This window comes from Halictus rubicundus, chromosome 14, assembly GCF_050948215.1.
Source record: "Halictus rubicundus isolate RS-2024b chromosome 14, iyHalRubi1_principal, whole genome shotgun sequence".
Classification (NCBI taxonomy): domain Eukaryota; kingdom Metazoa; phylum Arthropoda; class Insecta; order Hymenoptera; family Halictidae; genus Halictus; species Halictus rubicundus.
Window position 1 is genome coordinate 11,199,197 of NC_135162.1, and position 141,455 is coordinate 11,340,651.

Below are 141,455 nucleotides of genomic sequence, written 5' to 3' on the forward strand. Positions count from 1 at the left end.
GACAGGGTCGACTGGGGGTGTTGCAAGTAGAAAAGCTCTTCCATAAGCAGGCAGGCAGGCAGACTGGCTGACTGGCTGGCCGGGCACGGATCGTTTCCACTGTCTGTACGTCCGTCCGTCCGTCTTATCTCGTTTCGTCACGTCACGTCTCTTGTCTCGTCCCGTCTCGTTTGCGCCGCACACAAGTCCAGCCTCCAATCCTCTCTCTCTCTCTCTCTCTTTCCCTCTCTTTCTTTCTCTCTTTCTCTTCCCCCCTCTCTCTCGCCCACTCCCTCTCACTCTCTCGCTCTCTCGCAGTTTTCCTCCCTCTCTCGATATGCTCCTCGATCGTCACAGCTCGGCGGGATTTCGGATTGTGTGCGACGACGGAACAGGGTAAATCCCGGGTTCCCGACAGTGCTCTCGCTATCCTCGGTGCCGGGTCGGTCCTCCGGGCGCGCTCCGCGTCTGTGACCCTGAAAATCAGTGACAGTGCGTGCTCTGACCTTGGCACGCCATGTTCACCAAGTTCTCCAATGGCAGCGCGAGCAGCGGTACCAGCCACAGCTGATCGACCACCGGCCACCAAGCCGTGTTCCCGACGAAGACGACGACGTGCTGCTGCTGCTGCTGCTGCTGTTGCCCGATTGCGTCACCAGGCATAATCATGTGCGTGGTCATGCTGCCAGATCCTTTCGGGGGCTGACTGCCGTCCGGGACGTTCGCGGCGTCGCGGTTGAACGACATTATCGCCCGAGTTACGTAACCGGCTATGTCGGCGAACGAGCCCCGAAATTCTGTGATCGTGCAGGTACACGGTTGTACAACCGCGTCGGTAAGATCCCGGACACGTCTCGGCTTTTAATCGTTATCGGCCCGTCGCGATTCACGGGTTTCGACACTCCAGGTGTCCTTCGAGAGTACCACCAGCTCGATGGTTTCCACGGTCCGTGCGAATTCGAACAGTTGTCCCCGATCACCCGGTGATCATTCCGAAAAATTCGATTTTCACCGTCGTACCCCGAGTGAACGGTTGTCACGTTCGACCTTTAAACTCAGAGGGAACAGATGTTGCGACGTTTGGGAATCATTTCGATACTGGAAACCGTCAAGTGCTTTTCACAGTGAATTTGAGGAGATAGGATTGAGGGGATTTTAGAGGGTATTGTTTCGGCACACCGTGGCTCTATGATGTTGGCCTTGGTTCAGGGGAGCTCCGATTTGGCCCTTATTGCGGGGAGTCATTTGTCGGAGTACCGGGAACAGCAAAGTGTGTTTTACAGTGAATTTTATTGTACCAGAAATTATTGATAGGATGTTAAAGGGTATTGTTTCGGCACACCGTGGCTCTACCTGTTAGCCTTGGTTCAGGGAAGCCCCGATTCGATCGATGTTGCGGAGAATCATTTGGGCACTAACATTAGCGAACGGTGTTATTTTACAATGAATTTTGCCGGGACTACAACTGCCGCGATATTACAATATTATTGTTTGAACGCTGTGGTGCTACCCTGTTAGCCTCGGTCCAGGGAAGCTCCGATTCGGTCGGCGCCAATTATAATCGTCAGGATGAATTTCCGCTGGAGTGTGTCGGGATTATGTCACGGACTTTTTTTCGTTCGATTGTTTGTTCGGTGTCGAGCCGTTGTCCCTGGCCGATTTCTCCGGGCCGATCCGAATTTGCATTCGTCCCCTGTCGGTTGTTGTCGCTGTTCTGTTTATTCGGAATGGTCGCGTGATGCAACCGCGGGTATGCTAGTAAACGCAACGCACTGGGGCTGGAAATTTCACGTGGATCACTTTGCGCGCGCGCTTATGTGTGTGTGTGTGTGTGTGAACATTGCATTTCGGGGATACGTGCACGACCGGTTTCGGGTTTATGTAACAGCGATCCCGGGGGGGGGGGGGGTGAATACAAGGTGTCCCACTGACTCGGTTACAAGGCGATATTGTTATGTCACGCGAAATGCCAAAACGATTGTTTTTGTAGCTATTTCATTGTTCACATCGAGTCCCAAGAATTTTCTACCCAAGATCACGCGAAGGTCATTACCAGCCAGCGCAGTGTTACGCAAAATAAAAATGGTCTGCATCAATTGCCAGACACAGGAGCTACGTAACATTCAATTAACTTTTCTACGGTTTTCATGGATTGAAAATAGTGCGATCGCGTTGTAGTCACAGAAATATGTGGTTATATACGAAAACATGGACGACCTTGGAATCTAGTGAAACATGACCTCGATGAAAAGATTATTCCCACGATGATATGTGTCCTCAGAGCCAAACAATTTGCAACAGAGTTAGCGGGACACCCTGTATGTGTACAGCGACCAGTGAACCGCTGCCACGGTCAGCCGGGTGACATTTAAGCGGATGACATTACAGCGAAGTCGCGTAAACGGCGAAATGAACCACACTGTCATAGTCGGAATTAGTACGCGCTTTGAAAAAAAAAAAAAAAACAAGTAGGCAGTCGAGTTCGGTTTATAAATAAATATTGTTCAGATCGAGTAGAAATTTTCGGACGTTCGAGCGTGAATAACGTCTCGTCCGAACAAAGGGGGAAGGGGCCCGGCAGCGAATTGCTTTCCGCGGAGTCGATTAAAAATAATGAGATATAAAACTTGGCGGAGCGAGGGCGCACTCCAGCTCTCCGCCACGGGAAAGGTTAAAGATGAAAGCCTGCTCCCGGACAAGGTCAACAGCTGACGGTTAACGTTAACCATCCCCGGAGTCGTCACCGGCGGATTCTAATCGCGATCGATGCCGCTCGTTACTTTCTCCCGCCGCGCCGTTCAATTTGTCGGGACCCTCTCCCGGACAAGTGTGCCCATCCTCGCTCGAGTGTACCAGCCCGATCCTTATCCCGGGCCTTCGATCAATCTTAATTGCGCCGTTCTTTTCCCGCGAATTCTATTGGACAATCTCCGCGAGCGGAACGGGTCCGATAAAGTACGATTTTTGCTCGAAATTCATGATTTTTCGGTTATCAATGTGCACACAAAAGTCGCCATAGTTCACTTAGAACTTTTCACGAGAGCTTCGAAATCGGAGAAGAAAGGTAATCGTTTAGGAACGAGTCCTCCTCACCGATCTAACCTTGAAATACATTGTCAAGGTCATGGTTCCGAACTACTTTTCCCTACACGTGTCGCTGCAGCTTGGCTATAGCTGTTTAGATATTTGCAGAAAATTGTTAATTGGGTTACGATTGGGGAGGGGGCGAATGCAGGGGGACATGTCATAAATAATAGAGAAAAATGTGAAACGCGTATAATTTACTCATCCTCGTATCTCTTTTAACTCAATCTCAGCAATCTCAGTGATCATTCAAGTAATTGACTATTATTATGTCTGTCGCAAAGTGTTCCCAAGTAGAATAGCACCGCACAAGTCAGACAGGCAGGGATCACGCTTCGTTGCGTCAGAGTTCAATAAAATCGATTGATTCGCAACAGAACAGCTTTTCAATAAAAATTGCCTGCATCGATCGTAAGAAACGGATGTGAAGTAAGCTTGTCATTCTTTTTCCAATAATTTTAACGAAACGAAAACGACACATAGACATTCCTTCATTCCTTCGATCCGTTTTAAATTTCACGCGCTCGCAGTCGAATTGTTTTTCAAATTGCCATCACATTCCAAATTATTCCACTCTAACGGGTGGCCCAATGCTCACAGTCACGCAGCGCACATGAGTATTTGCGTCTTCACCAGTGATTCGCCAATGTTCATCGGATTAACAATCGGTTTACACAGAGTGGCGCGTCGCGTCGCGTCGCGAGCGGCCAGGGGAAGATGTTAATACCGGGAGAGCCGTTAATTATCCGGGAGTAAGGGGGCATTTCCATGAGATCGAAGCCATCGCCGGTCGTGTTCCGCAATTAACGCGGAGAAAAGGGAATGATGGAAATGGGGGGCGGGGAGAAATACGGCGTGACCTGGACTGTCAGCTACAAAGCAGGGAGCATTGGAAGGAGTAACTACGTTATTGCGTGGCCATGTATCTGGTGTGAACTTGATAACAGCAATTAGGACGTGAATAGTTATTGTTTAGCGGCGCGACCGTTTCGTAACCGGCCGAACGCTGCCAGGCCTCGAATCAGCACCGGAACGTTAGTTCCAGCAAACTATTTCGCGGGAAACCAACTTTTACTCTTCCTTTCTCGGGGGGGAGAGGCGGGGGAAATAAAAGGCGAACCTCGAAGAGTCGAAAAAGTCAATGAAAAGAGATTCGTTTTCCCCCTCCCCTCCCCGGTGTCCGAGTTTTGTTCGCGTCGCGGGATTTAAGAATTCGGGGAAAAGAGATCATTAACCTGGCCGCGTGTGTTTTTCTAGAAGAGAGACAAACGGGAGTGAAACGCCTCGAAGAGTGATCGTCGGGAGAAGGTGATCGCGCGGAGAAACTAGAAGACATGAAAGATAGCATAGCTCGCGGTTCGACGCCGGTTTCGAATTAACAATTAGCACTAGCGGTTCACCGATCGATGTGCCAGCACGATCTACCATACGTTCGCGGAGCCTGAAGAGGGCCAGACCCGACCGACTTCGCAGACACGTCCGCTGCCAGCTCGGAAGAATGGAGGAGTCCCCGCCCAGGATTCGTCACTACCTAGACTGCTGGGACGTGAGTGTTCAATTCATTAATAATCCTTAACACAACCGCGGATTAAATTACAGTTACATTGTTTTATTCGTATTAATAATGGGCTGATCGTCCTTCATTTTGTATTACCTCGAAGGCAAAGGTCCGTGAGGCAGTTGACCAATCCGGTCTAGAACAGTCCCGTTCAGATATCGCCCGTGCGGGCAGAGCCACGCCTCCTTAATATTCCTCCCGCTGACGTCACGTTGCCCTCAGCTGTGCTCGCGGGCGCCCATTGCCCGCCGCAAGGCTAGGCGAGCGGGACTAGTCCGAAACAGTCCCGTTCAGCTGTCGCCAGTGTCGCAAAATGAGGGGAGGGAGCAGGAATCGAGGGGAAAAAGGTACCCCCTCTCTCTGCCGCGGCGGAAGGGGAAATTAGAGTGGGGGAACAAGTCTTGATCTGGCGACGGTTCAGCCTACGGCAATATTTTTCCCGCTGACGTCGCGTTGCCCTCCGCTATGCCCGCGGGCGCCCGCCGCAAGGCTTGCTGAACGGGACTGGTCTGACACCGTTATCCGAGAGAACAATCTTTATTTGTGTTCGACGTCGACCTGTCACAGTCGGGGGCAGGGTGGAGGGGGAAACATCGAATCAATTTGTTAGCTCTGATTTCCCAACGGTCATTAGCATTCGTAATTCCGGCGGAAAGTTCGCGAACGTTGCAGTCAAGTTGGAGGCGTTGCACCGTGCGGGCGTAGATCGAACGCCGGCCATTAGGAAGAGAGCTGTGTTGGAGATTTTCCGTGAAAAAAAACTCTTCTTTCATTTTTAACGCAGCAACTTTCCACGTTTCCGTCGATTTGCCCCTACATCGTGCCGGTGTGCGCTCGCAACTCAATTTCTGTACTCCCCGAGGAGGATGTTAACATTCCGATCTCCACGGAAACACGGGGCGATTAAATAGTCATCGATCCATTTTAATAACGTACGGGGTCCGAAGTGTCCAATTATTTGGGGATTACACGGCCCGCTATAATTGATTTCTATGAACCGCCCCGGGGAGAGATAAAGCGAAATCAAAAGTGCGAACGAGGGGGACAGAGGGTGTAGAGGGTACAAAAGAATTGAATTTTTCTTTCGGTGCTTTGATCAACAATATTCCCGCAATTCGAGATACGGAGTTATGTTTCGAGATGATACCAGACGGATGCGCCAGACTCCACCGTTCACCGATAACGTCACAATCGCATAGTACCGCGGGAACAATTGTAGTATTTCTCAACTGTTCGAAATAGGTTTGTTAAAGCTGCATACAGTGGAACTTCCATTTATCCAACCATCATCGTCACAATGCTTAATTAACCGCACTCGTTGCTGAGATCCTATTATACGGGCTAACGGCTGGCGACGTGCCCCTTATCCGAACTCATAGCGTCCGTAACAATAACCGCGAAGCGTCTTCTATTAACGTTTAAGAAACAGAGAAACCCTGGCTGTCTATGCATATTCAAATAGGTGAGGGTAAATCCGGTTGCACAATAGGACTCCATTTATTATTAGGTCGTTGCATATAAAGTTAAACAACTTCGGAATACTACTGCTTTAATCGAGGATTACTATCATAATCTACGGGTTTGTAAAAGATGTAGATGGCAATCTAATGAACGAGGAAGGTGAACAAATATTTCTTTACGTAATTACTAGACTGCGGATCTTTATGCAAAATAAAAATGTTCCACCTGAATTGCAACAGAGCGAAATAGAAATTGATGTTCTTTCTTGATCTGTTTAATAGAAAATTGATGAACCATTCTGTGAATGTTAATGAACCATTCGAAAGCCGACCAAGAAAAACCCCTCTGAGCAAAATTTCAACCCCCTATCTTGCCCGTGAGGGTAGTTACAGGGTTAATTAGATTTCGCGCTTTTCGCGCATTTTCCGCACTCCGATGCTTCCTAAAATTCTGAAAAAAATGTGGCATATTTTGGATCCTTGGACAGATTTTTGAGAATTTTTTCAGATTTTTTTTCTTGGAAACTGTGGTCGTAAAAAATGAAGAACCCCCCCCCCCAAAAAAATCAGGAAAAATGTACATTTCTCAAAAGGAGGTGGAACACTTCGGACCGGTGAAGGGTTGAAAGGAATTTGCATTGTATTTTTCAGCCGAACGACGACAAGTATTCGGTGGCGAACAGCCAAGCGCCGTTGCAATCCAGCGAGGAGGAACACCCCGAGCGAGGAACGTGGACGGGGAAGTTCGACTTCCTGTTGTCACTTCTGGGATACAGCGTCGGCCTCGGCAATGTCTGGCGATTCCCTTACCTGTGCTACTCGAACGGCGGGGGTGCATTTCTAATACCGTTCACGATTATGCTCATCATCGCCGGGCTGCCTCTGATGTTCATGGAACTTTCCTTAGGTAATGAGACGCGAGATACGCGGCGAACTTCGACGCACAGTTTAATTGCTACGCTCCGTTTCGCGAAAGAACATGCCTGAAGTCCTAACAGCTACCCTAACAGCTCGCCTCTATTGATTCAGGCTCGCTACAGTGCCGATGGGTAGCTATTCTGACTTCAGGTGTTTTCCTCAATTCGTTGTTCCTAATATTCGCCCGTTCTCATACAGAATACAGTGTTTACTCTATATATGTCGCGGACGCCTAGCTGATAAAAGTCCCGGAGCTGTCCCCACTGCCGCGGGGTGTCTCGGGAGACCTCGGTCGCCTCTACAGCTTCGCTGTCCTTTTCTGCGTTCGGCGTGGATCAAAGAATAGTATCTCCTATACGATATATGTCTCTGGCTAGACCCGTGTTTTGGTCATATATCGAGTAACCACACGACTCGCGGTACAGACAGCTGAGCGGGATTGTTCCAGACCAGTTCGGCAAGCCTAGCGGCGGGCGCCCGCGGGCATGGTTGCGGGCAACGCGACGTCGGCGGGAAAAACATTGTCGTAGCCCGCGCAGAAAAGACGGAAATCGTCGGAGCGGCTAAGCGGATAAGAACGCGAGCCGTTTACGATCGTCTTGCCAGTTCTCAAGGTCAAGTTTGTTCTCGCCCCCCTAATAGAACCGGAATAGAACGATCAATGAACGGTCATAGCTCGTTACAGGGTTACGTAACGTTATTTTTAGGCGTTCGTCTGCGAACCGTTCGTGATATCGACCCCGCCGACGCGATACCTCACGCGAATCGCAGCTGCAGACACACACACGCGCACGCACACGATCATGTACAGACACCCTCATCCCGGGCATTCGATGACTGATCGATCGTTTATTTTTATTTTACTCTGTTTCAATATCATCCCCGCAGGGCAGTACGCGAGCCTTGGCCCAGTGGCGGCTTACAAACGATTCTGCCCTCTGCTACGCGGCCTCGGATACGGAATGGTGCTGGTCAGTTCCGTTGTGATGCTTTATTACAACGTGATTATCGCCTGGACGCTTTACTACATCTTCGTTTCCATCGTCGGTGAGTTGCCGATTCTTCGTCAGACGGAGGCCAGGTGCTGTCAATAATTATAGGTTCATTTCTGCAAACGGTACACGGTATCCACTCCGTAACTGTCGCCTCGCGACAGTTCCAGTAGAAGCAGCGTTGCCAGATTGACACCTGTCCCCCACCCTACCTTTCCCGTTCTACTATTCCCCCACCCTCCTGCCATGTTCCGGTCGCGTGACGCGTGTCTGTCATGCATGAGTCACAATCTCACGTGACTACGGTACTAGCAGAGAGAGGGGGGGGGGGGGGTAACTGTATTCCCCTCAATTCGAGTCCACTCCCCTGATCTGGCGACACTGAGCAGACGTGCTACGTTCTTTGGAATGCGCAGAACGTAGAGAAGGAAAAATTTGCATTAGTATGAGTCTCACGGACACTCGACTCCTCTGGTGGCTCCACTGGTGGGGCTAACGTGTTGACAGTTACGGTAGAGAGCGTTGCGACAGTTACGGAGAAAGTTAGAATTCGAATGGAACGTTTGCAATTCTGGTTCAACATGGACTCGAATCCCGGCAAACAATTGTTTTCTCACTGTTGCGAACCTTCTGTTATGGAGTGATCAATTCCACGTTGAACAAGGTCTCAAAGTGTTTCAGCGGTCGTATTAATTAATGTGCGGCAGAGTATAATAACAGGATAGTGGCCTAAACGTTGTACACTCTGGCTGACCAAGAGAATATGTTCCAGCGACGTTCATGGAAGGCGGTAGACTGCCGTGGAGCAGGTGCGAGCCACCATGGAGCACGGATGATTGCTTCATGCCTGAAGCCGCGGAGGCGTGCGTGTCTCAGAACATGACTTACTTTAAAAGCAAATGTTTGAACTCCAACCAAATGGCGTCCATGAACATAACTATTGAGAATATCACTGGCGCGATTAGGAAACCGCCGGCCGAGGAATACTTCAAGTGAGAACGCTTATCGGTCAACATCGACGCCGCACAGTGGAACGGGGAACGTCCATTGTGTTTGTCTATTTTGTTTGTCGCAGTAACCTCGTTTTGGGGATGAGCAGCGGGATCGAGGAGACAGGCTCCATTCGTCCCTCGATGGCAATAAGCCTTTTACTGGCATGGGTCATAGTCTTCATCTGTCTGAGCAAAGGTGTCCAAAGCTCGGGGAAGGTTGTGTACTTCACGGCTCTCTTCCCATACGTCGTTTTGGTAAATATTTTTCCGCCGTTGCAGACTCCCCAATTTTCCCCAAGTCTGGGGGACGAAAAAAAGGAATCGCAAAGCGAAATCGCTTCTTTTTTATCCGTAGATCGCTCTTTTCGTCCGAGGCATTCTGCTCCCCGGCGCCAAGGAGGGCATTCTCTTTTATCTGACGCCCGATTGGAAAAGGCTAATGTCCGCGAAAGTGTGGAGCGACGCCGCGGTGCAGATCTTCTTCGCCCTCAGCCCTGCCTGGGGCGGTCTTATCACTCTGAGCTCCTACAACAAATTCCACAACAACTGTTACAAAGACTCGTTGATCGTCGCCGTGAGCAACATCGGCACGTCGTTCTTCGCCGGTTTCGTCATCTTCTCCGTGATCGGATTCCTGGCCCACGAGCTCGACGTACCGGTCGCCTCTGTTGTCGACCAGGGGGCTGGATTGGCGTTCATCGTGTATCCCGATGTGAGTACTTGAATACGTTATCCGCACAACAGAAACTTGAATCACAAACCAGCAACTCACCCTGTTAAAGAAACTGTTAGGTCCACCACAGCCATATGGGGGAGCATGTTGAGGGGGGAAGGAGGCCAGTGGGGTTAGGCTACGAGGTTCTAGCCCCCCTCCCATTAGCCTAGCTGGAGGGCCCTGGACCTGGAGCTCCCCGGGCCCGGGGGAGTCCCACATATCCCCTCCTTCCCCCCATGGGGCGGGGAATCCTTAAACTGGACTACTACCCTGTCAAAAAAGGGTCCACCACAGCCAACTTCACCATTTTAAACAAATTTTGGTTATGTCTGGATTAGATCAATTGAAAAGGGCAGAATTAACTGTAGTTTTTTAAAATAAGTTTTGCTTTTTAATTCGTGAGTCGTAACAATGTTAATACAATGTAGGTGGTAGCTCGCTTACCGGTTGCATCGGTCTGGTCGTTGCTCTTCTTCGTGATGCTTCTCACCCTGGGACTTGACTCCCAGTTCGCCTTGATGGAGACAGTCACTACCGCAATATTGGACGCTTTCCCACCATTGAGAAGCTACAAAGTGTGGGTGGTGCTGGCCGCGGCTGTTTCAGGATACGCAGGAGGAATTGTTTTCACCACTAACGTGAGTTTACCACCAGAATACCTTTGCAAAATACGTACATTCTATACCTTACAGAACTTTCAATCTTACGATGATAATACTCGGTCAAAACCGTTTCTTTCTTTTCCTTTTTTTATTTCAATGCGAACACCACCGATACTCTTGAATAGTACTAGACGAAATAGCGTCGTGTATAGTTTAAGTCCATGTATATTTTCTATCTACAATAAAAGTTTCTTTTATTACGCTAAAGTTTATTTTTATTTCGCTAAAAGGGTACATATAACACCATATCTTTCCAAGCATTTTATATTCTTTGTAGAGACGAATTTTCAAAATTTAGCTAGCTGTCTGCTGTTCGAGAAAAGACAAACATGGTTGTGCTGTATTTTAATTTTCGCAATTGTGTAATGCTTGTGTGGAACAACTAGTGGAAACCTATCGGTAAGACAAATACAATTGATGGTGCAACCGAGAAGGGGGTGATTCTGCATAAAAAAAAAACAAGTCGAAAATGTAAAATAAAACTTTTTACAAGGCTTGGATAACCCGTCACGTTCGCGGGCTTATTGTCAGCATTTGTAACAAGTACGCGTAAACCGGACCAGAGGAATTGAGGGGAGTACAGTTACCCTCTCTCTCCCTCTCTCTCTGTCTTTATGGGATTAGTCACGTGACATTGTGACACATGCACGGCAAAGAATGGCGTTGTAGAAGGGGTAAGGTAAAGTGGGAGACAAATGATAATCTGGCGACACTGGTCCCGGCCCTTCCTATGCTGTCATCAAGGAACTTCTCGTCGCTACACAACTATAATTCGGCCGTCCTGACCGTTAATTGACCCGTCACGTACAAACACACGCACACCATCACACGCAAACGCATACTATAAATTATTTCTGAACCGATATACCAAACCTTAAAGTCCCAACCATGTGTCCTACCTAATCTAATGTGTTGTGCGACTGAAACGTTCAGTATCCCCCACACTGCCTGCATAAATAAACAAAGATACTCGAGTCGGGACTTCGTACCCGCCGGACTTTTAACCTGACTCAATCCTAGTTGGAGAACCAGCCGAATAATTAAATTTGTTGATACGTTCCTAGGCTGGTGTGTATTGGCTGCAGTTAATGGACAAATACGCAGCGAATTGGTCGGTGCTGTTGATCGCCATAAGCGAATGCTTGCTGATCGGTTGGATCTACGGTGCCGATCGGTTTCTTGACAACGTTCAGCAGATGATAGGACCCCGCAGTCGGCTCTGGAGATTTTTCTGGACCTGGATGTGGAGGGTTGTTACCCCGGCGACGCTGTTCTTCATTCTATTCTTCAATTGGGTCGAATACCAGCCGCTCACCTTTGGAGGTTATGTTTACCCGACGTGGGCGAACAACGTCGGCTGGGCCATTGGGTTGATACCCGTTCTGGTGATCGTTACCGTGACCGTGGTACGTATCCATTCTCTCGGCACGCGGATGACATTAATTTCCATAAGATGAATAATCCACAGAATGTTCAAAGATTCATGGCCGTTCGAACGACTCGCCCTCGAGTTGTGTAAATTTAACGAATATTTTCATAAGTTGCAACCGGCGGGACAGGCTGGTCGGCCAGATATCGATTGCTCTCGTATTGATTCGGTTGATCTGGTTGTATTAATAATAACCTCGCACAGTGAAAGTAACTCTGATCGAACAAATTCTATTTTTAACGTGGTGGAATATTCGCTATGTTGTACTTCCTCGAGACTGCGTTCCATAAAATCCTTTTGCCCGCTTTGTGTAATACCTTGAACCTGATCATCCCCGTTGAATTAATTGCACGTGTCTTGCGGTATCATGACTGCGTGTAATGCGGTCACGCTAATGAGCGGCTTCGCTTCGATCGTGTTACCGTTTCTTTATTAACCCGTGGACAGTCACACGGATTAATGTTTCCACCGTCCCTCGAAATCGGTAGTACTGTTACGCCGCAACCTTGCAGACGGGGACCATCCGGATACAGGGGCTCAGGGAGTTACGGATAAAAGCTGGGCCACAGACATGTGTGTTCATGTTACAATTTCGAGGCAAACGGGAGCAAATCGATCGAGAAACCATCTCAAATTACATGCTAACGTCTATTCTAACGTATACACGCAGAATCAATTAAGAGACCGGCGCCGGCGGTCCGCTTACGATGACGACGACGAGGACGACGAGATGGACAGCCGGCCGTCCTACCAAAGGCACGACAAAGGCAGAACAAAAAGAAACAAGGGTCAGACCATATGGTGTCGGGCGAAGATGCTTTTGCAACCAACTCCGGACTGGGGTCCAGCGTCCAGGAATACCTCCACACCTTCGAGAACGCTCACCCACACACCTTCACCAGGCAAGCATAACCAGGGGACCGTAATTTACCCTTCATAACCGGGTACAGTAGTATTTCCGTAAATGTCGTATCGAGCGACAGTTCTGGTAGACGGTCAGTGTCGCCAGATTGAGACTTTACCCCCACCCCTCCGCCACGGGTTGGTCACGTGACGCGTTTCGTCTCCGTCGCGCATGTACCACAAGAAAAAATTGTGAAAAATTGTGAAATTTGTTGATTATGAACGCGAGAGTTAAACATCTTCCGATTTTGACCGGGCGTGATCATCTGGCGGCCAACGTATTTCGATATTGAACACGTTGCGGCCGCGATACCAGGCTCATCAGCCGCCATTATAATCGGATTCGTGTCGCGTCCGCGGATAATTAATTTCGATATAATACGACGCATATTGGAGGCATTGTATGGACGCATGTGACACCGATTGCATCGGGATATCATGCTTTTCTTCTATCAATGAAATCGCCAGCTGTTCGCAACATCGATGCGGTTGATTTTGCATCATCCGCGAAACTCGGACTAAGCTGCTTACCATCGGATTTGAATATTAGCGAAATTGTTTCAGTGAACTGACTGTCGGTAATCCCTGGACACTGAATACATGAGAAACGAAACTGTATTTTTCATCGTATCGGGTGCGCAAATATTGTTCAAATATGTTCAAGTGAAAATCAACTTTTGTTATTTTCTTCGCGATTCCGAGCAATTGCAATTTTTTCAAATACACTGTACTGTCTGTGAATTGCGTCAGTCAGTTCTCTTCGCGCTGTCACATAAAGTAATAGAGTATTCTCTCTGTAACTGTCGCAGAGGTCTCTAACGTAACTGTCAAAATTGTGTCCCCAGCACAGTCAACCGATAAACACAGACAGTTGCGGAAAGACTACGGTAAAGGCCCGTAGCAGGAATGGAGTGTATGGAATATACTCGATTCTGACTAACAAGCCTAAATTCATTCAACATCCAGCGCGTCTACTCCTATACCTCGTTCTAATGAACAATTAGCCGCTGTCCTTTTCGAATTTGATTGCGATAGTTTCTCACGAGATAATTGTGTGATGCAGGGCCGCCAGGAGGCTACGATTCCGTGCGGGACACGATAGTTCTGGTGAACGGTCAGCCGATGATGTTGCAGCCATCAGGCGCTTCCGGTACCACTCAGAAGCTCCCAGGCCCGTCGATCCTGAAGAACTCCAGTAAAACCGACCTGATCACGTCTCAACAAGTCTGACACGATGTTCATTTCACCACGAAAGACGAGTCTGCCGAGAAGTCGAATTCCGAAAACGCAACGCGCTAATGAAACAGGTAGCTGCCCTAGAGAGCACCGTGCACAAGCCGGTGACGATCGATCGATGGGAAAACGACCTGATCAGAATGAGGGTTTGAAATGGGAACGCGGAGCGTTTTCCAGGTCGACTTTTGAAACAGCGATTCGAGCCTTCTAGGGTTACATGGAGCTTACGTAGAAAACCACTATCTTTTGTGTGTATGTGTCCCTGTCGATGGAACGTTTCAAACTAAAGTTTAGAATCGCTGCTTCAAAGGTAACCGGAGAACGCTCCCGGCTCCCGTTCGCGAGAAATGAATTTCAGTTTCATTAGGAGCAACCAGGAAGTGTTTAATCGCATTTCCCTCGCCGTTACAATTTAGAAATTTCTCCACGTTATTCCATTAAATGTTGTAACTTTACTACCACGAGTCGAAGAAAGTAATAGCGGAGAGAAAGAGAAAGAAAAAGAGCGAGAGCGAGAGAGGGAGAGAGAAAGTTTATTTAGCTACCGGTACTTGTAAGCGTGAAACTATAATAGTGTTCGTTCAACAAAAGCAAACCAGACCGAGTAAAAGCTATCTCACTCCGTGACACGCTGCGCGACGTATGCAACAGCATTAGATTTTACGCTACTCCACTGCTTTCGATTGTACGTACAGTCATCAGGAATTAACAAAAGTGTTTAAACGCTGCGCGCGTCAGGGGACACGTCGATTAGAACGAAACGCGGACCGGTCGATCGGGTCCGAGGTTCAACCATGGTAAAACGTGTTGCATTGTATAGCGAACGGTTTAGACGTCCCGAGGCGATAGTCCAAAGCTCAGGTGCACAAAAATCTCCAAAAAGACGAGGATCTCGATTCCATGGATGCCTAGTCGTTCAGAACGTTAAACGAATCGTTTTCTAAATTTGTAGCGTTCGTTGCATGAAATCCGCACACGTGCAACGTGTCACCCCGCCAGCCCCACCCCGCCCCTTTCGAGGACATTTTCGTCACACGAGGACTCACAAGTGGAACTTTGCACGAGGTTTGCTAGATGGAAGGCAAAACAAATCAGGAGTGCGCGCGGATGCAATTTTGTAGATAGTCCAGTGTGTTGTTCCTTATTCCTGCGTTGAACTATCAATGTCCTCCAAACAGAGAGATCGCAACAATCGTACAGTCGACGTGAATAGAGATTTATTTTTTTTAAAGCCGCTCGTCGCGATTGTTGCTATATTTTTGACTGATCCTTTAACCCTTTAAGCGACACCGATTTACTGGAAGCGAAAAAGAAAGAAGAAAACAACGGGAACCAGATCAATTTCGATGGAAATTTGGAACGTTCTAATCGCCTAATCGAATCTGTTCTTTTCGTTCTGTGCGAGACTTGTCCGTTCCTCCGGTACCAGTTTTAATTTGTAAAACTGCAGCCTCGTCCAGTTTCGAATACGCTGCTTAAGGGGTTAAATTGTTAAGTGTTACAGAGCTGTAGTGTCCCGAAGTAGAAGATGAATAGTTATTATTGCGTAACTTGACCGGAAAAGTCTGTCAATATCGAGATTAAATGGAGAGCATAACAATGTTGCCTGCTATGGGGATTAATGTTTATTCTTTTGTTGAACGTATAGCGAAAAAGCGCACTACAGTAGTGCACACTTAAGTGTCCGCCGCTGTCCCCTCTCAATGCGTGGAAGTGGAAATTTAATACGTGCTAGGTATCGGTATCTCATTCACACACACACACACACACACACACACACACACACACACACACACACACATCCCCACTCCTTAGTTCGATTGAATTCGCCGCCCCACTTAAGCGTCCGCATTCGGTCCCGACTGCGGACGCTTAAGTGTGCACCACTGTGTATTTCTCATCGGATGACTGTATAGTTTGAATTCCGAATAGTTAAACGACAGTATAAGTGTTTCTTTAGACATACAGTGAGGAGCAAAATTGAATCAACGAAACCATTTTGTTCGGGAGATGATTATCTATATGTTCACTAAGACAGAATAACGAAAGAACTCGAGGAACCACAGGATTTTATATAAATTTAAGTTTAAGAAGCGATTGATATTCGAATTCTGTTACATTTAGTTCACCATAGTTATGACGTCTTATTTCTGACTTGGTTTGCACTACTCCAAAGTACTAATAAAATGATATATTTAATAGTTCGTTCAAGGGCTTTTGACTGCTACGACAGATGCAAATTATCTTAGCATACAATTTGCCACTAGATTTTTCTATTCCATAATCATTGTCCCATAATTTATATGGTATTCTTAATTCGATTAATTTTACATTCTTCTGCCTGCCTGCTATCGCCTCCTGCAATATTTTATCATACAGCCTGCCCCTCCTTCGTTCGAAAACTTGAGATGTGTCGTTGAAAATTTAAAGATACACATAACCGAGGAAAGTGATGCTCGTAAACGAAACGTTGAAGGTGAACATTCCTCAGGTGCTTTCTTAGCTAAACGGGGAAGCGTCCCAGAGGTTTGGAAGGAGGCTGTCCTCCTTCCAAAACCGGGGAAACCTCTCCAGCATCCTCTCAGGTTTTAGTAAGTTGTGGGGGTCCGTAACTAAAACATTGAGAGGGGGATAGGGGTCGACCCCTTTCATCCCTTGCAACTCAGTTTCGGAAGAGACGCCGCGTCGGCACGGCAGCTATCGCGCAAGTGAACAGGTTCGCCGAAGACGGCTGCCATGCGCGCCAAATTTCGATATCAAAAATGCATTCAATTCCCTGCGCTGAGACATCATGATGCGGGGGTTGGAGAAACGGGGGGCCTCGTGAAACCTTGTCGCCATGCGGCCAGCCGTAGTCGTGGTCGTGGCCGGGCCGTGCTAGTACGCGTTTTAGCCTTAAAATTAGCCTAAGGCCTCTCTCGAGGGGCGCAGGAGAGGGACGTCCAGAGAGCCGCAACAGCGCAGCACAACGATATGTCCAGATATGTCCCCAGCGACAGACACCTCATCCGGCGTTGCGATTAAAATCTCAAATATAGGAGTATATACAATATACAGGGTGTTCGCGATAAATTAGACCAGCGTTTTTCTCGTAAACAGTAAGTATTTAAAAAAGAGAAATGCACAAGAGGAAGAAACTAACGATATATTTTACTGACGGCACGATAACACATGTCAATTTTTTATATTCACATTATTTTTCGAGAGACGAAGGTGGCTTTCAGTTTTTAAACGGAATGCTATATGTTTTTTACTGTTATATGAAAGTGTGGGTGAAGACGAATTCACTAATGTGTAACGCAATGACTCCCAAGGTCATACAAGGTCAGACATAAGAGAAATTTGTAGATCGAACATTTCGTAACATTGTATTTACTACTGTACTATTGATAAGATAAATTGTGTTCAGTGTGACTTCCGTTGACTGTTTCAATGTTTATGTTTCTCATCTGGACGAGTTCCTTTCCATGATGATCCACATCAGAATCCAGGGAGGACAATGGGGGATATGTGCAGATCGTCCTCTTCAGGTTGAGTTAGTGGGTATAGGTCTTCGTGGTCCCACATATCCCCGTCTCTCTCCCCAAGGAGAGCGGGAAATCCATAACTTGGATTACCACTTCGCCAAAAAAAGGGTCCGTAGTCTCGTGCATTATCTCAGAATCTATTTAGCTCGCCAATTGGTTCTATTTGGGTAGAGTCGGTATTTCATATCTAGCCAACTCCTACATCTCGTTTGTGATATTAGTTCCATAATATCTGTTCCGACCGATACGGTAGGATGTGACATAGAAATGGTAAGGGTATATACCTCGTTTGTGATAAATCTTTTATCTCAAATGGTATTTTAAACGTTTGGTAAAAAAAAAAACGATTACTCACATAGTGCTGTATAATTGAATAGTCAAAAATAATATTGTTACAAACATGCATGCATACGGTATATGCACATGGTCACAAAAGTTAGTATAGCTATGTTTCGGAATACATATTTACACATATATAGTGGGCAAAATTATGTAAAAGTATAATATATTCCTTAAGAAAAATTTGACATGAAAGTAAAAATCATTTTGAAAATAGAATCAAATTTGATTATAAATTGATTTAATATTCACATCTATGTACAATATGTATATGTATATATATTACATTTTTTTTCCAGTACATATAACATTTTAAAGTAAAATGTTCAAAGCAACAAGTACAGAAAGTAAACTGTAGCAAATAATTGTATTAACTGTCGAAAATAAATGTAGTTAGCTTATATGGTATGTAGCAACTTGTATTAAAAACAGTACATACATTGTATTAAAAACAAACCAATTAGTATTCATGCATTTAAGTATTGAATTCGTCCATCCTCGTGTACGCTAATCACTTGAATACTAACTTACTGAAATCATTTATAACTTACATAGATGTTTAAATGACTGCTATTTGATATTTCTGTCTACAAATATCTTTCTTCTTGTTATAAAAAATTGCTTTATGAAAACGAATTGAAAATTAGTTTCAGATACAGGCATCGCTTATTTTCAATTAATGTGTTATTTAATGAACACGTAACATTAACGTTTCCTTCACAAAGATTAAAATTGCCGTTTTTCTTTCTACAACTCCATGGAATGAACTTCATTTGTCTCTTTATTATTATCAGATTCCTTTCTTTTCAGAGCATTAGTCACGATTTCTTGATAATACTCGCCAAATACACTTCGATTATGAGAAATGAGAATTAAAAATTGAGCCACTATAGCTGTCAATTCTTCTTGAAGAGAAGAAAGCCCAGGTGGGACTTGTGTTGGCGCTGTTGATTGGGACAGTATTATTTTTTGCAAAAACTGTCGAATTCTTAAACCTGATAAACGATAATTATTAAGTACCTTGAAATAACATGAACAGAATCATTAAAATTTGTATGAAGTACTTACTTATAAGATTCCTAATCTTATGATCCGGTTTAATCAGCTCTAATATTTGTCCCTCCAATGACGTTTCTAACTCTGGAGATAGCGGACCAGCACCAATCTCTTCTAACGTCGATTTTACATCAGTTTTAACTTGCAATATGATATTCGGCATTAAAGCTTCCAAATCTCTATCAATCATATGCACGAAATTAATTTATTTCGTAGTCTTCGATATCTTAAAAACTAAAAGAGACCATGTACACCCGTGTACCCGTGTACACCCGTGAAATCTTCTCTACATACTTGTTTGAATGTACAGATTCCAATAGCACATTAAGATGTTGTTTTATACTCTTCTTGAAACTTGATACTCCATGAATTGGTGGGCCAACCGTGTTATTTGCTAGTAATATTACAGCACCCATAATACTTAATCTACTGGTCCTATCACGCAATTCTATCAGTCTACCTTGATCCAACATCAAAGTCTGAAACAAACATTTTTAAGACATTACCTCTGTCTTAAATGATATCAATAGAGATTAATGTAAATAGATTTATTTTCAAACCTACTTCTGCATCTGGATTGAAATCCCATTCCAAAAGGTCCAAATATGCTTCGGTCAGAAGGCAATGTGTGATTTGACGCACAGAATTAACATCTGATGAATCACCTGTAACCTTTGCAGGATCAAAGTGTCTCAATAACCACGTCTCTGTATATTTTAAATCGTGTCCATTGATTTTTAGGAACTCAGAAAATTTTGATTTTTCATACTCGATACTTAAAGCAACTATGTTCGGTCTCATCATTGTAATAGTGAAGTTTGCCAGATCAAGTCGCATCAGTTGCAACACTTCCATTATACCTTTAAATATTTCAATAACGTCTGTTTTTTCCCTAAGTTCCATTATCTTGCTATCTCTTACTGGTGCACACACTTTACTCATAATCGAAATAACATATTGCGCGTAATGATGGAAGTCCAGAACACCTTTCTCTGCTTGCTGTTTAATTAAATCTACGTCAAGCACTTCTTCCAAATTTTCTCGAATTTTCGCATGATGTGGTAGTACCAGTTGGTCTAATATCTGTAGAGAACGAGAATTACAAACAAATGTCCAAACTGAATAAAAATTTATATGGTTACATTACTTCTTTAATTTCTCTTAGTAACACCAATGCTTGTGTATAATTCGGAGTTTCTTCAGCCAGTTGTTCAGCCAATAAGTTCCAAAATGCTTTGTGCATAATTTCTTTCACTCTTCTCTGAAATGTACCATCCTCGGGATCAAGTTTTTGTAGTTGAAAATTCTTATCCACTGCAATCTCATGAGCCAAAGCCATATTCTTCATACCATTGGCAGCATTCATTATTTCATCAAGGGTAACAAATTTTGGCGGCGAAGCACCTACTATTCCGCCGGCCATAAAATTTTGTATCTTTTGTCTACCAACAGTGTAAACGTTGATAACAGTAATTGAAATATTTTTGTGATATTTATTAACCCTTTGACTACAAAAGGCGTATATATACTCCCTCTGTGCAATAATTTATTCAAAACTTTTTCGTACAACAAATTCAACAACACAGTCAAAGGAATAATAAAATGTCATGTTTAAGAAATAATTAAAGTCCTTACCCCCTCGAAATGTCATTTTCAGCAACAGTGTTCGAACTAGATGGACAATCTACGGACGCAGATGTGCTAGCTTCGCTAATATTGCATTTTTCTTCTTCTTTGTTTTCCATTTTTGTATTCCTACAAAATATTTCATTATTACATCAATAATTTGCAAAACATTAGACAACACATTAAGAAATGCATTTTCGATTATCAAATTAATGTAGCAAATCAGTAATTAAACCAGGATAAATTAGTAACAAATGTAAGTACAGTTAAAACTTTGTATGTAATTCACAAAGTGATTATCGTCACAGTACAAATAACAATCGAGAAGTATATTTACTGTAGATAATAAATATTAAATGTCTGCACACGAATATACACTGACCGAAATAAAATACCCGGAATAAAATTTAATAATGCCATTGATCTGGGAAGTTTGCGCGTAATGAAGAAACAACAAAGAGTAATACCCCAGATTACTCCAGCTCCAACTAAAACTTTATTCCTAACAGAACAATATTTACCTATGTAATGCGAAGTATATGGATATTCTATATAAATATATAGAATAATAGATATATTCTATATAAATTCTTCTTCAAAAACTTTATATCATTTTTTTTAATGAAAAAAGCATATAATTCTAAATGTAAACAACAAACAAATAAATTATGTCATTTTTAATATATATTTTTAAATATTAGTGCACAAAAACTCACCTGTGTGGCATCTTTAATGGTAGATTTAAATGTTTTGTTGCAGCATTATCTGCACTCAGAAGCAGCTGGCAGTTGAATGCACTGGTTACTGAACAGAAAGAGGTCAATCTTTGTCTATAAAAAGAACATCTACAAGATACACACAAGAATTACACTTCCTGTTTGTTTTTAAAGGACTGGTACAATATTTTCATGGACAACATGTCTTGTATCTTTCTCTCTCTCTATATATATATATATATATATATATATATTGCATGATCTATATATTTGATGAGTAATACATTTCAATTGTCAATGTTACCTTTTATATGTCTACATTTCAGACAATCACATACTTTATAAACAAGAAACGAAATTTCACATATCAATTGAATGAAAAATAAATAAAACGGACAGTTTGTATTTCTAATTTGTGTAGTATAAAAATTTAATGTTACAAATAAAATGTCAACTGTTTTATCGGTAGATGGAAAATTTCGTTATACATTAAAATGACTGATATTCGCAAATCGTATTGGATTTTTCTTCCTACGCAATTTTTGGCCAAACAATTCGATTATGCAAATATTGATTTATTTACAAACGAAAGGATAATGTTTGGTTTTAGAATTTCTCGAAGACGTACTTTCTCATCGCATGATTCAATAACCTTACAAATCTTCGTATTTCGATGTGTTTACTTTCAATTTTTAATGGGATTATAATGATTATGTACACTTTCACTAGAAACTTGAAACGAACAAAATGAAATCTTACCTATTCTAATGTTTTACTGAAAAATTTGAGCTCTCCTTGCGAGATTCATGTTTATATGGTAAATTTATTGATGATTTTCTATCCAAAACATGTTGTCAAAAGATTAGTATGTAGTATCCCAAATATCGATGAATTGTGTTGTATATTTTGTAAATATGTGTACAACTTTTTAGGTTGACGGTCAATAGTGAAGTTAGGCGAACATATATACATTGTACTTTGAAACAGTAGTGTCCTCTACATATTATCTGTCATTTTTTTTTTAATTTGTTAAATCACTTTCTACGCATTTTTAAATGTTATAAAATCTGTAAAATATGCCGTTGATTCATTTTTAAATATACTAGAACTCTGTCTTTATAAAATTTTAAAGCTCGATAATAATGTTTGGGTAATCGTTTTTTTATCTCTAAGATTATCTGATAATATTTATAATGGTTGAAAATGTATAAGCATAAATAGTGAAAGTCACTACTATCTAATCTCTTTTTCAGCCTCTTTTAAGTAGAATTTTCCATTTTTATCTGTATTACCAGGTATTACTGTATATGTACACCTAATTGTTGTGAGACAATTTTAATTTGTCGAAAGGATTATATTTTCATGTTTTGCATCGGAAGATAAGAGTGAGTAGTCCTATCGCGACAATAACAATGTCTTAAGCCTAAAAAATTTCAAGGTATACGTGACATTGTCTCCCATGAAAGGTCTTGTGACTCATTGTTGTCGACCTTGGGCTTGTCGAATCTTATACAGGTTCCGCAATATGTCGAATGTTCTTTGTTCAATAAAAAACATACGAAGTACATATTAGTCATATACATATAGGATTAGAACTTCTTAAATTACATCAAAATTGCCGTACTATGTTACCTTTAAAAATATAATTTGATATAACAGATTCAGTAAGTGCACGACGTCAAACGCTCGTACTCAAGATAAAACATTAATTTTTGTTTATTTGACTAAAATCATGTCAGAACTGTTTATTTAAAAATATCTATATGTACCTCTGTATCGTTTAGCTTTGCGAACGATGTTTAAAAGTTAATGAAACGGATATTTTGAATTTTTACATCAGTTACCATATGTTATGACTTGAATATTTCAAGATGACTTTTTTAAATTAATGTTAACGAAATCGTAATATTTAAATCTAATTGTGTACATTTATGTTGTCGTACACAATGATCGTGCAAGTGTATCGTATGCAGAATTTGAATTGGAATGAACTTGCGCCATTTTTAGCGCCCAATTTGCGCAGCTGTCATTCGTTATCAATGTGTGCTGTTAGTACAGATTTTAAAAAATTTGTACGTTTTTTCACGTCGTGCGGCAAATTTCTAATTAAGTAGTCCAAAATTAATGATTCATAGATAAACTACAGCTCGATTACAAAAGAAATTGGGTAATGGAGTGTCTTGTGTCAATTACATGTGTCCAGAAAACTGTACAGCGACTTCCAGTCGTATGCATGGTCAACAGAGCCGGCCGTACGCGCCATCACCATATTGCATAAGGCCAAAATTGGCTCGTTAAAAATGTTAAGTTGTGGCAGAATTGTCGGACGATTACCAAAACTTACAAGACATTCACCCGTTAGTCATTTTGGCCCATTAAAATATTTTGGTAAATATTTATACCATTTCGCTTCGGTACTTCAATCGAAAACCATACTTTAATTTTCAGAACTTCAGACACATCACACACTCAATTTACAATTAATTGCCCGTATTACTCTAGCATGATTGTATTGGATAACAGAATTTTATTACAATAACATACATGTACTCGTACAGCTAACATTTTTAATTAACATTGTTTTAAATTTGTGTGAGGTGTGTCTGATTCGAAGTGTACACCACGCGACGTAACCCCAAAATTTGTATACTGATATTATTGGGAATGTAAAATGTATTTCTAAATATTTAAGACATGTTAAAAATTTACAATGTATACATATTTCCTATATTACATGCAATTTAATTAAAAGATTACATTCACTTATTTTTGAAATAGTAGTACATCAGAGGAAGCATGTAATTAATAAGCATTGTATTTCTAATAATATTGTTTCGGTGCTGTAATCGTTATTTTAAATGTCTTATTACTTTTTTAGGAATTGTCAATAATAATTTATGGTACAGTAACAATGTTAGTGATAAGAAAACGTACAAGTCTCCAGGCACTACTATAAAACCGGAAGAATGTGTACCAGAAAGTAGGTATTCACAACCAAAGAGAAACGTCCCTTCTTGTGAATCTTATCCTAATGCATCTTGTCCACCGTCTTGTTATGAAGTTTGCGGTAAACCACCGGACTCAGGGAAGTGCCCTGATAAACCACCATCACCACCCTATTGGAAGATATTGGCAGCTTTACTTATAGCAGGAGTTACAATATATGCGGTATAACATTACGTGTTGTTTAATAATCATTTCAGTTTAAGTCACTATTTTATTTCATCTTTTTATTATCCGTGTCTGGAGAGGAGAAATTCGGGACAACAGGGGCAACAGCTTGTTTATTTGCTCACACACTTATTCCGATACGAATCCTCATCTTTCTCTGCCATGCGATATTGCAGACCTGAAGTAGCATGTTATTCAACTGCATCAATGTGTGCCCGACTCGCATTCCTTCAAAGTCTCTTCTCTCCAGACGTGGATGTCACAATGTTTTGATATTCGCAAATATTTCTGTTCTTTTCGTTTCTTTCAACATCTTTATTCTGTAGATATCTTCTACATTATCTTCCACAAAGAAATCTGAATCTCGAAAGGATGTAAGTACGAGTAAGTTGAGCTAAGTCTGTTTATTCCATCTATTAAGAAATGTAGGGAATCGTAATTAATCATTTCTTATTTTAAATATCTAGAAAAGAAGGATGGAAGAAGACAAAGAAGATCCTTGGAGAAAGTTAGATCACCACCTGATTCCTCTTCAATTCCCAAAGAAGTACCTTACCTTTTAATAGGTGGTGGAACTGCTGCATTTTCTGCATTTAGATCAATTAAATCTAGAGACCCTAAAGCTAAGGTACGCGATAGGGATCTCTCTCTCTCTCTCTGGTATTTCATGTTTTCAGAACAGATGAATAATTAAACAATTGCTTTGTAGGTGTTAGTGGTAATGGAAGAAAATGGTTTTCCTTACATGAGACCACCATTATCGAAGGAACTTTGGTACAATACAGATAGGGACGCGAGTTCACAGTTACTTTTTACACAATGGAATGGAACACAGCGAAGGTATTTGTTTAATAATTATTTACACACGTGAACAGCGATTTTTCTACTACTTATTGTATTGCAGTATATTTTATGAACCAAACGAGTTTTATGCAAATGTCAACAATTTAGTAGCATCTGATAAAGGTGGTGTAGCTATTGCTGCAGGTTGGAAAGTTACGAAAATTGATGTTCAAAATAAAACTGTGACACTCGAAGATGGTTCTGAAGTAAAATATGATAAATGTCTTATTGCAACTGGTAAGTATGTGTGTTCCTTTCATGTCCAAAGTACATGCTAATCTTTATCTGATCGAGACGTTAGAATCATTTCAGGTAAACACATTTAATTTCAATGTTCTTTTAGGTGCCTCGCCCAAACAACTTCCTGTCTTTGAATCAATCGAGGATGAGCTTAAAGATAAAATTATAACATTTAGAACAAAAGATGATTTTCTTGACTTAGAAGAAAGTGTACATAATTCTAAACATAAAAATATAGTAATAGTTGGAGGAGGATTTCTTGGGTCAGAACTCGCTTGCTCATTAGCTCGTAATTGTATGTTTACGATTTCTTAATCGAATAACCACTTAATATAATAGAATATTTATTATTGTACGTTTTTATACAGTGCCGCAAGACAAAAAAGTATATCAAATATATAAGGAGAAGTTTATAATGGATCAAGTATTACCGCAATATTTAAGTGAATGGGCAACAAAGAAAGCAATATTAGAAGGTGTTCAATGCATTTCTAGTTCCGAAGTTGTAGATTATTCCTATAAGAATGGAAAATTGTCGCTCATTCTTTCTGGAGACCGCGCTGTATGTTTAACTTTCAAGTATAGAACACCCTGTATATGTATATCATGACAAATGTTGATATTATTTTTTAATTTCTACGGACAGATTGCTGCTGATCAAGTAATTGTAGCAGTAGGTGTTAAGCCAAATACTGGTTTGGCAGAAGTTTCGCATTTAGAAACACATCCTGACGTAGGTGGCTTTCTTGTAAATGCAGAGTTAGAAGCAAGAAGCAATCTTTGGGTTGCTGGAGATGCTGCTTGTTTCTATGACATTAGACTTGGTCGAAGAAGAGTGGAACATCATGATCACGCAGTAGTTTCAGGAAGATTAGCAGGAGAAAATATGACTGGCGCAAGTAGGTTAAAATTGGCAAAATACATTACGTGCCCAGTGTCACAGAAACTCGTATAGAAAAAGGAAATACGGAAATTCACATTTTTCTTTTCACTAGGGAAACCGTATATACATCAGTCAATGTTTTGGTCGGACTTAGGAACAGAAGTTGGTTATGAAGCCGTTGGTATTGTAGATTCATCACTACCAACTGTAGGTGTTTTTGCTAAATCATCAGATTCGAATAGTTCAACACCGGTTTCGAATTCAAATGAAACCGTACAGTCCCTGCAGAAGAAGGTAACGAGTAGACGTGTGCGACAACACGGAAATGTCGAGTCGGGCCGAGTCGAGAATTTTATCTCGGGATTCCCGAGAATTTGTAAGATTCTTGAGAATTCTGATATATTCGAGAATCCCAAAAATTTTCTAGGACCCGACTCGTCCCGACGTCCTGGCCCGATATCTTCCCATATCTTTGCACACCTTTAGCAATAAGTGAAACATTAATTTCGAAGCCGTTCTATGTTCTCGAGATTTTGATGTCTATATTTTTATCATTCAGACATTGAGTTCAACAAAAAGTCCTGCAAAATCTGAATTAGTAGCACAAACAGTGAAAAGCAACGAGCAACAAGCGAGTTCAACCGAAGATGATATTTCAACCGAACCAGAATGTGATGATTCCAAATTAACAACGGAGACGGAACCTAAGAAACACGATGATTTTGAGAAAGGCGTTATTTTTTATTTAAGGGACGACATTGTGGTCGGAATTGTTCTTTGGAATCTTTTCAACCGGATGTCCATTGCTAGGCAGGTGCGTGAATAGAAAAATAAGTTTCACGAATATAAAAAATTCCAAGCACAAAAATATAATTTTGTATGTATGTTACGCAGGTTCTTGCCAGAGGTACAAAATATGATGATTTAAATGAAGTAGCAAAACTGTTCACTATTCACGATAATTGATTCCGTAGACACAAAAATGATGATGAATACATGACAACAACGTGTCATTAATGTATATAATGTTATTTATCCACTCATTTTGGATCATTTTTATGAATAAAAAGATCTACAACTGACATGTTATTCCTGAATTTAAAAGGTACGACCTGTATAAATATTGCACATATTACGTTACAAAGTATTTCCAAAAGGGAATCATAGAAGAATGCAATTGTTTAACCATTCAGATATGTTTATTGCGAGATTAAAATTAAATCTATTCTATTAGTTACTGAATCACAGTTCAATACCAAATGTTATTGTACATATAACGCACATGTATACGGAGCATTTAATAGAGAGTATTGTGTAAAACGATGTCATGGAAAACATATGTAATATGAATGATGTGTAACAATAGATTTTTTAACAATTTCTAATGTAAACTGATTTCATTCTGTGAACTATTTATATATTCATATTTCACCTAATGAATTAAAGTTTTAACTGATAGTTTCGGTAAAATTTTGTTTCCATATCTTTTATCTAAAGTATCCATAAATCTGATGTAATTATGAGATTGATAATCGTCTAAAGTCTGTGAACAAGAAATCATATTTGTTTATACATATTGAAATATTGAGAGTTGTACCAGTCTATACGTACCATGTGTTCAGGCCACATTTTCCCACTTGTCATGTGTTCCATTATTATATTTTGGGAATAATGTAGGAGCGACACACAATAATATATTATATAATCGGGTGAATGCAATATACAAATAGTAAAGAAATGTAGAATTTGAGTCCAGGGTAATATACCCCAAAAACACTGGGAAATCATTAAGTTGCACATCAAAGACCAACTAATACCGGAGGTACTCTATGTTAGAAAATAAATTGATTAATAAAATTATCAGTTACATGCACCTCCTCTACCTTACTATTAATACAGACAATTTTCATTTTGCATAAAAATCTAATCATTACCTTAAGTGCAAATTTGATGTGTGGAAGCTCACTACTAACGATAGATTCCAAAAGCTGCATAAACATGAATTGAGTGGTACATTCTTCCTGAGTATTTTTATCTACGACTTTCCCCAAATTTGGCCACAAAAATACAATTACCGGAAATTTCATTAATTGCGTGACAAATACTTTACATCTGCAATCAGTTATAACGTGCACAAAGGTCGATGATGATTTACGACGTTCTTACGCGCAATGTCATTATAATGGTGATTAAGTTTTCAATCTGAGACCTGCCAATGATGATGCACGACTAGCTAGAGTTTCCCTACTTTCTTCATTGATATTAACAATTCGAAAATAGTTCTTGAAATATTTTTGTGACTACTCGCAAATCAATTTCGATGGAGCTATCGAATTTCGTTAATAAGGGGTATACTCGCGGTCAACTGAGGCGTTTATTTGAAGCATGCAAGCTACTTTTAATAGTTATCTTATACGCAGAAAATAGTTTCCATAAACTAAATTTGTCACTGTACAATCTATCTCGTGTAAACTCGATTAAAATATTCAGATTTGTAAAATGATTAATACATACTTCTCTACATCACCTTCGCACATAATAAATACTGTTGCTAAAAACCAATCGAATCCATCAAATTTCTTTGGTTTTTCGTATTGTATAAATGCATAACATTCGCTAATAAATTCTTGCAATTTCTTCTTCATTTCAACGGTATTTTTTAAAATATTGTTTTGTTCTGCATAATATAAAGCTAAGTTGATTCCATGTATCTCCTCTGCAAACCAAAAATCAGTGTTCGCCGAATCATTTTCTTGCCATTGGAAATTTTCCATCCATTCTGCGGTAGGAATTGCTTTGTGCATCTGATCTAATAATTGTATTAATGTAGTACTCTACAGGAATAAGGAGCATATTTAGTTATAATTTTTTTTAGAAGATTTCGAGTATGAATTTTAAATCTTCACCTTTATCGAGTCCGATGATGCTTTATAGGCATCTCTAGCTTCTTCAATCCAATCGCTGTCTAACAATCCACGTGTGTTTTCTTTAAGTAAACAATCTAATTCTGTGCCGTCGTCATATTCTGAGGAACTGGCTTCTACAACCACTTTTGCAGTTGGTAATATCGACACATCATATTCCTCCAATTTGCTTTGTTCTTCCTCATCTTGAAGTTTAATAAAGTTTGCTTTGGATATAATTTTGTGTCGTATTAAAGTATATTCATCAATAATTTCTGCTACCGTATCCTTATTTTCAAGTTCTTCTGAATTCGAGTTTTGAAGTTCTAATAAAATATTCTAAAAATATTAATATATCATTAACGAACGCAGAAGAAACAATCTTTTTCTGGTTCAAAGTACATTTCAGTAATACCTGAAAGTTTAGTAGCTCTATTAAATAAACATGAATATTTAGATTCCAAATTACAGTCAACAATGATAACAGCCCTAGATAATGATAATTGGAATTCGGATTTATCGCATTTTTAAAAAGTTCAAACAAGTTAAGTGGATAATTCTGTTCTTCATTGCTGCGCAGATCTTTGACATTGGTCATAAAGGCTGAAAAACCTACGCATATTTAAAATACTTAAATCATTATAATATATTAATGCTAAATGAATGAACACCTATACCATTATCCTTACATTTGAAATTGAGAGAGAAGAAAGCGAGTATGTGTAAAAAGGTGTGGACACTTTCGTGATCCCATGGATCATCGAAACAATGTATGTCTTCCAATATTTTACAAGTTTCTGAAAGCAAAGTTGACAAAATATGAGGTGCAAGATTTGCAAGTGTGTTATATCCCAAATGGAAAAATGCAGCGAGCGTCACAAAATTAACCACTTCCATTGATGTCCATGACATTCTTAAGGGTGCTATACATCCTGCGATTAGTTCATGAAACACTGACGATTCTTGAATAAGTGCTTTCAATCCCAATGGTATAGATACCATTTTCAGTAATAACGATATAATAGCGCTAAAAATAAAATGGTTTCCTATGACTGTGTCTCATTAACAAGTAATATCTAAAAAAAAGTAGGAGTCACCTATTTATCTGTTGAACTTTATTTTCATTTTCGAAATAGGATGTATCCAGCTTATTGTAAAAATGTGATACAGCAGGATAAAACTCCTTTTCTATTTTATATTGTACAATTTCATACGCATCGAATACATCAAATAACTTTTCTAGTACTTTAAATAACTTGAGAAGATATTCATTATTCATTATAGAAAAAGGTTGTTTCAACATGTTCGATGCTATTATTGTAATATACATAGCAGGACACTTCGAAACATTATTTTCAAAATTGACAGTGTGTTCTTTGCATTCAGAGATAAGAAATAATGAACCATCTGTTGTATCCAGCATGTGTAAGATAATGTTTAATGTGTGCGGCCATATTTTTATATTGTTTTCGGATAAGGAAGGCAAATGACATAGCGCAAGATGGTAAAACTCGTGAATGTACAATATTGTTGGCTCGTCTAGAATAATTTGTAAAGCGTAACAAGAGACATCGTACACACCGTTTAATGTATCAACAGACAGTTTATTTAGAGCTTTCAGAGAAGCAGTTAGAAAGTCGGTAGTTTGGAATGGCGGCTCGAAAATAATTTCCTGTAAAAGTTTTCTGCCTCCCTCGTAAGCACAAAGCTGCGATACAAAGCACAGGCAATGTAGATAAGTTACTGTTTCTATTGTATTTCCATTAATGATTACTTCCATTGGTTCATCACAAATCGAAATTGATACAAAATGAGGAGGATCTTCCAATCCCTTCGCCACATGACCCATTATATTTTGCATGATACTTGGTGATTTGCCTAATGCCATTAGAAACAATTTTCTAGTAGCAAGACTGACAATCCACTTTTTACTCCAATTAGCACATGGGTCCAATATAGAAATAATATTCAATATGTTTAATGTCTTAGATTGCACTACATTGCCAAAATCATGTGTGCTAAGGAACGTCATAAATTGTTCTATTAGCTCCTCTGTCGATTTATCAGGATTTCTCACACATTTTAGTCTTTCTTCGTGGTACTGGAGTATCAAGTGTGTAATACGAAATACTCTTTCGTGTAGGAAGAACTTAAAATTAATTCCAATAACTAGAGTAGGTAATATTTCGAATGTTTTCTGGGAATCGTATTGAGCAGTAAAGGCGTTCAGTAAATTGATATACACATCGTGCGATTGTAAACACGTCAGTAATTTTGCATGGACTTGTAAACTGGCTTCGAAAATCGGTCTATTTTCATCTACGAGACTGTCTAACAGTGCCTTTTTAAGTGAATCCCACACTGGATTGTTATTTACATTTGACAGATCATTTTTTAATAAAACTTCATAGGCAGCTAATCTGACGTGAGTAGGCTTATCGTTGCTGATCTTATCAACAATAATATTATAGTATTCGTCATTATTCAGTGGAGAATTCCAGTCTTCGCTTGTTTGATCACTGAGGCAAGAAAGAGCTGACTGTGGCCGTGATTCAGAAAACAATGTTGACGATGATCTCGAAGCAGATTGTTCAACAAGTGTAGCTCTCATTGAACTTAGCAAAGCAGACATTTCTTTCGAATGTATGATTTCTTGGATAATATTGGTATATTCCATATCCTCTTCCAATCCTTTCTGTATCTTAGTTTCAAACTCCTTTTTTAGACACTTTTTCATCCACTTCTGGATATTCGGAGAAATGTTATGTTCCATACTTAAGAAATGATTAAGATATATTTACAAAATTGTAACGACGATGGTCGTGGTAATAGTAACAGTTAAAGAGTATCTGAACGCGTATATATACATTCTTATGTTTTGATTTAGTTTCTATGGCTACCAGTCAGGTCAGATACAGGTACTGTAGAGTGTACTTTATATAGTGTTACAAAATTACAATTTCTTTATAGTCCTAAAGTATGTTTTATACTTACAATATCTTATTTACAATAGATAGAAACAGATAATTCTTCGAAAACAAAATCAATATTTTGATTATGTACAAATTGTAGACACTTTATGTGTCACATACAATCGCAATAAACTTTAGGTGTCATGAGAACTTCTTAAATTTGTACAGAGTAATCTGTTTTTTTTAACGCGCACCTACTATAATGTTTGGAGACTTCGAACGCAAGGCATCAATTCCCCCTTGCAACGAACAGACCCCCATAACTCCACACTTTACAAGAAAATCTGCGAACTTTAAGAAAAGTATTAATTACGACAATGTTAAAGAATCATTAAATGTACAGCTTGTTTAATATTGTGATCAGATATGTACCAAAGCATTATTTTGATCAAGGGGTCCAATAATTACAACGATACTGTTCTTATTTTCTGCGATTGGTTTAGCTTGTGGTCCCAAAGTCTCAATCTGAGTTTGAGAGAGTTGTACGCTTGTAAATGGAATGTTAATACTTCCTGCCACGGCGTCTCGTTCGAATCTATGATAATACACTAGTGACTATGCGCAAAAACGTTTTCTAAACGAGATACAAACATGATACTTACTGTATATTATTGCGTATATCAACAATTATTAACCTTTCAGGATTATTGTCCAACAAATTTAACAAGTCATCAACACAAATTCTTGGCATTCTTTCAGTGCCTGGCTCAGGCTCTGACCAATGCACATCCTTGAAGCCAATACAATGATTTAAGCTTTAAATAGTGAGTAATAATTAAATGGGCACCCTTTAAAATTAATAACTTTTTAAAATTGGACTAAAGGTCTCGAGTTCTTTTTTAAGATGTAAGAAAGATTATTAAAAAGTTATTAGTTTCTAAAGGGTGTCTACTACATTTTTTGCCCGACTGTAAATAGATGAATCTTTGTACCTTGGGTTGATTAAACTGATGTTTTCTGTAAGTGATGCTAGCTGGCGTGCTTTGATACATTGTCATAGAATCTTTAACGCATAATTCTATATCTATTTCAGGAAGATCAGAAAATAAAAGAATACATTCATTAAAGCCAGAAGTTAAAAGGGAGTCGCGTAACTGTTTCAATATTGCCAGACCGACTAGAAGCGGGAACGAAGAATCCCCTAACAACAGTTTGTCCCACAAATGTAGTATTTTGTGAAGTGGAAATACATCTAAAACAAATGTTTGATTGAATTGGTCCGTAAGAAAGTATTAAATCATTAGTATAGTACACAACTTACGCGAAAACATTGTTAGAAACCACGGTATAGCAAACAGTTCTGGTACAAAGTTAATCGATCTGAGGTGATTAGCCAATTGAGGGTCGTGGAAAGCTATGATTTGCGAAAATTTTCCCAAGTATTCTTGTATGATAGCAGAATTATCTTTCAAAAAGAATTTATGAAGATATTTCGGTATGAATGCAGATAGACATTCAAATGCTCTAGCTACAATAAAAGTGTTACGCATTAAATACAGAAGTAAAGAGAGTAGTTGATCAGGTATAATATTGTATATTCAATTTATTACCTTCATTGTTAAAATTAAGGTAGAGAAATGGAGCTGTTAAAGAGTCTAATCCCTGCCAATAAACATAATGGGGATTGTTTCGTACCCATGCTTTTAATAGTCTTTGCAATCTCTCGTGACCAGCACCAGATGATAGCAATTCACTGTATTGATGACATCTTGGTATGTCTACTTCTATCTATGAGATTATTAATGTCCTTCACTATTGTAGTAAATAGCATAATATAACCTTGATGCAAAGTAGTACCTGTCTATCTGTATGGGTGGGCGTTTCTTTATCAATCATATCGTAACGCTTCTGAATATCACCAGTGATACCAAGCAATGCTGCCCAAACAGCTCCCCGAACAGGCGGTGGTATGTCTTTATGTGCTTCCTCTATAATTGCTTCTCTAGTAATTGGATAAACCTAAATTACAATAACTCATAATATTTGTTACGATAAATTACTAAACGTGTAAATATTTACTCTTCACAGTAAAGTCATTTTATATCCATACAGGATGTTCTGTATAACAGTTAAAAAAATATCATAAATACCTGAAGCAGTCTGTTGTACAAAATAATTCTATAGAATTGATATTCAGTATCTCTTTCTCTTATAATTAAAGGTAATTGAGAGGCAGCATCTGTTAAATCTTCTTGAGACTGAACACGCATTCTGTAATTGAATACAAAAAATAAACTAACCATATAATAGCTAATGATAAATACTAATTTTGTTGTACTTACTCATTTGTTAACCATGGATAATTTGCTATGTACGGAATATGAGATAAGCGTTGTCTGAGTGTATCGAGAGAAACTTTGATCACACGCATATCAAGTAAGCTAGCAGTGTCTTTGTGTCCAAACATTTGACCCAAAAGTATAACTAAACTAAAAACAAAAATTAATTGGTCATCCTTCAGCTTTCTTCTAATATTGCATACATATTCACAAAAGTTTTGTAACTACTTTGGAATAGATAAAATAGGTGGTCTTGATCTGATAAGTCCTTGCTTTTTGAGTTCTAGTGTAATGTCGCCGCCCGCCAATTGCCATAAATAATACAATTCATCCATTTTTCGAACAATAACATTCTTGTAAAGATTTTCTTGTGTCTCTTTTTCATTGTTTATTAAAAATTCTTCAAATATTGGCAGTTCTAACAATTCCTCGGGTATTTTACGTTTCGAGGGATGGATTTGGAGACAAGAATCTATAAACTCCTTCACTTTGTCTGGTAACTCCTGCAATAATAAATGAAAAATATGTTATAAGCTAGTAAAAGATTGTAATAAAGTATTAACGAAAATGACAACCATATAATTGTTGTGGCAATTATTTTCTCTTGCCAGACGTTCAAATACAGAAGTTTCGCAGTGTATTAAACTAAGAACTTTTCTCAAACATTGAGATAATTTCACACCTGGCCATATTGGTCTCTTTAATAATAATTCTGCAATAATCATACCCAAAGACCAAGAATCCACTTTCAAACTACTAACGCCAGAACTCAAAAATACTTCAGGCGCTGTATACTTTGGATAACTATAAATACACAAGAGAAATTACATTTGACGTATATTATTTAAACGTAAAGTATATCTAAACTAATAAAACTTTTATTCATATATACCCTATAGGAAAAGAAACATGTTTTCCACAATCTGTCATATAATATAAACCATAATTATACAACTGTACATATCCACTTTTATTAATAAGTATATTATCGGGACTTAAATGTCTATGCACTAAACCTAATGTATTCATATGTTGCAAGCCCAATAAGCATTGAAACGCTATTTTCATAATATCATCTGTATTTAAATTTTCCTTACAGCTTAGTGGATTCCCATTGTATTCTGTCACTACAACTATCCTTTCTATAAAATAAATTAAACAACATCATATCAGTATAACAGGATTTTCCAAAGGCTAATTACAATATAGAAATTATAAATATATTATTACCATGTTTACTTCTTATTATGTCAAGATAAGTTGATAAATTTGGATGATGAATAGTTTTCAAAAACTGAGATTTTCCATATATAGTTATCGAATTTGGTGTGAGAGGTAAACCATTGCTACCGCATACTTCAATTGGATGACTCTGTGCGAAAAATGTCATTCCACCGAAACAGCGTTCCTCATTTTCTAACAGTGCCGGACACATTTCTAACTCTATAATAAACACCAATATTTTAAAAAATGGTATGACGAGATGATAATTTATAACTTTGATAAAAATCTCAAGAAATATATTTTTCATAAAACATAAAACTATTTACTTGTGTATTAAGAATTCTTCTTACGTCATGTTACAAATTGTAAACAAGTAAATACATATTACATGCAAACACTTACTCAATTGTTATCTAAGGGTGCCGATTATTTCTCCCATTAACCTCGACGCCGTGTTTATGACAACTACTAATTGTCAAAAAGAAATACGCTCAAAAATGTGTTAGCCTCATAACTTTTCATAATGAAATTGCATGCAACTAATTAGCAAATAATTCAATTTATATCTTTCTTACAACAATCACTCTCATAACACTTATTAACAGAGTATATGACATTTCTCTGTTTATGTCATGAAACAACATTACTGGTTACTTGACCAGATACGAAACTCGAGCGTTTTGCAAGCAGAATACAACGTTCTGTAAACAGATCTAAGTATGTGCTTGTACCATAGAATACCTCGCCTGTGATGCTACACCAAGTGGCTAAGTCTACAACCTTGGGCGTGGGTCCCGCTGAGCATGGCGTTGGCATTGGCTAAGCCGAAATCCGACCGCTCTAACCGTGCTCTGATTGGTGCGTGTTTTCCGGAGAACATTTCCTCAAATGAAAAAGTTCCCAGAAATCACCCCTTCCAAGGAAGTACAAAATTTTTGGGACACCATGTATTCATGTACATATATATTCAAGCGGTACTACTTACGAGCGCATGCGCACAAATACAGACTGTTCAAAGACTGCCTATACGCTTTATGATTGAAAAGGACACGGGCTCGATTGGTTATATAATTTTGCTATTGGATAGAGTAACAAGGCTAATGAATTAGATTATGACATAATTTTTTTACGTCTCTGCGTCATTTCGCGCCACTTCTTTTCAACAACAGCATGTCTGTATTCGCGGGATACTACTTGCGGGCGCATGCGCACTGGAAATTGGTTACTGAAAATGTCGGAGCGTCGCTTCTGTTGGCACGATCTATGACTGAACTCAGGCTACAACTGACTCCAACTTCACAGCGTTGGTACCTCGAAAGTCACTAGCAGATTGTAGTGGATCAACTTCAAGCTCCAGTCTCCCGTAGATCAAGAAGTTCTTCGCTCGAGGTCGTGCGTAGCAAAATGGCCGTTCGACCAAAGTGAGTGTGACGTTTCGCGAGGTGATTGTATCGTTGTTCCGTGCGGTTTCTATGAATATTCGTTCATGTGACATAGTGTCATAGTGCTTCCTGTGTATACCGGCAGGTCTGTCAGGAAAAACCTTATATACGACAAGGTGAGTGCCGGATTCTCGTTGTGTTCGCGTGCAGGACAAAACTGTTGCGGTACTGTTACCCCGTGAAAAACGTTCCCAGATTCGTGGTTCAAACACGTTTTCCCATCGAATATCCGCGAGAACGACAACGATCGAAGCATATTGTTGCTCGAGGCCGATTCCGCGAGCGGTTACAATCGGATCGAAGATTAGATTTTCAGTTGTTACACACTCTCTCTCTCTTTCTGTGTGCGGCGACAGTCAAAAGTGGGCGTTATTTAAATGACACGCGCAGCTACGTTTAAAACGCATCGAATGACAGAGAAACAACACGTCCGACTGTCTCTTCTCGATCTTTCTGTATCAACGGCCAGTGACATTACCGCATCTCGCTCATTCGCAAAAAAATACTCCGCATGCATGCGCAAAACATTACTCCGTCCCGAGGCACACGAGGAATTTCCCCCCCGTCGTGTGTCGTTCGCGAATCAGATTTCATATTCTCTAATATTCAAAACGCAATGAAGATTCGGAGGAGACGTCGGTGTCTGTTTTCATACCGCATTTGGGTTTAACGTGTTCTCGGGACGGCGGGGCATTACGCAATGTATACACAGACCTTTATCGGTAACCATCGCGACACAGAGCGAAAGTATTTCGTCGCTTTAAATTTCCTGCGTATCCGAATCGGACGGACGATGTAATTACCGGGGTTATGTAACGGCGTCTTATTAGCGGGGTAATGAGGTGTCCGCGGGATTTTTACCGATCGAACAGAATATTCGTACCGTCTTCGGGGAGGGGGCAAAAATGTTTCGCAAACATTTCGTAGCCCGGTGATTTTCGAGCGCCGCGGAACGGCCGAAAATGTTGTTGTTGCATCGTGTCCGGAGATTAAAGAGAAAGGAAAGAAAAAGCGATTCGTGTCACGGCGTTCGTTAATCGAATCACGCGAACATTTTCAAGCCAATTTCGTCGGCACCGCCCGTTCCCGGTGATAATGGAAACGCGTCGACACGCACACGTGCCCTTTGCATTCCAATTTTCCCGCCACGGTTTTTGTTGTGTTTCGGGCTCGCCATTTTCGACCAGCACACCCGGGCCTTCGCGCACCGGTCTTCGTGCCGGTATCAGGCTAAGATTGTAACACCGAAACGGGTTATTACCGAAATAAATTTATTTACAGTCATAAGTACTCGTACGCTCTTAAAAATCGCATAGCTTTATCAATATTGGACTATACTACCTGAATTTTTTCGAGAAGTTCGAACAATTGGATCACTATGTAACGTGAGAAAAATGTTTCATTGAAATCGCAATTGGGCGAAATTGCAGAGAAAGTACTGGAAGTTGTATTTTGCAAATTTTTTATGCGGGCCTATATTAAAAATTTAGAAAGTACGTTTTGTACATCTGTATCAATTATACATATTCTGAATGTTTCATCTGAATCGGTCGACATTGCACTGACCTACAAACATTTAACGATGAAAACTTGAGGGCGAAAGTCGCAGAATTTTGCAGACAACATGTATTTGTTACTTTTATCATCATGTATATCATCAGACAAATTGTATCGTAAAGATGAAAATATACAATATTTTATTTTATTTCACAATATAAACTGAAGTAATAAATTCAGAGCGATTTTTAGATTTTGATTTTCTCTACTGCGTAATCGCTCTATACTCAATTTCCGTCACCGATTTCGATTGTTATTTGTTTATACTCACTCTACTGCGGACGTCTCTATAGCCACGGCGACTCTCTGTGGTTCGGCGCGCTTCAAATTCAAGGCGTTGTATCATAAGAGCGAGGAAGCGATGATGATAGCAACATTAAATTTATTTACGTGTCCGCTGTTTATAAACATTATTCCAACTAAGCCATCCGATCGGAAATTTCAGAAAGCCGAAAACTATCGGTGCGATACCATTTTATTTTGTACACACGTCGGTATATGTAGGTCCCTGCAGTATACACGCTTGTTCCGTAAATCCCCCACCATTTTTGGAAATGATCGGAACGAGTCCGCGGTCCGCCGACAGGAAATTGTTGCGATACGAGCAAGTGCAATACCGCGTACTTATATGGCCGCATAAGTATTCGCCCACTATTAGTATTAACGCCGGGAATGACGTGTTCCGAACGTCACTCCTGGAGTTTGTGAAACAAGTATCGTGTTTCCTATATGTTAACTCTTGTGCCAATAACAGGGCAGCAACTGGTCACACATTTCGAGCTGAAAGTACGTTCATGCTCTTATTGGAGAATTGATCTAAACAGTGTTCGCACACTTTTTGCAACGACGTAAACCGTTAAAATAATAATTGTTAATTATTACAGGGTTCCATACCCCCGTTCGAAGCAGCTCCGAGTGCAAGGGTTAATAAAAGCGACTCAATCTTCGGGAACGTCCTAGGGCTAAGGTTCGAAGTTCCTTCCAGATCTCCGTCGTCCTTGTAAATCCCCAAAGTCGTGGGAAACTCGGGCTAGTTAGGATAGCTGCACCGTGAGGGACGTGGGGGACTCGGCGGAAGTCCCGAGTGAATGATTAATACGGTTCCGAGACGAGCGAAACAGCCCATGCGAACTCGAGCAATTAACAATTGGCTAATTGTACGGTTAACGAACGGTACACGGCATCCCCGTCGAATAATTCAGTCACAATGCATAATTGTGCGCCGCAAATGGGCCGCTCTTCCTCCCGGGGAAGACTTTTCTGCGGATATCGTCGTCCACAGCTGGAAAAACGTGGACGAGCAGACCCCCAGGTGTCCCAGGTGTCTTCATTTTGCCTAATGAATTCGTCCTCGTGGCACAGAGCTTGAAGCGAGAGGAAACGACCGCAACCTTGCGCCGAACGTTGCGAGACGCTTGCGCCGGATGATCAATCGCGATCGGTCTCGTTGTAGTCCTTGTCCCAGGCGCTAATGCTAGCATTGATCCGACGATTTTGGTCGTGCGGAAGCATAAGCTGAATCAGGCCGTTTTCGATTTCGCGTTCCCGTGTTCACACGTTCCTAGGGCACGCCCCTAGCTCCCTATTGGCTACAGCGGTTGCACATACTGTGCAACGCGTGACGTCAAAGCCTAGGCATTGGCCTACTCGAGTTAGGATGGGGATAGGCGGAGCCAGCGAGAGCCCCTTTCCCCTTGTGCGGATAGATGTATAGACTAAGTAATTATTTTAGCGACAATTGATAAGAATTATCTTTGATTTATCGGAGATCGGATACCCCGTGCGAGTGATGCAGGTGCTTTATGAATGATTTCATTTTTCTGGCACGTGAAGCAATTTGAAGTAATGCAATAAAAAACTTGACTGTTTATGTTGTCAAGCTATTGTTGCCTGCGTCTCACAGTGACGTGGCCTCGGGAGGTATCGCGTTTACGGTTACGCTGAGATCGTGATAAAGGACGTTATCAACGTGTAGAAAGACGGTTTGATAGCCGGAGCGAAAAAATATACCGTTCGTTGCAAAATAAAACTACCGGACGACGAGCAAGACGGATAATTTCGTTCACGACTAATGTTATTTTTCTATACTTCTCGTGTTCAGCCGGTTCCGTATCTTATCGGATGAAATCTGCGATTTTAAATATTTCCTTTGGCATTTGATTGTAATGTCGCATAGCAATTTGCTGGCTGAACAAGTATTAACTGATACAGCCGTGATAAACGATATCGTATATGCAAGATTAACATTGAAAATGTTATCTCTTTATATTCGCCGATCAAATACTCTTTTATTCTGGTATTGCAGAATTGTTTCGTTCATATGGAACGTCTCGAACAAATAAATGTGTCGCCGCAAACATATCTTGGCCGAACTTCACCTTGGCAACCCAGAAATGTTTAACCTTTTTTTATATAATCCTGTAGATTTTCACGAGAAAATACCAAAAATCCAAGATTCGATGTTAGGAATTCACCGGTTCAAAAGTGATGGACCTAGAATCTGAAAAGTAAAATGTTGGAGTAATTTTCACAGCCTCTCGCCTTGCAGTCACTTGTTTATCGCAGAATGCGTTTGCGATGTCGCAACGTTTAACCGACGCGTGAGAGTATTTAAAAAGTGTTTATTCTTTTGGCAAACAACGCACCCTTGTTACCTTTGGCGCGCAACACCGTAATTGCGGGGCCTCATGCTCGCGCATAATTTCCCGACGTTAGGCAGTTCTATCTGTCCAGATCTCGTCGGAGGTATTCAAATTTTACGATTCCTATTAAATTCTAATACGTCCGGGCGGATTAGCGTTAAGGGCCGCCGTTTGTTGTTCCCGGCGTTTTCCGCTTTGTTCGGAATTTTAATTAGCAATTGAGCGCGTCTCGGTGAAACGCAGCGACCCGTCCATAGTCGGTCTCATTAAATTCATTACGACACGCTTCCCACTCTTCGCCTTGCTGCTTAAAAACGCGTTCGGTCGGCGCTCGTGATTTTTTCGAAATCTTTGGACAGGAATTTCGCCAGATTTTTCGAATTCTAGGGAGGGAGAGAGGCGAAGGGAGAGGGGGGAATTGTACAATCCCAAGCAGGCGATTACGCATCGGCGAATAGTTTCACGTACCTGCTTCCGATAAGCGTTTACTTTTTACCTTGGTTTAGCGGAGTTCAAACTTTTCTCCGGCACAGTACCTTGAGCCACTTATCGATTCAAACAAACATAGTTGCCTCGTACATTCGTTGTGTTATGTATAAGTGGTGATTAACCTTTCAGGCACGGCGTCCGTGCTCCGCAGTGTCCTTGACGAATCTTTCTATATTTAGAGCGGTTCCGAAAAGTGAAAAAAGCTTGACAATTCTTTAGAAATTCGGAAATTAATTCGACCTTTGCTCCCCCTTCAAGTACAACATTTTCGGAACATCGTTTATTTTATATTTGCGATAGATTAATGGATTTCCTTCTATTTCTGTTTCAGAGGGGAACATACCTGGAGGATGGACAATCAATTTGAAATATAGGTAATACTCCAAACCGAAATCTGCCTTTAAAGAACAATCCCAAGGGAGACAATTAGATTCAATTGGCCCGCGTGATTTGTTAATACGCCGCTGGTGAAAAATTGATCAACCGATCCTCACCTGTGAGCCACGGATAATTAGAAAATTTTTGAAATAATTAGCGCCGAGCAATGTGCTAATCAAACGTAATTGGAGTCTCATAATCGGCACCGTTACGCCACTTGTGTGAAAATGTATAATTCACCAGTCGGACAAACACGCGTAATTGCTTAATGAAACATTCAATTCTCTCGATCTGTGTGCAAATAAACGAAGTTGATCGTCAGAACTATGAACGGCTCGAGTAGATTGAAGGATCTATACACAGTCTTTCCTCGAGTAGATCGAAGGATCTATACACAGTCTTTTCTCGATATATGTCGCAAATACTCGGCTGATAAAAGTCGCAGAACTACCCCCTCTACTGCGGGGTTTCGACGATCGAGAATAATATCTGCTGGACGATATATGTCGCCGGCAGGACCCGTGTCGTTGACATATATCGAGAAAACATCTGGACAGCGGATCTTCATGCGAAATAAAAATGTTCGTGCCTGAATGGCAACAAACTTGATCGCTAAAATACTAGAAATTTATTTTCTCGCTGAATAACAGTATTGTCAAATAGTTCCAATGGTATTATCGTGTTCGATTACACCGACTCATCTGTGCCATAAGCTCGTGCTCGAGTCGATCACAACCTTGGAGACGATTTCCGCAAAAATCGGACGATCACCCGCGAATTAAGATAAGGATCGCCGTGCGATCAAAGGCGCATTCTCGGCGATCAATTAAACTTCTTATCGCGTCCGCGGCTTATCGTTATTCGCGTTTCAATATTGGCCTGGCCCTCGTTAGTAAAACTTAATGACTCGGCCGGCGATACCGCGGAGTTTCTTGAAATCGCGCGAGCGTTCTCTCTCTCTCTCTCTCTTACTCCGTTCTCTTTAGAAATATAATTACTCGACGGAGTACAAGGGACGCCTTCATAAAGTATGCGAGGCTCTCGTTTGTAACGTCTCTCGTTATTATGTATTCCGTATGGCACCGGTCCCCCCCTCTCTCTCTCTCTCTCTCTCTGCGATTGCTCGCTCCCACTCCCGGCACAATAAATCTTTCCTTCGTCCCTTGTTCCGTTCCCTTTCTCCGGGTCTCTGATTAATCCCCGAACCTTTCCGCGTCAAACCCACGGACAGAGATTTTTCTGGGTCACGTCATACTTTCCGCCACGGTTTCCGTGCCACCTTGCCGATACCGATCCCCCGCCGCGCACATGTCCCCCGTGTGAATCGTGCTGCACCTCTCCTCTTGCTCCGCGAGTGGAAAGTAATAGACCGTCCTGGAAAGTAACCGTGGCTCTCTCGCGTGTCGCACTCTCCGTCAACGGGATTCGGGAGTCAAATCGGGAATTACAGCGGCGGGTTCTGGAACTCTTTTGGCCGGTGATCCGAAAAAAAAAACACCGGCTCGGGGAAAAATAGGGCGGACCTGGAAGAGCCACGCGTTTCACGCTAGGAGCCAACAGGAACTTTCTTGGTCGTTCGAACGATTGATTGTTCTTTCTTGTGGCAGAAAAAGGGCCGGCAGCAACGCCAGATGGAAAACGGCGGGTCACGGTACAGTAACGTGTACTGTTAAAGAGAGCCCACGTCGGAGCAAATCGGTCGAGCATGCTCTTTGCTCCCGCCATTCTTCTTCTCGTTTTCTTCATTCCGCTTTTTTCCCCCCCTCGCGTGCCGGAGATATTTATAGCGGCCGGTTACGAGACAACGACGACCGAACGAGCTTTCCATAAATCACGCGAACAACAGGGGTGGTTCACGGCGAATTCGAAATCATCCATCCCCGTCCGGTTAATCCCTAACCGGCAGCAGAAATTATGAGAGCCTGTGGCCGGATAAGACGGTCAAAAATACTGAAGACTGTATCTCGACCGGGAGGGTTGTTGCGGGGTGAAACGGGGAAGATGGCCCATTTTATTTATTTAGACATATTTCCCGTTTAGTCAAACACCCAGATACAAAGTTACCTCAAATCACCTCGGGAGTCACCCATTTCAGGGAACTGCAACATTCTTGGGACACCCTGTATAATGGACACTAAACGCGTTTTTAAACATTTTCATTACAGGATAAGAAGGTTGTGAAATTTCCTTCACGCGTCATTTAGTAAATTCTTCTAAATTCTTGATGAAAACTCGCGTGGTCCATTTTTAACAGCTGCTTTTGACGAGTATAGTCGTCACGAAGAAATGGCAATATTTTGTGTTATGGCGAGTACGTCGATATACGGTTCAATTTAGGTACACACTTTTCGAAGAGGTCGAAACAGTTAACTGATTAAAAGAGTTATACCATTTCGAAGATGATCAAGTATTATTTTGAAATCCGGACGTCCCTCTGGGCACGGCTAGGGATCGATGGGAGAATCGCGTGCTCGCGCCGTTGCAGCCGGATAATCCTTCGCCGATCTTTAATCCGTTGAAACACGCGGTTACTTTGGGATTTGATTTTCCGAACCGATGGCTCTGGACGAAATCGATTTCACCTCGCCGTGTGTGCCATTCCAGACGCTAATACCGTTGGCATCTGCGACTCTGTTCGAGATCGTGGAGCTAATCGAGTAATTGAATTGGGCTAGTGCAGCGATACCACGCTGTCATAGGGATTCTTGAGGATTTCAAAGCTGAAAACTATTAGGAGCTGGCTGAAGCTCTAGTGTTGTTCAGTGGTTCGAGAATCGCTTGGGAAATCGACGTGATCATCCTCGATACACTGCTACCACCCCTGGCAGTCGAGATTCGATCAAAATCATGAATATAATTGTTGAACATTAATAATACTGTGGTTTCTCGATATATGTCCACAATGCGGTTCTTGTCAGCGTCTTGTATCGCCCAGGGGACATACCCCTGTGTTATGTTTACGCTCCTCGGCGTCCAAGGCCTCTCGGGTTGACCTTCACAGGGTATACTAGTGGGGATAATTCCGCGACGTTTATCATCCAGGCGTTCGTGACATATGCAGAGAAATTACCGTGTATGCAGCGGATCCAAAAAATTACATTTCCCATTCTCGGGAAATTTCTAATATTTAAGCTGATAATTTTGTGCTCATTTTAAAAAGTTTCCGTCGTTCATTTTTGTCCAAGATATATCTTTGCACGGCACACCGGAAGATATTCCGGCTACTTTCTCCAGAGAATCATAATTTTTAGAATTTCCAAGTTCGGGATCATTCGTTGCCAGCAGAATCGTAGCAGATCCAGGTCCCGTGGCTCTCTCGCTTCGCAGCGTTTCGCACAATAGTGAATTCTATCTGCCTGTCGCGCGAGATAAATCCATTTATAGATCCAAGTGGGTCATCCCACATAATCCTTCCTCTCCGCGGCACACACACACACACAATTGTTCCAATTTCTTATGGCAGGCAGCGGTGCTATTACCGCAATTATGTATCACTTTGCACGAGCCGATTCGGTTGATTCATAGCGGGGAGAAACTGTGACGTGGTATTCTCGAGCTCTAGGATTACTTTATCGAGTCATAGGGGTTCTAAAAATAGGGGCGTTTCGCGCAATACCGGGTGACAATTTACAGCCGGGACGATTTATGGGCGATTCTTCGCTTATTTTCCAAAATAGTTGCACCAAAACCCCGAAAATTTCGTACCACGAAATATCTTAAAGTTCGGTTCACTAAGTACACCGTTTTCTCTATATATGTCGCCAAGGCCTGGGTGATAAACGTCGCGGAATTATCCCCGCCACGGGGTATACCCCGTGAGGGGCCGCGAAGCTCGAGAGGCCTCGGACGTCGTACAGAGGGCCATGTCTCCTCGACGATATATGTCGCTAGCAACTCACTGTATGTCCGAAATGCCTGGCCGGTAAAATGAATTGCAACAGTTCTAATTGCGAATTCTGGTTTCCAGCTTTTTATACCTAGCACACACCGAACTGACGAGTTCGAATTTTGTGTGCCAATTGAGAAAGTACGCGGTAGAAATTAGGTAACCGTGCGACCAAATGACAATCGACTTTCTTTAATGGACGATTGATGATCGCTTTCTTTTAATAAACGGCCGACGATCAATTTTACAAATCGACTGAAATTAGTCAACGACTTTTCGACGATTCGTTCCCCTAAATCGTAAGCGTCAACGAGTGACATTTACGAGAGGAACGAGTACTTGAAATCGGTACCGGCAAGTTGTTAAAAATAATTGAAAGGAAATTTTAGACCGGTCAGGAAGAAATTTGCTTCCAGTATACGAAGTGTGCATAAAGTCCGTTGATTTCTGTCGAATTCGCAAACTGTAGGGATCCACTCGAGGCGACGAAGTATGGTTCCCGGCCAGTTTTCACGGTGTTCCCGTGCCAGCGCCGCTGTAATTGAAGGCTGGTTTCGCCGTGGTATCGCTCGCGAGTCGATAATTACGTTTAATTACCCGGGATTACAAATACAATTAGTTCACACGGTGGCCGAACATCATCCGGTCGGAAATTGAACGAGAACCACCCGTGTTCCGTTGGTTCTGCCCCGTAGCCGAAGAATCCTCCTCTCCATCTCCTCTCCTTTCTCTCGCGGCTCTCTTTCTCTCTCGCTCCGCCGGTTGATATCTTTAGACACGTGGAACGGGGCGAGGCGTCTTGCGGTTTTCCTCGCGGGAGAGGGGAATAATGCTGCCTGTCCACGTGGGAGTAATTCCGGAGAGTGGATCTCGCGTCTCTAGCCGCTCGAGAATAAACTGCGGCCGGCCCCGTGGAGTAAAAAGCCCGCCGGGGCACAGACGACGAGTAAATAAAGCGTTTCGAGCGAGATCAGTAAATTCCAGATCTTCCTTTCAGCCATGAATTATTCCATTCCACGAGCGGAGCCGAGAGTGAACGGAAATTCCGCTCGGTCAGCGTCTTCCGCGAGGCACCAAGATTTTTCGGACACCCTGTGTAGAGGCACTTATTAAAATAACCAGCAGACAGAGAACTTTACATATTTATCTTTTCCATCTTGAAATCGTGTGCACTAATTACCCCCGCCGTGAACCCTTCGCGTCTGCCTTGGAACGCGCATCTCGAGTCCGCGGGGCCATAATGTGATAATTAAATGCTTCCTAATTGCATCGTGTAACAGTGTTCCTCGCGTTGTTCTCGCGCTGATACGATCTGCGCTACCGAATAAAATCAAATACGGCAAAAAACAGTTAAAAAATCATTCGGCCAATTATCTCCGGGAAAAGCGTTCGAGGGTGTTCGCACCCCGAGGAGGACCGTTGGCCCCGATAAAATCAGGCGAGCGCGCGTGAGAAACAAGGTTATGCGAATCCTCTCTCGGGGGCTTCCCGAATTTCTCGCGACGAGCCGGTGTTTCGACCGGAAGCCGGCACGGAACGGCCGAGTCCTCCTCGGCCAGGTGTTCCCCTCGTTAGGCCCGGGGGCAATTAGGGCAACGGGCGAACGGAAATTCGGGAGCCAACCAAATCGCGCGATCCTTCCCCCGTAGAAACGCGTACCGATTTCCAGCATCGGCGAACCGTTCACTTTTCGACGTTCCGCTCGCCGCTTTATTTACAAAGTCACCGTGCGCGATCCGGATTCCGATGGGAAACGGCCGGGAACAATGATACTCAGGAACTTATTATGCGGTAACACCGGACGCGTGGAAAACACGGAACCGCCGCCGTCTAATTAAGCAACAGTCTCCGGCAAAACGAGGAAGCGCCGCGCGCCTAACGTCCCATGATATTTTCGGACGCGCACTGTCTACTTGCACGCCAAATCCACCATTTTGCAAACCAAACTCACCGTTTGGAAGTTCCAAGGTCCATCGCGTGTTTATTCTATACATGTCGCAAATGCCTAGCCGATAAGAGTCCCGGAACTATCCCCACTCCCGCGGGGTATACCCCAAGAAGCTCGAGAAACCTTGAGAAGGAATAAAATCTCCTGGCCGATACTTGTCCGTGGCTGGAACCGTGTGTTGGACATGTATCGAGTATAGAGGGTACATACTTTCATCAGAGAGGAAATGAGAGTGCTCACGCCCGGGATTTTAGTGTCCCCGGTATAGTGCTGGCCCCTAGTCTAATTTTTAGCCTGGACCAGAGCCTGCATCATTAGCAGCGGATTCCAACTAATGCCAGAGTGGATGCTACTTCTATGTTAAAAGAGGCTCTTCTCTGCAGGCTCTGATCCAGCCTAAAAGACGATGCAGGTTCTGGTCCAGGCTAGAAAGATGATGTGGGTTCTGTTCCAGGCTAAAAAGGTGATGCAGGTTCTGTTCCAGGCTAAAAAGATAAGAAAAAGAAAACGGTCGAAATGTGAAAATCCTTTGCGTCTTGTTTGTCCCGGAGTGTAGGTGGCTGCTCGTTAATTAGCGTCGACAAGGAATAGAGCAAATTGGCCCGAGATGTGGTGCCGAAAATAACGTCACTCGCGAAACATCGGCGGTAGCCGTGCAGTTTCCGTAAACCGGCGATAAATTCGCACGTGAACTGTAGCCGAGCACTTATCCAATTTCATGGGTATCATTAAACATGCGGGCAACTGGCGCAGGGCTCCCCCGATACGTATGAAAATTTCATACTGCTAGCCGAACGGTTCGCTTTATCTTCGATAATGTGTTCCCGGCTCTGACCCGGAAGCTGTGCTCCTTTGAGGCGGCCACCGATAAATGGATTCTAGCTAACCGGTCCCGCGTTCTGCCGCCTTGCGTTTTCCATTAAACCGGCCCGAAAACTTTTCGCCGATAAACAACACCGGTCAAGGTTCCCGGCGATACCGGAGCCCCGGAGTGTATGAACATTGAATTTACATCGCGCGAAAATGCGCTGCAGGCATGCACGACACCGCCGCGATCAAAACTATAGCTAGCCACGAGCTTTCCCTTCGCGTTTGATTTTATCACTCCTCCGATGCACGAACAGGCATTTTTTTCCTTTGTTGTGTTTCCATTATCCGGGGGGAAGTTGCCCAATGCCGGACAGCAGCGTTTTATTAAATAATTGAAACGTAACGGGGAGGTTTAGAAGCACGAGGAAAGTTAAAACGCTACAACCGAGTTGAAGAACACTATATAGTTTTCTCTGTATATGTCGCCAAGGCTTGGATGATAAACGTCGCGGAATTATCCCCACTACCGCGGGGTATACGCCGAAGGTCGACGCCGAGGAGTGTAAACATAACAGGAGTGAGCTATACCCAGCTCGGGTATGTCTCCTGGACGATATATGTCGCTGGAAAGACCCCTGTTGGTGACATATATCGAGAATTCCCTGTGTTCCAGATCTATCAACCCTAAAGCTCGCCCTTAAGGGTAGTTCCTATGAAATTAGAAGACTCGTGGTTTCCTCCTACTTTCTCCTTTGGAATGCGTCTAAAAATTCTGAAAAAAATGTGACACATTGTGGAGAACAAGCCGCACATCGGAGAATTTTTGCCGATTTTTCGGTTGCCGGTTACGGTTGTGAAAAATGAAAAACGGAGGAGGCTGCCGAGAAAGTTTGCCTTCTCGTCAGCTCGCGACGCGTTTTGCTCGAAATTTGAAAAGCGAACGAGAAAACCTGAATACCGACGCTTGCGTAATACCGATCCTCGTATTAGTATGTCCGACTGCAGCTATATATTTTCACGTGACATAACGTGCTCGTCATAGACGCCGGACCAAGGATAAACCCCGGTTGAATTATTCAATATTTCTTCGTGGAATAGATTTGTTTCTCCGGCGTCGCTTTCGGTCGCTGATATAGATTTTTTCAGTGGACACGATATCTCGCAAAATTCGAAGAAAATGTCTCCGCATAGCGCATTTATGGCAAAAATAGGCGAGCGTGATTCCAAGCAGTGAAAAGTTGAGAAAAATTGAAAAATAAATTTATTGCGACTCAATAAAACAAACCTGAAACGAGTAAAAAATTTCCATTTAGTTGCTGCCGCTTGCAATTAATGCAAACAATTTTTATTTCGCATAAAGATCCGCCGATTAACGTTATCGCGTCCCTTATCGCATCTGCGACTAAGCTGATTCAATAATATAAATTAAACAACGTCGAGCCTTAACGGGTCAACATCTTTCGACTGAAACGGAAAAATATGTCAAGTATGCGCATTCGGAAATGCTCGCATGACGCTCGCGGATCGAATGACTCACACAGCTGATCAGTAACTCGGGAACTCACCTTGAAGTTGGAACTGTGATTTATGCATGAGAAAAACTAGTCTGCACGTGTATATGGAAATCAAAGTATAAGTAAATAAACACAGAAGCGAAACGCAATCGAACATCGGTTTACTTTTATTCGATCCGTTTTTAGCACGGTGGTGTGAAGATATTTTTTGTTGCCCCGTAAATTGCCGCGTTTTTTCTTCTTAATACGTCTTTCCTAATTGGCGAGGCAAAAATAGAGTATCTTCTGAAGGATAGCACGCGATGTGCAAGTCGTTGCAGTGACTCACACTGTTTACCTAGAACACATCATTCAATCTGAATGAACACCACTATTATCCTCAATTGTGAGTCGCGTAACACGCCGATGCGAAGCTGCGTAGAAAAATGTCGTTTAACTATAGAGATAATATCACAGTGGAGCGTCGATTCGAAAAAATTAAAGATTACTTTAACAAACAAGTTTTATTAACTGTAGATGGATATATTTGAGGGTGTTCCAAAAATCTACTTCCTTGAAGAGCGTGATTCCCGAGGTGATTTGAAACAACTTTCTCCTGTGCGAAAATCTTCTCCTCGGCTTCGTTGAGGAGTTATTAACGAAAAACACGGACCAATCAGAGCGCGCCTACAGCGGATAGACTCCGCCCACCGCGCTCCGATTGGCCCGCGTTTTTCGTTAATAACTCCGTAACAAAGCGGCGGAGAAGATTTTCGCAAAGGAAAAAGTTCTTTCAAATCACCTCAAGAATTACGGGAAGTACATTTTCGGGAGACCTTGCGCAGCTATTGTTCTTCTTGGGGTCTAACTGTAAAATATATCGTAGTGCAAGGGGATGTTACCGTACCGCGAGCCACGAGAGAGTTAACAGCCTTTGTAGGGGCATGGTCCGACATGGTACGTCAACATCCGGCATGGGCGGGGTATAGCGTTTCGTTTGGTGCGGGAAAGCGGCTAATTAGGCTTGGATCGACGGATTGCTTAAACACATGTTGTCGTTTGCAGGTTCACAAAGGTCACTGCGGGAGTTGCGATGCCAACGTACCACAATGCGGGTGGCGGATACCCGAATGTGTCAGCGCCAGCGCGGCAAGCGAAGCTCGACGGCAACCAGAATCATCATACGATCCCCTCAAACGTAACGTCCCATCCCCTACTACAGAACAACAGCACAACAACACCGCAACAACACAACGTTCCTTCCAACTTGTCTGCAAGCAACATTCCGTCCCATCCACCAGTATCACCGACAATGACTACGCATTCGAACGTCACCGCTCCAAATCTAATCAGTCACATGAACACTGGATCGCCGCCGGTGATCCTCACCACGAACACCACAAATCCTAGCAATCCCGCCGTGTTAGCGGTCAATCCGAGGCACGAGGTCAAACTGAACGCTATGCCGTACGTATTCATTCCTTGCACACGTTTTTCCAAACCGTCGATACTCGAGCAACGGCCACACTAAACGTTCCGGATTTCACACCTTTGCGCTACGGAAAGATTTGCTGTTGCTCTAATTATTTGTAATTTGGTCCCTGCTCAAATTTACGCAACCGTACGCAACAATATGTTACGCGATAACGGGAATTCTGTGGTTATTTTACAAGTTACAATATTTGCTCATAAACCGAAGAAAATTACCGTAAAATGTACGCGTTGACTTTTGGGATTGTTAGTTAGACTTATTTGAGTAAGTGAGAACGAAACACTGTGATAAAGTATTTAGTAACCGGTTTTTTGTATTTTATTTTACTGTTATTGAGATTATAAAGATCTTTGTGTAGGAAGTGATTGAATAAACAGTTTTTGTCAGATTCTCCGGAAAACTCGAATAGATTCAATCTTATCATTTTTAGAAGCCAACACATGTCCGTTGCTTTTAGTGGTCATTAGGCGCGGCGTTGAGTGCCACTTAGGATTACATATGGGTGACACTAATTTTTCGCCAGAAATTCATTTTTGTTCCGAACCACTCGGACAAATCGAATTTGACTAGAAATTTTCTGCCGCAAAAGCGTGAAAAGTGGCGTCCATTTTGTGGTGAATTTCAACTTTCTACTTTCGGCCTCGTTAATGAAATTGCTTTGATTTTTGCGCCAATTTTTGCGGTTTATATTCGGCGCTCACGCAGATTAGATCGAGTCGAAGCGATTTATTCACAATTTATTCAACAAACGGTTATAAGCGAAGAGCACATTTTTATGCAAAATGAAATACACTCCGTCATGCAATTTTCTATCGAATGGAACAGTATCATAATTATTGCCATTACAATTGAAGTTGCTGAATAGATTCGACGGAAAAATTGTAGCTCAAAGGTTGAAAACATGATCCAATTGTGATAAAACATTGTTCAAAACGATTAAGGGTGTCCATTATCGATTTTATCTGACTCTCGGAAAAAAGAAAAGAATTACTGACACACAGCCATACACTATTAGCTGCGTCGTTAGCTACAGATAAAGATTGAAACATTCCACAGTAATTAAATTTCTCAGCTATGTACTTAAATTCCAGAAAAACAAATAGAATGTTTATTTTTAAATACGAATAAGATTACATTCAGTGCGCACCACTGATACTTCATGGAAAGCTGGATCCGAAGGCCATGTTCTTAAATGTTTTGAACGTCGTCGATTTCCATCGTTTCGTCCTGCTTTCACACGCAAGCTTACGTGTCTACATAATTGTTTGCAACAGACGTGCCGTACGGAATACCAACAAATTTGTCGAAGATACTCCCAGAACTTTTACGTGTCGGTGTATGTCGACGTAGGAAGTCGTATGGACGCAAAAAAGGCGCTGTTATTGTACGCACACAAATACAGTAATTTCTCTGTATATGTCGCCGAGGCCTGGACGGTAAACGTCGCGGAATTATCCCCACTACCGCGGGGCATATCCCGCGAGGGGCCGTGAAGCTCGAGTGGCCTTGAAGGCCGGGGAGTGTAAACATAGCTCAGGCCAGTGTTGTTGACATACATCGAGAATTCACTGTAGTTCAGTGTCATCTAGCATAGGTCACTTAAGGAGGCCGGCATGGTTTGAAATCCATATACGCATGCAAGGGTCAAAATCTAGACAAACTGCCGCTTCAATATCGCAATGAGCAGTTTAGAAGTGGTCAATTGTGTTTCCTAAAAGTCCAATCTACGTCTGTATGGAGCCCAAATTGCGAATTTCTACCTCATCGTGGAGTAATTTGTAATATTCGGCAGAAAATTCGAATTCTGAAGCAAGTATGACGTCACAAGATGGCTGCCGCTGACAGATTCTCTTAATTTCGAGAGATTTAGTGTTCTTATCGAAAAAAAGGCTCCATACAGACGTAGCAAAGACATGTACAAACACGGTGGTATGCATTTTTAATGGATTACTTACTTATTTAAGACGTAAAATGTCTAGAAAAAAAAGGCACAGCGTAACATAGCGTGACAGTCAAGGCCAAATGCCTGCCGGCCCCCTTAATCATCTTCTGTGGCTATAGTAAGATTGTTTAGGGGTGCGTGCAACCCCAGGGGTGCGAGAGAAGTTTCTAAATTTCCGATGGAACATTTACTTTAATTTAATTTTTTGAATAGAGGAATTGGAGGCTCGCATAATCCGTTTAGAATCGGCGGGTGTTGCAGATGGTTTCACGGGAAGATATCGCGGGAAACCGCGGAGAGATTGCTGCGGCCGAGGGAGGACGGGCTGTTCCTGGTCCGGGAGTCTACAAACTTCCCGGGGGACTATACGCTGTGCGTGTGCTACCAGGGCCGGGTGCAGCACTACCGTGTGAAATACAAGAACAATCAGCTGACGATCGACGACGAGGAGTTCTTCGAGAACCTGGCGTTGCTGGTGGAGCACTACGAGCAGGACGCGGACGGTTTGTGCACGCAGCTGACCAAGTCGTTGCCGAAGCAGGGCAAGCAGGACTTCTGCGTGGACCCTAAAGCGTTCATGGAGGCTGGATGGGTGATCCAGACCCACGAGCTCGAACTGAGGGAGTGCATCGGCAAGGGCGAGTTCGGGGACGTGTTGCTGGGTGTCTACCGAGGGGAGAGGGTCGCCGTCAAGATGCTGAAGGACAACAGCGAGGCGGCGCAGAGGTTTCTAGCTGAAGCGAGCTTGATGACCTCGCTGATCCACGACAACCTGGTCAAGCTGCTCGGCCTCGTCTTCAACAATCAACACATGTACCTGGTTACGGAGTATATGAGCAAAGGATCCCTGGTGGATTACCTGAGATCACGGGGTAGATTGCATGTTTCCAAAAAGGATCAGATCAACTTCGCCTAGTACGTATAGTTTTTGTTTTTCGTTGTTCTTGGTTGTTTTGGTTGTTGATCCTGCGGGAGGAAGAGAGGGAGAGTGAGGTTCCCGCTGTAACATGCCTGTTGCCGTTCTGTTTCAGCGACACGTGCGCTGGCATGGCGTATTTAGAGTCGAGACACGTAGTGCACAGAGATCTGGCCGCGAGAAACGTTCTTGTCGCGGAGGACAACTCCGCGAAAGTGTCCGACTTCGGGCTTGCACGGGACGAGAACTTTTCCCTAGAGGGCGGCAAGCTGCCCATCAAATGGACTGCACCAGAGGCTTTAAAGCAGAATGTAAATGTCGCTTCTACGTACAGTGATTTCTCTATATATGTCGCCGAGGCCTGGACGGATAAACGACGCTGGCAAGACCCGTGTTCCCGACATATATCGAGAATTCACTGTACTACCTTTCTTATGTATCAGGTACCGGAAAAGAAAGCTCACGCGGTTCTCTTCCAATTGCAACATTTCTGTTCACAGAAGTTTTCAAATAAGTCTGATATGTGGAGTTTCGGAATACTCTTGTGGGAGATCTATTCCTTCGGGCGTGTACCATACCCACGAATTGTGAGTAATATGTCTCCCAGCTTCACCTAACTTCCCCTCGTCCTGCGAGAGGACGATTATAACAATGATCGTAAAACATTTTCTTGCATTATTCCAGCCATTGGCGGACGTTGTAAAATGCGTAGAGAAAGGATACAAAATGGAGCAACCGGACGGTTGTCCGCACGAGGTTTACGACATTATGAGACAAGTAAGTACGTCCGTCGAACTCACCAGTCGCTTTTAAAGATATCGGGAAAAATTGTTATTAATCCTGTATTGTTCACCAGGCATGGGACTTACAGCCTGAAAAGCGACCTACCTTTTACGATATAAAAATAGTGTTGGGTCAACTGAAAGCCGAGTACACCAAAGGTGTGAATTAAAGAAAAGACGCCACTTATTTTTTAGTAGAGTCGATCTAGAAAAAGATCGGAAACACGAGACTAGCATTCCCCGGGGACGATACTTCGTCCAAAAAAACAAAAAACAAAGGACGAAGGAGGGTACCGGCTCTAAAACGACTCTCCCTCGAGAATGCACAACGTGTTCTTCTTTCATTGTACATTTTTCTTTTCTCTTTCATTGTACAAAATAGTATTCACGTCGCTTGTATTTATTGTTATTCTAATTTCCTAAGGATAGAGCCTGTTTGAGTTTCTTGTTTGTTTGTTTGTTTTTCTTTTTTTTTTTTTTTCGTATGAAAATATTCTGCGTACACATTCACCTGCGTCAACCGTGCCTTTGGCCAAGTCGAGGTTCACGAAAGGGATAGAGCGATCGAATAAAGGAATTATTGACTTGTACTTCAGGTAGTACTTAGAGAAAGAGGGGGTTCAGAGAGAGAGAGAGAGAGAGAGAGAGAGGGAGAGAGAGAGAGAGTGTGTGTGTGAGAGAGAGAGAGAGAGAGAGAGTGAAAGAGAGAGAGTACGAAGATTCTTTAAAATATGAAATACTTACCTACTACTTAAAGCTCTTTTTTGTAGTCACGTTTTCCGAGAGATGGTTTTCTCGTCGTCCGCGCGACTCATGAAATCTTTCCGGGTGTATGAAGCGCCTTACATTGAACTGAATTTAAACGACGACGATTAGACTGCGGATCTTTGTGCAAAAGAGGAATAGTTCGCACCTGTTGCAAGAATCAAGAGCCACTCGGGTCTCCTTCTTCCTTCAACCCTTAAGCGGTACGGTGTTTCCTCGGACTCCGAAGTATCATGCTTACAATCCCTTTAGACTTCTGCATAAATTGTCTCGCATACCTTTAAGCGCATAACTTAAGGCTAAATAATCCAAATGTTCCAAAGAAGTGAAAGAAACTCGATATTTGCAATGATCGTACAATACAGCAGCGGAAGTTAGCGTACAGAAGTTTCGTTCGGGTCATGGGAGACCCCGGGATACCAGTTAAGGGTTAATAATCTTCATCATACTCTTCTTCGTAAACGCATAAAATCCGCAGCCTAATGTCGGTAAATAGGGAACGGTCGCTATATAAACACCACCCCCACTTATACAATAATCTTTCGAACTTAAACTCGTAAGGTTGGAGAGCTTTCTTTTTTTTTTTTTTGTTACGTAACAGTAAAAACCGGACGGAAAAAAACAGTAGAAAAGAATTAGAGGATTTTTCAGAGTGGTTCGGGGAGAGATTTTTTTTTCCACGCGTTTCGAGAACGCGTCGCAGCAAGCTGTAGATTACAAGTTAGTCGTTTAAGTTCTTTAATCAAAGATTCGTCATAGTGAAGTATTAATTTCTATATACTAAATTATTGCAGCCAATGTGCACACGGATTATTTAAGTTAACCTGCGAGATATATAAATATATATATATATAGATATATACGTATATCGTAGTGTAAATGTATCTGTAAATACTTTTGTACATATCCGATTTGTCGGGGAAAGAATTAATATTTCGAATACAGTTGATATTGGTTAGGAAATTTCATGTCGTGGATTGTCCATAATTCTTCGGGATTTCGTTTTCTTTTTTTATTCTAGTTCGTAAGGTATTGATTTATTGCCGCGACGTCGAATTGTCCACGCGCAATCGCACCAATCTAACGCAATGTAACGCAACACAGACCTTCAGGCATATATGTATATACTTAAATTGTAAATATACGAGGCGCGATCAAAAAGTAAATAAGACAAAGTTTGATGGCTTTTCTGTTAAAATGCAAAGAAACTGCTTCAGCATGAGGGTAAGGGACCCAATCACTGTGGCGGTACCAATCACTGTGCCTATATTAATTAAGCACAGCAATTGGTACCCCCACAGTAACTGGTTCCCTTACCCTATACCTTGTAACTTCTTCTAGACAAATGTTATTAAAGCTTTTCGATCAAGAAACACTATTACAGTCTACGGGTTCATCGTTTCAAGACACAAAGCTGATCTTGAAGGTCTTCAATGTCCATTTGGATAGTTTACTTTTACATAAATGTTATTCCAGCTTTTTACATCTGTGAAAGAACAACATTATGCGAATTTTGGTCAAAATGTAGCATCGGGCAATTTGTAGAGGTCTTGTTGAATCACGCCTCGTATGTATATACATATATATTTGAAGTAATTAAATGAATCGTAGACTTTCGTGTTAATCTATCTCTTTCTTCTGTAATATAGGATCCCATGACTTATTTAATACCTTTTCCAACAGTTATTAACGGACTAAGAATATTTATTCATAGAGGGTAGTTGGATTTCGACGAGCTAGAGGGTGAGAACGTGCGGGAGAGAGAGAGAGAGAGAGAAAGTTACGGTGAAACGAATACTCTAAGATAAAGTATCCTGGATTATCAAGATGATTATTATAAATTGGTATGATATCGGTATAAAGTTTCTCGCTTTTTAAGCACAAAAGTTTCTTGAGAACGGGACGTCTGTAATGCTTTTCGTCAGAGTCGTTTACACTCGGAGACATTTATCGTTAGAAATTTAAACAGAGATGGAAAACGGGGAAGAAAAAAATATGGCAATGTACTCAGTTCCTCGCATTTGTTAATTGTTTTGCAATAGCATCTGGAAGAAGAATCGTCGCGACTGAATATGCTTCGTAACGACAATTAATTGCTAAGCTACTCTGTCACGTGTGTGTGCATATGTGCATGTGAGAGAGAGAGAGAGAGAGAGAGAGAGAGAGAGAGAGAGAGAGAGAGAGAGAGAGAGAGAGAGAGAGAGAGAGAGCAAGTTTTTACAGTCTGGTCAACTTCAATCGACGACTCAAGGCCACGCTTCCCAGAATGATGGACTTCCACTATTGTAATACGTTTAAGAATAATGAAATATGCGGTGGAGAGAATTAGTTAATAAACAAAACTTTTTAGCACAATCAAAGGGTACGATTAATCTATACCTTAGAGATAATTAGGAAGACCGACTGACTGCACCAGGCTTCGTCAGACATCTACTCGTTGAGTTCATAGAGTACTACCCTTAGCACCGAGTATTCGAACAAACAGATCTGAAAAGATTTTGCAGTCTATTATCTAAGTGTTAAAATTAGTCAGTAATTTATTGCGTGTATAAAGAATTTTATTTGACCATAAGTAAAACGAGGAAATTATCACATCCTCGTCAGAAGAATTTAAGGAGACTATGAACGTACTAGAATGATCAAGAAAGGATAAGAAATGAAGAAAATTTTCTGATATATTTACAAAAGGAAAGTGCAATCATGAAACTTGTGATATATAAAGAAAATATAAATAGCGTCCTCTGTAAACTATTTTCTATGTTATAATTTTTTATTTGGTGAAGGTATGCAATACTATTTTTCTTTTCAATTGTGTGTCCATAATCTCGCTCGAATATTGTCTGCTAAAGGATGTTCTTCTTGACACGCCATTCAAAATGGTGCTGGAAAGAAAGTTTATAATTTCGCGAATCCTCTTGTGGTTGGTCGAAGACGGTTTCGCAATTGGCCCTGGGCGACGGATTGGCCTTGACCCGACTATAGTCTGAAAGTAGTAGGTAGCCGCATAAGCGTGTAGCGTATTTATAAACGTGCAGGTCCATTTATAACTTCGACGCTATGTAACATAATGTATATGGCTCTAATCAGCACCTAACGTTCCCGAACAATTATATCTCTGAAATGTGTTTTGCCACGTTACGAAGTTGTTTTAGGCGCCCCGTGAGTATATCCGCGTCCTTGCTTGGTAATTTTTTACGTTTCCGCCTCTGGACATTGGCCCCCCCCATTTTGTTGTGTCCCCCATCAGGCAGCATGATTCGTCGTTCCCGGTTGCGGTGCGCGACAACCGTTATTTCTCCTGTGTAAGCCACCATGCGTGCGAGTACAGTATTTTCCCCCCGTAACGTCCTCCAACTGAAGACACGGCGAACTGTTCGAAAACAATGAAAGCTATCTGGTCGTTGCGCTGATTGGCTGTCGATCCGCTCCTTTTGTCAAGGATCTATGTGGACATGGAAATACAGTATTCCCTCCGTAGCGTCGCGCGATTTCAAAGACAGCGAGACGCTCGGGAGCAGTGGATCTGGTTCGTGAGATTGGCTTTTACTCATTGGAAAGATTGCGTTATGAAACGCGACGTTATGGGGGAAATACTGCGCGCCGTTATGGGGAAAATAAAATAGCGACCTTGGAACGCTGTATTCGTGTTACAGTCTTCTGCATGTGAGCAGTGTGTTGAATTCGTTTATTTTCTATTCAGGATTAAACAAATCTATTCTAGGTTGTAAGAAGTTTAATATATATATTGAATACATATATAGATATATATATATATTGAATAACAGACTACATGGTAACCATGGACACGAGAGAGCGTTAACTATAAGCTAAGGGTGCATCTGGATCCGCAATCGAGGACCGAGAATGAATGTTACTAGAAGTATACTCAACGCCGGGACATATGGAGTATACGGTGTGTTGCGAAGAGTATTTCGTGTTTTTGGCCTCCATAAAAGAAAAAAAAAGATAAAACAGTCGGGTCTGTATCTGAGAATGTTCAAGTATAGTTCGACCGCGGTCTCCCGGTGTTGTTACTCCGCTGCAATTCTAAAGATTCTCAACTACTATAGGCTGGTCCGGCGACCAGACCCAGGCGACAGTTAACGAAGCGAATTAACGGTTAATAAACGAGGTGAAGTTACACTGTATTCGTTTACCGGTTCTAATTATTTCCAGCTACGGGCCGAGCGTGTGACTCATGCGTCCGCGATGGTTTTTATCCGCTATGGCATTTCACAGTGTACAGAGTGTTTCATAGAACGCGGACATTCCCGGTTACAATTACTTTTATGGTCGCCGAACTTCCGAAAATCGGTCAAATCGGACTGAGCTCAAATTTTGCACACAGCCTGATTTTGCGTTAAGAACATTTTCCCCGAAAGGATTTTTGGCAACTCGAACAAAAATTTGTTATCATTTTAGTATCGTTTCCTACCTTACTGACACAACGTTTTCTACCTTACCGACATAGATTTCTTCTCTTGACAATTTAGTCGTATCAAATTATTCTGATGTTGCGCCTACTCATTTTTGTTATAAATGCATAAAATCCGTAGTCTATTAAAGCTTTCGCAATAATTATTAGCATTTTCGCGGGAAATTCCGCATTTTATGAAACACCCTGCGCAAAGGCACTCGGAAAGCTTGCGTTGAAGAAACGTGTCTGCGACGCGGTTGAGTTTGATTCCGCACACGAAACGGAAGCGCGACAATTATAATAAATTCGCCTGTTCTTGTCTGAATATTTTTCCTGTTCAACTTCCAATGTTACGCTTTACTGCCAAATGCTAATAAATTCGTGATGTCCGTTCGACTGCACGCCTAATTGTTCTTGCTCTGCGGAATAGTCGTACACGTTCGTTATCAGCTCGGAGCGATCATCTGAAATGCGGTTATAGTTCGCGGCGTAATTTTCCGCAGGCGACGGGACTTTCCTGTCTGTGTTGTCTCCTTTTTTGTCGGACAGGGAACAAAATTTCTCGCTAGGTTCCAAACGACGATCAGATCCTTTCGATTTCGGTGACGCGGACATTTTGTCGGTTTTAAATCGCCTTAGGGAAACGACCGGGGGAGGATGTAATTGTTTAACATTTTGATCTTTTAATCGGCTCCGGATCACGAAGCTTCTGCGAATCCCCGACGGTTTTATTAGCCTAATCCCCGACAATTCTCGTAATTGGCCACTAGTCGATCCCCCTATCAGCACGTAACTTTTGTCTGCTCTGTTGCTAATTATCGTGTGCCTTATTTTACGAACTCTGCACAGTTTGTTGCCGGCGGGAACGTGACGTTCCCGAGTCTGCGTCTCGGTTTCGCGATCTATATCCGTCGGAAGTAAAATCCAGTCATCTTTTCGCGAAATCGCTGTTTTATTGGGTTCCATGTTGCCCTGGCGCGAGGTAACGGCGCAGTCGGCCCGCCATAATCGCTTCGAGTACAGGCTCGAGATGATAGTCCGTAAGTTCGGTACGTTATCTACCAGCGAGCCGACATAGTCGAGACGATCTGCGATCATCGAGCGAATCGCGGAAGCCACGCGGGACGACGCCTCCTGGTGACCGGAAGTGCTTCTGTCGCGATCGATCTTCGAGGAATCCAGCCGATCTCGATCAGACTGCGAGATCCTCGTTAGCCCCGATTTGGACTCCGCTCGCCTCAATGGCGGGAAATGCTTGAAATCTCCAGTGACTTCTCGGTCTGTAATTCGTACACATTATTGTTAGTTTGTTATATGTAATAACTGAAGAAATAAAACCTCATTAAAACAATTAAGCGTTTAAATGCCGGAATTGGGGATTACAGTGAGAAATAGGTTCCGCGTTTCAATCGGTGGTGAAACATTAATAGAAAGATCGTTTTTACAACACTGTCTCTTTGGAAATATTATTGGTAAGTAACTGGATAAGATTAGCACAAAGTAAACTTCATATTGATTGGTACACCTTCACTTCAGTGTGCCTAATCAACCTACGCGCGTTATCGATTGATAAGAGTTTCGACGGAAATGGTCGAGTTACTTTGTTTTTGCAATTCTTCTTTGTGATATTCTTTAAATGTTTCTCCTACTTCGCATTTGATCTACCATTAATTTTTATCGTGAACAAATTTTTCAAAATTGGTAAAAATTAACGTTCAGAGATTTTTCAAAAATGAACGACTATATTGAAACTGCTGTAGAGTAACCAATTAAATTTCAATAATGTACGAGCACATGCTCCACTCACTATGCGATTCAGGACTTTCCGTAAACGTCGACTGCCTTTCAGTTAGGTCTCTCAAACACGAGTTTACTCCATTCTCATGCTCCCTCTCCTCGTTCATACTGCATACCTTCGAGGAACTGATTTTTTCTGCATTTTTCGCATTTTCTGGGTCGTCAACCCTGAACACCTCGTCCACAGGATTCTCCATACTAAACTTTTTATCGGTGCAATTGTTTGTCATATATCTCCCGAAATCGCCGGCACTTCTGTCGTACACTATGTTAGTCATCATCGAGACGATCTGCACGTTTCCGTTTTCTGGTTTCGTCTCATCCCCTAAATTACTTTTATCCGATCTTCCCACCGTTTTACCTAACTTTTTAATCGCTTTGATCACGCGTATATTCGCGTACCCTTTCTTCTTCAGGTTTTTAGCACCGTCCTTGGTCTCCTTTACCGTTGAGTCTGAGGAAGTCTGTTCCTCCTTGTCACTTTGCTCCTCTTTGGTCCCCTCAGCTTCTGTTACTTTGCACTCGCTCGAGTCTTCAGGACTCTGCGGGACAACCTGTTCTTCAGCATGTTCTACTTTGGTCCCCTCATCTAATTTAGACTCGCTCTCCTCAACCTTCAAATGCTCATCTATCTTCGACGATCCCGCAGCTTCTTCAGGTTCCTTACTGCCACCCTCTTCCACCGTTCCAGGAACTTCGCAGGGCGCCTGACACTTGCCGTCCTCAACGTTCGAATGATCTTCCTCATGCGGTTCCAGAATGGTGACCCTTCCGACGATCCTGACATTCCGATCAATCATCGCTCGGAGTTTTTTTTTGTCCTCGTCCAGACTGTCCTCGGAGGAGCTCTCGTCGCAGATGCACGAGTCCTTGCTGCACCGTCGACCCACCGATTGGTCCTTCGTGTCGCACTGCGCGGTTCCCTCGCCGGTTCCAGTGTCCTTGCTGGTCGGGGTCTTCCCGGACCCGCTGGCCGACGGTGGTTCCGGCTGATGGGGTTTGATGTACAGCCTCCTAGGGTTGCGAGTCGACGGCGAGAAGGGGTCCGGGGAATCCGGGACCACGCAAGGGTCGAACAGCCTGGACGGAGCGTAGCCGAAGGTGCACCGGGACTCTGAAAACTGTCGTATGATCTGCGAGGTGAGCGTCGGTCCTGGCACCGTGACCTGCCTCCGGTTGTCGAACTCGACCTCCACCTGTCGAATCTTCGCCCGAACGTTGTGCAAACGGGACTCGGCGATCACCCGCTGGGAATGGTACGGGGCGAAGTTCACGTTCACGCTTTCGTCGCACTCCTTCTGCCGCAGGGCACCCAACAGCTGTCGCAGCTCTGCGTTCGACTTCAACGCCAGCACCGCTGGGTCGATCGGCCCGCTTGTCTCCACCTGGAACACGCGTAGCCAGCGATCAAGATCATTATCTTCTTTCTCTGCTCGGTGAAAATGACGGTCAGAGGGCACATCTCCGTTGACTCTTTACTCGCGTTGCCAAGGTCGCACCCTAAGTGATCTGACGAGTCTAGCCGTCTAGCTGGAACGATTGCTAACAGTTTATTACAGTTCTGCGTGAAATTGAAATGCTGTTTTGGAGATCCGGTCCTACAGTGACCTTGATCTCATATCGTCAAGGTCAACCCCGTAAGGGGCCAGAAGAGTCCAGCCATCGTTAGAGCGATTGTTAACAATTTATTACAGCTTTGTGCGAAATTGAAAGTAAGAATGCTGTTTTGGAGATCCGCCCTAAAGTGACCTTGATACCTCCACTTATGTTGCCAATATCAACCCCCTAAGTGATGAGTCCAGCCATCGTTGGCGCGGTTGTCAACAATGTCCAGAACCTGATCGTTTAGGGGTGACCTTGACAGGATGGGTAGAGTTCACGGATCCCTGAAAAACAGCTCTTTCACCCTTTCGTTCGCGAGACAAGGGTGAACTCTGTACAAAGAGTCGGTGAGCGAGCGTTCCGCCCCAAGTGGAATGTAAATGAAGACGCACGTAAATGACGCATCCCTCTACCACCCCCCACGTCTACAGCAACAACGTGTTTTGATAATAACCTCCCCGGTTTCCCGTCTGGTCCCCTTTCTCACCCTCGAAATTGCTCGATGGAGGTTTTAGCGACGCGGCGCGCCCGGCGACAGAAAGTTTGTTATCTTAATTGTGTTTCTGGCTTGATGATGTACGCACGGCGCGCCCAGACACGCGAACGAGAAACGCGACAAGAAGTTCCACAGATCTCGGAGGAACGGGACAGAGCGGAACGAGCAAACGAGACGCCTTTAAAAGAATATTATGGAAAATTGAAAGGGGAAATTGGGTGGGGGACAACACGACCAAGTTTAGAGATGCGTCGAAGAGCTATGGAAGAATTAGGGTAAGGGACCCGATTACTGTGGAGGTACCAATTATACCTATTTTTAAGGCAGTGACGGGTACGCTTCCCCCACCAACGTCCCCTCCGTGCAGCGCGCACCTTCGCTGCGCAGCGGAGCCTCCGTCCCTCCCCTCCTACGTCACGCCACAGCCAATCCGTGCACGGCTTATGCTGTCTATCCACATCCGCGAGGCACCGCTGAGCAGCGAAGATGCTCGCCGCAGGAAACAGACTTTGGCGGGGGAAGCAGGCAGCTGAGGGGCCCCTACCGTGCCCACCGCTGTTCCAAAGCGTAAAGCGTCCACCAGCAATGTAAAAAGTTACCTCGAACCCGTACCCCTGACACTCCATGACCTTCCTGTTCACCAAGTTCTCGATCTGCGCCTTCAGGACGTTCACCTTCGTCTGGACGAGCATCAGCAGCGGTATGATGCTGGCCGGTAAATTAGTGGTCGCGTGAAGATTGATCAACGCGTTCACTTGCTGAGCAATCCTGGACTCCGCGAGCAGCTGATCCTTGCCGAGCATGCCGATGGCCTTCTGCGCTTTCTCCATGATCTCCTCGGTGCTGTTGGTGATATTCGAGCCGCGGACCTTCCTGAGAATCAGCCTGGTGGCCGCGCAGGAAACGATACCGGGCAGGGACAAAAATTGCGAGGCCAGAGCTTGCAGGCTAACGGAAGCTGGACAATTCCGCTTCGAGCAGACGGTGTCGTCCATGGTGTGCGTGCAATGATGCTCCTGCGAATCGCCGGGGCTCCAGAAGGAGTTGATCAGGTGGTTCCTGGTGTCCGAGGAGTCGTGCCGGTGATGGCAGCACCCGCAGCCCTGCGACCTCTCTTTGCCGCGAGTTTGACCGGCAAACGGCTCGTAAAGCGGCAACGGGATGGGATAGGGGACGAACGAGGGTGGACAGTAGATTGACGGTGGGTAATTGAAGCCTGTCGACGGCCCGGTCGGCGCCGACACGCCTCCTTGATTCGACGGATACACCGGAGGGGGCTGTTGTTGCTGGTGACCGGCCGATTGATGACAACCGCCCGGCAAAATGAATATCGGGGCCGTGTTGCTCACAGCGCTGCGAATCTGCTCGACGATGCTCGGTGGCAACTGTCCGCAGCTCGCTTGCGTTTGCGCCACAGGTGGATTCGGGATCGCCTGTGCCTGCGGGATCAGGTGGTAGGGGTTCCTCAGCGGCGGCGGGTTCGGCATGTACTGGTGGTTCGCGAACATCACGTCCGATTGGTGGAGCTGGTAGTACGGCTTGTAGGAATCTGGAAGAAGCAGATAAACAGTTGCTGACAGAGGCAACAGGCTTCTGTGAGCGTCCTGTTTCAGTATAGATCAAGACTTGTCCCCCCCACTCTAACTTCCCCCTCCACCGCGCTATCCCCCCACTTCCGCCGCGGCCCGGTCACGTGACGCGTGCAGAGAGAGGGGAGTACCTTTCCCCTCAATTCGCGCTACCTCCCCTCCTCTGGCGACTATGGTTCGAGGTTCCAAACGCAAGCACCTTTACATCAAATGGGGCATGCAATGTGGTCAATAGTTTTTGAGATGCAAAGATGACCTTGAGTTTTATAACGTGTGATATTTAAAAGTAAGGGACCCGAGTATTGTGCCTATATTAATTCTACTCATTTTTAAAGCATAATGAAAAATTGAATATCTCTTTTTAAATATTTATTACGCTTTAAGAGTACGTGTAATCAATATAGGCACAGTAATTGGTGCCCCCACGGTAACCGGGTCCCTTACCCCTACGCGGACCTTTTCTGATGTAGCTTAGTGTAGGCTTACAAGGTTAGGCTTTAGGTTCGCTTTCGCGATATTTTTAATCTGCGTGTAAATGTTGTTGATGTATAATAACACTGTGCGAGAATACCTTGCGGATTGCCGAGGAAAGCGACCGGGCTGGTTTGCATTTGTTGAGTGACTGTTTGCGGTTGGTGGAACGGCTGCATGTTGTTCTGACTTGTCTGCACCGGTATGCTCTGTGTCGGCATAATCGGCGCGACTAGGGGCACGTTATACGGTAAATTAATCATCGATGAGACAGGTTAGGGTTCGCCCGGTTTCTCTGTCCTTTTGTTCGGGGTGTTCGCGGCCGTTTCCGTGCCGCGTTCGATTCCTCGTCGTCGCACGGGTCTCGCCGGCAAGCTGCGTGCGGTTCCTGTCACTTGGAATTTTGAATTACCGGAGCCTGGAGGGATCGTCGAATTTCGAGGGGGATCGGGTTCACCGGCCGGGTAGAACCTGTTGGTAAATTCCCCGCGACCCGCCGCCTGAAGTTGTCGCGACGCGATCAATTAATAGTCGCGCGAACTCTTGCCAATGAAATTGTTCCCAATCAGTTCCGAAAAATTACGATTTTCGTTAGTTAAAAATTGGTTGATTTTTATTTGATACAGGCTGTCCTGCGAAGTATCGAAAACCCTGAAATGGGTGATTCCTAAGCACCATTTTCCATTACCATTTCTAGTTAAAAAATAAAATGAAACTTTTACTTAGAATACATTCCTCTCTTTTGAGCGGGGGAAATTTTTAGGAATTTTTTCCAGGAAGATTATTGAACATTTCCCGCTGGAATTTTGCATAAAGGTTTATTGACATTTCCAACAAATCTGTGATTTTTATACGGTAAAAATAATACAAATTACAGGAGTTCTATATTATTTTATGGAGCCTTGAAAAATATGAGGTTACCAGGATTCTGGTCTTTCTAGAAGAGGTCATGAAGAGAAGGGGACCGGAATAAATTTTGTATCGTGGCCTATGCAATCAGCAATAACAGCAAACGAGTTCCGAGTCTATCCTAACTCATCCCGGAGCGTCAGAATTAAAATCAGCCTGGCGCGCGGCGAACAGCACCGGGACGAGGACAAAGACCTTTTTGAGTTGCTCCGTACCATGCCCCATGAAACTCGACGAGTCGCGTCCTCGAAGATTTCCTTATTATTATAATTGCTGCGTCCCTGGCTGCGCCATCATTATCTAATTTTCCATCTTTGCTCGCAGCTCGCCGGCGGCATCGATCTCGACTCGGTGATTTACTTAATTAATTAAACGAAACAGCGTGCCGTGACACGTAGGGCGCTCGTCTCCCGGTATTTAATTAAGTTTTGTAACGACGCTGTTTTTCTTTTATACACGCCGGATGCATTCGCGTTCGGGCCCCTTTTTCGTCGGATACCGGCATCTTTATGGTTCTCCTAAGAGCGCACAGCCGTTTTTAATCATCCCCATTAACCTGCCGCTTCAATTGTTTCCGAGTTAAAGTTGAACCCGCGGGCTACGAGTACCAAAGGATTTGCAATGTACTGCAAATTGCTAATTTGCTGAATCGGCTAACTCTAGAAAATAACAGATTTCAAGAACACCAAAACATTCTTTACAATTTAACAAAACCGTTAAAGCCAAAAATAAATTCGGTCCTGCAATTAACGCAATTTTTATTTCCCAGAAGGATCCGCTGTCCAGTCGTTATTTGCGACTTAATGAGACCGTCAAAGGCATAAATAAATTCCTATTTGCGTCTCGCAGCTGTCGCGAACAATTTCTGTTTTGCACAAAGTCGTCTAATAATTATTTACGAGATTATCAGAAATCGCGACCGGCCGGCGCGTTATCCCTCGGAAATATTTAATTGCCCGAATTAGAGCTGAATATTTCATTGGGGGGGCACAATAACGCGAGGCAGCCCGGCCCACACGTATTCCCCTAATCGCCGAATGAAAAGGAACCTCCTCCCCTTCCCCGTCCGCAGCCCCTCGGTCTCGAGACCGATCAAACCCCGCCCGCGCTCGGTGTCGACGACCGTCTCCGGCTGTCAGGGTCGCCGTACACCAGTATAAACATGTCTGTGACGTCATTACGAGATAAGAGGATTGTTATCGAGGGGAGCCGGCACGCGAGATGATTCCCTACAATACTTCGGGCTCGTTACTTGCGGCTGTCTGCTCGCGACGCATGCACCGCCGCGCCGAAGTCAGTGCGATAAGTGTCGCGTTATCACCAGTGCCACGACACGTGTCCAAATCCGGCCAGCGGATTACTCTGTCATTCGCCTAAATCGATCGAGCAGAGTTCCATCGCTGAGTTCTCCCGCACACGGTACATTTCCTGCCGACGATCCAGACCTCCGTGCGATCTCCTCAAAAAGTTCATCCAGCTCTTCAAGTTCCTGCCCGGCCAGAAGTGGTTCCGGAAGCCGAAGTTCCAGAACACGAGGAGTTCGAGCGATTACGGTATATTTAAAATATCCTAAGAATCGGAGCGGACCGCTGTGTAGACGGTTGTCCACCTTGAAGAGTGGTGGTCAATCCTACGGTTCGTTTACCCTGAAGTTCCAGAGCAGAGCTTCACTTTAATTTTGTGGTATAAAAATCGCAGGGAACCGCTTCGACTGTTGGCACCCAGACGTCTACCTTAAAGACTCGAGTAACGGTGGTCGATCGGTGTCCTACGATTCGTTTACCCTGAAGTTCCAGAGCAGGGCTTTATTTTAATTTTGTGGTATAAAAATCGCAGGGAACCGCTTCGACTGTTGGCACCCAGGCGTCCACCTTGAAGACTCGAGTAACGGTGGTCGATCGGTGTCCTACGATTCGTTTACCCTGAAGTTCCAGAGCAGGGCTCCACTTTAATTTTGTGGTATAAAAATCGCAGGGAACCGCTTCGACTGTTGGCACCCAGACGTCTACCTAGAAGACTCGAGTAACGGTGGTCGATCGGTGTCCTACGATTCGTTTACCCTAAAGTTCCAGAGCAGGGCTTCACTTTAATTTTGTGGTATAAAAATCGCAGGGAACCGCTTCGACTGTTGGCACCCAGACGTCCACCTTGAAGACTCGAGTAACGGTGGTCGATCGGCGTCCTACGATTCGTTTACCCTGAAGTTCCAGAGCAGGGCTTTATTTTAATTTTGTGGTATAAAAATCGCAGGGAACCGCTTCGACTGTTGGCACCCAGGCGTCCACCTTGAAGACTCGAGTAACGGTGGTCGATCGGTGTCCTACGATTCGTTTACCCTGAAGTTCCAGAGCAGGGCTTCACTTTAATTTTGTGGTATAAAAATCGCAGGGAACCGCTTCGACTGTTGGCACCCAGACGTCTACCTTGAAGACTCGAGTAACGGTGGTCGATCGGTGTCCTACGATTCGTTTACCCTGAAGTTCCAGAGCAGGGCTTTATTTTAATTTTGTGGTATAAAAATCGCAGGGAACCGCTTCGACTGTTGGCACCCAGGCGTCCACCTTGAAGACTCGAGTAACGGTCGATCGGAGTTGCCCGTATTTGGTGCGCCGTTGCTCGACCTGTCGTGGCTGAAGCGCCGCCATGAAGTCCCAGGAGGCACGCGAGCACAGCATCGATTTCATCGAGAACGAGCTGATCCCGGAAATGACGCGTGACCGCCGGTTCTGCGAGCCGCGGTCCCGCGAGTTCGTCGAGTTCGACTCGGCGACGGTTAGGCTGGTCGAGCTGAGTCGCAGCAGCGAGATCTACCGCGTGGACGCCGTCATCAGGTTCTCCGGCGAGCCGACCAGCTTCCCCCTGCTGGTGAAACTGTTCCCGGAGGACGAGGATCGCTCCCACACGGCCAGCTTCGACGCCTACCAGAACGAGGAGATGTTCTACTCGAAGATGACCGCCAAGTATGGCGCCGATTTCGTGCCGAAGTGTTACCTGGCCGATTTGGGCAGGTACGACAGACCGGTGTTCGTGTTCGAGGACCTTGAAGCGGTCGGCTACTCGCAGGCGGACGGAGAACTTGACGAGGAGCAGCTGAGGCTGTGCGTGCAGCTGCTGGGAAAGTTTCATGGCAGAGGGCTCAGGCTGAAGGCCACCGAGCCCGACATCTTCAGGGAGTTCGAGGCGAAGCTCCTCGAGGTCACCCTCACCGAGGAGTCCATCAGGCATTTCGAGAAACGATCCACCAGGTAATTTTTCGCTTTTGGAAACGGGGTGGTGGGGGGAGACCTTGAGGGCTGATTAATCAAAAATTTTTTTAAATTGACGAATTTTTTAAATTTTGTACGGTAACAGTGTACCTGAAGACTCTCTGAAAATTTCTGGCCCACTCTCAATGCTTTTTTCTGTTATAATAATTCTTTTATGAATATATCTGTTAAAATGTCGTTGTTTACCCTTTTTCGTTCGCCTTTTTACTATCGTGAGTTTCCATCGATCCCAGGAAGAACCTGAGTTCATTTACATTTTGATATGCTCGGTCAAGCGAGCTCGCTCAATGTTTTTAAAATGTTAAAAGCTGCCTGCACAAAAAACCGTAAATTGTAGTAAATGCACGGAAAAGTATTTGCGCGGAGGTATTAGCTGGACGAATATGAACTGGGCAACATTGATAAATAATGCGAACGACAAAAATTCACCGCGGACGTTCTGGATTTTTATTTTATCCCCAGTGACGTAACGCGCGGTTCGTTGTCACGGTGACGGATTAAATTACGGGGCGGGAAATGATGTATTAATAATATTAACATGTGAAAATTTTTGGACGACGTTTACCAGACGCTGTTATTTCGGAGAAGTTTGTTCGAAGCATCGGATACGTGTCTTGCAAGGGCCCAGATAGCTGGTTGACCTTTGAAGAATATCGTGGACTTGAAGCGAGAAGTTTACGCTTCCTCCGGCCCGAGTTTATCTTCATCGATAAATTTTCTAGCTGCCGAGGATGCACGGAAATACATTATCATACTCATTCACCGAAGTCCATTCGTAGAAATAATCTATTCCGCAAGTTTCCCCCGCGATAGTTTTCCGATAAACGGGGCTGGCTAAGGGCGCAGGGCGTATTTCGATAATTAGTTTCGGCAAACGAGCCGCCCTTGTAAAACCCTCTGCTCGAGTGAAATAACTTTAACGAAATTGAGCACTCCCTTAGAGTCATTAGCAAACTTTATGCAGATTCACGTTTTTAGGGATTAATCGGTGAAACCAGGAGATAAGGGCCTGCACACGTTTCTGTTAAGAAATAGCAGATAATAAATTTGCAGTTACTTTTGTTAAAATTTTCACTTGAACGAACTATATTCTATAGTACATGTTATGAATGTGGAAGTAATGTTGGTAAACATGGTTAGCGAACCCAGCTGCAATGACTTTGATCTTGTCAACATCTCTGAAGGTCAAGGTGATCGGCTGCGTTCGCTGAACATAATATTTACCGGAATTTTTACTGTTTGGTTCATATGTCACCAACAGACATTCTGTTGTACTGAAAATTTATTAATTCGTAATTAGAATGATTTATTTATAATGAAGGAATACAATTTGTTGCAATCGATGAAGAAAATTTCCATTTTGCAGTCCGGTCATGGGAGGGGTAAATAACATGGCACCTCCACGCCTCGCGCTAAATATCATTAGCTGCTGGTTAATGATTCCGGTTAGCAATTAACTAGTGTCCGGCTGTATCAGAAGGTTCCATTTACGTCGCAGACTGCCGTTACAAGACGAAACGAACTTGGACAGCCGGTAAAGCGACGGCAATGACGGCGTTACAATTATTTCGTCATACGATGACGTCTAGCGGTGCCGTTTCCCATTACGATACAGTAATTTCGGCGTTATTGATGTCGATACCGATGGTATAGCGAGAGGGCCGCGCGAGCGGAATAATCGGCGCACAATTGCGGCGGGCAGAATCCAAAATTGATTGGGTTTCGGATATCAACAGATTGACCGAGATCAATTTATTGCGAGTTTTGTCAGAAAATCTGCTCCCGCTCCGCGTGAATCCACGTGTAATATAGAACAGCACGTAATATACACCAGCACGCAATATAGAACAGCACGCAATATAGAACAGCACGCAATATAGAACAGCACGCAATATAGAGCAGCACGCAATATAGAACAGCACTTAATATAGAACAGCACTTAATATAGAGCATCGCAGCATCTCGATAAAGAGGCGACAAACTCTAAAAGTAATTAATCTGTTAGACGTAAATGTCAAAAAGAAACCAGATGTTGCGATGCTCTATATTAAGTGCTGTTCTATATTACGTGCTGTTCTATATTACATGCTGTTCTATATTACGTGCTGTTTTTCAATTTTTATGCTGCAAAATTGTTAAATATTATACCGAAAGTAATTTAACGTGCCGAGGGAGGGGGTATTCCGGTTTAGAATACCATCTCTTACGGAATATTTAGGAATTTTTTTGGAAAAGCGTTTCGCAGCACGTGCATTGAGATTTTGCGCATTTATGGGTATTTTTAAGCTTGTATAGCATAATTATTGTAAAGCCTATTAATAGGCTTCCGGTAGACGAAGTGCTCGGGGACTGTAAAGGTCTTAACCCGGCACTGGACAATGATCTGTGCTTCTACTGGTTCCGAGGTAGAAGATCTCTTTTTTCCGAGACTGTTAGTTAGGTATTACGAAGGCGGGAACTTCGACTACCATAACAGTTGATCAAAGGAACGGGAGGAGTAGTTAGCGACAGGTACCGGAATCTAGTTACAGTGATTCATCAAAGCTGGACCTTCAGACAGGAGTTACTCGAACGTTTTGCCGCGTGTCTTGCCCTTTTGCATGCAGAAATATTCGTCATTAATAACGAGCCGAATAACGATAAGCTCTGCCTAACAACGTTTATCAAACAAACTTGCGAAGACGATTAACAGATTCGTTATCGTCGAGTGCTCGTTAACAATGCTCATGTTGTATTACGGTACGCTTTCGGACCTTCAAACAACCAGGACAGAGTCAATTTCTTTATGCAAGATCCGAGATTGGAAAAATTGAGTGGATTTTTAAGTTTGTTATTTTTTTTTTGTTTTTTAAACGAGATCCAAGATTAAAAGACACGCGCGTATAGATTTTTGTTTATAATCAACGGCTTCCGAGATGAAGCTTTGTAACACTTCGCAACCCTACATTTCAGGGTTGTTTCAACCCCTTTGAACGCAAATGACAGACCCGAAAAAAAACACACACGCGTTGACTATTTTTGCGAGTTTTATATTACACGCAACCCTCGTGAAAAGTGGAGGGGGTCACTTCGGTGACACCCTTTGTGAAAGGGTAATACCTTTTCGATTCCAAAAGTGACTATAATTACCCAACGTCCGGCGCTCCCTGTATCCTGCAGGTAGACTATAGTCATCCGTCAAAATGCCCCGTTAATTGACAACTTTGATCGAGCTTACTGTCAGAATCGGACTACTATGGCGTGCACGTATTAGTTCATAATTAGTCACGGAGTCATTTGAGACTAACTCCGATACAAGTCTAATAACTCGTGTGATACGAAAAGCAACAAATAAACATCCAAGGTTTATCAATAATTTCTGATTGTAATCTGTCAAAAAAATGTTTTCTTTATTGGACAATTATTCCAATAAAAAAGTTAATGAGGGGAGGGAGCACGAAGTGAGGGGAAAAGGTTACCCTCTCTCTGCCAGTACCGGGTTAGTCACGTGACAGGGGCGCGGCGGAAGGGTGGGGGAATAGCGCGGAGAAGGGGAAGTTAGAGTGGGGGAACGAGTCTTGATCTGGCGACGCTGCTGTGGGAGAAGGGTGGGGGTCTTCAAGGAAGGTAGAAGCAGGGTAATATGAAGTGGCTAGTGGTGGGGGAACCTGCACACCGGTGGTGGGGGTCGTGAGGAAGGGGAAGAAGTTGCCCAGTTCATTTCGTAAAAATAGATAAAAAATTATTTACGGGATAAGTTTTGAGGAGACAACGTGTGCGAGCTGAGGTAACAAATTCTGAACACGATTGCAGATTGATTGACATCGTGGAGGGGATGGCGGACCCGACGCTGGCCGAGAAGGTGAAGTCGAAGTTGATCAAGAGCCCGATGGAGACGGTGAAGAGCATCGCGTCGGAGGTGAACGAGCTTGCCACGATATGCCACGGTCATTTTTCACACGACAACGTGCTGTTCAAGTACGAGAACGAGAAACCGATCGACGTGAAGGTAATCGACTGGCAAACAATGAGGTACTGTTCGCCGGCCGTCGATCTCGGGCCTATTCTGCTGTACAACATGAAGTACGAGAACGGGCCGGCCGAACTTGAGGAGATGCTGACGGTTTACGTGGACGCCGTCAGGTCCGAGTACCCGGACATATCCGGTGAAGGACTGAGGGAGGACATCCTCGACAAGCTTCTCTTCGCCTGTCTTATCCTGTCCTTCCAGGAGCACATCAGCGACGACGAACTCGCGCGGATCATCCAAGAAGCCGAACGACTGAACATCTTCGATTGAACGATCGAACGTCCTCGAACGTTTCACCTACACTTTAACTGTCGCCGATCCCTCGACCTCACGCGTTTCACACTGATACTTGAAGAGCGGTAGCAACGTGCGTTGTTTGTGAACGCTGTTCGATCAATTCTAACCCTCCGTCCATGGACGTGGCCAGATATTTGCCTGGGGTGGGGGGCAAATTAGAGTCACATAGAAACTTTTAAGCGACAATTTTATTTTGAAATCGGGCACGAATTTTTGCGATATCAATGAAATTAGATGGGAAAGTTATTAATAAATTCATGATCACGAGATGGAGTTTATTTTCACCGTTTAGGAAACGATCTGGTCGGCCATCTTTAAATTGCGATCAACTCGAGGCCGCGTACCGAATTAACGATTTGTCCTCGCATGATTTCCGTGCGTCGTAGCGCTTGTAAAACAGTAAAACCATGAGCGTCGATGGTGCTCGAAAGTCGGGTCGACGAAGCTCCAATCAGTGGCGTCATTTGTAATTATAGCGACCTCGCCCGATTGCTTTCGTTCGATTTCGTGATGAACTCCTTCTCCAAACTATACAACCATTAACGTGGAAACGCCGAGAGAAAACACGAGTATCCGTTCATCCTCAAACATGTCACAACGATGAACACGACCAATCATCGCACAGTTAATGGGCACGAAATCGTTTATAGTTTAACTGCGAAAAAGAAATACTATACGAAAATACTATGCAATGTACTATACTATCCAATACAGTACACTCTATAATATACTATACAATATACTATACAATATACTATACTGTATTCTAATGTTCTGTAATATACTATACAATATAGTACACTCTACAATATACTATATAATATACTATACTGTATTCTAATATTCTGTAATATACTATACAATATAGTACATTCTACAATATACTGTACAATATACTATACTGTATTCTAATATTCTGTAATATACTATACAATGTACTATACCATACATTATACTGTAGCATAAAGTTTACAGTTAAATCTCTTTAGCGAGACGTCTGTGAATTTACAATAAAATTGCAGCCATAAGTTTCAACATGAAGGAGGCGTCATGAATATTATTTTTTCGTTTAAATTATGTTTGTTCACTTGCCAGGTCGCTCTGGTTTGCGTTAATTTATTTTGTGTATGCCATATGGAAAAACCATTTAAAATGATAGTTTCTCAGCGTTGCCGTTATCAGTCGAACTCATTCATTTCAGCGCATATTAAGTTATCAACGAGCATTTTCCCACGGAAGATAAGGGACTCGGCCAACGCATCCCTATCGCGAGCTATGCCGTAACAGCTTCCCTGGACCATGGTGTTCCGGGCCATCGAGCCGCGGCCATTACGAAAGCGAGCGCGCTATCGGCGCTGCACCGTGAAAGGTAACATTATTTTGCTTCGAATAATGCCGCGGATGAAAAATGCAGTTCGACCTCACTGTTTCGGACACGGATTTATGTACATACGTTACGCTCCCGCGTTCTAGCGTTACCGCATTCGTTATCCGGGATCAAACCTTCCGCTTTCTGCGTTCACGCGTCAAGAGTCTTCGGACACACTCCGCTTAGGCTACTTACTCCGTAAGCCGAGATCCGCTTCCTGTGGACCAGAGCAAATCAACATACAGGGGTCTAGTTTAATTGATGGGCTCTGTTAAATACCTGCCAGCTAACGTTCTACAGTAGTTAAATGAAACCTCCATTTGTGCAGAACACCTGTCCATTGGAATGCAAACATCTTCACTCATAAATGACTAAACTATCTATTAAAATTCAAAATTGAGATATTTGTCTCCGGTAGATTGACGGACTCTTATCGGCTAGAGATTTGCGACATATATCGAGGAAAGACCGTATCGAGATTGTTCAGGTGCGTCCACGAGGAATTATTCAACAAAATTTATTTCTTCGGGTACACAGTGTTAAAAAATGGCAACAATTTTGAATGGACACATTTTTGATGTTTTTATAAAATGGCGTAAATTGGTCACTTTTATTCTGCGAGGGTTGGTTACCAAAAATCGCCACATTTGTATTTCTGAATTGCATCAGAGTAGGTCGTTCGAGGTCGTTGTTGTTCATCTTCGAGCACAGTCACGCATACAGTTCCCCGTATCTGTAAATGAAACAGTCCTCTTTTGTCCCAAGCTACGCCCGTTTGCCCCGTTCTAATAATACTCGGCGCTCGATCAATTGGATCTTGTCGACATCGCCTCGATCTTCGAGTAATTTTCTGTCGAAGCCGGTCTATCAATTTGTGCCATTTTCATCGCGCCGACGCGCGACGGTTCTGCAAGAAAACTGATCCATTAGCGCGAACGTCAGTTTGAGGTGACCATGAATTTTGCAGAAGATCTACCGTTCGAGGACCGTTCGGATGGGGCGTACAGCTGTCGATGGGGGTTGGAAAGGTCGCGGAGGTCGTAAAGGAAGATTCTCGTCTGGAGCCAATTGAAGAATCTCAAGGTGTTTCGGTTTACTCCTCGGCTTCTTCAACCTCTTCTTGAACGTCTTCTTGAACCTCTTCCGGTGGAGTAGGGTCCACTTGGACCGGCGCGGGCTCGGTGTCGGGGGGTTGCACGGGGCGAAATTGGTTCCGCAGGCATAATCGAAACGCGGTCACCCGGGGACAGGTCCAGCAGTATAGGGCCGCCATCACGATCAGTATGACGAAGATGCAGATGAACATGGGTCGGTAGCCGCATCTCGACTTCACCACCGCTTTCAGGGCCGGCTTGCACGTGGACAGAACGCTCTTCCCGCAGAAATGGCTGCCTTCCGGCTTCTGGGGCTGGCCGCCGCTGGTGCCATTGCAGTCGCAGATCGCTTTCGCCGCCGACACACCCATTCACGATTTTGAAATTTCGAAATTTTGACGGTTATGGGGCCGAGACGGTCTGCCAAACGAGTTACGTCCAACTGGCTTTTCGACTGCTGGGCGATCGTCGATCGTTCTCCGAACCCTACGGGGTGTCCTCGAATCGACAGACAGGGTGTCCCTTTCTTTTTGTCTGCAATTCTCGATATATGCCATATATTCTCGATATTTGTCTCCGTATAGTGAATTCTCGATATATGTCAACAGCAGTTTCTCGAGCTTCGGGGTCCCTCACATCCCCCTCCCCGCGGTAGTGAGGATAATACCGCGACGTTTATCATCCAGGCCTTGGCGACATATATAGAGAAATTATACCTATAAACTCCTCCACGTCCGTCGCGAGGCCCCTGGCGACATCTGTCCTCGGCGCGCGAACCTACTCTATCCGAGGACGCTGACCCTAACCTAACTCTGATTCCCGAGGTAATTTGAAAGAACTTTTTCCTTTGCGGAAATCTTCTCCGCGGCTTTGTTAAGGGGTTATTAACATAAAACCACGGGCCAATCAAAGCGCGGTATTAGACGGATCCCAGCTCGGCCAATGGGAACCCCAAGCGGGACCTGCCGCCGGAAACGAACTTTTTAAGATTTTTTGTTATCTGATTTTGGACCACCCTGTAGTATGCACTGAGATAAATTAAGCGTTTCGTGTAATGTATGCATCAAATGTCCGTTCCCCGAACGAAATATTTTAATTGCAAGTTTGATGGGAGGTAGATGCACGTACGTCGGAGCGGATTGACGGTGTATCTGATTTAGATCCAATTTATTTTTATTTGCATGGTCATTTGAAATTCATGGAATATTCTAACCTCGCCGATCGAACTGGCGGAGATGCGACGTGATTAGAAATGTGTCTGATATTTTGCAGCACTCCCGACAGATAATAATTCTTTTACAGTTCGAACGGGAATTTCCAAAATATTTCTCACGTTTAGTACCCTTTACAGAAAATTGTAATTGAGAAACGACGCATTAAAATTTTGCTCTTTTACTCTTGAAGTGAATTCGTTGAATGGGGTATCGAATATTTTTTACAATTAGGCACAATATACAGGGTGTTCCGTTTGTCCATTTTAATATCTTCGCTGGCTTGGCAAATCCAAAAGTTTTGTTTATGACGGTTATTTCTTCCTTCAAGGTCATCTTTTCCAACTTTTAATGTGGAAAACATTTTTTTTTATTAGTATGGACATAATTTCATCGTCGTATTCTAGTCACTGATCAAAAATGTATTGCAAACATGTAAATATATGTTGACCTTGAAACGACCTTGAGCAGCAAATTTCCATTACTTCCAAGATTTCAATTCCGTGTTGGTTCTGAAATCAAGAATTAAATCTCTGTTTCACATTTTCTTTAGGTTCGAACGGCAGCACATGCCATATATGCATGAGATCCGCAGTACAATAATGAAATGCATAATATCCGGAATCTAATAACGAGACAGTATGGATGCGCTATAGCGTTGTTTGCTGTCGGATAAATTACAGGGGACGATGGACGAGAGACAAGAGGCGCAGAATCCGCTATCTGAAATTCAGAGGATCATGGCTGCAGTGTGTTGTATCGTTTGCTGCCGACTTATATGAAGACAGAATTTCTCGATTATGAACATAGTTGATGATTCCCTTACGGCTTAGAGCTTATACCTTCAACGTTTGCCTAATTCCATGAAGTGAATCAGATGTTTGCGCCCAACTGATTGCGATTCAACAATCATAGCCAGCCGTATTGCTCGTCGCTTCGGTTATTATAACTGCTTTTTAGGGTGGAACCCTGACAAGCTTAGTGCAATATTATCTCAATTATTAAAAAGTATATTTTATTTTAGATCGTATAGGAATTTCTGGAAATATTTCATTCGGAGGATACTGAAAACACTGAGATTAATATTTGAAATATCTGATTTATTTAAAATTAATTTTATACTGTAAAATATTAATGTACATCCAATGTCTCGTGCTTGTTATCATAAGCAGTTTGTTACTCTCTCGGAGCTTCCCTTTATGATATTGTTGTCATGCAATATTGCACTGTTTATCAACATGTCAGGGTAGACACAGAGTCTATTGGGACAACGTGAACGAAAATGCATGGAAAAGTGCACTTAAGCACCGCCAAGGTTGGGTTAGGTGTGTGCACACGAGAATTGAAAGAATTCTAATATAAATCTTTTAAATAATATACATAAAATTGTTGAACATTGTTCATTCGCATTGTCAAGAAACGTGTGTCGAACTGTGTGGGTTTTGGAACCTCTTTAAACCTCCAGCTATGGAACAGTCGTTTCCACCATATGACGGTCTCCGGCAATGCGAATATTTTTCGTATGAATAATTTCTCCATACGTCCCCAAACTTTGACAGTAATCGCATACGTCATCTTACGAGAATCGCCCCGAATAAACTTTTTTCAATATTATTTTGGTGCGCCATGAATTCGTTTACGATTGTGCGATCACGTTTTAGAAAACCTTTTGTACGGATCCCTCGACTTATTTCTCGCACGATGAATACGAATCAGTTCTTCAAGAATTACACTAACAAATATTCATCATAGAATAGCAAATCTGTTCAAAAAATGGATTCATTCCTCTGAACCCAAAATTCTTAATTCCAATATGACATATTATTTGTAACATAGATGATAATGTGTCGTTAGTACAGTGTTTACTCGATACATGTCCACATCACGGGCCTTCGAGGGACATGTATCGGGTAGGAGCCGAAATACAAAATTATTGGCATTCGTTGCAAGATGTATTACATATACATTAATATAGATACTTTCATTCATTCTTGCAACAAATGCACAAAATATAAAAATGATTTAAGCCTGATAATTGTTCCTAGTAAAATTTGCATAAATTCTAAGCTCACGCTCCGCTCAGTATCTGTAATTTTCCACGCCGAATCGTGCAGCACATACAAAGTTGCATCGAACGATGTCACAATGACATATCACTTGTTAACAATGATGCGAAATTGTTGCGCGTTAACTGCGCAATATGATCCCGGGGAAATATGATCAACAACGCGATCAAGCCTTCCTCAAGGTTCTCGTTTAACGCGCATTATCCGGGAAACAAGAAAAACATTTTAACCGACGGGAACCAACTGTTTCCCCTTGTGCTCCACTATTTTTACAGCTCGCTGTTTTGAAGTTCTCCGCGGAAGCACGGTGAAAATAGTTCCGTTGAACAGCAGCTTGCCTAACAGCCGTCAGCGATGTTGAATGACTGGACCGCCGAGCAAGTTAGGCGTCTTCCCTTCTCTTCTCTTTTGGTTTTCCGGTTTGGTTTCGGTTCTTCGACTTCCACGAGAAAATCGTCCACGGCGAACATGCTCGCAGCAGGGGTCAAACGAAACTGCAAAAATCACCAGTTAGTTCATCAGAACTAATTAAAAAAAAAAATTTATAAAATTATGTGTACAGTTCTGTGAATAATTGCAGGTCCAAGGTAATCTCTAATCTCTAAGTCTCATTAAAATCGGCGGAAGCACGAAAATTCCAAATACAGTGTTTACTCGATATATGTCCCGAATGCCTACTAGATAAACGTCGCGGAATTATTCCCATTGCCAAGAGGGATTCCTCGAGAGGGGCCAAGAAGCTTTCCTGGACGATATTTGTCCGTGGCTAGACCCGTGTTTTGGACATATATCGAGTAAGCGTTATCTTTTTGAGTTTTGAACGTTTTCACCGGCATTAATCAAACGCAGAACTCGGATCCAATTAAACGCTTTTACGGTGTTGCTTGACCGGGCACGCAATGCTAAGCGATCCTAAGCGTACCACGTGCAGGTGAAATCAAAGTGGCGTTTCGCGGACTTTACGTGTTTCGTGTCGTATATCGGGTCGGCCGCAGGCTCGGCGTTGCATGCTTAATCAGACAACGAACGTGGACAGTGCTTTACGCGTTCCTCCATCTGCGGATTTCCGCTTAATAAGCCCATCTGTATGCAGAAGTATATTATCTTAGACCGCGCAGGCGCCTCGTGCTCGTCGCATTGTCACGTAGATTCTTTTTTTTTCCCTTCAATCCTCGTTGACCACTGCACGCGCGGTTTAACCCTCGTTTACGCTCGCGCGCTCGTTGTCGTCAACAAGCTCGCGATTCGGAGCGAATTGTACAATACGTTCGAGATTTGTTTCTCCTTTCATTAATATGTGTGGGTAATTTTCAATTTCATTAATTTTAATACACTTATTTTCGTTATCAATGAAATCTGCGTTATTTCCGATTTTTCTTCCGAGGTTTCCGATTTTTTACAGCCGGGACGTTCTACGTAAAAATCTGAATAAATTACAGCACATGGATCTGGGTGTTAGACATCTGTTAGATTTTTTTCAGAATTTTTTCGTACGACTTATTAGGGAAAATGGGCCAAAAACTGATATTTTCATTTTACCCCTTAACTACCCTCCCGGTCGAGATATGGGCTTAAAATTTTATGTAACGTGGTTTCACTTGATGCCCTATCGGATGGTCCATTAGCCCTTTAATTTGACCCAAGGTAATTTTTGTCCTAATAATTTCAGTGCCCACTCTAACTCCAAAAGTGCACGGAGATGGTAAGCGATCATTTTGTTCCGGACTGTAGAAGTTTGTCTTTAGTGGGTTTCTCGGCCGGTCTAATCGAATCACGTCTCCACAAAATTTGATCCGTTCGACGGGCTTTCGAGATCGGGCAGAAGTACAGTCGGAAATACAGCGTCGACACGCATTCCGCTGGTCCGGCGGCGGCGCTTCCTCCCGGGAAGATCCTTCAAAGACTTTTCGCCCGTTCCTTTGTTGCCGCGGCGGAACACGTCCGTGTAAACCGAAGTTAACTCTTTTACCAATGCGCGCCTTCAGTTTCGAAAGTAGCCGCCGCCGATACTTGCCCGGAGAACACCGCCGCGCCGGGGGAGCGAAATTTCATTTGTCGTTCGTTCACGGAATTTCTTGCAATCGTTACGTCGCGGAATCGAATAAAAACGCGGACCGTCGGGTCCGTTGAATTTTTAGTTCGCCCCGATAAAGATCGGAGAAAGCGCAGCGAGAGAAATTTCATTTCTGTTTCGACACTCCGATTCGAGCACGACGATGATTGAAAATGCCTCGACGTCCACTTTCGGAATTAAAAACAATTCGACGGAATATATTTTTCTGATCGGTTCAGCGGACACTGTATTTACCAGGAAATGCACCAATATGCTAGAGTATACCTCAATATACTATAATATATTAGAATGTACTAAAATGTACAGAAATATACTAGAATATACAAGAGTATACTACAATGTACTATAATGTACGAGAATATACCTGAATATACTAGAATATAATGGAACATACTAGAACATACTATAGTGTACCAAAATATACCAGAATATACTATAATGTACAAGAATATACCTGAATATACTAGAATATAATGGAACATACTAGAATATACTATAGTGTACCAAAATATACCAGAATATACTATAATGTACGGGAATATACCTGAATATACTAGAATATAATGGAACATACTAGAATATACTATAGTGTACCAAAATATACCAGAATATACTATAATGTACGAGAATATACCTGAATATACTAGAATATAATGGAACATGCTAGAATATATTAGAATATACAAGAATATACTAGAATGTACTAGAACGTACTATAATGTACGAAAATATATTAGAATATACGAGAATGTACTATACCAGGATATACTAGAATCAATGAAAACATGAAATTTCAATGCATTCTATCTCCTCTGCAGTTAATAAAATTGTGGACAAAAATCTTGTCAGTTTTAACGCATGAGTAGAGATGCACTTACAAACCAAATTCCTTTTTTCTATTTTTGTGCCATTTTTAAGAAGAATCGACCACAGCGCGACGGATCGAGGTTCGAACGGTATCGCGTACGTTCGCCTCCCCATCGATCCTTCCTGACACCGCACGGTTCCGCCTCATATCGGTTTTCAAGTAGGTCATTCGTGGACGTGACTTATTTACATGTGCATATTATAGCAATCAATCGTTACACATGTATACGCGATTAAAGATTAATCGTTCGCCGTCCGATTCGTTCACCCGGAACCGGTTAATTATTTATCTTCCCGCGCGAGACTCTCCGTTTTTCTCTTCTTTCCTCCCAGGAAACGCAACAATGGTTCAGCAGCTTTGTTCGCCACCGCAGCAACTTATTGCGAACGCAGTACCCTTGTACCCTGCGTCCTGAGACTGCCATTGTGTCCCGCGCATCTATTGTTTCACGTTGCTCTTTCTGAATCTGTTCAAGGCTCCCCTAGGACCGGCATCATTTAAGCTCTCCGAATCTTTTCTTCAAGAATGACTCAAGACGATGACTTTAAAACGAGATTATCCGCGTATCGTTTATTTGCTATCCGAAGACACCGCGCGCAGTTGACACGGGAGACGGACGAGGGTTGAACAAACTTTATGCTTGCGGTGGTGATGGTGGTGGTGGAGGTCTGCGTATCTATGTTTCGGGATGGCTCGGCGGGAGATAAGTGTGGATAAAAATATTTTAACGGCTCCCAGCTAAATGAAGCGCGAAATTATTCGGACAAATTGCGCGCGCAACGGTCCTCGGTCCGCGCTTATCCGTTCTTATCGGCACACGATGCCAGTAGTAAACTCGAGAAACGACGGTGGCTGGCTTTCTTCTCGGTGGCGTCTTGCGCAGCCGAGAATCGGGCCTACGGTTCCGTCTCACGGCAGCGGCTTCTTCGGCACGCTCTTCTGCCCGTTGGAAAGCTTTCTTTGCGACTCTCCGCTTCCTGTTGGAGGCAGCGGCGCCTACCCCCACTCCGCTGAGTCAGTGGCTCGCAGCTTTGTCTGTGGTCATGGTCGCCGGCGGAGGAGAGGGAGCACGAATTGAGGGGAATTAGATATTGTATTGCATGATTCTATAGTATAAAATTCAGAATGCTTTGAAAATAAGTATAATTGATTGTGTCCCTCGTCCCATGTCGTTTTAATACAAAAATTTAGTACTCGATCAGTTTGATTGGCTTCATTCCCCTCGATTGGTGCTCCCTCCTCACACCTGAGCGCCACCTGTCACTGTTGCTGGATTCAGACTTGTCTCCCACTCTACCCATCCCACACTGACCCCGCCTCGACCTGGTCACGTGACGCGGGGCGGGTTCAAGTGGCTCCTGTTCTCTGCGAAGGAGGCAGGAATTATTTATATCGCATGGCGATTATTGTTTGTTCTTCTACAATTTACACGGCAGTAGAACAGCTCGGCGAAGTTTTAAACGTTGAAGATGTAGCACCTGTCCGGCGTTAGGGGAACTCCCCTTATCCGTCGCCGGGAAAAATGTATTCCTGACGGGAACAAAGCGCGGCTAAATCTTGAGAAAGCGGCATGGAAAAAGGGCGGACGTGTAACCGGCCCCAGATAGTATTATGGCCGGTGTACCACCGTTGAATGACAATCACCCCCCTGCTGCTTTGCATGCCGCGGGGTTAGGTGGAAGCCCGTCAAGTCAGTCATTTCTATTGGTTATCCGCGACCCGAGAACGCTGACCCCTTTAGATGAATGATTTCCTGAGACGGCATTCGCTACAGGTGCCCCTCTCGCTTTTGTTCCTCTTTCTATGCCACGCTCCAGGCTCGTGCGACCAGACTATAGTCTGGCTCGGAAACTACCCCCCCCCCCCGTATCACATGCCGTTGTCCTCTTCAAGGTGTGTGCACACCTTTGAACGGGTGAGAGAATCTCAATAATTTAAAATTATTCGAATGTCAAACGAAACAATAATTTTTCATATGAAGTGTCTTGAAAATGTTGCTGAACAATTTTATGCAAATTGGCGCATCAGCCTTCCGGATATTTCTGGTCCCGATTTCGAAAACTTCATTTCGCGGGAAACGCGTTTAAAGTTTCAATATCTGTTGCCACCGTGCAATGTGACTGCACTTTCCGAGCTATAAATCCAGCAGTTTTACGAATTTCCAAATAAAACTTTGGGAGAGTATTCCGGGAGGATCCTACTAACAAAATATACCATTTTCGAAAAATCGATTTTTTTTTTATTATGCCAAACGCATAAAACCCCTTGACCCTCGTTCGCTTCTTGAGTAAACTTCGCTCGTTTCACGGTTCATGTTTTGCGCAATTTTTTATTTTTCCATGATTGCGTTCTAATTCGTCGTACGGTGGCTCCGGAAACTGTTTAACGTTAAATACTCAATTTTTCTAAAAATCATTGGGATTTGAAACAAAGTCTACCAATATTGTCACAAATTATATTCCAAATTGTGTTACGAAAAAAGAGAGTGGGGGTTAGCTCTCGCAAACGAATCAATTTTTCCAAAAGTTATTTCCCATTAGAGATATATGAAACTGTTACGTCAGTATTCCAAAGTTATCTCAGTGGTTTTTCAATGTTTTTTTTTTTTTAGTCGAGTTACGAGTGCAGAAATGAAGACTAACGAGAGATAAAGATGGCAGCTTAATCGCCAAAATATTTGGGGTGAGTCTCGCGGCATAACTCATAAGTTACCTATCCTACGAAAAAATGTTTTTTTCTTACTGTGCTATCGAGATGCGAGGATCAGGTTTTTAGATAGAACACCGAAATAATTTTTCTCGAAAAAAGTCTTTAGCACGAAATTCTGCGTGAGAAAGTATCCCGCCAAATATGGCCACTAACCGAGTAATAAGCCACAAGCAAAACAACGAGCATATTTGAACGGAACGTTACCGAGATTGGCACAGACAATGTAATCTTTTGCATGGCAATTTAGTCAGTTTAAGTCAATCTAATGTGCAGCAATGGCAGCTGCCTGCATAACAGAATTAATCGACTAACAGCGTGTAATCTATGACGCCACAGCACGATGGATTCGAGGAATACTCGTTTCGCGTTTTGGTATTAAATTGTCGATGCAAAGCCGTAAATGCAAACGCAAACACGGTTTGTTATACTTGATCAGTTAAACGGCATTATTAACATTCATCAAGCGGCCATATATACTGGAGCATGTCGATAGTGCTGACTGTTTTACTAATCTGGATCATTAACGGTCTCCCGTCGTATATGCGTCTCAACTAATGGCGTTATTCTATTCGACAATTATTTCGAATTATTGCACTGCGAATTTTCGTGCAAAATTGTCCGAATCAATGACAGGATACATATTTTTAAAATCATGGGAGCCAAACCGTTCTAATGGGTTGGAAATAATACAACAGTATTTTCGAATACAGTGATTTCTCTATATATGTCGCCAAGGCCTCGACGACAAACGTCGCGGAATTATCCCCACTACCGCGGGGTATACGCCATGAAAGGCCTCGGACGCAGAGGAGTGTAAACATAGCACGGCTCGGGTTATGTCTCCTGCACGATACATGACGCTGGCAAGACCCGTGTTGTTGACATATATCGAGAAGTCCGCAGTCTAGTAATTATTTATTGTATCTGTCGAAATGGAAATTTAAAGTTGGACGACTCCATTGCTGGGAATCTTTACGTTAGTCAACTGTTTTGCATTTTGTCCGTAAAATTTTATTTTGTGACCGTGCTTTCGTAGGAAATTTGTCGGGAAGATTAGGGCTCACCTGTTCACCTTTCGCGGGAGATCCGAAGATGATGAAAATAAAGCGGTGGGACGGCGCGAAGGGGCGAAAATTGGCGGTTAGAAAGTTCGAGATAACACCACCCCCTCCTCCCCCTCCCCACGTCGGAGCAAATGAACTTCTCAGCGCCGATCGATTAGGTCTGCACGGGAAATTCGCGTAGACGCCGGTCTAGGACGAAATAATTAAAATGAACGGGTCAATTTTTGTTACAGGGTGGCCGTGTTCACCACCATTTGATTAAAACCGAACGATTATACGGGGGTTGGGATGGGGGTGGGTGGAGGGGGGAGGGGGCGCGGCTGGGTCACATTTCCTTGACCTTATCACTTACCGCAAATTGGCCCGCTCCTTCTAATTAAGCTGTTAGGCAACTTTTATGATGAAGCTCTTCCAGCCGATGGAATTTATTACTTCGCCTTTTCTAAAGGGTGCTATCGTTGACGCCCCGCCGGCGAGAACGTAGAGTGGTATACTGTGTTAGGAGAGAGTATAAATGACACACCGGTGTCACAGAAATGATAGTGATGCGGGCTGCGAGCAGCTTCTGTCCGGAGAATAAAATGAATTTTGTCAACAGGAAAACTTAGTGCGGCGAACCGCTGTTGGTCAATTAGGATCATGCCGTTATCTTAAATAAATGCATTCACGACAAAAGTTGATAGAATGAAAAAAATTGATAGCAGTGGACACGTTTAAAGAATTTAAAAATATCGTTGTACTATTTTCGACTCGTTAGGATCGTTAAGAAATATTAGGAAATATTCCGATTTCCTCTTGAAATGTTTTACTTGATTTTACATACTTTAATAAGTATTCCAAATACTATTTTTTAATGTTTTCGGGATCCTTTGATGCCAGCCCTAATGGACCCGTTGTAAGCACTACTTCGTATTAAGTATGCGCATACATCGGAGCACACATGTCAATGTTTTCTCACTACGCACCGGCATACTTCTTTTCTTTGCATATTCATTACGATTCCCTCCGAGGTAGGTTTGCAGTAACGCTCACGGCTTTCAAGAACGTTTGAATTAGTAAACGCATCTTTCGCGGAAGGAGAAGGAAAACGGGAAGAAAAGGAAAATACACACACACACACACATACATACATACACACGCATAGACATTGCATGGCTGTCTGGTGGCGCAGACGACGAGGACCAGAACGAACGTGAATTATTGCTTAACCGTAAAACCTAAGAGTCCAAAAACCGTCTGCAGTTGGGAATAAAAAAAAAAAAGGAAACGAACTGCCGGGAAGCTGATGGACGCTAAAAGTTACGGTGAACCATGCGTTTCCATAAGCGTCGAGAAGTGGCCGGGACGACAGGAAATCTACTCGAATGCTTATCCGAAAACGTAAAAGAATTTTATGGTTTTTTCAGCTTCAGAATTGCTGCTTCTTCAGCTTGGACCTGGACCCGTTGCAAGCTCGCTTCAACTCGTTGTCTCTCCGTAATTGTCGCGAAGATCTCCACCGTAACTGTCCAAATTGTATCCCCACCGCTGGGGGGATCCCCCTTGGAACCAGTCAACGACGAGGGCTCGAGCATCGGTGCGAGACTCACACTAACGCAAGCCGAGACAAAAACGGCAACTTTTCTAATTTTTAAGTTTTCAATTTTTGAATAAAGTGACACCAAAGACAATTAAAATTTCACTTGTTGATTTATCGGTCTTCCAGAAAAAATGTCGCGCGGAGAGAACGAGAAAGAAAAGTCTCGGGGAAATGAAAGAGAAGGACGGACAAGTGATTAATTAGCGATTCGAGAGGCAAAAAGGATAAGGACAATAATCCCGGGAACGAGGAAGGGGCGGGGCGAGGATCGAACCGGAAATGAGACAAATTCCGACTGATCTCCGGAAAGAAGTAGAACGGGGAAAATGGAAAGCCTCGTAATTGAATTATGGCCGAGGAACTGTCGAAAATGTTCAACGTCGCGCCGCTTAATAAGACATTCTAGGTTACTATTGTGACACGTAATGATTATGATTTTCTAATGGACTCCAGGGATGCACACTATAGCTGGACGAAAAAGCCTGAGGGAAGAAGCCCTCGGTATAAGTCGCGTGGGTGGGGAGATAAATCTCCCAAATTTGGAGGGACTAAATTTTCTAAAAAGGTGATCTTTCAGCCATTTTTAGAAAAAAGTTTGATTCGGATACACTCATTTTTGTTGGTTTTGTACGCTCTTAAAGATGGAATGGAAACAGAGTGAATTATAGCCATACCCCATTCACCCTATTTTCATCTCTTTGGATCGATGCAAAATTCCCATAATGACAAAGAGCTTAACTCTTCGGTCGACATTAAAAATCATATTTAAAAGTTCCTCGCCGAAAAACGCAAATGTCGAGATTAAACCCTTTGCACTCGAAGCTACTTTAACTCGAAAACCAAACATTTCGTCCGACCTGGAATATTTCGCGTCTATATGTATTTCATAAGTTCGTGCCGTTCACTCTTGTACCATTTAAATTCTAAAACTAAAATATGTAATTACCCTTTCGTTCCACAACCTCTTCATCTTCCCTTGGAGACCCTGTATACTGTGTTCGAGTTTTCCTTGAAAATTGGCACGAATCGGACAACGGAATATTTTCATTTTCATAGAGCGCAGGGATCATGTCACACCGAAAGTCTCCTACCCGTCGAAGCCTAAGCCGGCGTCTGTTCGCAGCGTCTGCCAACGATTCTCTAGCTCCGTGTGTATTTGTGGCGCGCATAGTCATAGCTATTGACGCGGCCGACTATAGTGGCGCTGCGGCCTACCCCCACTCCGCTGAGTCATCGGCTCGCAGCTTCGACTGTGTCCAGTGTCGCCGGCGGAGGAGAGGGAGCACGAATCGAGGGGAAAAAAGTGTCTTCCAACTACCGATAATAGGAAGGTATTCCGGCACCACTTATTTGCCGCCGCAGATAGCGACTCATCGGGCATGTGCAGAGATTGTTCATTCGGTTATCACCGTTGTATCAATCGTAGGGTATACGGATAAAAGCTTCAGCGCCTCGGACAGCTTTCAGTGTTTCGCGATTCGTCCCCGACGCAGCTTGCAAAGATGGTAAACGGACTTGCGATAATTTTTCTGTTTACTTTCATGGCGGGGATGGCCACTGCGTCGGTGCGATCCACGGATGAAAATGAGTTTCCGATAATCGGTGAGTTCGCATTTACAGAAATTCGAGCCGCGGCGGTAATAATTTGTGTCTGGGTAACATTTTCTCGAGTCACCTTTTCGAGCCGTAAAAGTCCTACGAAGCCGGGATAAATTGAATCCTGTTATCGCTGTAAAGGAATGTAACGTCAGTCTCGATCGCCTCGACTTGCAGTAACTGATTCTCGCTGTGATCTGATTATGCGAAAGGTGTCTTGTCTCTGGAGGTGTCGCCCGAAGTAAAAAAGCACTACCCGGACGAAGACAGCTACATAGCCGCGTCGTACGTGAAATTCGCCGAGGGCGCTGGCGCCAGAGTTGCGCCAATTTGGTGAGTACGCTGCCAATGCCAACGACAAGAATTTTCGTCGTGAGTAAACAAGAGTCAACCTTAATGAACACTTGCGATAAACGCGGAGCTTCTCACTGACTCGTCAAAAAACACCTGATCGTGGTCTTTGTTACAGGATTAGACAGAACCGATCGTATTATGAAAACATCATGCGACAGATAAACGGGTGAGACACGTTAACCGAACAATAAAAAAACTAAATGTCCACACGTTTGTTCGTTTTTTCAATTTGTTTCGCAGGATCTTGTTGCCTGGCGGAGCCACATTCCTACACGAGCCTAACGGTTACGGCGAAGCAGTATGCGAAATATATGAGTAAATTCATCTCTTTCTCGACTTTTCTCGATATATGTCCCAAATACCTAGCCGATAAATGTCCTAGAACTACCCCAGCTGCCGTGTGGTATACCCGCACCTCGCCAGCTTCGCTATAGTATCTTCTAGCCGGTATACCAGTACTTTTTAGAAGGAGCTAACTAAAAACTCAAAATTCGATTCGCAGCATTGCCAAAAAAATGAACGATGAAGGAGTTTACTTTCCGATTTTCGGCATATGCCTGGGTTTTGAGGCGCTGATTTACGCCATGGCTGGTCGTAGGATGAGTGTCCTATCCGACTGCAGTGCTCAGGACTATAAGCTTCCCCTGGTGTTCGAGCCAGGTGATCACTCATTTCACACTTATGTATGTCGGTGACATACCGTGAGTACGTTTCGTATCGTTTCGCGAATCAACCGCGATAGCTGCGTGTCCGTTTCAACCGTTATCGTTTCCGCGTTTGTCACTACGGAAACCGTATTTATCTTGTGCGTGTGTCATTTGACATCAATTTTTTAAAAAAATTACTCTCTCACAAATACTCTGCGAACTATCCTGGAATTCTCAAGGACGCTCAACTTTTCAGGTTATCAGAGAAGCAAAATGTTCGGAGATGCGTCGGAAACGATCATTAACCGGCTGGAAGCGAGAAACCTGACTTATAATTTCCATAAGAAATGCGTGACAAAACAGGTATATTTTCTTTGAAGTAGTATCGCGTCCCTGCCTCGCAAGAAGTCTCGCTCCGCCCATATCCCCACCGCTGACGCTCCAGTGGGCCAATGCTTAGGCTCTGACGTCACGCGCTGTATAGTATGTGCGACCGCTGTAGCCAATGGAGCAGCTGGAGGCGTGACCGTTGACCAATCAGCCCCGCAATCCTTTCGCGGGACTTCTTCTGCGGCACACACAGTACACCGCACGCACGGTACTCGTAGATTCTACAATTACAGATCTTGAAAGACCATGGTATAGCAGACCAATTGCGAACACTGTCCACAAACAAAGACAAAAACGGCCTAGAGTTCATTTCGTCGATTGAGTCGCCCGAGTACCCGTTCTACGGTGTGCAATTTCATCCAGAGAAAAATCTGTACGAGTGGAAGAGGACCAAAGATATTCCGCACGGAAAGTACGCGTCACGGATCAGCCAATACTTCGGCAATTTCTTCGTGAACGAAGGTCCCTAGAGCTTCTCGTCTCGCTAATTTCGAACCCGAGGATTCTCGATGTTCTATTATCTTGTTTGTTTTTCACGCAGCACGAAAGAACGACAACCACTTCGGTAGCAAGGAAGCAGAAGAGAGAGCTTTGATCTACAATTATAACCCAACGTACACGCCGAAGAACACTGCTTTCGTGCAGTCTTACTTTTTCAAGAAACACTGAAGGTATTTTTGTGAAAAATAATGTTGAACCTTACTACAATCCGTTTTCGAAATAACGTGACATTTTTTTTTTTTCGAGATATGCCATAAGTCGGTTTACCAGGGAGCCTGTAAAGAAACTGTGAACAAAATTCTCAAGTTCCTCCTACCACCTTAAGAAAAATTCAAGTTGTTCGGTATACTTTTTAAAAAATGATTCAATTCTCTTTTTTTTAATCAATGTTTCTTTTTCACAGGTGCCTCTAGGCGAGCAAACTCAGCACAGACCTTGGCTCATGGAAAACGAGATCCGTCAGAAGATCCGTTTATATCGTATAATTATATTGTATAATTCTTTTGTATTAAATTCATAACGCTTTGGAAATAAGTATAATTAATCGTGTCCCCCGCCCCATGTCATTTTAATACAAAAAGTTAGAACTCGATCACTTTGATGGGCTTCTGTGCCATTCAAATGCTGCGTGTAATAATTAACAACCAGTTAATCGTACACGGTTTAGGTGATCAGCATGCATTTGGAAAATGTCCCCCGGCCGGAATGATTACGGGCCTGCGAACGGTGTTTCGGTGTTCGATGAACAAATTTTTCGCGAACACGCAGGCTGAATATTTTTGTTTTCCTCCGGTGGGCTCGTCGAAGATTTTAATTACACCGCTCCGGAGAGGTTCATCAACCGGTGTCGTTTAACAGGATCCGGCATTCTATGAGGCATCGGCATCGCGAAAAACGAAGAAATTCCTGAACGTGCAATACTCCCGGACAAGCTATGTAATAAAGACATTCCATCGAACGGCTGGAACGCAGATGCGAGTGTCATTTCTATCTTCTACTTACTCAGTCATGTCCCGTCCTCCGTGGCCCTACGTACGAAGAACAACGCGGACATGTCATTTGTTGAAACTGATTTCGAATTATTATTGCGAGGGTCACTCGAGTGTCAACCGGATTTTGTATTGTACAGGGTGTTCCATGCCGCGACCGCTATAATCTGCACCTGTGGACAGAGATTTTCACCTATGGTGGAGATCCGTTAAACCGCAACGTTGACCTTGACCCTTTTCTCAAGGTCAAACAGGTTTTTTCATTGCGTCGTACAGTACTCAGCGCGGCGAACAAAAGTCTCGAAGCAACTATAGGTCTCGAGGCAACCGTTCTCTTGAAAAAACAACTTCAAAGTTTCGCAAACTATTGTACTCCGTTTGTCCAGGGTGTCCCAAAATGGTGGAAACGTGGACGGGATGATTTTAAGAAAACACACAGTGCCAGCCAATATCGGAACCCTCGGGAATATGTTCGATTTATTGCAATTGTTGATTTTTCTGTCTGCATAAAATTATTTTGTTTGCGTAGCTTGTACCACCACATCGGCGACAGTTTTCCCGATCAAACGAACCCAAACGCGATGCGATTAGGATCACGTTCACGTGGTTTAATCCGCGAGAAAGTAGAGCCTCGCTTATCCGAACCGACGATACCCGACTTCTTCGTTACCCGAATAACGATTACGATTGTCTTCTTTTTGTATTGCCTTTCGACATCCCAATAAGATCAGCTCCTTCGACGACACCTGTTGACGCCGCGACAATAAAACTCGCGTTTCGACCTTCCAAAACGTAAACGATAAAATTCAATCGACGCTGTGCCCCGCATGTCGGCCTAATCAAATCTGACAGTGACTCTCGCGCGCGGCACGCAATGTTTATCTAAAACGTTTTCCCACGTTGACTTTCTCCGTACGCTCGGGCCTAATTAATTAGATGAAAACCGTCCCCCCTACCGGCGTCATCGGAACGTAAACGCTCGTGAAATATCAGCGGCACGCATCAGCAAACCGAAGTAATTCGAGCAAACGGCTCTCCCTTTAATTAATACCGCGGAGTAATTAAAGAAACGCCGTGGGCCGGGGGCCGGCGTGTCCAGTTGCAGCTTTTTATTTTCCCCTTCATTAATCAACCGGTCGATTGCGTGCGACGCACTTTAATATTCGATCCGCGCGGCGAGATTCGGGAACGGGGTGTACGGTCGTGTAAATACGCGGACAGGTACCAGCATTTATTCGACAACCGCGTGTCCGTGCCCGTGTCGATACACGCGATAAACCGGGCCCCGGCCTCGCAAAAGGTCAAAGACAGCTGATACTATCCATTATTTTAATTAACGTCCCGCATCCGGAAACCGGCAGAAGAGGGTGGCGCGAGAATCAAAATGCAATTTCGCCCGTTGCGTGACCCGTCGATGAATGTTTGCGAACGCAACTCCCGCGAACGAGCAGACGGATTTCTGTGCGCTTGTGTGCGTGTGTGTGTGCGCGCGGGGAGAGAACAACAAAAAAAAAAAAAAAACGCGAGAGAAAGAGAACATAACAGGAACGCAGGGGGATCGATCCGTGGCGTGACACGTGCCAAGAATAATTGACTGTTAACGCGTCAATTGTCCGCGAGGTGACTGGCAGCCGTACGGTGTCTATCGAGGTCCCACGGAACTGCCGGTCGATGACGATCGGGATACCCGCTCCTTTAATATATTACCAGCAGTCATTATCATTTAAAAAAATACCTCCCCCTTCTACGACGCTATTCCCCCACGCTTCCGTCATGGCCCGGTCACGTCACGCGCTCCCTCTCCGTCTTGTCTGGGTCCGAATGTCACGTGACTACTCCGGTACTGGCAAAGGGAGAGGGCAACTGTATTCCCCTCGATTCGTGCTCCCTCCCCTCACCTGGCGACTATTAGCTGCTCCTGGCACTGTTGCTGGATTCAGAATTATCTCTCACTCTACCCATCCCCCTCTTCCACGCTTCCCCCACGGCCCAGTCACGTGACAGGCTCAGGTACTGGCAGAGAGGGAGAGAGGGCAACTGTATTCCCCTCGATTCCTGCTCCCTCCCCTCACCTGGCGACTATTAGCGGCTCCTGGCACTGTCTCCGGATCAAGACTTGTCTCCCACTCTACCCATCCCCCTCTATCACGCTATTCCCCCACGCTTCCTCCACGGCCCAGTCACGTGACTACTCCGGTACTGGCAGAGAGAGAGAGAGAGAGAGAGGGCAACTGTATTCCCCTCGATTCCTGCTGCCTCCCCTCACCTGACGACTATGAGCGGCTCCTGGCACTGTCACGCTTCCACCATGGCCCGGTCACGTGACGCTCTCCGTCTTGTCTCTGTCATAATGTCACGTGACTAACCCGGTACTGGCAGAGAGGGGGTAACTGTGTAATTCACTAGCAGCTGCCTGATTTCCCTAACAAATTGAAACAATATTTCAAGGGTGATGACCCGACCCTCGCTCGTATCACAGTACACCGAAATTACTGTTTTTTGTTCTTGTGATAAAGAGCAGAATAATGAAAAAAAAATCGTATCGAGACCTTCGCAACGACCCAGCACAATTTCGCTAATGAAAGGCGGCGGGGTGGTCTGTGAAACTCGTCGCACAACATTTCTTTACACCCTGTAGACGCCGCAAGGACCCGAGGAACCGTTCTCAGGACATTTGTTGGGTAGCTGTAGCCTAGAGCTATTGATCTTCCCGGGGTAACTGAGACACCCGGGTGAAAGAAAATTATCCGGGATATCCGTCGGATCCTCCGATAGACGAGACATTCGAGTACTCGATTCGCCTGGGCCGGCGCGGCGTCTTTCTTTCGAAAATTTTCGATTAACCGCGGTAACGATCCAAATAAACCAATAAACAATTTACTATCAGTCTGAAATTCACGGCTGGCCCATCTGTCCGAGCATCCGGCGGACACCTGACAACGAATACAGTGAATTCTCGATATATGTCACCAACACGGGTCTTGTATCGTGCAGGAGACATACCCGAGTTATGTTTACACTCCGCGGCGTCCGAGGCCTCCCGAGCTTCGGGGGCCACCGAGGTGGTGGGGATAACTCCGCGACGTTTATCGTCGAGGCCTTGGCGACATATATAAAAAAGTCTTCTCTTCAGTCTATGCGAGATCTACAATTGATCTGCATGATGCACACGACATGTCGCGAGGCAGTTCATCGGCGTCGCAGTCACCGGAGGGTGGGGGGAGGGGCGCGCGACAATAAAAGGACCCGATTGCAGAATTTTCAATATTTTATTCGTGTAAACGTTGCCGCGCGGGGGAGGGTGCGTTAAATGAAAGATAAACGCGCGCTGCCCTGCGTATGCGACGCCCGTGCCGGCGTTTTTATGCATTCCAGCGACGACATCGCCGCGGCAATCGGTGAATTACGCGAATTGAAAAACCATCCGGAGGTTTCATGAATTTCTCGATAATTTATCGATTAAGCCCTGCGCGGAATACGAAAGCCCGGCGCGGCGTTTCGGTGGCCGAGAACTATCACTCGGCCCGATTAAAATTCCCGTCACACTTGTCAGATTTCGCGCGAACTCCAAGTGCACCAACCCTCGCTCGGATCCGCGAAATCTCGTAATCGCCTTTCAATCACGCTCCCGGTTTTTGTTTTCGCGATGTTCCCAACTAAATAATGTACACGCGGCCCGGCGCGCGTGACTTCGCGTCAAAATTCACACGCTCACATTCGTCATCCCTTTGCTTCACTCCATTGACATGACCATGTATGTTCGGTCATAATATAAATTTGTTTGCTTGCAAATATATCAGGCGAGTCACCTGACGTCTGCACCTGAAATATCTCTGTTGTTTTTAAAGATACCTCAAATTACGCTGACAGGATGCCATACAAATATTTTTGTTGTTTTCTAGAGAAATCTCAAGGTCACCTTCATTCCTTCTAACCGGGACCACCAGTTTTTAAACGCCTGCGATCACGGTCCCTTTTATTAGGAATTCGGAGACTATGATCGTTCAAGGCCATTCAAGGTCACATAGAGAGAAAATGTGTAAAACACGCTACTCAATTGCGCGAGTACGTCTTGCGTAGGTGTGAATAAGATTCGTGGACCAAGGCGTTGCTAAAAATCCGGCCCGGATATCCTTTAAGCGTCCGCGCTTAAGAGACGAAGCGCGAAGGAGCGTCTTCCGCGCGGGCGTTGCAACAATGTTAAATAAATCAAGCGCAGAGGTTGCCGCCGCGGAACACGTAGAAACGCGCAGCTTTCATTGTCCCAGTTGTCACGTTTATAAATACGCGTATGTCCCGTTTGCCACCGGTGCTTGTACACGTTCAACCGAACGACTACGTGGTTCAACGGAGGCGGATACCTTTCCTCCCGTCTCGCGTTCCCGGATTCCCGGTCCCTAATTTACACTCGGCCGTATTAACGTGTGCGTTATTCCACGAGAAATACTGGCGGCTGCAGACCAAAGTGCCGGGCGAAACCGAACGGAGAAGAAATTCGCGATTAAAAACGGTTCGGGGTCGATTTGCCTGGAATCATGGCCAAAAGTCAGAAATTTAACTAATTTTATTAGTAGATCGCGGATCTTTACGCAAACTACCATTTTCGTACTTTATTTTCGGAAAAGCGAAACAAGGGTGACATTTCTTTCTGAGAAAAGCCTTGGAAATGGTAAGGAAGTTTCCTACTATATCTTCACGCGAAAATTGCGACCATTGCAGTAACTATTTAATTATTCAATATGTTTATAGGCCTGGGCTAGGCTTCAAGTTACACTTTAAGTCAACTGACAATTACATTGTATGTCAACTGACATACCCACGGAGGGTTGGGTGTGTTTTTATATAAAATTGCGAACGCGTTCGTTGAATAGTTCCGGTAACGGCGAACGACCCGTTCTTACTTTAAGAACGGTCGAAGGCCGAGAGAGGACTTCCGACCGCGGCCATCTTAATCGAATGCGTCCGCGTTTCTGCTCGACGAAGGAGCACAGGGGCAACGCGGTATCGTCGACGGCTCCCCTGTCCTTTACGAATTTACCCATTCAATTGAATTTCACGCTTAGCTACCGACGATCGGCCATTGTGCTCGACTTGTGACCCAAATTATCCTCTCCCCCGAAACGGAACACGAATAGTTTCTGCTGCAGCCCCGGGACTAAATATCTCTGCCCAGAGCTATCCGGCCTGTGTCTCCCCCTCTGCCCCCAGCCGGCCGTGTCAAATCGGAGAGCACCCTCTTTTCGAAACTCGACCCACTTTTGGCCCCGCATCGATCACAGATTTTGCGATTCATCTAAGCAGGAGGCTGAAACACGATCAGCCCCCTACCCCCCGCGCCCCTCTGTCGAGCCGCTCGAAAGTCGCGATTAGAAATTGACACTTGCGGACCTGGTATTTCGAGGGGACCAACAATTGACTACTACGGGCGGGATTAGCTTGGCATGGTCTGTCAAAAAAGTCTCCTTATTAGACTAGACATTTTTTACTCCTCACGGTGAGCACCGTAGGGCCTGTGTAAGGCACTGCGATATACCAGTGCTGGTGGGGCACTGTTAATGCGGGAGGGAGCACAGGAGGAGCACCTGTCAATAGGGCCCACTCGTCCCCTTCCGGTAAGCGCCGTACCATGGAGATAGGACGCGCTTCGCTCGAGGTGTATTGCTCCGGAGGTACATAAGACTGGACACACGTGCGCTCTGCTCGGGAGAAAGGTTGGTGGGGGAAGCAGGCGTTTGAGGGGCCCTCATAGGAGGGCTCTACTCGGGAGAAAGATTGGTGGGGGAAGCAGGCGTTTGAGGGGCCTCCATAGGAGGGCTCTGCTCGGGAGAAAGATTGGTGGGGGAAGCAGGCGTTTGAGGGGCCCTATGTCCAGTCGTACGCACTTATGTCCAGTCGTATATACCTCCGGAGCAATACACCTCGAGCGAAGCGCGTCCTATCTCCATGGAAACAGCGTTTACCAGAAGGTGGCAAGTGGGCCCTACTGACAGGTCCTCTAGCGGACCCAGACCCTTTTCCCCCACTCGCATACACACAGAGCCACTCAAAATAATATAAAAATTTATTGGATTCTGTTCGATGTTGCAGTGCAAGGGGTTAACTAGGGGAACCAATGTTCGTCTGTGAACTCGGTTCGTCGAAGCGAGAAGAAAATGGTTGGTGAAATCTGGTCATTCGTGTCGGTGGTTGGGAAAACTCGGATACGAGGAAGAGGAGGAGGAGGAGGCGGAAGAGCATGAAGAGGAAGAGAAGCGATGGGCCTGGCCGCGGCCAAGCCTCGTCACCGATGAAGAATAAATTCCAGGAATAGTACGTTCTGAAAAATGACGGCTCGAACAAATGGTGACATCCGTCGTGCCTAGGGGCATCGGCGAGTGCTCGTCTGTGGCGCATTGTCATTCCGTCCGAGTAACGATCCAATAAAAGGTGAGCACAAATCGTCACGACCAACGCGGAGAATAATGGCGGCACCGGGGGCCGATAGCGGTTCCTACCACGGCCGATATGCAAAGAGTCCTGGACACACGTATGCTCCTCTGTTTAACACGCTTCAATGGGGGCCGTGTGTACGGGAACCAGCGATTTTACACCGCTTCAGCTGTTCGCTTTATTTGGACGAATAATGGGGCGGGTGGACCGGCTCCAACCCCCGAAAACACGCCACGCGATGACGTTCATTAATGGCAACCGGAAAAAAAATACCGATGCACCGGGCATAATTTTCTGTTTTATGCGCACGATCAATCGTTCGATCGACCGTTCGTAATTTCGTCCGCTCGCAACATGTTCATAAGCAGTTGTCGCAAAATTATTAGGTTGTGACGAAAGTCCGTTTCGGTTTTTATTAAAAAAAAAAAAAAAAATGGAAAAATGGAAAAATTGTGTGCTATTTTATCAGATATATAGACAAATTAGAATTTTTATTTTTGCATCATGGGAAACGTTCGCAGAACGAACGTCCAGGTCTGAAGCAAATGTGTTTAAGCGATTGATTTTTCGATACTGCGAAGTTGCGTGCCCGTGATTGCGCGCGGGGTGATAATTTCGAGTGAAAAAAATTCGTTCCGTGAACGCTTGCGATATTTTCGTACCGTTTCTTGATAGATTGGATTGGAGTTAATGCGTCCTGAAATTTATTTTCAGATTAGATGCGATTTCGTGGAACCGTGACATAGTTACGAGTGAACCCAAAGGAAGAAACGAAAAAATAATCGCGTTATTTCCAAGGCTCTAAATGGATTTCTTTTCTTCGTTCGCAGCCGTCTACTTCCTCCGGGAACACGCAGTCCTTCGCTAAAACAATATCCCCTAATCTCCCGAGCTATAATCAGCTCGAAAATTATAGCCCTCCATTTATTTTTGGAGAATTTAACACTGACGCAGCAAATTATTAGCAGCGTATTATTCGATATTATTTCAGACGGGGCGTTGATAAATAGAAGTTGTTATTTTTCAGTTCTAAAAATGAAGATGAAGAAACAAATTCTACCGCGAGGCCATCAAGAAACGTGTAATTGGCAGGAAATGTTGATCACAGTGATCTCTCTATATATGTCGCCAAGGCCCGGATGATAAACGTCGCGGAATTATCCCCACCACCGCAGGGTACACCCCGAAGCTCGAGAAGACCGGACACGTCTCCTGTACGATACATGACGTTGACAAGTATCGAGAATTCGTGAAAAATTTAATTTCGAAAAATGCGACCTTAAAAATGGAAGAAACGAAAGGTTCAACTCCCGGGAAGATCGGGGGAGGGGTTGAGAATTAGCGATTCCGTGGTCGTTCGCGCTTCGCCATCTGCTGTCGAATAATCACGATCATCGCGAGCAGCCAGCGTTCCGTTATCAACATTCATATTGAAATTGAAACCGAAATCCGGAACGCAATTAAGGCATAAACGTCGGCGTATCGGAAAGGGGGGCAGAGGGCCGGGAAAGAGAGAAACGGGGAAAGTGATATCGCAGCTGTTTCCGTGCTGGGACGGGACACGCGAGTTTGCGGGGGTTTAATCATCGAATCGGGGGTGAATAGGCTGCCGGTGGAAAGTTTTTGGAAATGGAAGTTCCCCGTACGAATAATGAACGTCTGGCCGGCGACTGTACCGTGGATGGCATAGTGTGCGAGCGGGCGGGGGGAGCGCAAAGGGAAAAGCAAAGGGCCTTCTTAGACGATCGATGCCGCCAAACAAGGTTTCCGCCCGCAATCATTTTTACACTGGACGGCCTGTAATTACGAATCATTAGCGGCCAGAGGAGAATTCTCCCGCCGGGTGTCGGTTTTCTGAAGCCGAGCGCGTCTACCTGGCTTTTCCTTCGTTTTAATTAAGGCGACACCTGGCCTGCGCTGGTTACGCGCATAACGAGCAGTCCGCGGTCGATGCGTGTGCAATGTGCACTCCACCGAGAATTCGACTTCGAGCGTGCCTGCGACTTAAACATCGGTTCGTGTATCGTAATTAAACGACCCGAAGCTGTCGCGCGCAATTATTTCCCGAACTGTAGCAAAAAGTGTTTCGAATAATGTTCACTCTTTTTTCGGGGGAGGACATGTTGGTCGCAAATGTTTTCGGGGTTGTTGTGCCTCCGAGATTTCAAGGTGACCTCTGCTTCTTTAACTGTATGTTGTCATTTAGGTGGGCCCTCGCCTTCCAAGGTCATTCAAGGTCATTTAGCGCCTTTCAGTGTTTAGTTAGGCAAAAGGACGTCCGCCTAGAAGAGGTTTGCGACCACCGTGGGATGTCTAACCTCAAACTAAATTTTATCGGAATATCAAAATCGAAAAAATATTTCGAAATGTTTCGGACGCCCGTGCGCTGGCATTCGTTGATCTCATTGTCCCCTAAATTTCATCGGATCGGCTCGCTATTATTCTGCAATTACCGATGGCATATGAAGGGAGGAGTGGGGGGTGTGTACACATCCTTTAACGCGTCGACTCGGCCGCCGGTCAATTTATGGGGAGTTTACAATTCGCAAGAACTTAATTAATACGCAACCGGCGAAATTAATTGAAACGAGGCGCAGCCTGTCGGGGCTAATTAAGCAAGTATGACGGTCCGGACGTTCGCCGGTTATCGTCGATACAGAGTTCGACCAATTAAAATTATTGGCGCGTCCATGACCGGCGATGGGACCCGAGCACGCCAATTTCTAGGGAATTCGAGTAATTAGCGACCTGGCCCCTGATAGATGGACACACCTAGCTAAAGAACCGTGAATAAGTGCAAGTTAAAGTAGCCCACAGATTTAAAGAATTTAAAAATATCAATTAATCCGTATCGACTGATTAAGGTCATTAATGACATTTTTTATTTGGCTCTTAATTTATGCGGATAATTTTTATTTTGCACAAAAGATCCGCAGTCTAGTCATGAAACAGTGTGGGATTTTTTGGTCAGGGACAAGGGAGTCAATCGGAACAAATTGTTTGATTATTGGTCAGCGTGTGTGATCGCATAATCGAGTACACGTCGATACACAGCCTCGGGGAGTTGGGGCGTTCGATTCCGGCGACAATCATCCGGGCCGCGTCTTCCTCGAACTTTTCTACTTGGTATGTCGCGTCGCGGTGTTTCACTTCGCCTCGCCTTAAACATACTTCGAAGTGATATCGAGACTTTAATCCTCTGGTTCGCGCTCCATCATACCCCGAACGCGAGCCGTGCCGCCGCTTCTTTTTTCGTTCCGATCAACAGGGCGTGCTCGATCTTCGAACACGGACCAACTTTTACGAGCTTTTTCCCTTCCCCCCTCGCCACTTCGCTGAACAATCCCCCCCCCAGCTACCCTTCTGAATCCTTCCATGAGCTTCTTTCGCGCGCCTTCGGCTGTAAAAAAATGGTTTAATAGCTAAGCACCTGTTGGACCATGTCTTCGGAACAGATGGACCTTTACCTGTGGATCTCGGCTCGCGTCGGACTGTCATCCCTAGTAGGGTTTATGGTTGCCCCACGGTGTCCAGAGCTATGACAATTACCAAATACAGAGCATGGAATGTTGGGTTTACAATTGTTATAGTTGGTCAACTGGCCCAATTTTGCCAACATTTGTTGTTACCACCAATGTTGTTACCACCAAGCACTCGTTACTTATTATATTCCAAATTGATTCTGTTGCGCAGCCTCCGCAAAGAGTTACAATCAATTTCTGCCGCGACTCTTGTTCGCGACTCAACCACAGCTCGTCGCTGACACTACGCTCCGCGGAGCGAGCGTGTTTTTCGTTAATAACTCGAAAACGAAACGTTCTAGCGCGATGTGGCAAAGGAAAATTGTGCTTAGAATGAGCTCAGGAATCTGGGACACCCTGTAGTGCGAGGGGTTAAGGCAAGTAGTCATCTTAAGCGTTGTTATTATTAACTTACTATTTTCTAGGTTTTTCTCATTGAAATCTGTAGGAGTTTGTCGGTGGATCTCTCTTATTTTTTCATAATTAATTTCAGGAAGGCAGAGTACTGGGTAGGAGAATTATTTATAATTGTCAGCATGCTCGCAAACATTCAAAACACACCTCGGAAATTTTCGGACCTTCTTCCACGCGTTCCACTTTGCGTTTGAGTAATCCTTTCCTCGCCACCTGGTCGTCGAAGGCGACTTAATCCGGAGGTACCTGTTGTGTCCATTGAAGGCACGGCAGAGGAACGGGAAAAAAAAGGAAACAAAGGCGAGTCCGCAAACGTATCTCCGTCGCTGGCGGCGGCGGTGGGACGCAATCAATGCGAAACTCAAGTCGAACGGCACGAAAGGTGTCCTTCCACGATCAATCCAATTCTCAAAAGAACCCTGTTTACAAGTCCGTCCATCGGATTCAACGAATTCTCCGACTCAGCGGTTTCCCATCGATCCTCTTTCCCCGGTTCCGTTTCAGGACCAGCGCCGACTTTCTTCAACCGAGCGGTTTTGAAACAGAGCGCGCCCGGAAATTAATCACGGGGGGGGGGGGGGGCGGCGGCGGAGGTAGCAATGGGTACGATCACTCGCGGGTTCAACTCAAAGAGGACTGAGCGGCTGCTCGGGGCCTCCGAAAATTGTTAACAAGTTCACGGGAGTTTTCTTGCAACTTTTATTTCCAACTTCGAGGGTTCGAGGGGCCCACAATTTTGCACCGCTTGGGGCCTCCACTTGACTTGAGCCGCCACTGGAAAAAGTTACCCCCTCTCTGCCAGCATCGGGTTAGTCACGTGACAGAGATGGAACGCGTCACGTGACCGGGCCGAAGCGTGGGGGAATAGCGCGGTGGAAGGGGAAGTTAGAGTGGGGAGACGAGATCTGGCAACACTGCCGGCAGCATATGACTGGTATGAAATACCTAGGGATTCCTTTTCTGTGCTAACTCGCATTAACGCGTGGGTACAGTAATCCGTGGAACTTAAACGGGTAAAACGAGAGAGGGAGAGAGGGGGAAGCGGAGAGAGAAAACGGAAGGGGTAGGACAGCTGTTCCTGCGATTGTTATTCCAGCAGTTGGAACGTACGGTTGGGTGTGACGTTGACGCCGCAATTAAACGCATATTATTGCTGTAAACAGGACGACAACTCGACAGGGTCGTTCCATCGCGGAACACGTTTTCGTAATTTATGGATCCGCCGTGCGCTCCTTTCGACGTTCTTTTGTCCCCCCCGGACGGGCAAAGAAGCTGGTTGCGCGGATAACGTGAAACGGAGCGGAGCGGAAGGGCACGTCGGCGAAGAGGCCGCGCGGGCGTAATGGTAAATCCTAATTAGTCGATGAAAGAATAACGGGCGGCGTTAAACGACCGCGTTATTGAGACGCGGGACCACGGTTTTCTATACGAGCGTCGCGACGCAATTCGCATCGTCGCGTCGCGTCGCGTCGTTGCGCAACATATCTCCGCCCGGTGGGAAATTATGACGAAATATATTCGACCGAGCACAAAACCGGCTGCCGCTAGGAACGCGCGCGGCTCGTGTTCCGCTCGCGATCGTAAAATTACGCCGCGGGAAAGTTACGCGAGCGCCGCGACCAGACCGGCGGCCATGATTTCCTATCCGTGGAGAATCTGTGGTGCCGCACTGTGGCCCAGAACCCGATTCTACCTGGAGAAAAAAATTCAATTTGCGTTCATATCTTGTTTCTCAACACCGAACCTACCAGTCGCAGAAATTATAAAAATATTTAACAGAGCGTATTCTAATACGGACCGCGCAAAATCCAAATAATCTCGTCATTTTTAGAAGACAGCACGTGTCAGTTGCTTTTAAGGCGCCGGATTGAGACTCGACTCCCACTCTACGCTTCCCCCTCCACGACGCTATTCCCCCACGCTAGCGGTCACGTGACGCGCCCCGCCTCTGCCGTGTCACGTGACTGATCCGGCGCTGGCAGGGAGGGGGTAACCGAGTTCCCCTCGCACTCGAGACTCGGCCGTTTAACTTTTCCCGCTCGTTGGAGCCTGCGCAACCGTGACGCTCTCAAACAGATAAGCGATTAATCCCTCGCCCGTGCGTATCTGCGGATGAGTCGTTTTTCAGCGTTTATCGGTCTTGCATCTTTTATCGGGACCGTGGTTTTCTAGTCAGCGTCGAGAGAGAGAGAGAGAGAGGGAGAGAGAGAGAGAGAGAGAGCGCGCAACACGCCCTCGTAATTTTATAGCATCGTCGGGTAAAGATGATAAAACGATAACGGCCACGCTGTGCGCTTCCACTTTTATCTTTTATTTTTTTGCACGTTCGCGAGGACAAAGTGATGTTTAATAAACGTTGTTTAACGCTACGCGGAAGTCTTCCCTCCGCGGCAGAGGTTACTGCCGAGACCTGTTCGATATCGGCGATATCGTCGGTTGTTGCTCGAATTGATGGTTATCGATCCGTCGCGAAGTATGTTTTAAATAATTTACGGTCTATTCAGGCGAATAAGTGTTTTATCAGACACGGGCTTCGGTAACCTCGCGGATAAGATACGAGCAATCTTTTAATCATAACCTTTTCAATCCTTAACACTGCGCACCATTAACTCTGGAACTACGGTGAATTCTCGATATATGTCAACGACACGGGTCTTGCCAGCGACATAGATCGTCCAGGAGACGTACCCCTTGTTATGTTTACACTCCTCGTCCGAGGCCTCTCGCGGGGTATACCCAGCGGCAGTGGGGACAATTCCGCGACGTTTATCATCCAGGCCTCGGCGACATATATAGAGAATGTGGACATATATATTGCTTTGTACTGTAGTCTAGACTATATCTATGCAAACCTCGTTTTAATTCTAACAGGTGATTCAATAAAGAAGTTGATTCCAAAATTTCGGATAAAAACATTTTTATAATTTCAAAATGTCAGACATTTTGGGCGCGCTGACGTTTCGTCGTGGGTCGCAGTGTTTTCGCAAGGTGCTCTCATTGTCGAAGGCTCTTTGATCGGCCGACCTGGTTAGGACGGCGACGATGAAGCACTGATTACGCGGCGCGATAGTGTGCGTGTGCATGCTTGCTGTGGAGGGGTCCTGAGGAGATGCGTGTGCTCCAGGGGGATGAAAGAAGCTGTAAAAAAGGGGGGCAGGAGGGGGCGAGAGAGTCAGTGAATTACGAAAGAGCTGTGCAACGGCGAGCGTTGAGCGGGAAAACAATACGTGGGGTAGGGGAGGGGAGAGGAGGGGGGGGGGAGGGGAGGGTGTGCTTGCTCTGTCGAATGAAAACCGAGCCTACCACGAGAGCACTTCGCGTGCGAAGAATTACCTTCGAGGGACAGATCGGGGAATCGAGTGGCGAGGAGAAGACACGGGAATCGAACCGGGGTGAGACGAGATTCGAGGAAATTTAGGGATCGCGTGCGTGTCTTCCAACAACCACTAGAACTTAGGCGAGTTCTGACCCGCCCCTCTGGGGCGACTCGCGAGAAGAAACAGAATTGCGCTATGATTTATTTCACAGTTACAGCGCTTATAATAATATCTTCGGTGTTTGCTCCCTGCTAGGAAAAAGATGAAATTAATTTTTGCAAGCGGTTTAAAAAAGATTATAAAAAATTAGAAAAGTTACGATTTTTCCTCTTTGACCCCTCTCTGGCTCGGTAGTCGGCTCCACTGGTTCCAAGGGGGATCCCACTCTGAGTGGTGGGGATACAATTACGACAGTTACGGTGGAGACCTCCGCGACAGTTACCGAGAGAATATGTGTTCAATGGGGAATGGTTGCTGTCCAGGATGCGGAGCCATCGGCTCGGAGCGTCGGGCTATAATGAAAGTTTCATGGGTGTAATTAGTGTCCGGAGGAACGGTGTGTTCGGCGAAACTTTTAACGACGACTGTACGGCGTAGGATTCTCTGCGGAGAGGCCGGGCTGCGCGCGACAGCTGAGCTCTGCTTCAGTCACGGCTCGCTCCATTTCAAACTCTTTTCGCCCCCTGGCCACCCCTTGGCCGCCCAGCAGTCGGCCAACCCCCCTGGAAAAGCCGGCGGAAGCTCGATGGCGTACTCAAACGAATGGATACGACCCTTGGACCTGCGGCTAACTCCTTCGACGTTCGCGTATATTACCGTCATGATAATATTTATAAATTTCACTTTTATCAGAAACTTTAACAGTTTGCGGCCGGGCTATTCGGACACCCTTAACACGTTCGCTTGCGAGCAACATTTTCAAAAGCGGTTCCACCACGCCGACAAATTTTACTTAATTAATTGTAAAATAGAAAACATGTATTTATGGGGAAAAAATTGTTGTGTTTTTGTTTGTGATCCCCAAAGCCAGATACCCTTCAAAGAATAATACTGGCGCCTAAATAGAAAATATTGGAGCCTAAACACAAACTTCGAGATAACTCGCTGTTGGCAGCGAACGTGTTAAAAAGGCGATAACTTTTTCTACATTGGACTGTACAACTTTTTTTTTTTTTGAACGAATAGTTTGTTTTCAAATTTGGAAAAAATGCTGAAAGTTGTATTTTACTCGCGAGCGAGGCTCCCCTGATTCTCTTATTCCTGTAGCCACGGTATGAAAACATTCTCGGAAGATGGCGTCGGTGCGCGCGGTCGTCGCAGTTTTAAGATGAATATAAAACGGAAGGCAATTTCCAAGGACGAAATTCGGGGCAGCGTTTGATTGATTTATGCAGATCGATCTGTCCGCGGCTGAATTATTCAGATTCATTCAATCCTCGGCCCGGAATTACGCTCTGTTTAAATAACGCCGGTTTCGTTGAAGGATTCGAGAACAAACAGCCGCGGATTCGCGCGCGGCGGTCTCCGCGAAAAGTGTATCGCGTTTCTTCGACGGCCGCAAAAAGACTTTTGGTCTCTCGCGAGCGCGCCGTTGAATCCAACGTTTCCAGCCGTGTCTGCCCGAGCAAAAACGCGAGATGTATTGGTCCGCGGGTTATTCTTCGTTCGGGGAAACGCCGAGGCAAATTTGCGTTCGAAAACGCGGCTAATTTGCGAGCGGATGCGTCGCTCGGTGGCTTCGTTCATCGGATAGTTTTTTACGCGCGGATCCGGTGCACCGTGTGCTCTCGTTCGCGTGTTATTCGACGTCGAAACCTTGGATCGAGTACTTCTTTCTGGGACACCCTGTATTGCAAGAGGTCGGCTGAAAAATTCGACTTTTTCACGTGAAGACTACAATTTTCAAAATAAGCTTTGCTGTGATTACAACAATTTAAATATTGACAAATTTTGTGTTTGAATATTTTTTGGACCGGTTGCGTTATGTTTCCAAAGAAATACCAAGAGAAAAATATTTCTACTTCCTCCTAACTGTTAACGTATACCTGCGTACACCGTGCTCGCGCAGTTAGCCTCGTTCAACGGTCCGGTGAAGAGTATGAAAAATAAAAACACAGGAATATTATCGGATTAAGAAACATCCGCGCCGAGCCGCAAAGTTAATTTATCTGCATTGCGAATGTAAATCATTCTCATGAATCTACTTATGAGATCAGACACAGAGTCAGGTTCAGCCAACTTCGTGCTTCCCCCCGTTCTTTCCGGGGACACTTAACTAATTAAGTGCAAATAGAAGAGTAGTTCTGTTTAACACTTTTAATTGAATTGCGCACGATAGTACAATTAGGTGTACGCTCGGCAAATAATTTAATAAATTAAATCTAACGCGCTGCCTGGAAGTGTGTGCATCTGGAGGAGCAGGAAGAACTCGAACCTAGTGCAGTCGAATGTTGTGTCACACATTATGTCAGGTATACGATTAAATTCGTCACAGTTGTAACTTTGCTTGAAACTCCTGAAAATCGACAAAATCAAGAAATAGTAACCATAACCTTTTTTTAACGTTTCTGTTGCACCAACTTGTTTCCTGAGGTCATTTCAAGAAACTTTTTCCTTTGCGAAAATCCTCTCCGCCGCTTCGTTAAGCAGTTATTAGCGAAAAACGGGGACCAATCAGGGCGCTGGGGCGGAGTCCGGCCGCTGTAGGCGCGCTCTGATTGGTCCGCGTTTTTCGTTAATATCTCTTTAACGAAGCCACGGAGAACGTTTTCGTAAAGGAAAAAGTTGTTTCAAATGACCTCGGGAATCGCCTCCTTCAAGGAAGGGCAAAAATTTCGGGACATCCTGTACATCTTTTACCTACGATTGAATAATATTCCACGATAGGTGGTGTTCCATATCAGGTACAGTTACAGCAGGGTAAAATGGAAACAGTCGAATTGCCCGCGCACAAATAAAAAACCGTGCCCACCTATAATGTGTCCGTGTACGCCGAACTTCCAGTTAGATACTTGAATACGCAATTCCGCGTGCAGTAAAACCGGTGTATTACCCGGCGCCGAATCGTTTGAATCGCGAGCGCGATATAAAATTTCTATTAACCCGGCCGTTCTACTCCGCCATGAATTTTCATCGAAAATTACCGAGCCTTTTTAACACCGCGACAAACAAATATATACGAGTGTATCGATTTCGCGCGGCTCGCGCCTCTTCTCCCGTGGCCCCGTTCTCGATTTTCATGCGAATTTCCAGGGAATCCGGTGATTGTCAGGCTCATCGTCAGGGATCGAATTTCGCCCCGGTGATGAACACGCAAAGAGAACACAGAGTCTCGGAGCGAGCCGAATTTTTCGGTGGATCTTGGATTATTTTCGGGCAGCGTGCCAATCGTTCTCACGTCGCTCCCCCCCCCCGGCCGCCCGACCCCTCCGCCATTTTGTTTGCGAATGGTCCCGTTGTAACTCGCAAGTTCGCCGAACTTCGCCGATATCTCCCGGCATGAATATTTGAATGTAATTATTACAGAGTCTATCTCGAAAGTTTTACCCAGGCTCTGTCGTCCCTCATACCGAACACGCCGGTTCGCCTAAATGAATGGAGCCATCGAGCAAGTTAAAACGGTATTTTACGTTTCCGGTTCAGCATCGTTTCGCTGTTGTTCGAACGTTAAGCCGCGACGGCTGAATTGCATAATTTTTGATGTGATTTCGTGATTGTTTCTTTAACCAAATCAACCCCATCATAAAACGCGATCCCCCCAACGTCCGAAAAAGCATACGCCAATGCATTCTACAGTCAACTCGAAAATTCTTCTGTAAATCGTGGAACTCTGTCCGAACTAATTCGCTGGGCTTTTATGATTTTTCAATAAATCAAATTTATCGGCCAAGGTCATCCCAAGGACATACTTTTTGGGGACCATTAATGTTTGTTTGGCTTGGAATGTACTATTTTATTATTTATCACGACAAAGGTCAGGTTAAAACGCATCGAACGACGTAACATACCCTAACCTTGAAACGACCTTGTGCCGAAAATGTAAGATCCATTTGTAAATGTTTTTCCCAATTAGTCCGGACCTATTCCAGCGACTCGCAAAAAAGTATTCGAACATTCTCCGATTATGAGTATCCCCGACAAATAAAAATGATTCCGTCATAAAACGCACCGATCTCTGAATAGACGATCTCGATCTCTTTGTGGAACGTTCAGCTTTTTACGAGGTATAGGGAGACTGTTTTGAGGAGCGCACAATACCGTTTTATTGCGTATAGCTCGTCAAATAAAGTGGGACACCTAAATATCTGCTCCGATTGTGACGGCTAGATTGAATTTGTCCGTTTGACGCGTTCGCGTCTCGTGTAAAAGTCTTGGAAAATTATGCAACGAAAATTTCACTCCGATTTCATTATACGAATTATAGAAATGCGTTCGCCGAGATTTTAATTGGCTTTTATCGCGTTGTGTCTATACGAGGATCCATCTGCTGAATAAATTCTCACAAAAGTCGCTCTTCCGCTTTTAGTCATTGTAGAACCAGAAGTCGGAAGTGACCCAGATTGACCCGTTTTAATATTAGACGTAGAAATGCATACGGTGCATTTTCATGGAATCAATTATCACCACCTCTTTGCACTACGATTTTCAGGACACTGCCATGCAAGGGCGCCGCCATGTTGGTATGTACCGAGATATCCGATCAGCGGAGACACGGGAAGGTTGGTCAGGGGCGTCTGCCGATGCTGAGGGCAATGTGACGTCACCTGGAAAAATATTGTCGTGGGCCGCACCGTTATGCCCGGGGAACCAAATTCTGCCCGCACGGGCGACAGCTGAACGGTTCTGCTCCGCAGTATTAAAATACAGGTACTGTGCGTGCCGCGTAAGAATTCTCGTGAGGAGGGGGCACGCCTCCAGCTGCACCATTGGCTACAGCGGTTGCATATACTGTAGAGCGCGTGACGTCAGAGCCCCAGCATTGGCCTACTGGAGCGTGAGCGGTGGGGATGGGCGGAGCGAGCGAGTGACCGCTTTGCCCTTGAGCCGTCCCGCGAGACTTCTTGCGAGGCACGAACAGTACAGCGGTTGGTTTTCTCAAGCCTTCCGCGTCTCTGCACGCAACGCTGGAAGAGAACAGTCCGCCCGACGTCGTTATGAATAATCTCGAGTTCCTACGTCCGAGGAATCCATTATGCAGACGAAGACTGATATTTTTCACGCACGTCTGCCCCATAACCGAGGCGTTCGAACCAAGGAAATTCAGAGGCGCCTCTAGAACTTTGCTGTCCTCGTCCACGTTCAACAACAGTATCTCCCGGCCGATATATGTCCCGACATGTATCGGGAAAACACTGTATCTATTTTTTTCGACCACCGGCCACGGTTCTGCTCGCATAATTACGCACGGGAAGAGAGAGAGAGAGAGAGAGAGAGAGAGAGGGAGAGAGACAGGTATTAACGAACGCGGGTCCGACCAGACGACGAAATCCGCTTGGAAACGCTGGTACAGCTGAAACCTAATCACGCGCGGCCGCCGAATTACATTCGAGCTTACAGACAACTGCGTTAAATGGAAATTGTAGGCTTCGAGGCCGGCAATCGCAATTGGGCCATTGTTTCGATTGCGTGCAGGCATTTTGGACAAGTCCATCTCCCTCTCTCTCTCTCTCTCTCTCTCTCTTGCGATCTCTGTCCCTCTCCCCCGGTCTCGCATGTTGCCCCCCCCCCCCCGCCAGATATACATCATGAAATGCCGATACGAGCGCAGATATGTACCTGTCGCCGTATCGAAATAGTTTCCGTGGCTATCGATTACGTTATTTAGATAGCAGACCTCGATACACCGGCCGGTATCGTGCTTCTGTTAAACGAGTCCTCGGCGAAAACCGCGGGGGACCAGGTACGCCGCGGGTGTCCCTCTCTCTCTCTCTCTCTCTCTCTCTCTCTCGATCCGGTGTCACCGCGAGAATCGATATTTTTGCGCCGCTGGACGACGGTTCGTTAACACCCGTTTCGCTGGCCGACGATGCCAAGATTTACGGCCGAGGACCGCCTATCATCGGCCCGGCTCGTGAATCATGCGTACGCCCGCCTTGGTCAAACACTGGGTAAGCGGTTTCGTTGGAAAAAGAAATTAGATACGGCGAGGACGAACACGAAAACGCGGGAACCGATGAAGAACAACCGATCCCCCGCGCTGATTACCGGCCGGGGAATCCTGTCAGCGGCCGAATGGGATCCGAGGAATAAACAATTGATCACCCCGCTCGGACGATCCACCGCGGAATTGGCTGCAGGTTGCTGCACTCGCTTACTGTGTTCATCTCCGCGAGGAATGAAACGCGGACCGATCTGAATCGCAGCCCTTTGCATTCCTAAGACCCTTCGAATACTGACCCCCCCTTTTGCATTCCGCAGACCCTCCGAATAGTACCGGGGTCTTCGGGTCGGCCAGCGACTTGGTGTTCAAGTGCCCCGCGTTCCTGACACCTTTCCAGTCACCTTTGTACGTCGACGGGCCGCCGTGCTTGTGCGAAAAACCGATTTTTGCATGGTTTCCTTTTTTTGGGAAATTTTGCATGGTATCCTCGGGGGGACTTATCCGAATTTTATGAAAATGTTGACTCTAGGAAATAAATTAAAATTAGGAAATTGAATTCATTTTTTTGAAGAAGATTTTACGACCCCCTTTGACATGGCACGGTTACTCAAAATTAACATTTGGACACTTTCAGCTTCTGCCGATTGACTTGTAATTTATTTTTATTAAATTTGAGAACCAACTCTTCGGGAAGACGTGTGACGAGAAATATATTTAGAAAAGATTTAATAGACTTCCGACAGGTGGAAAAATAAGATCCTTGAACGGTAGTCCTTTCGTATTAAATTTTAATTACAATTTTCCATAGCACTCTCGATCTAAGCGGGGACGTATCCAGGTCGCAAGAGTTAATTCGAATGCGATTTGTCAGTTTTACACTCTCTATTTCAGACTTCGATTCATGCTGAATTCATAGGATTTTATGCTAACCTAACAGTAATAATTATTCACCTGCTTCGAGGGGATGATGTATTTAAAGCCCTCGATATATTCCCGTAGACGTTGATTGGATTTAACAGACTCATATTCGTACGATTCGACGAGATAAAATTAAGCTCGTCACATTCGAAGCAAGTATCCAAATCCGTTTTAATTCCAGTTGCTTCTGTACACAAAAATAAGTTTCGATTGTTAGGTGGCGTGAAATTGCGAACACTTTTCTCGTGAATTTTAACAAGTCACTCTCCTCGGGAGAATGGAGCTTGCAGAATCTGTGCGAAGCTTTTATATAAGAGAAAGAAAAGATTAAGGGATGGAGCCCGCCTTGGAACACCAAAAAACCGGGCGATCTTCGTGATTTCTTTTCCAATAATATATAAAGTGATTCTTCTTGAAATGTTTTGGACAATTTATTACGTGCTCGAGGAACGTGTAATACACTTTCCGTTCGAAAATATATGGTAGAAATGAATGTACATATACATTTACACAAGATTAATTTAATTAATAAATACTGTGTAAATGGATTTTCTCCTCTGAGAAAAGTAGCGTTTTGAGATGATTTCTGAGAAAAATTATCAGCCTTAAATACTCAATAATTTACCATTAAGGCTGCTCTTGAGTGACCTTGAATGACCTTCACAATAGGTCATTGTATTCGCCTTGAAAGGCTCTGTCAAAAAATTGAATAAAGAACCACAGCATACCATTTTAAAGGAAATATTATTGCTCGGAAAATATGACCTTGGGACGACCTTCACAGACTCATGTCCTCCTCCAAACACTGTATAACTAAACTCTACCATTAAAAATCTGTACAATTGACATAGTTATTATGGGTGGCAGAGTGAAACCGGAGGTGACCCGTTTCACTCTTCAGGGTGCAGAATACTTGAAAAATTGAATTTCAGGTTTTCGAGAAAACGCACGGCGCGACGTGTTCGCCTGCTGGAATTGGGATTGATGTGAAGTGACCTTCCGGCGAGCGGAGGAAACGGCGTTGCGGGACGAGATCTCGAGGTCCATTCATCTTCCGGTAGATCCTCATCGTCCGCAACGCACGCGTCATCGTTACCGTCGCGCGTCTCGCTCGTGGCGAACCTGTTACACGTCCGCCGCCGATAGCGGAAGACGGTGGTGCACTCTTCGCCGTTCCCCTAATCGCGAGGATGTTGATTCGCTCTGATTAATTCCCCGTCGCGCGATTCCCTTTTCCTCGTCGTTCCTGGTGATTAAACAACGCCCCCCTCCCCCCTGGTGACCCTTCGACGGTGCTTCTTCGTCGACATCGTTTTCACGGCTGGCCCGGTCCCGCGAAGCGAAAATCATTCCCATTGTGCCCGTTTCCCGGTCGAATTTTTCGCTGTTGACCGTCGACAAAGAACCCACTAATCCGGCGCATTTCCGCGGTGGGAAACGCATTTTGCAAGTAATCCAGCAGGCGCGCAATTGTTCCGATAGGGTAAATACACCGGGGGGTGGTGGGGCGAGAGGGGATGGGAGGGGAGGGACGGCATATTTGTCTTTCTTTTAAGCGGACCGAAATAAATACACGATTCATTATGCGACACGGACTGCCGAGCAAAATCGCCGGGCGCGCGCGTCCACCGGCGAAAATATATTCTGGTCGGTTCGAAAGAGTGCTTTGTGCACGGAATACGATCTGTCGCGCAGTTGTACACTGGTCGAATTTGTTCGAAAACAAACAAGTTATCAGTTTATGGAATTTAATTAACACCGCTGTCTCGAAAATGGTGGTCCTCCTTGAAGGAGGAGATGCCCGAGGTTATTACAAGCAACTTTTCCCTTTGCGAGAATGTCCTACGTGGCTTCGTTAAAGAGATATTAGCGAAAAACACGGGCCAATCAGAGCGCGGCTACTAGTGGGCGGATCCTGGCTCCGCCCAATGTCGACACGAGGCTCCGCGCGGGCCCCAGTAGCCGCGCCGCGATTGGTCCGCGTTTTTCGTTGATAACTCCGCAACGGAGCCGCGGGGAACATTTTCGCTGAGGAAAAAGTTGTTTCAAATGACCCCGGGAATCACTGTTCGCAAGAAAATACATTTTTGGGACACCCTGTGTAGGATCAAGAGGTTAATTCCGGTGGGTAAAGTGGTAGGGCCTGTGAAAGTCCCGGGCGCCGACTGTTCCAGTAAATAGTGGGCATGAGTCTACTATCGAGGCGAGGACGGATGAGCGTTACTTTTCTCCCACCCTGTACATGTCAGCCGGGCTCTGTATACTCCGAGTTCATTGAGATCGGTTGCCGCTGTCCAACTAATTACCACGTTTCCGTTCCGGTAGCATAATCTCTACAGGTCTCGGCCCGCCAAAAAATTGGATCGCTGACCAGGCCATCACGCGGCGCAATCAATCGATCGGTCATAATCAATAGAATATCGGCGGCGAGTTCGGTAGCAGACGCCGCGTGAAATATATCACCGGCTCGGATGACGTTAATTAATTTACGAGTTACAGAAGCGGCTGTGCTTAAACCGTTGCCGGCGTCGGCTGCAAAGACCGGCGTCGGACCCATTCTCTGGCACCGGTTAGGCTCGTTGACAAATTGTCCATTGTATCGGTCCTAGGGGGCGGGGGAGGGGGGGATGGCGGCGACGATTGGAACCTGCGTGCTAGTCGGATTTACACGCGAAATTCCAGCCGGCGGTGTACCCCCCCGTGAAAGCACAAAAGCACCGGCGTAACCGATAGAATAGTACTAGGCGGGGTCAGAGAGAGGGTCAGACGGGACAGAGGATACCCCGGAAATGGATAGCGCGATAAGCCCCTGATTGTGATCCAATAGATCGGCCTGGATCCTAGCTGGAAATTAATGACTCTGTCGACTGTCGACGCCCCTCTCCCCCCCCCCCCCCCGCTCCCAAAAACCCGGCTTTGCGAAACGCCGTGCGAGCAACGGCTTTTATTTTTTTTTTTTTTGGACTACAACCTGGTCCCTTTTGTGCCCTAGCCGAAAGGGGAAAAGGGAACATGCTGTCGGGTTGGAGAATCGAGTACTACACTTTTTGTATAAGAAAATCCCAAAAAAGGTTCACTCAACTTCGGGGTACTTGTGCTACAATTTTGAGGTTCCAACTGGGGGAAATTATTGTACAGCGGAACGAGATAAAAATGTTCTACCAAAATAGGAATTTATTTGGTTTAAAAGATTGAAAATAATTGAACCGTTTCGAATTACACCCACTCATTTTTGTAGCGAAGGTATAAAACCCGCTGTCTAGTAACTGTAAGCGATTCCTCACCGATTTTGATGACCTCGAACGCGTCACGTGACCGTGCGGGAAGCGTGGGGGAATGGCGCGGTGGAGGGGGAGAGTAGAGTGGGGGGACAAGTCTCGATCTGGCCACTATGGAAGAAAATGAGAAAGGTCGAGTGACGAGTGAAGAGGAGCTAGAAGAGGCTGTGCGTTGAGCTAACGGCGCCAATGTTGTTACTTTCATCCTGCGACGGATCCCCTTGTTGCCTTTGTTTATTGAATGCGAGCTCTTTTAGGTGAACGAGCTTCCGCGGTGTAGCGTAACGCTGTTTATCGTAAAGAGCGATGCTCTTTTGGAGGAATTGAACGCTTTACGAAAGTCCAGGGGGCCGATGTTATTAAACGATCCATCCCATGCTTCAGCGATCCGTTTGATGAATTAATTTGTGATTTTTTTATCGCGTGGGCTGGGTCTCGTTAAACCCGAACGGAGAACAAAACGTAATTAAAGTTGCGACTTCGGCTGAGCGGCGGGGCTGCTTTTTTCTTGGTATCGATTTTCCTTGGGTTCCTCAAAAATGGAAGGACGAAGTAATTAATTCGACGCGAGATTAAATTTTGTAAATAATTTCAATCACTTTGACCTCTAGGTTCGATAATACCATAAATTTTAACTTGAGACTTTGCTGAGACATTTCTGAAGAGCGAGGCTACAAAATTATGCAAGAAACCGTAATTTTTATATCGAATGGGCCGTCAAGGTCACGCGAAGGTCATGTGGAAATATAGGAAGGCAGGACGCCGTTTGAAAGAAAACATCGATGACCTTGAGCTCCTGCCGGTAAACATAAGGAGGATCATTTATTTTGCTCCGCACGCACTAATTGAATGTACTCGATGTAATGAGCTCAACTCATCAGCCAAGTTTACAGGAGCAGTGTGCAGCCACTGTGATTAATTTTCTCACCTTCGGTTTCATTAACCAAATTACTTGTTAAATAGGGATCGCGACACGGCGGCCGACGCGTTCGCAGCGATGTCTCATCGACGAATAAACTCGCGAGCATGGTCGTCTCGCGTGAGCAACAACTTTATTGCGTCTCTTTCGGTATTATCCGATTATACTTATGTATTACATCGCTTGTAACTGGATTAACCCCGGGACACTTCGAGAGCGTCGGCTCGTGCTTGTTACCGGTCACTGCGGGCTAATCTGAATTATACTAATCTTTCTCGGCAAACCCGAGTTATGATTAGATTCGGGTCCCCGTAAACTGGCGAACAATGGGGGACAATTTATCCCAGGTAATTATCCGCCGCGCCGAAGAAGCGTAATTCACAGTACCGGGAGAAATATTTTCATGCTATCGGGGCGGTCCGTTTTCCTCAGGTTCGAGGAAACGAAAATTCCAACTGCGGTGGCTGCGATTTGTCATAGCGCGGACCGTGTCGGCAAGAGAAACGAAAGGGTGAAGACCCTCGGTTCTTTTCTTCAACTCCTCTCCCCCCCCCCACCCCCCTCCCGCAACTCTTCCGGCGCTGGCGTAAGAACAGCTTCTTTGCTTTAACGACTGTTTTCTGACCCTGTTGGTGCAACTTTCGGCATCACTTTCAACTGTCCGTCGCAGCGAGCTTTCTTTCATACTTCTGTTTCTACGAGCACAATGCAACCACTGTACCGGCCCAATCGATTCTTATCCTAATTATCAGCTCCTCAAGGCTCAAGCTCTTCGGGCTCTCAACAGGATCCACACACGAACTGCAGCACCCCGAAGCACCAGTACAGTAGCGCCTCGATAGTAGACTCGCCTCCATAGTAGACTCGGGGTCATCCCCACCATTTACTGGAACTCTCAGTGCCGGACTAAGAATTTTATAGACCCCACACTTTCCTTCTTTAACAATTTTTAAATTTAAATTATTCAGATCCTAAGGACGCATACATGAGAAATTATTCAGCAAATTTATTTCTTTGGGTACAAATTGTTTCGAAAATATTGCCAAAAATGTGGGCTGCAAGTTCCTGTTATTTTTACAAACCAATGCAAAATAGTCACTTTCAGTAAACCTAGTATTAAGGAAGTACATTTTTGTTCCTGTAAGTATTACAAAAAGTGAAATAAAAGATATAAATACTAGTCGTCCGGTTCTGTTGCAAGAATGTTGGAACAAGGCTTACAAGATGGCGGCCCAGGCCGGAAGACCCCCTTAAATCCTGCGTCTTTTATTTCGAATGTATCCGAGAACGGTGCAACTGCAGTTCCGGGGACACAGGCTCGTTAGTAGGCGGTTTGCATTTGCTATCAAGACGCCGGTGTATGTACTCTGAAATCATAAGCGCGGACCGATTCAGCATGGCCGGTAGCACAACTGAAAAATAGTTGCGCTCTTGCTGGGCTGTTCGTGTCTCGGAACGAGCGCCGCGCCGTTCCGCGTGTTAATTTTTCTTCTTTCCGCGAAAGTTCATATCTCATTCGTGATTAATCGTGGTCGTCTCGGCGGATGGAAATGCGGAGACACACCGGGTGTACAATTAATTCGTAATTTTCTGCTCCGTTATTACCCGGCGTCGTTATTACCGCTCGGTAATCAACCGTACACACGTCACCGGCCGGAGCTATACTTTTCGGTGTTCGGAGCGACAGTGACGAAGCTGTGACGAATCAACCATAAGTACGCCACTTTTTCGGTCGTTTAGGTTACGTTATTATAGTCTTGTTTCTTGCTTTCCAAGAATGCAAAGTAGACCGACGATCCGCATGCGTTCAGAGTTCTGTGAACGCAGCTTTGCAAAACTTTTATTCGCAAAACTGCCGATACAGGATTGACAAAATATAAATGCAAAATTGTACATTTGCATAAACATTTTCAGTTCGGTGATCGCACACATCATTTCGGTATCAGGTTATTCAAATGATGTATTATTGAATCGTAACACAAATGCGCTCGGTTGCAAATATAAATATATTCTAATTTTAACGATTTAGTCACGACTCATTGCGCATGTATGTATGTAACTGCGATTGGGGAGCGGCAATTTGTGGTCAGGAATTATACAATTAATTGCATACCATTTCGAATACAATTGCAAGCTTTTAAATCAAAATTCCAAGACGAAATTAAGATATTTATTCGGTAATTACTGCTTCCGAAAACTGGGCGAAAATCATTCCAGTCTACTGGTCATTAGTTCTTAGATCATTTATGACAAAAGTGAAGAAGACTAAGAAAAAATCGATTTTTGTATAGGGACCCAATTACTGTGCCTATATTGATAATATTTATTTTAAAAGCACAATCAATATTAAAAAAAGAGATGTATTAACTGATTTAAAAAAAAAGAAATTGAATATCTCTTTTTTAATATTTATCAGGTCTTAAAAATAAGTATGATTAATATAGGCACAGCAACTGGTCCCTTACCTTACCATCCCTTTCCCGTAATCGACGCAGACAACTTTAATTTCGCACAAAGATCCGCAGCCCAGTAACGTGAAATAATCGCTTCTACTGTTCCGTAAGTGTGAAAGCTAATTCCACGGATGTCGCCGTGATTTTCCCGTGAAGAGTTTCCGGTGTTAAGTAACAAGCGACGCGTTGGTTCGTCAAAAAGCACGAAAGCTCGGAAGGGTGGTGGAGTTTTCGCAAGTGTCGGACGGAAGAGTTCCCGAAAAGCGTTTCTTGTCGGGAACGTCGCTTCCCGTTATCGGATGAACGTCGGCTTACGACTTACGGCACGCATGATCACACAGGACACGCACAACGGCCAGAGAAATTGCCGGGAATTTGTGTTCCAGGCGAAACAAGAATATATATATATATATATATGTGTGTGTGTGCGTGTGTGTATATACATGTATGAAGTGGCGGGTGCGACGTCACTGCGGTCCCGTGCAATGCAGCTTTGCGGTACATCCCACGATGTATCGGATATCCGACCGTTAACGTTCGATAGATTTGCTGCCGCTGCGGCGGTGTAAAGTGTCCGCCGCTAATTAAACGTCGCCATGTTGGTCGACCGTTTTCTACACGGCACGTTCGTCGACCTTCCAAACTAATTTTCATAAGCCACCGTTCAACGAAGTACGGTACTGCTCGCTTGCAAGGAACGCCAATCGACGTTACCGAAAAATTCACCGAGTTCTTTTTTCAGTTTCCGAAGGATCAGCCTCTTTAAGGGAACACTTTTAATTGCGAATAAAGTAGCACCTAAATACAGGTCAATTTTGCGAACTTTTTTGAAATTTTCCGGCGTACCCAATTGCGTTCCGAAATTTATTTCGGGCGCGTTCCACACGGCATTTTATTTTCTATCATCTTCTATAAATAATACCGGCGACGCCAATGGACACGAGGTTGTTCTACATGCAAAATCGAGCAGAAAATATTAAATAAAGCTTGTTCGCTCGTCGAGCCTTTTCGAGACAATAGAATTTGGAAATTTATCGAGTGCGCGTGCTATTGAACAGAGAGCGGAGGGTATGGCTGTCCATAACTTACCTTTTCTACTTGCTGTAAGCCGAAGCACGACGTCCATTTTGTATAGTCCATTCTACGGAAAATAAAATATACTATATTCAATTGATTCTTGGCATAAATGCACGGAGGTTTAATTGATACTGTTTACAAAGGTCCGTAATTGTATTACTTAAATAAAAATATTGTTCCCGGAGATGTAACGTTGAAGGTAACAATGGTGTTTCTTCCTTTCCGACGGCCCTGGGACAATGACATAAGCAACGACTTTATCCTCGTCAACACCCCCCGGTACATGTACGCAAACCCAATCTTGGCATTCTAAACTCCTTATCCATCCCTCTGCAAACTTGGGGAACAAATAGCCGCAGAAAATACATTCAACGTCGTCACGGTTCTCCTTTCAAGAATCTTTGTCGAAGAATCTTTTCTGATAAAGGACAGTTTTCTTTTAGTTCTTCTTGCTCCGCTCGAGGTCGAGCTATTTTTCCAAGGAACGCTCTGTTTTTCCGTTCCCGCCATCAAGTGGTTACTATACGTTCATGGTGCACCGGTCTTATCCGAAAAGTAATATCGAGCCGAACGACAACTACATTATTTACGAATAACTCCGGCGGACACGAAAAATTAATGCACTGGACATTGTATCAACAAATGGAGAATTATTAAGTCCTAACTATACGACATCAACTTTTACCATTGCATTCGCCTCGTTTTTCCGATTAAAATGACACCAAACACGATACAGCTACGGTTACGATTGCTCGCGTAATAAGCAAAAGTCAAGAACTCGCGGACCTCCACCGTAAATGTCAAGTAGGAACCTCGAATCGCTCGTTACACGAGTACTGGTAAATGTGTCGTGTTTGATGTCATTTTAATCGGAAAAACGAGACGCTCACGATGGCGAAGGTGTCATTGACGATAAAGCAAAAATAAGAAATTTTCCCCCTATTTAAAAAAAATTAAATCAAGTCCCCCTATATTTTCCAGTCGGTATCCTTCTCTACGTTCGGCACGCTAAGAATGTGGCACCTCTTCTAGAATTGTCGCCGACCCGAAGACGCGACAGTTACGGAGAGGACACCGGATTAAGATTGCCCCGCAAAAGATATTTTTGTCAGGCACGCGCCGACGCGACGACAAGCACAGTTAACTCCTCGGCTGAATTATTAATTTCTATCCGGTTCGAACGCGGGCGAACTTGTTCGGGGATCTTCCGGAGGACAACAAGGGGGTCCAAGTTTACCTCTAAATCAGCGGGCTGCGACCGCGGTGCAAGTAGAGGGCGGCCGCCTTAAATGCAGTTTCCACTCGGATCCTCGCTCCGTTTCGGGGAGAAAATCTCGGGCAGAAAGAGCGGGGTGGATGGGGGACAGTTGCCGGATACCAAGACCTCTAGAGGAATAGAAGGGATGTGTGTCTGTGCGCGCGCGCGCGCGCGCTCGCGCTTATGCCGAAATCCAAAGCAATCGACGCAATAAGCGAAACAATAGTGCTTACGAGCACGCCAACTTCGCGCCGCGTAACTTCGTCGGCTTGGTTTGGCGTTGGGCTTCCTTATCTACCCCCCGGCACCGAGTTATTTAAACTCTCGTATCTCTGCCAGTCCTGGTTCCCTGCTCTCGCCCCATTCTGCCTTGTCCTCCTCCACCACCACCCCCCCTTCCACCCCTTCCGCCCCTCCTGCATTCGGGAGAGCACTATACCTTTAGTACTCGAAGTCATTCCGCGCGAGTACTCAGCCGCCTACGCTTCTGCTATCCACCCCCGCTAATGGCTAATGTTTATTGCTGGCCCGCTAGATTGCGAGTGTCTCGGTAGCGACGCGCGGCGCGGACCCATCGTAATAACGATCTTTTATTCACTCAGCAGACAGTTTGCCAGACTTCAGGAGCCAGTATTTCGTCAGACATCGCGGACAAGACGCACCTGCTCTCGCTCTCTGCTTCCCTCTGTCGATGTCGCGTCGCCAACTGAGATAACTGGCCGAGACAAATATCCTCGGAATTATGTCGTATTTGGTATCATTTTCACGAGAAAAATGCCGCGAATATGGTGGTCAAAGTCCCACAAAAAAATAATGAAAAATAAAGAAGTTTTCACTGTATATGTCGCCGAGGCCTGGATGATAAACGTCGCGGAATTATCCCCACTACCGCGGGGTATACCCCGTAAAGGGCCGCGAAGCTCAAGAGGCCCCGAGGAGTGTAAAACGTAACGCGAGTGTTGTTGACATATATCGAGAAGTCACTGCACTCGGGAGGGGGTCCCGAGGCTCGAGAGGCTCCTGCACGATACATGACGCGGGCGAGACCCGTGTCGTTGACATATATCGAGAATTCACACTGTACCCCGGGGCAGTGGGGATAGTTCTCGGACTCTTATCGGCTAGGCGTTTGGGACATATATCGAGCGAACGGTGTAATTTCCATTTCATTTCAATCCGAGGAAGCGGCACTCAATTTGGACGTTCCTACACGTCTCGAGAACTTTCACGCGCAGAAACTTCCGCGGACTAGTCGCCGCATTCCCACGGTGCCCGGAACGTGGAAGGAGCATGCTTAACGTAATCGAGCGGTGGTGAAATGGTTCGCGATGACGGGAACGTCGCCGTGGGTATGGCAATGAATCGTTCGAGCGGTGGTTCATCGATCGACCGGCTAAGAACAATCGGCGTCCACCGGTGTCGTTCTTCGCGCCCCTTTGAAACCCCCGTCCGGGGTTCGGACGGCGGCCGGACGTTGATTCGCGAATCAGATGCAAAATTAGCAACCGTGCAATACTCGCTGTCGGTAACGGATGACGCCATAAATTTCCTCACGCGTAGATTGAGCATTCATATAGGGGCCGGGGGTGTGGCGAGGAGAGGGGCGGGGACGGGGGAGGGGGGGGGGTGGTGTGAACGCGAGTCTCGTCGACGCCGGGACCGCGCGATGACTGCTTGTCACCTGCCGCGACGGCAATTGTCAGCTTACGCGGCACGACCAGGTATTCTCATATACGCGGCGGTCCGAAACACGGTTAACTCTAATAAACACGTCGTAAACCGGTATATTATACATGTACGCCGCCGCGCCGCCAACGACACGGCGTATAGCGTGGGAAATTAACAAGTGCGACACGACCCGATGCACTCTCGCCCTCCGCCACTCCGCCTCCCCTCCCCTTTCGCCGAACACACACACACACACACGCCCACAAATAAACAGATAAACACTCGCCGCGGATACCGCCTCCCTTGATCAGCCCGTTCGACAACTAAATTCCTTGGCGTTCGTTTTGCCGACAGGGAATTTAGCGTGTTCCCTTCCCGTTGATATACTGTGTGCCGCTTAATGAAACTCGCAACCGCCCTCCCCGCCCCCACCCCTTTCGCGTTATACGGAGTTCACTCGCGTTCAATCAACCCCGAGATGAATTTGCTTCGAACGATTCGGTCGGAGCTGTGCTCCTCAATCGATGCCAGATTGCGATTCAGGTTTGATTTCGTCGTGATTATGGCCGTCTCGCGACATAGGGTGCCACGAATGGACATTCGGTGGCTACTGAGGTGGGGATACAGACAAGGAAAAGAAAAGGGGCCGCTTCATCCTAGGCCCGCTAGAGGTCTCGTCGGTTAGGCCATCTAGCGGGCCCTGGTCATAGTCGCCAGATGAGGAGAGGTAGCACGCGTCACGTGACCGGGCCGTGGCGGCATAGCGCGGTAGAAGGGGAGATTAGAGTGGGGGAGCAAGTCTTGATGTGGCGACTATGGCCCTGCCTTAGGGGAGGGAGCACGAATGGAGGGGAGAGAGTTACCCCCTCTCTGCTAGTACCGGAGTACGCACGACAGAGACGGAACGCGTCACGTGACCGGGCCGTGGCGGAGGCGTGGCTGAATAGCACGGTAGAAAGGGAAGGGTAAAGTGGGACATAATCTGGCGATTATAGTCCTGCCTTAGACGCTGGGATATCGGAACAGTGTTGCCTAAATGGGTTACTCAATATCCGCGTAACTGAAAGCTGCCCAAGAGCAAGCATGCTTATTACCTGCAACCAGAGTCAAGGGAGATCTCCGTAACATCTTAGCCGCAAGATCAGATTGAAGGTGGCGGTGCTATTTATCTGGCTCGGCCGCCCTCGCTGCTGGTTTACACCCTTTTTATTTCGCAACAGATATGTCGGGGCGAATCTCGAGGTGCTCCGAGCGTTGCTACGCTGCTCACGGTAGACTTAATGTGCTCAGTTTAATACACGTCCCAGTGTAACTACAAAAATGTTTTACTTTTAGCCGGTTCAGTGCCGTCACACTTTTCGAAATGATCGTCACTATTTTCCCATAAATGGCAAATCTGGACCTTTACGAAATATGTACGACGAGAGTACAATAATCCGTGCTAATCGATCAGGCATTGTCAAGACGTCCCGTCGGCCCGCAGACTTCCCGTAGTTAGTTAGATATTAGTTAGCATTCGGAACACAGCGCTACTCGGGATTGCAGTTAGTATTCAGAGTTCGATAGTCGATCAAGACAATCGCGCACGTAATTCCGGCCAGATTTCGGCGCCGTGGCGTCACGTCAATTAATATGACGGATCACGTGTAAGAGTCCAGTGTACAAAATTATTAACAATTCTGTAGGTACCTGTCAGTGTCGCCAGATGAGGGGAAAAAGTTACCCCCTCTCTGCCAGTGCCGGAGTACGCACAGCAGAGACGAAACGCGTCACGTGGGGAATAGCGCGGTGGAAGGGGAAATTAGAGTGGGGGGACAAGTCTCGATACGGCGACACTGCGTCCACGCAGCGAGGGGAATACAGTTACCCTCTCCCTGCCATTACCTGGTGAGTCACGACGCAGGCGCGGACGCAACGCGAATCGGGTGCGCGCATTCCGTCACGTGACCGACCCGTGGCAGAAGAGTGGGGATGCTATCCGCCAGGGAGTGGGGGAATAACGTCGCAGAAAGGAAAGGGTACAGTGGAGGGACAAGTCTCGATCTATGTATCCTACAGACACGTGATGTGTCTTTAAGGAAAAACTGAGAATGTCGTCTTTACTGTCCGTTGACGCAGCATGTACAGCCACCATTCCTTTTTACAGCCCCTAACAGCGACCCCCGTGAAGCCTGCAGCAGGAACGTCACGTTGCGACGATCAAATCGTAAGACGGCGCTGTCCGCGCGTTACGGTAGACGAAAACACATCGTTTCACCCGCAGAAGAAAATCCCGTGCCCGCAAAGAAGCGATCGTCTGAAAGAAAAAAAGTTCAATAAGTCGGAGGGAAAGTTGCCGTGCAATCGAGCGCGAGGGCCCGGACGAGATTTCAACGGTTTTCGTTCGATTCGAAATTTTCGGTCCGCCGGAACGAGGCAAACTGTGTAAACTTCTGCTCGGCTAGGTTCCTCGAGGATGTTAACGCACGCACAAGCCTCGCAGAACGGCGGACCGCGACGATAAAGGCCCCGTTAGCCCATCGATTTTTCCGTTACGCGGAACGACGATTTCGCGCACACGTTTCGCAGCTGAACGAATATCGAAGGTGAAAGATAATGGGGAGGGGAAGCAACTAGTCGTCGTCGTCGTCGTCGTCGTCGTCCACGAATCTGCTCGTTTAGCTCGTTTCCGCTCAGCGGCGGCAGCCTCCATGACGGTTCGAGACAGACCTTTTCAACAGATGTTCACCAGGATTAAAGGAGGAGCCTCGGGTAACAGCTCGAAAAATTGGATCTCCAGAAATATTTTAATTCGATCGCGCTACCCGTAAACTGCGTTTCCTGAAAATCTCGTTAGAAAGCTCACGGGGTTAACGCTTCTCGAGTAATAGGGTACCCATTTGGGATTTTGGGCTTGATACTTTTTTTGATCTTTAAACCCGTTCGATTTGAACACAGGAGAGACGCCATACTTGTTGTGTCTTCTGAATGTGGAGGGGGAACCGCTTCTATTGTGCCTCGGTTTCGGAGCTTTCCAAGGTCACCGCAATGTCAAACTAATCAGCTCTCTTCTATATCCTACTACTTTTGTGTAGAACGTTTTTTCATATCTGCAATTTTTGAGTAATGGATTTTGTCCACGAAACTGGCTTTTCAACGCACTGTGCCAATTTTCAAGATGGCTTCTATACCTTGCGATTGGTGCAGACAATTTTTCCGTTCCATAAAAATCCCCGGTCTACTAATTCCGGATGACTAGGTACCTAGTCTCCAATCGTATCTTGCGGGCTTCCCTAAAAATGGTGGTACTTCCGTGCAGTTTATGTCATTTTCTTCAGAATCAAGTTAGCAGCCCGAAATAAGAGACAGGATATGTTACATGGCCGTTAAGTTGGGGAATCGTGCGGTCACTTCGGCCGTCTCGCTTACAAGTAACCTAAGGGGGTTTAGCTGGTAACGTGCAGACAAGGCTTCCCTCTTCCCTTTCGCAGAAGAGGTGTTCACCGCATAATACCATCATTTTTTACAACCAATCAAATGTGACGGGAATACTGGCAGATTTTTGGCTCTACCCACAGCGGAACTGTAATAACTATAACAAAAATACAACAATACTGTTAGACCCTTCTAAAGATCTCAATGCGGAACCATCCCCTCCGGTAAAACAGTTTACGAAACTTTAAAGTCGTTTTTGAAGAGAACGGTTGACTCGGGACCGATAGTTCCTTCGACACTTTTGTTCTTCCCGATGAGTACTACAGGATGCAATCGAAAAAAATATTTGACCTTGAGAAAATGGTCAAGGTCAACTCTGCGAACCATTTTTTTTTAAACAGATCTCCAATTATCCACAGTTGCAGAACCTGTAGCGGTGGCGACATACAATTTTGAAACGCTCTGTACAACCTAACCCGCTGGATCTTCGTAGATCCGCGTCACCGCGCTCTTTCCGCGTAGTACCGGGGCTTCCTCTTTCAGGTAAACGACCCGCCGCGCGGAATTCACTTCGGCGTTAGATACAGCCGGTGGTTGAATGGGACGCGGGACCGTTTATTCTCCGTCGGTTGACGCTTTCATTAGGAATCGGCGATGAAAACGGTCCCGGGGAATGCTGCCGGGGAATCGCGAGCGATTTAAAACCGCTACTCCCGGATCGCGCATACCTTTCAGAAATTAGCGGGAACTAATGAGACGTCGCGCGCGTCCCCGATCTTCTCGCGCTCGTCGCCGCTTCGCTCCCTCTTTCTCTGGCGTTCATAAAAAAAGAAAAAAGAAAACGAAAAATGAAGCGAAATTCGTTTGCACCACTGAAAGGATAATTTGTCCCGCGAAGACGCGAATTATGCGGCGAATTTGCCGCAGCGCCGATCCCCGGAGCTCAAAGCGCTCGTCGCGCGCTCCGTCTTTCACGCAATTTAAACGCGCTCGTCGCGCGCGACGCCGCGTAATCTCTGTTTCCGAGAGGTGTGCACCGCGAGTTAGCTCGAGATCATTTAACCGCGGGCCGCGGGTATCCTGCACCGAATCGCATTGTGCCGCACACGGTGAATCGCTGTTCCTTCGTGCAACGCGTTTTTAGGATCTTTAGACGACGCGGCGCGGCGCGGTCGTTGATCGCTAGACTCCGCGGATGTTTATGCAAATCTCCGCGGTTTTCCGTCGGGCTTCCGGCCGTTGACGCGAGGTCGTTGCTTCCTCTGTTCAATCGGCTTTTCCCAGTGAAAGCTGTTTTATTGACTTCGGCGGAAAATTTGAAACGAAGATTTCCCCGCGGAATCTTTTCAGCGCAATTTGCAAGTTTCACGTTCGCCTTTTCATCCTGTTACATTTAATTCACCAGGTACAGTATTCTCCAAATCTAACCAGTGTTAATACAAACTTTATAGAACGCGGTCCATGAATATTTAAACGCAGATTGCAATTTTGCTGATCGAACTAGACACAATTGCGTCAGACTACGCTGTCTATTGTGCGATCGCGTGACCGATAGATCAGCCAGCAGAAGTTGTCGTCGCCGGATCCAGCGTTGTCGAGTTCGATCTCAGTTAGATCATCGGTCGCGTCGCAATCGGCACTTTCCCGGCGGTTCGTGTCCGGCGACAATTAAATTACGGCGACCATTAGAGGCCAGAATGATAGCGCGGAAAAGTCAATTTTGTACGAGATCACGGTGAATTAGTTAGGCGGCCGCGCATGGGCTTCATAGATTATTCATGAATTATTCACCGATATTCCCCGCGTCCTTCGGATTCTTGAACCCCGGCGAACGGATGGACTGGAGCGGACTCGAGCAGAATCGGGGCTGGCTAAAGCGGATTCGAGCCGTGCGGAGCCGACTAGAGCAAACTGGAGCTGGTTAAAGCGGATTGGAGCTGGCTGGAGCGGGCTGGCGCGAACTAAAGTTGATTACTCCGTTTCGTAGTCTGGTACAGCACAGCACCACCGATATACCCATCGTTCCATTACTGGATATCTGACTTTCACACTCCAGATAGTAGCCGATTACTGGTTTCGTGCGTGCGACTCGAGGAAGGTCAACAATCCCCACTAAGGAATTCTAATCCAATTGTACGACCCTTCCTGACTTCACGCTCTAAGCTGCTTCAATCGTTTTGCGCTCTGCGCTCTCAGCAGCTTCTATCGCTCAAACTAGTTCATACTCATTGGATCGTTTTTGGTTTCATACGGCGCAACTGCGGTGGGTGCATTGTAAAGAACTGATGGAGGAATTGGGCAATTGTGAAAAAATATATCAACGTCTACCAACAGCTATCAACACCTATCAACAGCTGTCAGCATCTTCAACATCTATCAACACCTATCAACACCTATCAACATCTATCAACTTAGACTAACGTTCGGTTCCTTGGAGACTTTTGTTCCTCGTTACGAGCGCTATACGCCGCAAAGAAAAACAATGTTTGACCTTCGAAGTGGGGGTCAAGGACATTTTTGCACGGGCTTTCTTTAGAGGCGTAGAATCACGGCTTTGGACTAGCTTTTTGCACACCCCGGTGCTTATGGGAACGCCGATAGGATTGTTTTCGGGTTGTTGCCGCGTATCCAGTGAACAGTCGTAATTTCCAGGTCGGACAGCGGCGTTGCGGGGGCTCTTAATGGTTACAGGAATCGGTCGATCGGCTTGGCGCATCGAAATTGACAGAAATTCCGGCACGATCTTGTCAGTGCGAGATCTAGATTGCCTTTCGTACTGTGCATTACGACTCGATAGCCGAAATGTACGGGTGGCCGCGTTAGTCCGTATCCTATTGGACAGCATAGTGGCGGCGGACGCACTATGAACCTTGTTCAGAAACTGAGCTGACGGCGTGCAATGTCCGATCCAATCTACGTGTGTATGGTCCACGGGTAACGGGGCGCCAACCCGGTAGGACCGCTTTGGCGTCGGTGTTGGGTGGTGGTGGTGGTGGTATCGTCATTCCCCGCGAATCTACATGCACGCGTAGGCGGCGCAAAGCCCGATGTAACTATACGCGTGTGGATATAGCCGACCGAGAACCGTGTGTCCGCCGGTCGAGAGTACGGGACCTGGAAGCCTCGCCAAAGGCGACAAGGGATGTTCGCCGACTAAATTGCTGCCCTTGCTCCTACCGGATATCTCATTTTTACTTAGCCCCGGTGTACATCTGCTGAAGACAGAACGTTTCCCCTTTTCAGCACCGCGAAACGCTGCGGCTATACCGCCGCACCGCACCGCACCGCACCGCACCGAGCCGCGGAAGTTACGTTTCGGGCAGCACACAGCTTCCTCGTTGTTCAGAGTTTCTGGGTTTCAGGTGTAACCCGACCCTTTTCCAAAAATTTTACCAACTTCGTTTCACAAGCGGTTCTTGGTTCAGGTAGAATCCGTGTTTCACGAGATACGGTGCTTTCTCTGTATATGTCGCCAACGCCTGGATGATAAACGTCGCGGAATTATCCCCACTACGGGGTATACCCCTCAAAGGACCATGAAGATCAAGAGGCTTCGAGGAATGTAAACATAACACGAGTGTTGTTGACTTAGGAGGACGAAAATGTTTGCAAGCGTTTAGCAAATGTCTCGTTGGATGGTTACCGATTGAATGCAAATAAAGTTTGTTAATAATTTTGACTGAATTTATTATCTGAAGCACCTGGCTCGCCGGAATCCCCCCTCCAAAGCTAAACCTAATCGAAGGAATTTAATGAAACATTTTCGAGCGATCGACGCACAGTGCGGTTCCTCGTACTGAACTTATACTGATGACGAAACGCGCGCTAGTTATTCGCCGTTGTTCCGGGTCCGCGGGAAGTTCGAACGCGCGTGGCTGCGCGTTAGACATAATAATATTCCGGCGTCGATATATTTTGTTAATTCGCAGCCGAAAGTTAGCAGCCGGGATAATTATGTTGTAAACTAAGCCGGCTACAGTTCGGGAACTACTAACTCGAAGGCGGTTTCGCCAGGTGATATGATTCCGAAGTAACAGGAATCTCAGTGCCGTTGAAGCCTTGCTGCTGAATCTAAGCCAGCAATGGGAATAGTTCGTCGTAACGGTATAAGCTTTTGTTGGATGGCGTGAACTGTGAGCTAAACGTTCCTAACTCCTGTTACTAGTAACTAGTAATTAAGCGAGGCGCTGCTGTGTGAAACGACCTACCCTCGACTCCCTCTGCCACCCTACCCGGAGCCCTCCCAAGGGTAAACCGTTCGTGTCCATGAATTTCGCGCTTGTTAAGTAAACATGCTCATCGACAACTTTTTTCCCCCCTCTGTCCGAACAAGTTTTATCGAAACAATCGGTGACAATAACCTTACAGCGGCCGGCCGGGTAACTTCGTTGACTTCCAACACTGTCATTAAACGTCCAATGTCACCGGGTGTATCACTCAACGGTTCTCTGCTATACTCACAGTGTCGTCAAATCGGGGCAATTGACTCGAGTCGAGGGGAAAAAGTTACCAGTCACGTGACATTGCGACGCGACAGAGACGAAACGCGTCACGTGACCCGCCCGTGGGTAGAGTGGGGGACAAGTCTCAGTCTTGGGACTCCGTGCACACGGCCGTGTATACCCCTATTCATCGCGCTCGGCTAGGACCAATACACCTGCGCGACGAACCACGACGAAAATCGAATCAGTTTCGCTTATGGTCGCTCTGGTCAACTGGTCCAATCCACCGAAAGCCCATTCCAGCGAAGACGAGTGAAACATCAATCGGAAATTAGTTTAGGACTATTTTTAAGACGACGATGACCGTTTTTGTAGGAACTTTTCAAGATCACAGATGCTTTTCGGAAATGATCCCACGAAGCAGAGATTTTACCCAACAGGAAAATTCGGCTGGGTTCCTTGCGATGTGTTATTTCGGAAATGTGCACGCGTATAGCCGACACGGGATTATTATAATGTCCGCGGCAAACGCGCCACGAAAATGTTTACCAACTATTCTTTTCCGCTGTTTGAAATGCATGCTCGCATGAATATTCCCGAGGTTCGTTTAATTCAAGGCGCACGGAAACGCACACGGAATGGAGAATATCAGAAATTTAGCCGCTTATGGGCAGAGTTTCTACACGCGAATAGATTCAGACGTAAATTGTAATATAATCCGCGAGATATAATGGCCGTTTCCCTCGGCATCGGTATTAATAATATCTTAATTGGAAATTAGATCATGACACAGGTGCGCGGACCTTGTTTTCCGCCGGCAAAGATTGTACCTTTGCCCCGGGATTCTAATTTAATTCGTAATTGAAACGAGAGATCGCGAAACGAATATTAGGTTCTAACGATACCGGCGCAGTGATAAGGCGGTGCGCTTTCATAAACGAACGCGTAATCGTTGCCTTTTACGGTCCTGCAATAAAGATCTTTTTACTAACGGCACTTAACACTTCGGACATTTCTTTGTTATCAAGATCTTAATATCGCACATTCGACAGTATGCTCCTATTATTCCGCGAACGTACAGCAATTTTATTCCTCCATTTCCAATAAAAACATTTGCGAGTTCCACTATTTATTTTCATTCTAACGGAATTTGATTGTCACAAGAACGAAAGTTAATCCATTTTTCAAATGAAAAAATATAGTTTTTTGCTTCTTTCACAGTAAATGCCGTGTATTGTCCCGGTTTAGACCGTCGCGTTATATGACAATTTTGTGCCCGACTATAGAATGGATTACCCCTAAATGCGCGCGCTTCAGTGCACGCTTGATTGCGCAGATGCAATAATGAATGAGGTTCTAGAGCCAATTAGTTTGTTCTAGCACGGTCGCTCTATATTGATTTCATACCGATCTATCAATTTTAGATCAAGCTGCAAATTAAACTAAACTAGGAGGAACATACGAAAATTAATGCTATAGCAAAGCGGTTTATTAGATATTATCTGTAGAGTCATTAGAAATTATATGGTTCTTTTGTATTGCCATAAAGGTTGTACAATTTTTTACCCATACTGGCATACTTTACCAATACTTATTAATACTATTTTTAACGTGTCAATATCTGTCTTTAACACGTTAACTGCCACGTCAGTCACAAATGACTGACAGTGATTTTTGACCGGGTTTAGAAATTCATTTTTACTATGAGATATCCCGACATACCGAATTTTATTGGAGTCTTTCAGTGAAGTTTAAAAGTGACTATTTTATATTACGCTATAAAATAAACAAGAATGTGCTGCCCAAATTTCTAGCCATGATCTTTCTAATAACATACCCAAAGAAATAAATTTGTTGAATAATTTCTCACGGATGTATCTTTAGAGTCTCAACAATTGTAAATTAAAAATATCAGAACCCGTCATTTTGACGGGTCCCGCAAGCCTAGTGTTAAATCTCTAGTCGTGGTTTCGTCAGTCAAATTACTCTGACTTTGTAAGAATCTCTGCGGTGATATTCGGCACTTAAGAAATGAAGGCGAGCAAGCGCGCCGGCTGATGGCCGCGAGCACAGCTGAGAGCACTGTGACGTCAGCGCGAACAACATTGTCATAGGCTTAAGCACGGGACACCAAATTCTCAGCGCGCGCGGGCGACATCTACTAATCTAGTCAGAAGTTCTCCTTAACAACAGGAAAAAGAAGAATCATTAGAAAACTCACCTTTCCGGCAAGCTGAACTTTCGTCCCCGAAAGGTCGTCAGCGCGACAAACTTTCAATCAAGGATTGGCGCGCGCCGGCTGATGGCCGCGAGCACAGCTGAGAGTACTGTGACGTCAGCGCGAAGAACATTGTCATAGGCTTAAGCACGGGACACCAAATTCTCAGCGCGCGCGGGCGACATCTACTAATCTAGTCAGAAGTTCCCGTTGACAACAAGAAAATGAAAAATCATTCGAGAACTCAGCTTTTCGGCAAGCTGAACTTTCAATCAAGGATTGTCGCGCGTCGAGCTCCGGCAGGCAGGGTTAAGAAAACCATCGGCTCCGTGTCGATTCCACAAAGGACGCGCGCGTTCCCCGAAAAGAGCCTTCGAGGGTTTCACGTGTGCAGGGCACGGCGCGACGCGGCAGAACGGAACACGACACGGTACAACACAACACACAGGTTGGCCGCGAATAGAAACGGTTTCAGGTGTAGTGGGGCACGAGAAAAGGAGTGGGTACGGTCGGTCCGGGGGGGGGGGGGTGGTGGCGGGTCCCCTGCGGTGAAACGGTGGCGGGTGGTTCGTCGGGCGACCGCCGTTGGGGCGCTGCAACCCGTCAGAACGTCAGTTCGCTATCGCACCGCGACACGGTCGGATCTTTCCCCGTGGCCGGGTACGTTCACGCACGGTACGCTCCTGCACGCGCGCTCTTTCGGGTATTGTTATCTTCTCGACGAAAACGGTTAAACCCTTGCCGGGCTTACTGGGACCACGTTCACCCGGTCTCTTCGTCCGCGAATTGTCCCATCGAGGGACGCGTTAACTTCGGGAACCACGATGAACACGCGTGTCCCTATAACCAGCGACGCGACCGTCCCTCGTTAGCTCCGAAACGTCGGACGCGCGTGTACCTGCACACGCAGTGACAACCTCGACGTTAAGTTCTTTCGTGACACTGGTGGATGCGGAACCTGTGCGACAGCCTATAACACCTGTCCGTCGTTGGACCCATCTTCAACCGCATTAGGCCCAAGTGACACTGGTGGATGTTGATCCGAGAGCATCGCGATTACACCGTCGCTACCCGCGCGGCGCTGTCAGCGTGCCTTTGGATAAGCTGATCTGGTCGCGGGTAACACTTGTTAGAGGATCCACCGGAGGGCCCCGATCGCTTCCGGTCCCGAAGTGGTTCAGTGTTTGAAACGGCCCAGGTATCCAGCATCCGAGGTGTCCAGGCGCGATGCTCGCGGTGGATCCTCGAATATGCGAGATCCGTGTGCACGGTTGATCGACGGAGTTACGCGTAACCGTCGCGGTCCGACCAGGGGGTTTCGATCAAATCGGCCGCGAGGAAGGTCAAGCCCTGCCAGCGACATCCGGTTTTCCAGTTTTAATTAAAACGGAGAACTGGCGTTGTCTCGCCCGTCTCCGAGATTAATTAGCGACGGGCCTAGGAGGGCCTGGCGCCCGCCGCCCGGTGACCGCGAGGATCTTCCTGCGCGAAGAAACAAAGAATAGTGCCGTGTGGTATTTTGCATTAGGGATCGGTGCCCGGGGAGTGTTGTTTCGTGCCCGAGCGATCCGATACCATCGATCGTTTGGAAAATCGAGGGGGTGACAGGTGGAGAGAAGGGTATAGTAAAGCGCACACAGCCCCCCGGTGTGCCTCGTGCTCTGGTTTCCGGATTCGCGTGTGTTTCCGCTGCCCCAGAAGAGAAGAGAATAGAAGAGAAGCTTCTTCGATCAGATTCCCCGTGTTAAACGGTTCGTTCGCGAGTGACAAATTGTGTCATTGTGCAAGGGGACACCCCCCGATCGGTTGAGGATAGTGGTTTCGGGATAAGAGGAAGAGGATAGGCGCGAGCGAGTTCTTTCTACGGTCTCGTCGCAGAGCTTGTTCGAGGGATGAGAGCGACGCAGCCACGGCAATAGGTAAGACGATCTGTGTTTCTCTCTATTCGATGACCAGGCTCGATGCCAGACGATCGATGGCGCGGCCGCGAGCGAGGGACATTCATTGCCAATTTCTTTTTCACTTCGATTGCCGGCGCGCCGCATCAAACTCGATCTCTCGCAAAGGCCGTTGCTCCAGTTCCCCGCGATCCAACAAGACTCTTAGGCTAGCCACAGTTCAATTTTCCGGGGCGTCGTACGAGAAATTTTGTGTCCCCCGACCGCCTTTGTTTGAGGAACCTAGACGTACTAGAACCTAGATATACTAGAACCTAGACGTGCTAAAACCTAGATATAATAGAACCTAGATATACTTTCGCACGCTGCGCTACGTAAACCTTTCCTCATTTCTCCATCTGCCCTCGGAAATGATGGATTAACGATTGCGCAACCCTGTCGCCTAGTGTGCACTGTGTTTGCGTGTTTGCGTTCCTTACGTTATCCGGACGTTAGAAAATTTTGCCTTTTCGACGGGCGCCGCGGCCACCGGAAATGAACGACGGAATTTGTTCGTTCGGATTTTACCGTGAACATTCTCACGGGAGTTTGCCGAACTGCTCCATTGGTCAGACTTATTCCCTGATTCTTCCCTTTAGGATGATTGAACAGATCATTTTCCGCGCGTGTCGAACGACGACGCTCCTACTCCGTAAATGACGCGGGCATTGCTTGCGGCAACTGTTGCTGCTCTGTCCTTTCCGAAACTAGTTGAGCTCTTATCAAATAAAATAACCCTCAATAATTCATTTTATGGGAACAGTAGAATTTGAGAATGTCATTGACTTGGAAAATGTTTATTCTGCACAGAGCCACAGAAAAAATCGGGGAATGTGGTTCTTGTTTCATGGAAAGGGCGTGAAATAAGAAAAATTGTAAATTGTTTAGGCGCAGCGAGGTAACGTTGAAAGTCGCCGCTCCGATTAACAGCCGACCAATCAACCGCGCGCGCGAGTGTGTGTGTGTGTGTATTTGAGTCGGCGACGTGCACTCTTTTCAATCATTCAAATGACTTTTTCCTCGTTGGAAGGCCGGCCTTCCCGAGCTTGGCTCGCGTTTACAGTAAATATTGGCTGGTCTGTACTTATAGTTTGATAAGTATCTACGCTTTAATGTTACGCAGGCTGTTGCGAATGATCGATTAATAGCACGGTGACAGGCTGAATTAATGGATTATCGTACAGCCTTTCATGTTTCTTTTTTTTTTTTTCTTTAGCAAAACAACTGCAGGACATTATGTAGGCGACCGTGAGTCGGCGTACGCGCTCACAAACGTTTCAATTAAAATACAAATTATTTTTTGCAAACAAAATGACTCGCTTGACTGCGAATTTTATGCATTTGTTATTGCATGAAGTAAATGGATGCGACACTGTGATGGCGTTACGAGAATCAGGGAATTCTATTGCATTATTTTCTTTGCATTATTTTTATTGTCATATAAAATAGCAAACAATGGAACGTGGCTATTCGGATAATGAGGCTACGGAGAATCCGACGATAAGCAATTAATTTATCGATCACATAATGTTTCTGAAAAAATACTCTCGGCTTACGGCCATTGTAAATGCATGTTTAATTACGACAGACCTGTTGAAGAGAAGACACGCGAGTGGGTCCACTGTTCAAGGTGATCAATGCGGCTCTCATTTTCGTTTATTCGTTATCTGGCCTGTCCCATCTGCACGGTGTATTACGTAAATGGATTACGTGAACGGTTACGATGTTTATGGTTGTATGGAAAACTGTTTTACTTGCAGATGTATAGATTAGTCGTAATAGTTACGTAGCGGGTACGTACAGAATAGGGCCGAGTAGTTAACTATTCCCTAAATAGCTATGACACGTTCATAAATACTTCGTTTATATAATCTCCACCATCGCATCTGGATATCCGTGAGGATTGATGGAATTTATTTGTCCCGAGTTTAATGAAGTCCCTCGCAAAGGGGCGGGATTAATATTTAGCATTACGTGTTCCTGTTAATTGAAACGCAATCGTGCTCAATTGCACCATCCATGGCGTCCTCTGACCGCTTTAAATATTATCAAACAGGTTAAATACGAACTTAATTAAAATCGTGTTTAAGTTCGACGTGAGAAGTTAAATGTTGTCCCAAGGTTATGCAATCTTCGGTGCGAAGTGGCAACTGCCCCGGTACTTTCGTTTAAATTTAAATTTAATTTTATTCAAAAACAAAATTTTACTCTTAAAACTTGTTTCCAATTCTGCCCAAATTATTACCGACCTCGGGGCCTCAGCAACATGATTCGCATTTCTTTTCTCAATTTATAGCCGGAAGCCATCGAGCCTAAGTTCCGAAAATCGGCCAAATCCGATCGAGCTGAAATTTGATAAACAGGTTCATTTTGCATTAAAAACATGTTTCCCAAAAGGATTTTTGACGGCTGCAAAGATTTGTTTTATCACAATCGATATCATTTCCGACAGTAAACTATTTCCAGATATTAGATTCTTGGATGAATTGGAGATCATTGATTAAAAAGTTGTTAAATGTCCCTCTCGAGTAACAATTTAATCCAAGTACTTATATACTCGAGTTCCGAACTATCCCGAGATCACTATCAGATCAGAAGCAATCCTCGGTAGCGAAACTTCAAAGACGTTTAACAGTTCCAAGAAACCTGATAATTTTTAACGCGTTATCTCCAACACCGTTACCCCGTGGAAGTCTTTAAAGTTTTAAAAGTCCCGGAAGTCTCGATGTTATACGCGGACGCATACGGAATGCGACGTTGATGACGACGATGGTTCCGTGTTATCTCCTTAAATATCCTCTCACTCGTTCAAACGTCTGCATAATACAAGTATTCCAGTCCCCCGAAACGTTCAGAACATCCAAGAATTTGGAACTTTCCGTGTTTATCGGGCTTCGGGATTCGTTATGAATGAACTGCGGATTTTAGGCGATTATAGCAAACGTGGGCGGGGGAAGTGCGAAACAGTGAAAAATATATGAAGAATTAAAAAATACTGCTGTATTATAACTTAACGCAATTTTATTTCGCTCAAAAATATTGCTCTCCTCCGGAAACTACTTTCTTTCAGTTTCACAAATTATTCTTTTATTTCCCAATTTGCTTTACCAGCCAAAGTCGGAGGCAGTGGCCTTGTTTATTTACATCATTTTATGTCGTGGCCTCTTCGCTTGCTTTTGGCATCATGTTCATTATTCCCCATAAAGAGTGATTAACCTTTATACGTCGGAGGTAATATTTCAATTCTATGCTCCATTATACATATAGGTTATTTTATTAACGCCAGAGAAATTTGTATTTTAAAATGCACAAGCACATAAGCAATCCGGTAATTAAAAACTCGTTCGTAAAATCTTGAACGACCACGCTTTCCAAAGTTTTCGACCAAAACATTTTTAATGGAGTTCGCTAAAAAATTAAGTCTCGGTCTGAACACGGAAGAAAAGAGAGCGAATCGCTTTTTCTCCGTGCCGCCTGGCCGAAAATACAATTCGATTTTGAAAGGTGAATTGCCCGAGCCGGAAACGTAAGCTTATAAGCATCTTACTTAAATCCGAATCGGTTAAACATAACGCGTAACGATTCCCCCGGCATTTAGCATTCCATATTCCGGGCCGATTATCCGGCGCGATAGCATGATGCTTCACCGGGTATCCACAATCGAAATGAACGTTTCGAAACGGACCGGGCGCAGCAACTAATCAAGCATGCGTAAATTCTACATTATGCTCGTTGTTTTTGCGCGGTGGCGGTAACGAGGTCACGGGATTTTCAACGGTTATTCTCATGACCGGCGGATAGAATGGCGAAAGAAAAAAGGAAGAGCAAAAATGGGGCGACTTTTTGAAAACATATTCAGGCTGATGAAATTTTACATGTAGAAATGGGGAAAGTTCGCGGGAATTAGAAAGTTAGCCCCGGCGCAGACTGTTCCGCGCGGACAACGGAGAAAGTAAAAATCATGTAGGTTGGAAAAAAGATTTTGATAAGCCCCGTGACGCGTGCACCGTGATATTTCGCCCGGCGTCGGCCAAATTATCGTTAATATTATTGCAAATATCAGGGGCGCAGCTGCGTCCTTTGTAAACCCCGGGATCTCTGCGCGCAGTTTAAACAACGAGAGAGAGAGAGAGAGAGAGAGAGATTTTTTTCCCTTTGGTAAACGAATTTCGAGTAAATACGCCGGGAAAAGGGACGAGGAACGTATCTTCGCGTTTACTGCATTTAAATTCCACCCTGGGAACATGAATTATCTCGCGCGTGCATCTTCGGAAACGGAAAACGTGTCTCTTTTGCAAAGCTTTCCTCGTGTCGTCATATTTCTCGAAACCCAATGCCAAATCATTTCAAAGACTTCCGGTAAAAATCGCACGATTTTCTTAAAATCCAATCGGACCAGCCGAAATTTTTTGACACGTCAGAAGAATTAGTTTGCTAAATAACGGCTAAACAAAATTTAGAAAAGTTGCCACTGGAATG

At 44.8% G+C, this 141,455-nt stretch overlaps 11 protein-coding genes across 18 annotated transcripts in view; 6 read left to right on the forward strand and 5 right to left on the reverse strand.

The window, feature by feature from the left end:
• The first annotated feature begins 690 nt into the window (after positions 1–690).
• LOC143360777 (sodium- and chloride-dependent glycine transporter 1) lies at positions 691–17,729 on the forward strand. Its single transcript, XM_076799905.1, has 11 exons — positions 691–814; positions 4,321–4,609; positions 6,733–6,988; positions 7,888–8,046; positions 8,764–8,983; positions 9,067–9,238; positions 9,339–9,695; positions 10,127–10,336; positions 11,425–11,766; positions 12,460–12,691; positions 13,765–17,729. Exons 2-11 carry the CDS (start codon positions 4,562–4,564, stop codon positions 13,920–13,922), a joined length of 2,154 nt encoding a protein of 717 aa, XP_076656020.1. The 5' UTR covers positions 691–814; positions 4,321–4,561; the 3' UTR covers positions 13,923–17,729.
• Positions 17,730–18,018: 289 nt separating this feature from the next.
• Positions 18,019–22,152, reverse strand: LOC143360767 (T-complex protein 11-like protein 1). 6 transcript variants are annotated; one of them, XM_076799893.1, is made up of 9 exons: positions 21,952–22,152; positions 21,193–21,280; positions 20,859–20,978; positions 20,486–20,605; positions 19,998–20,292; positions 19,415–19,933; positions 19,145–19,329; positions 18,863–19,029; positions 18,019–18,789 (listed from the first exon to the last, which is right to left on the reverse strand). In XM_076799893.1, exons 2-9 carry the CDS (start codon positions 21,201–21,203, stop codon positions 18,542–18,544), a joined length of 1,665 nt encoding a protein of 554 aa, XP_076656008.1. In that variant the 5' UTR covers positions 21,204–21,280; positions 21,952–22,152; the 3' UTR covers positions 18,019–18,541. The 6 variants fall into 6 exon arrangements, with proteins under 6 accessions (XP_076656008.1, XP_076656006.1, XP_076656007.1 ...); XM_076799891.1 differs by having other exon boundaries at positions 21,193–21,306; XM_076799892.1 differs by having other exon boundaries at positions 21,193–21,321.
• Positions 22,153–23,209: 1,057 nt separating this feature from the next.
• Aif (Apoptosis inducing factor) lies at positions 23,210–27,411 on the forward strand. 2 transcript variants are annotated; one of them, XM_076799890.1, is made up of 13 exons: positions 23,212–23,580; positions 24,071–24,172; positions 24,254–24,360; positions 24,690–24,747; positions 24,831–24,991; positions 25,073–25,203; positions 25,268–25,443; positions 25,550–25,741; positions 25,815–26,008; positions 26,093–26,345; positions 26,442–26,623; positions 26,889–27,143; positions 27,224–27,411. In XM_076799890.1, exons 1-13 carry the CDS (start codon positions 23,493–23,495, stop codon positions 27,293–27,295), a joined length of 1,971 nt encoding a protein of 656 aa, XP_076656005.1. In that variant the 5' UTR covers positions 23,212–23,492; the 3' UTR covers positions 27,296–27,411. The 2 variants fall into 2 exon arrangements, with proteins under 2 accessions (XP_076656004.1, XP_076656005.1); XM_076799889.1 differs by having other exon boundaries at positions 23,210–23,580; positions 24,071–24,360.
• Positions 27,412–27,570: 159 nt separating this feature from the next.
• LOC143360761 (protein broad-minded) lies at positions 27,571–32,021 on the reverse strand. Its single transcript, XM_076799880.1, has 8 exons — positions 30,330–32,021; positions 29,922–30,259; positions 29,648–29,844; positions 29,236–29,571; positions 28,844–29,163; positions 28,264–28,441; positions 27,941–28,156; positions 27,571–27,872 (listed from the first exon to the last, which is right to left on the reverse strand). The coding sequence occupies exons 1-8, from the start codon at positions 32,003–32,005 to the stop codon at positions 27,762–27,764; spliced, it is 3,372 nt and encodes a 1,123-aa protein (XP_076655995.1). The 5' UTR covers positions 32,006–32,021; the 3' UTR covers positions 27,571–27,761.
• Positions 32,022–32,361: 340 nt separating this feature from the next.
• Positions 32,362–36,371, reverse strand: LOC143360765 (TBC domain-containing protein kinase-like protein). The gene is made up of 14 exons (XM_076799887.1): positions 36,110–36,371; positions 35,714–35,926; positions 35,376–35,625; positions 35,059–35,287; positions 34,712–34,986; positions 34,487–34,633; positions 34,295–34,415; positions 34,002–34,163; positions 33,755–33,932; positions 33,466–33,672; positions 33,137–33,396; positions 32,807–32,934; positions 32,577–32,739; positions 32,362–32,495 (listed from the first exon to the last, which is right to left on the reverse strand). Exons 2-14 carry the CDS (start codon positions 35,916–35,918, stop codon positions 32,388–32,390), a joined length of 2,433 nt encoding a protein of 810 aa, XP_076656002.1. The 5' UTR covers positions 35,919–35,926; positions 36,110–36,371; the 3' UTR covers positions 32,362–32,387.
• A 667-nt stretch (positions 36,372–37,038) lies between these two features.
• Positions 37,039–55,762, forward strand: LOC143360985 (tyrosine-protein kinase CSK). 2 transcript variants are annotated; one of them, XM_076800218.1, is made up of 8 exons: positions 37,039–37,265; positions 42,169–42,211; positions 51,418–51,550; positions 54,048–54,701; positions 54,818–55,013; positions 55,203–55,289; positions 55,387–55,479; positions 55,559–55,762. In XM_076800218.1, exons 3-8 carry the CDS (start codon positions 51,462–51,464, stop codon positions 55,652–55,654), a joined length of 1,215 nt encoding a protein of 404 aa, XP_076656333.1. In that variant the 5' UTR covers positions 37,039–37,265; positions 42,169–42,211; positions 51,418–51,461; the 3' UTR covers positions 55,655–55,762. The 2 variants fall into 2 exon arrangements, with proteins under 2 accessions (XP_076656333.1, XP_076656332.1); XM_076800217.1 differs by having other exon boundaries at positions 37,040–37,265; positions 51,418–51,819.
• Positions 55,763–55,917: 155 nt separating this feature from the next.
• Positions 55,918–66,884, reverse strand: LOC143360847 (uncharacterized). The gene is made up of 5 exons (XM_076799998.1): positions 66,722–66,884; positions 65,161–66,110; positions 62,474–63,848; positions 60,920–61,946; positions 55,918–60,883 (listed from the first exon to the last, which is right to left on the reverse strand). Exons 1-4 carry the CDS (start codon positions 66,882–66,884, stop codon positions 61,024–61,026), a joined length of 3,411 nt encoding a protein of 1,136 aa, XP_076656113.1. The 3' UTR covers positions 55,918–60,883; positions 60,920–61,023.
• A 1,907-nt stretch (positions 66,885–68,791) lies between these two features.
• LOC143361036 (uncharacterized) lies at positions 68,792–75,931 on the forward strand. Its single transcript, XM_076800277.1, has 3 exons — positions 68,792–69,083; positions 70,057–70,775; positions 74,589–75,931. The coding sequence occupies exons 2-3, from the start codon at positions 70,174–70,176 to the stop codon at positions 75,073–75,075; spliced, it is 1,089 nt and encodes a 362-aa protein (XP_076656392.1). The 5' UTR covers positions 68,792–69,083; positions 70,057–70,173; the 3' UTR covers positions 75,076–75,931.
• A 1,085-nt stretch (positions 75,932–77,016) lies between these two features.
• On the reverse strand, positions 77,017–77,936 carry LOC143360848 (uncharacterized). The gene has a single exon (XM_076799999.1). It carries the CDS (start codon positions 77,934–77,936, stop codon positions 77,565–77,567), a length of 372 nt encoding a protein of 123 aa, XP_076656114.1. The 3' UTR covers positions 77,017–77,564.
• A 12,502-nt stretch (positions 77,937–90,438) lies between these two features.
• Positions 90,439–93,154, forward strand: LOC143360827 (gamma-glutamyl hydrolase-like). Its single transcript, XM_076799977.1, has 9 exons — positions 90,439–90,738; positions 90,945–91,065; positions 91,202–91,252; positions 91,327–91,401; positions 91,589–91,746; positions 91,990–92,096; positions 92,357–92,585; positions 92,665–92,794; positions 93,028–93,154. Exons 1-8 carry the CDS (start codon positions 90,639–90,641, stop codon positions 92,790–92,792), a joined length of 969 nt encoding a protein of 322 aa, XP_076656092.1. The 5' UTR covers positions 90,439–90,638; the 3' UTR covers positions 92,793–92,794; positions 93,028–93,154.
• Positions 93,155–136,536: 43,382 nt separating this feature from the next.
• Positions 136,537–141,455, forward strand: part of LOC143360774 (zwei Ig domain protein zig-8) — a 446,034-nt gene continuing 441,115 nt past the window's right edge. Inside the window, exon 1 of the mRNA XM_076799902.1 lies at positions 136,537–136,958. The gene's annotated coding sequence lies outside the window, so the exon portion shown is untranslated. The remainder of the gene's footprint in view (positions 136,959–141,455) is intronic.

Excerpts from the sequence above, each read along its gene's own strand:
- LOC143360777 (XM_076799905.1), top strand. The coding sequence starts at position 4,562 with ATGGAGGAGTCCCCGCCCAGGATTCGTCACTACCTAGACTGCTGGGAC. Across the intron at positions 6,989-7,887 it reads GTTCATGGAACTTTCCTTAG|GGCAGTACGCGAGCCTTGGC; the intron begins GTAATGAGACGC and ends TCATCCCCGCAG. Across the intron at positions 10,337-11,424 it reads GAATTGTTTTCACCACTAAC|GCTGGTGTGTATTGGCTGCA; the intron begins GTGAGTTTACCA and ends ATACGTTCCTAG.
- LOC143360767 (XM_076799893.1), bottom strand. Across the intron at positions 20,293-20,485 it reads GAAAATGACATTTCGAGGGG|ACAAAAGATACAAAATTTTA; the intron begins GTAAGGACTTTA and ends CACTGTTGGTAG. Across the intron at positions 18,790-18,862 it reads TAAGATTAGGAATCTTATAA|GTTTAAGAATTCGACAGTTT; the intron begins GTAAGTACTTCA and ends ATCGTTTATCAG.
- Aif (XM_076799889.1), top strand. The coding sequence starts at position 23,493 with ATGTTAAGTTGTGGCAGAATTGTCGGACGATTACCAAAACTTACAAGA. Across the intron at positions 24,361-24,689 it reads CAGGAGTTACAATATATGCG|ATATCTTCTACATTATCTTC; the intron begins GTATAACATTAC and ends TTTATTCTGTAG. Across the intron at positions 26,346-26,441 it reads AGAAAATATGACTGGCGCAA|GGAAACCGTATATACATCAG; the intron begins GTAGGTTAAAAT and ends TCTTTTCACTAG.
- LOC143360761 (XM_076799880.1), bottom strand. The coding sequence starts at position 32,005 with ATGGAACATAACATTTCTCCGAATATCCAGAAGTGGATGAAAAAGTGT. Across the intron at positions 28,442-28,843 it reads TGCGAAGGTGATGTAGAGAA|ATGTAAAGTATTTGTCACGC; the intron begins GTATGTATTAAT and ends AACTGATTGCAG. Across the intron at positions 28,157-28,263 it reads ACATCAAATTTGCACTTAAG|AGTACCTCCGGTATTAGTTG; the intron begins GTAATGATTAGA and ends TTTCTAACATAG.
- LOC143360765 (XM_076799887.1), bottom strand. The coding sequence starts at position 35,918 with ATGTGTCCGGCACTGTTAGAAAATGAGGAACGCTGTTTCGGTGGAATG. Across the intron at positions 35,288-35,375 it reads CATGTTTCTTTTCCTATAGG|TTATCCAAAGTATACAGCGC; the intron begins GTATATATGAAT and ends GTGTATTTATAG. Across the intron at positions 34,987-35,058 it reads ATTGCCACAACAATTATATG|GAGTTACCAGACAAAGTGAA; the intron begins GTTGTCATTTTC and ends TTATTATTGCAG.
- LOC143360985 (XM_076800217.1), top strand. The coding sequence starts at position 51,446 with ATGCCAACGTACCACAATGCGGGTGGCGGATACCCGAATGTGTCAGCG. Across the intron at positions 51,820-54,047 it reads GTCAAACTGAACGCTATGCC|ATGGTTTCACGGGAAGATAT; the intron begins GTACGTATTCAT and ends CGGGTGTTGCAG. Across the intron at positions 55,014-55,202 it reads CAGAGGCTTTAAAGCAGAAT|AAGTTTTCAAATAAGTCTGA; the intron begins GTAAATGTCGCT and ends TTCTGTTCACAG.
- LOC143360847 (XM_076799998.1), bottom strand. The coding sequence starts at position 66,884 with ATGATTAATTTACCGTATAACGTGCCCCTAGTCGCGCCGATTATGCCG. Across the intron at positions 63,849-65,160 it reads GTCAGGGGTACGGGTTCGAG|GTGGAGACAAGCGGGCCGAT; the intron begins GTAACTTTTTAC and ends CGCGTGTTCCAG. Across the intron at positions 61,947-62,473 it reads GGAAAGTCCTGAATCGCATA|ACCGAGAAGTCACTGGAGAT; the intron begins GTGAGTGGAGCA and ends TACGAATTACAG.
- LOC143361036 (XM_076800277.1), top strand. The coding sequence starts at position 70,174 with ATGAAGTCCCAGGAGGCACGCGAGCACAGCATCGATTTCATCGAGAAC. Across the intron at positions 70,776-74,588 it reads TTCGAGAAACGATCCACCAG|ATTGATTGACATCGTGGAGG; the intron begins GTAATTTTTCGC and ends ACACGATTGCAG.
- LOC143360848 (XM_076799999.1), bottom strand. The coding sequence starts at position 77,936 with ATGGGTGTGTCGGCGGCGAAAGCGATCTGCGACTGCAATGGCACCAGC.
- LOC143360827 (XM_076799977.1), top strand. The coding sequence starts at position 90,639 with ATGGTAAACGGACTTGCGATAATTTTTCTGTTTACTTTCATGGCGGGG. Across the intron at positions 90,739-90,944 it reads AAATGAGTTTCCGATAATCG|GTGTCTTGTCTCTGGAGGTG; the intron begins GTGAGTTCGCAT and ends ATTATGCGAAAG. Across the intron at positions 92,097-92,356 it reads AGAAATGCGTGACAAAACAG|ATCTTGAAAGACCATGGTAT; the intron begins GTATATTTTCTT and ends CTACAATTACAG.